The sequence below is a fragment of the Oryza glaberrima genome, chromosome 5 (assembly GCF_000147395.1).
Source record: "Oryza glaberrima chromosome 5, OglaRS2, whole genome shotgun sequence".
In the NCBI taxonomy this organism is placed as follows: Eukaryota; Viridiplantae; Streptophyta; class Magnoliopsida; order Poales; family Poaceae; genus Oryza; species Oryza glaberrima.
Window position 1 is genome coordinate 16979513 of NC_068330.1, and position 139892 is coordinate 17119404.

The following is a 139892-nucleotide window of genomic DNA, read 5'->3' on the forward strand; positions in this document are numbered from 1 at the left end:
CATATGATGATTTAATATATTCCATAAATAAATCATGACATTACAGATGTATACTAGCATTAACGCATCATTAGATCTAAACATGTAAACTAAGAAGTAAAACATGAACAGATCAAACATGCGCAACATGTCGAACACGTAACAAAGTGACGGAAAGACCGGTTGCTCGGTAGGAACTACTCGCGGTTGCGAGCGTCGACGAAGGTGCGCAACACGCGAGCGGAGAGGAAGGCGAGCCGTCGCGGACGAACAGGGAGCAGTCGCACGAAGCGCTTCCCAAAAACCTTATTGCCGTCTTCTCCCGGTGCAGGACGTCGAAGGCAGAGGTTCCGGAGACCTGCTCTCCCGATCGCAGGTGCACGCAGACGAGCGGGATGGAGTAGTCTATGAGCGACGGTGCAACACAGAGGAGGAGGCAAACCCTAGATTAATTTCGTGTGTTTTGCGTGAAGGCGGTGGCTCGGTTTATACAGAGATAGGTCGCTTGATCAGCGCGCCTGCACGATCTCCACTCCGCGTAACCGAACTGGATAAGTCGCGCGTAAATTATCCGGACTCCACGCCGTTTTCACGCACCGGATTTTTTGGAATGTTTCTAAAACAAAACAAATCCGAATTTTCCTGCAGCAAAACAAAACTGCAAAAGGAGGTTGCATCTGCGCAAGGGTGAGGAGCCAATTTTGCGGACCATTCGACGCGTACGTCGTGCACGTGCGCCGCCAGGCCTAGCCTGACAGGGCAGGCCAGGCCAGGCGAGGCGAGCGAGTGTGTTCCCCCTCTTCTCTCCACCACACATGCTTCAAGTGGCTAGGAGGGCATTCTCCCTTTTAAGGAGGTCCCCCCTCTCCTAGAATAAGTAAGATGATACTAAACTCCACATGCATGCCATCCCATGAGGTGGGCTTTTGTGATTTTCCAAAGAATTAATCTTCGAATGGGCCTTAGCCCATCTATTAATTCTAACAATCCCCCACCAAATCTTAAAATCCCACTGAGATTTGCCTTTTCCAATGTACTTTTATATACCAACGGTTCGATGGAGACTGATCAAGGTTGAACATCCACCTAGAACTCCAAGCTACACTTACTCACAACTTGAACAATGGACTATGCCTTGAATTGCAGGTCTTGTGCAAGCAAGTTTCACTCAGAGTCTTATCTGGTACTAGACCGTCTGTAGACTACCCCTCGGGTGGAGCGTATAAGTCATACTCCTAGGTCTTTAGTAAGCTTCCTAGAAGATTCACCCAAAATTTTCATAGACTGCGACCAATAGTCAAGCTTACAAAGGTGAGTTCTTTCATGAATGCTTTGCAGGACAGCATCTTCGCTAATTAAAGCCAACAGAACTTATTAAGGCATAGCCAACCTGCCTTGCAGCTCACGAGAGTACATGCATCTTCACTTAGAGAGGGTATAGATTGGTACTCTCCTCTAGTTTACTAATGGTTTGTTCTTCTCAGGTTCTAATTCACGGGATCTCCAATCACATAGACTGGGTTACCACCATAGTATAACTCACATGGGTCTCAAACCCATCTCCTTCGGTGCATTATCTATCACATTTCGTGATAGTCCCTTCGTGAAAGGATCTGCCAGGTTTCTAGCTGTTTGGATTTAATCCAACGTTATAACTCCGGAGTTTCTCAATTTCCTGACAGACTTCAATCGTCTTTTCACATGTCTAGACGATTTCATATTATTCTTAGAACTATTCACTTTGACAACTACCGTTTGATTGTCACAGTTCATAAGGATAGCCGGCACCGGTTTTTCAACAATAGGCAGATCCATTAATAGATCACGCAGCCATTCTGCCTCAACAGTAGCAGTATCCAGTGCCGTCAGTTCTGCTTCCATGGTTGACCTCGTGAAAATAGTCTGTTTGCAAGACCTCCACGAAACAGCACCACCACCCAGTGTGAAGACATATCCACTAGTGGCTTTGATCTCATCCACATCAGAGATCCAGTTAGAATCACTATATCCCTCCAATACCGCAGGATACCCAGAATAGTGAAGCCCCAATTCCATAGTACCTTTCAGATAGCGCATTACTCGCTCAAGCGCACGCTAGTGATCATCTCCCGGATTAGAGGTAAACCGGCTCAACTTGCTCACAGCAAAGGAGATATCAGGCCTAGTTGCACTAGCCAGGTATATCAGCGAGCCAATGATTTGGGAGTATTCCAGTTGATTCCTAGTAATTCTCTTATTCTTGCGAAGCAACAAGCTAGGATCATAAGGTGTTGGAGAAGGCTTACTATCAATGTAGCCAAAGCGATTCAAGATCTTCTCCACATAATGGGACTGCAAGAGTGTAATCCCATTCTCACCTCTAATTAGCTTAATGTTTAAGATAACATTAGCTACTCCCAAAATCCTTCATATCAAAATTTTGAGACAATAATGATTTAACCTCATTTATCACCTCAAGGTTTGTCCCAAATATCAGTATGTCATCAACATACAAGCACATAATAACTCCCTCACCCCCACCATGGCGATAGTATACACATTTATTTGCCTCATTGACTGCAAAGCCTGCAGATGTCAATGTTTTGTCAAATTTCTCATGCCATTGCTTAGGAGCTTGTTTCAGACCATACAAAGACTTCAACAATTTGCACACTTTGCCTTCTTGACCTTCAACTACAAACCCATCAGGTTGATCCATATAGATTTCCTCATCCAGCTCTCCATTAAGAAAAGCTGTCTTAACGTCCATTTGATGAACAATAAGACCATGTGAGGCTGCTAGGAAAAGTAGCACATGAATTGTGATCAATCTAGCAACAGGTGAGTAAGTGTCAAAGAAATCTTCGCCTTCTTTCTGAGTATAGCCCTTAGCAACAAGCCGAGCCTTATACTTTTCAATAGTACCATCAGGCCTGAGCTTCTTCTTGAACACCCACTTGCACCCCACAGGTTTACACCCATAGGGTCGCTCTGTCACCTCCCAAGTCCCGTTAGCGATAATGGAATCCATTTCACTACGGACAGCCTCCTTCCAGTAGTCTGCGTTAGGAGATGCGTATGCTTCTGAAATTGACTTAGGAGTGTCATCCACGAGGTACACAGTGAAATCATCACCAAAAGACTTAGCCGTCCTTTGTCTTTTGCTCCTTCGAGGAGCTTCACTGTCATCCTCCTCAATAACATGTTCATGTGTATGTTTAGTTTGTTCTGGCGATGTGATTGAACTGGGTATTATTTCAGAGGGTCGACTAGAACTACTATGTGTATCCTTCATTGGGAAAAAGCTCTCAAAGAAGGTAGCATCACGAGACTCCATAATTATACCAACATGTATGTCAGGTACCTCAGATTTAACTATTAAAAATCTATAGGCAATGCTGTGGTGAGCATATCCCAGAAAGACACAGTCCACAGTCTTAGGTCCAAGTTTGCGCTTCTTCGTTATTGGTACATTAACTTTTGCCAAGCACCCCCATGTGCGCAAGTAAGAAAGTGATGGTTTTCTCCCAATCCATATCTCATATGGTGTTTTGTCCTTATTTCTGTTAGGAATTCTGTTTAACACATGATTCGAGGTCAACAATGCCTCCCCCCACCATGCCTTAGGTAATCCCACGGTGTCCAACATGGCATTCACCAAGTCGGTCGGTGTACGGTTCTTCCTTTCAGCAATCCCATTAGACTCGGGAGAATAGGGAGGCGTCCTCTCATGTATAATGCCATGTTCCTTACAGAATAAGTCAAACTTGTTTGAGAAAAACTCTCCACCACGATTAGACCTAAGTCTTTTTATCTTTCTGTCAAGTTGATTTTCAACTTCTGCCTTATAAATTTTAAAATAGTCTAGAGGCTCGTCTTTCGTTTTCAACAAGTACACATAGCAAAATCTAGTAGCATCGTCAATCAACGTCATGAAATATCGTTTTCCACCCTTCGTCAACACCCCATTCATTTCACAGAGATCTGAGTGTAGGAGTTCTAGAGGTACCAAGTTTCTCTCCTCAGCAGCCTTGTGAGGCTTGCGAGGTTGCTTTGATTGCACACAACTATGGCACTTAGAACCTTTGACAATGGAAAACTTAGGAATTAAACACATGCTAGAAAGCCGAGACATCAAGCCAAAATTAATATGACATAAACGTGAGTGCCATACATTAGCCTCATCATCCACACTGCCAAAAATATGGTTCACAGACTTATTGCAGAAATCAGAAATGGAAAAGCGGAACAGGCCTCTGCACTCATAACCTTGACAAATAAAATATCCATGTTTAGACACGACTACTTTATTAGACTCAAAAACCAACTTAAATCCGTCTCTAGTCAGACGGTAGCCACTAACAAGATTCCTGTCGATAGAAGGGACATGTTGCACGTTCTTCAGCTGCACGATCTTTCCCGAAGTAAACTTCAAATCTACGTGTCGACACCATGAGTAGAAGCATGTGACCCATTCCCCATTAGTACGGTGGAACCCCGTGCGACCTGATAAGAAGAAAACAATGAGATGTCAGCACAAACATGTACATTGGCCCCTGTATCAACCCACCAATTAGTAGACTGATTAACTGAAAAAATAGTAGGTAAATTACCATACCCGCTTCCATCTCCAGTGTTGCCAATGGTCACATTAGCAGACTTAGAGGTCTGCCCTGCAGGTGCCTTCATCCCCTTGCGTTGTGGACACTTCCAGGCCAGATGGCCAGGTTGACCACACACAAAACAAGTCCTCTCATCCTGATTAGGATTGTTGTTGTTGTTTTTCTTCTTGAAGTTGGTGGTCTGTTGAGCTTTGTATTTCCTCTTGCTCTTGTTCTGGGCCTTGTGCACAACATTGGCAGTGGACTGCCCACCATCGCCCTTAGACGCAGCATCTTTTTCCCAAGCTTTCTCCTCAACATCAAGAGACGCTATCAACCCCTCAACGGATCGTATTCCTGTCTCTTGTGTTTGAGTGCAGTACCGAAACCTCTCCAAGATGGAGGTAGTTTCGCAATAATGCACCCGGCCACAAATTTCTCGGGTAAGACACACTTAAGGAGTTCGAGTTCCTTAGCCATGGTTTGTATCTCATGAGCATGTTCGACTACAGAACGGTTGTCAGCCATCTTGTAGTCATGAAACTGCTCCATAATATATAGATCATTGCTAGCATTAGTAGCACCGAATTTAGTATTCAGTGCATCCCACAACTCCTTAGTGTCGGTTATATGCATATACACCTCGACCAGATGATCGCCATGCACGCTAAGAATGCATCCCACGAAGAGAGTAGTGGCCTCATCGAATTCTTTCTGCTGATCAGCATTGAGAACGCCCATAGGCTTGCCAGTACTCACCCAGAAGCATTTTATAGCTGTCAGCCACAGAGTGACCCTGATCTGCCATCTCTTAAAGTGCACACCGATAAATTTATCCGGCCTCAGTGCATCGGCAAAACCAGCCATAGTAAAATCACAGCACCTATAATAAGATTTTTGGATTGTTGAGAATATAGGCATATAATGGTTTAATATATTCCATAAATAAATCATGACATTACAGATGTATAATAACATTAACGCATCATTAGATCTACACATGTAAACTAAGCAGTAAAACATGAACAGATCAAATATGCGCAACATGTCGAACACGTACCGAGGTGACGGAAAGACCGGTTGCTCGGCAGGAACTACTCGCGGTTGCGAGCATCGACGAAGGCACGCAGCACGCGAGCGGAGAGGAAGGCGAGCCGTCGCGGACGAACAGGGAGCAGTCGCGCGAAGCGCTTCCAAAAACCTTATTGCCGCCTTCTCCCGGTGCAGGACGTCGAAGGCAGAGGTTCCGGAGACCTGCTCTCCCGATCGCAGGTGCACGCCGACAAGCGGGATGGAGTAGTCTACGAGCGACGGCGCAGGACAGAGGAGGAGGCAAACCCTAGATTGATTTCGTGTGTTTTGCGTGAAGGCGGCGGCTCGGTTTATATAGAGATAGGTCGCTTAATCAGGGCGCCCGCACAATCTCCACTCCGCGTAACCGAACCGGATAAGTCGCGCGTAACTTATCCGGACTCCATGCCGTTTTCATGCACCGGATTTTTCGGAATGTTTCCAAAACAAAACAAATCCGAATTTTCCTGCAGCAAAACAAAACTGCAAAAAGAGGCTGCATCTGCAGCAAGGGTGAGGAGCCAATTTTGCGGACCATTCAACGCGTACGTCGTGCACGCGCGCTGCATCTGCAGCAAGGGTGAGGAGCCAAATTTTGCGGACCATTCAACGCGTACGTCGTGCACGCGCGCCGCCACCTGCCCTGCTAGGCAAGGCGAGCGAGCGAGCGCGTGTGTTCCCCCTCTTCTCTCCACCACACATGCTTCAAGTGGCTAGGAGGGCATCCTCCCTTTTAAGGAGGTCCCCCTCTTCTAGAATAAGTAAGGTGGTACTAAACTCCACATGCATACCATCCCATAAGATGGGCTTTTGTGATTTTCCAAAGAATTAATTTTTAAATAGGCCTTAGCCCATGTATTAATTCCAACATACACCAAACCAAATAACCAATACACCTACACCATGCGGCCCTATATATGAAAGAAACAGTACTATATATATCCTCTGCTTTTTCTCGGGGTATATATTCCGGCTAAATTATTGGCATCGCAATACACGCGCAGTTTCGGATGACACTGCCAGTACGTATACATATCTAGCTAGCCGGTGCAGTAGTGCAGCATCGATCGCCAACACACATGACAACGAGTTCTCGGCACGAGATCGATCGCGATCGATCGGCAGCAAACCAAAGTACACCTATACAAAAGCACGTTAATTATATGCTCTCGTACTGGATGCCGCTAGCAGCTAGCGTTACATTTGACAGGACAAGTGGCTATCTAGCTAGGCCGGTTGGAAACTACCTGTAGAAAGAAATACGTTTTTCCGTTCCGGTACATGGCCTCGTCGATCGTAGCTGCAGGGTAATAATTAGCGAGCATCTGGCTGGCCCGCGGCCACTGATCTGTACTGCCGCTGCACCTCAATGATCAAATCAACCATGGACCGGAAGATGACATGCACTCGATCGAGATCGCGCGAGGCCGGCACCGGCATCTGCAGGTTGATCTACACTACGCACCAGACAGTAGCACAGTAGGGAGTGCAACCGCCCGCTCGGCGAGAGCGAGAAGGCAGTAGCAGATACTAGATTAATTGCTTTTTCAGCATGCGTACGTTTCGGCTTTGCAACGGCATCGGAATCGGTTAGCTTTTCCCCATCGACCGGCCATACGGAGGGGGCCGGGAGAGAGAGAGGTCGACCGAGAGAGATGGGCGAGAGGGTGATGATGAGTGCACGCACACGGAACCAGCCGAGCCGAGCCGAGCCGCGCCGTGCCGTATTGCCGTGTAGTGCGATCTATCCCATGCTAGTCGCTGCGATCGCGATATACGCAGCTCGTACGTAATATTTCTAGCTCGTTCCTGTGTGTTCGTGCTCGATCGCTCGCAGTGACGTGCCGCGGTATACCGATGTACTCCATGGACGAAGAGATGGAATTAATGAGGTGGTCAACGACAGTCGACAGACGACAAAAACCCCCAGCTCTCGCCGGAGCGAGCATATGCTGCCGTTGGTGCCAAATCGTGCCAAAGGACCGTTGTAGTAGATGTCGTGCGGGCTGTAGAAAGTGCTGTGCATGAGAACACGCAGAAATCTATCTATATATTTATATTTACTAGTAAAATACCCATGATTTATTGTGGGCAAAATAAAATACACAATAATATATAACATAAACAAGTTCTTTAAAAAATATGCTAGTGTTATTTATTTGCTTATTAGAGTGTCCTTGATATTATGCATCAGCATCTTTAGTGTCTTTTATAGTAGTATAGATATGTATATACGAACACTTCTTACGAGTTGACACATTAACCAATCAATATTGTAATTAGATAGATCATATTATTGTGATCGAATATTTATATTTAATAGTGTGCTATATCAAAAAGTCATTTGTTCTAGATGGTGTTGCCACGTCAAAATCCACCTAAATTTTGATAATTAGATATACATTAATTATTAATTTAGGAATTAATAAATCTCTACTATTATACAAATTGAAGATGTCACTACTAGAAAAACGATTTTTCATGGCGTTTGGAAAATAGTTTTTATAGCGGCTAAGTGGAAAAACCGCCAGCACAGAAAATCGTGGGGGTCACGGGCTGCCAGCGGAAACACATCTTCGCTAGCGGTCATCTTAAGCCGGCCGCCAGCGAAGACAGGATATCTTCTCTGGCGGCCCTCTTAAGTTGACGACAGCGAAGATACCATATCTTCGCTGGCGGTGTGGTGACGTGGACCGCCAGTGTCGGAGAATGAACTCCTCCACCAGGGAACTGTGAGGCCCCCCTTTGTGAGTTCGGCCAGGGGCAGCGGGTGAGATTCGAGGGCTTGGTGAGCGGAGCTGTGTGATCTAAGGGGGTTAGGCCCCCCCCCCAGACGATGAGACAAAAGAGGTTTATACAGGTTCGGGTCACTGAGAAGCGTAATACCCTACTCCTGTGCATGATTGATTGAATGTAGAACACAAGTGCTTGGGGTTGCGAGACCTAAGCGCCAGATCGCTCCGAAGTCCCCCGTCCACCACTAGGCCTGGATCTCCTTTTATACCTCAAGGGGTTACCACATGGGCCCAACAACCTAACCTAGCTCTGGTGGAGAAGTATTATAATCTTTGCATTAAATGCATGTCTTGTCTCTTGACTTGGGAAGCCAAGCACACGTCGTCTTGATGATGAGGCCTGTCAAATCTTGCCGCTTGACACGGGGGGTGCCCCTGTCAGTCACCATTTAATGGGTGAAGACTTCTGGGCTCCTATTAAACCGGGAAACGGGAGCCTTGCTTTGACCAGAGCGGGAGGACCGACTCCGGCTGGGATAAAAGGATGAGAACCTCTCACCATCACTATTTGATGGGACATGTCAGGCTGCACGCCGCCTGACACACGAGTAGCGCACAGGCGCACTAGCCAGTCCCATCGATCATTCGACCGGTCACAGACCAGTTAAGTGCACTGCACGCCGCATTAAATGCGGCGTGGCACGACCGCTCGGGACGCCATAAATGCGGGTAGATGGGCACCTGGAGGCGGACACCTAACCCGCCGTATGTGGTGACCTAGAGAGGGGGTCGAGGGTGCCCAACCCCTAGTCACGGGAGGGGGCGGCCGCCGCCCGACCTCGGGCCCGATCCCCCCTCGGGGGGGAGCCATGTGGCGCCTGGGGCGGCCTTCTCCCTCTAGTCTCGGCCAGGGAGTGGCCGCCGCCCTACTCGGGCCCGACCCCCTCTGTTACGCTAGAAAAACGATTTTTCATGGTATTGGTCTATTATTTTCGTTGGCGGCCGTACGCGAAAACCACTAGCAAAAACATATCGAGGGGTGGGGGGCCATGGACCGCCAGCGAAAACCGATTTTCACTGGCAGCCACGCTAAGAGGTCCGCCATAAAAAAACTCTATTTTTTGAGGCGGACTTCTTAAGTGTCCGCTAGCGAAAGTCACGTTTTCACTGGTGGTAGGTAAGAAAGACCACTACAAAATTTTTTTTGAGGCGAACAAAATCCACCCACTGCCCACCGCCCACCGCCAAGTCCGTCCTATCCCTTTTCCCTTCTCCCTTCCCATCGCCCAGTCCGCCTCTCTCCCTTCTCCGTCTCTCCTCCCTTCCTTCTCCACCGCCGCCACCTCGTCGCCTCCCCACCGTCGCCGCAGCTCCACCGCCGCATACGACCGCCGCTCCGGCCCCATTCTCTTCCTCTTCCAACTCCCTCTCTCCCTCCACGGAGTGCGCGGCAAAGGCGGCGGCGAGCTCGGGCACGAGTAGCGGCTCTCAGGCGCGGGCGCGGGTGCTGGCGGAGCTCGGGCGCGAGCGCGGCGGCGACTCTCGGGCGTGGGGGCAGCGGCTCTCGGGAGCGGGGGGAGGAGCTCGGGCGCGCGGGGACGGTGGATCCGCCGCCGCCGGGCCTCGGGGAGGCCGAATCCGCCGCCGCTCGGCCGCAGGGAGGCTGGATCAGTCGTCGCCGGACCACGGGGAGGGCGGCACCGACCTCGATGCCGTCGACCGTGCTCCCGCGGCTCCCCCCTCCGACCGTGCTGCTATATTTGATTTTTTTTTCTTCTTTTTTTTTGCATGTTGTTCCATATGATGCACATGTTTTGATCTGTGTAAATGATGTTTGATCTGTGCTGATGATGATTTTGTATTTCCTGTTTGAATTTGGAAATGAGCAGCGAATCTAGATGTGGATTTGAATTTTGAAATTAATGAATCAATTGGCGGCTGCATGGGTATTTTCGCTGGCGGCTGTGTAGCTGCATGGGTATTTCTTTTTGGGCCTAAAATAGATTTTCACTGGCGGCCGATTTAACACAGCCGCCGATTTAACACAGCCGCCAGCGAATCGCTGGCGGCCGTCTTAAGCCAATGCTAGCGAAAATGGTTTTTTGCTGGCGGCTAGCTCAAAGACGACCGCCCGAAATTGGATTTTTGCTGGCGGTCAATAACCGCTAGCGAAGATCTTGATTTTCACTGGCCTTTACTTTGTGGCGGTTGCAAATTCTGCCATCAAAAATCCAAAATGGCCACCACAAAAAATGATTTTCGTAGTAGTGGCTGCCACTAAGAATACAAACCATAATGTATTTCATCCGGTACTAAGTCCCATAATTATGAATTTTAGAATTATTAATTTGCGAAAATCATATATCAATACTAAAAGCCGTCCGACTTATGTTGCTCTTAACTAACTACTTGCTAAATCGTATGCCCTCCATGATTTTCACATGTTCAAATACGAGAGTGGATTTTAAACTCTCAAAGGGACATCCCCTCATTGCTTACATACCACTCAAATAGTTATGAATTTATTTTTTTTAAAAAAGTATTAATATGTGATATATCACTCTACAAACATAGAACTTAAATTCAACTTCTATACATCACAACGGAGAAAAAAATTGACCGTGAATATATGTTAACTAGTTGTAGTTTAATTTGTTTTTTGTTGCGACATGTAGAAGTCGAATTTTTAAGTTATATGTTTGTGAAATAATATATTACATATTAATATATCTTCTCATTTTTTTTCATAACTATTTAAGTGAGATGTAAACAACAAGGAGACATTCCCTCGAGAGTTTATAATAGTTTCCCATACATGTATAGGTATTCTGCTCAGTTTTATTCTATTTGCTTATTACAGGCACTCATAACGATAAAGTTGGAATAAGATGGTAAATTTCACCGAAAAGCTAGACCAACCAGTGGAGTGCATGTATGTACTTACTTTATTATATTCCTGCCAAGGCAAGCAATATTGGAATATTTGATAAATAATGCTATATTCCCCTGCTCTTTAGTTCGTCTCAGTACACCACAGACTTGCAATCTCTACACTTTAATTATACCATAGCAAACGTAGAAGTACTGTACCATCATATGTTGCCTGTCTGATTCTCGTCAGCTCATTCCTGCAAATTTTGCACAAATTTAAAAGGCGCTTTTAAGATCACTTTCCCGTCGTCCAGCCTTAGCTTATATTTGCTTTGCATCATGAACAGTCGTTAGCCTTTAAGCGACAAACCTCTCATAGAAGCTACACAAAGTACGCATGAACCTCACTTTTGCTTTTTCAGAGGTCATTTATAAACCATATCTGCTTGGGCAAGGTCGTTGCCTAATTGGGCAACTGCAGATTTGTAGGCATCAATTATATGGCCTTTTAGATTTTTGTTAAACAAATTTGTTTTTAAAAGGTTTTACACAAAGCTGTTGCTTTGTTTCTAGACCTATTTTATTTTTCAGTCAGGTACAATGAAGGGTTATGCACATTGTATGCGACGATGCAATTTTTTTTCACGAACACGTATGCGATGCAATCTACGGAATAAGTTCTCTTACTAAGGATAATTTATCATGAAAAAGTTGAAATGATAATCCAGAGACTAGTTTTAGGCCAATCTACAAAGGTGTGATGAGAAAAAGGAATCCATTTTTCTTGCATGCCAAAATTTAGAGACTATGATTATATGGATTTTCGTCAACTTTGTATCAAGATTTACTAATAGGGTTCATGTCTAAATAAGTTGTATCTCTTATTTTTGTTGACGGAGTGATTATTTGTCTTTCTTTTCATTCGATGTTAGTTACTTTTTGTTGAGCTTTTAAGTCAACAATTAGGCAACTGGGCCGCATGTTATCCACCATCAAAATTGATATAGAAGATATGATTTTTTTTTTATGGTTGTCATTACCCTCTTCCACGCTTATCAGTTACTTATCAAGGAATTATAGTAGCAACATTGTTATGAGTTTGCTATGAGGGCTGCTATACGTATGATATGTTTTTTACGATAGTTGTACGATGAAACATTCTCCGATGTTCCGTTCCGGCTAGAAGTTTGGTCTCGCATGGATGGATTTATCTTGCATCGCTCAGCCCATATGCATATTTAAATAAAGGACACGGCTAGATCGCGCGCGCTAGCAGCATATCGCTAACCAGCGACGCCCTTCTATTAAAAAAACAGTTACTAGTACACTCAACAGTACATATCTTTTTTTTTCTTCCTAGAGAATTTTCTCCTAAATTACTTATCCGATCTATAATCCGATTACACCATTATGGTTGTTGCAATTAAATCTTTACAACAAGATCTTACACGATTATATTCTGATAAAAAATATCTATATTGTAAATTACTTTTATTATATATGTAAGTTACTTTTGTCCTATACATAAATTACTTTCAGATTTAAGCTCTTTAATAACTTATATCTTTTAAATCACGTATAATTTTCATGATCTATTTACATCATTGTACTCTACATAAAATATGAGACAAAACAAGATCCATGTTGAATATATTCAAACATTTCATTAATTTAAAAGTAATTTATTTAAATTGTAGTAGTAACTTAGCTATGCAATAGATGTAACTTAGCTATGCAATAGAAGTAAGTTAGCACAAAATAGAAGTAAGTTGTTACAACATTAGAAGTAAATTCGAGAGAAAAATATTTTGTATCTAAAAATTAAATTTAAAGTCCATAAATTATAGAATTGACTAAAAACTATAATAAACATAATCGACTTAAAGCATTATGAATATATAAATAGTAATTTAGTCAAATCTAAAATTAATTTATATATATGATAAAAGTAACTTAATTATATAATAAAAGTAATTTTCAAATATAAATTTTTTTTCATTGCAATATAATCATGTAAGATCTAGTTTTGAAGATTTAATTGCAACGAACACGTGTAATCGGATTATAGATCGAATAAGTAATTTGAGAGAAAACTTTGTAAGAAGGGGAAAACAATACATGCATGTGTAATAGAAAAAAAAAGGCATGCATGTGCGCTAGCTTCTTCACGGCTTCTATGGTTGGCGTTGCGCGATAAGACAATATCGAGAGGCCTCGCCGATTAGTTTTTGCGTTAAATAAATTGCAAACCAAAGTTTATGATGACATGTTTTGCAAAGCAAACTTTAGATTGAAACAATATAAAAAAAAGTATACAAGCGTTAATTTACATGGTCCTACTCTTAGACAATGCACAGGAAAAAAAAAAGAGGGACTAGCGTAACAAAGAATATGTTTCTGAGGCCAAATAAAATTAAGCAAATAGGATGGACTTTCCTCTTTAGATGCAATCTAGATTAGTATTGTTGTAGATTAGATCAGACCGTAAGTTCAGATATTAACTTAATTAGGTTTATAGCATAAATAAAGAAAAGGTAAAAGACTGCGATGAGTTTGTAAACTTTGTATATGGACTTCGGGGCCATGAGCAACTCTTGCATGTATTCTCATCACGTATCTGTTTCTGTGCCGTCTGTTTGGTCCGCGTTTGATCGTACTAATTTCTTACTATGGTGTTTTCCGATTGCTATGGTGTTTCAATGCACGGATCTATCATACTTCCTCCGTACTCATAAAGAAAGTTATTGATGACAATGTTTAAGTCAAAACTTAGGAATATAAATCATAAATAACTCTCAATAACTTTGAAAATGTAAAAATTATATGAATAGATTTGTCTTAAAAAATACTTTCATAAAAGTATACATATATCATTTTTTAATAAATATTTTTATAGAAACAAGAAGTTAAAGTTGTGTTTTGGAGACCGTGTCGCTGTTCTAAACGACTTCTTTACGAGTACGGAGGGAGTATTTGTGAATGAAGATAGTAGGTAGTACTATCACTAATAATCAGATGTAGCCATAATTGTTTTTTTTATTACCCTTGACCCCGGGAAAACAAAAATTCTTTAGGTAATGATTGTTCCGAAGAGCTGTGGCTTTATTATACCTCATGAGAGATATAAAGAGATTTTAATGAACACTACCAGATTGTGGGACCATAAGTTGATATGAAGGCCCACATATAATCCTCCTTTTTCAATATTCTCCATTCATAGTATGATGATAGTACAATCTTGCCGATAGTCACTACAGGGGGCCAAGATTTCAATGCTCAATTAACGCATTCTTTCAACAGTCTGATATGTCTGGACCGTACCCCATATGGCCATATACTGCCATACACAGCCAATCGCATAAAAGTCACACCTCTGGGTCTGAGGTTCTCTTGTGAAACTAAAACAGTTACATCTGCCCATCTTATTAGGGCATGGCCAACGCAGGGTATAGTCTCATAAAAAAGGGTGATGTTAAATAGGATGAAATCATACCAGTGATATCCCTCACACAGTGTAAGCCATATCCCCATCTTAATTTTTAATTCAGTACATGTTAGTCGGTCATATTTTTGCTTTTAAACCTTTGGATTATTTTAATTTGCATATACGTCCAATATTTACAGTATACCCTCTAAAAATCACAAACATATATAAACGTCAACCTCTCCTCTTATCACCATATCTCCCACCCAATCTCTCCCCGCGTCTCCTTTCTCTCCGCTTCTCCCCTCGCCGGCACCGCCGAGGAGTCTCTCCCCGGCGCGCCGCCTCTCCCCTCCCCGGCCCTCTCTCCCCGGCGCTCCCCTCTCCGGCGGTGCCACCTGTCTCCCCGGCGCCAGATCGAGGCGGCGGCGGCAGGGCGGGTGGAGGCTGCGGTGGTGCCGGATCGAGGCGCGGCGGCGCCGCATAGATGCGGCGGCAGCGGCGGTGCCCCATCTTCTTCTCCCCCGCCTACTTCCACGCCATTTTCGGCCTTGGCACGGGAAGTAGTTGGCTGCAACGTTCTGGGGTTACGGTACGGAGTGACGCCTCTCCCCTAACACGGCTGCTCGCCCGTTCCTCGCCAAAAGCTAATAAAACTATGCGATGCTCTGCGGGGGGTCAGGGAGCTCTACGAGAGCGCGGTCCTGGCCGAGCTGGCGCGAATATTCGCGTCGGGAGGGGTGGGACCACGCGACGCGAATATTCGCGGGTGAGACCACGCTCTAGCGTGGAGCGTTGGCCATGGCCTTAGTGCTCTCTGACTTTCCAGTAAAGTAACATAAGGTTCTCTCTATCATAAGAACGATGCATATGAATTTATCTCAGTGCTACTTTTTCTTCATTACTCCCTGCGTCTCATAATATAAGGAATTTGTCACATCTCTCTAAAATCTCTTATATTATGGGGCGGAGAGAGTACCGATGAAGAATATGAGCACAACGTCATCATTCCTGATCAAAAATGGCTGGCACTGTTTACCCAACGCTCCCGCCGGTAGATCGAATTCTTATCGTGGCTTCTCAGTTTTGCTCGCGGAACCTGCTTGTCTGCTCGCCCATCGACCATCGGCAACTTGGGTTTCATGTGAGTCGAACAGCGTGCAGCGTGCACGCACAGTACTTGCCCAGCAAACAGCCGCTGTCTCGGGAGGGGAAAAAAAAAGGGCGCCGGCGCGATCGTTCGTGCTCTCGCTTTGCGCGGATGGCTGGGAATCGCCGGCACGAGGCGACGTGACGGCTGATTCGTGTCCGCCCGCGCGAGCGCACGGTGGTGTGATGCCGCTTTTTTTTTTGCGTGTGTGTGCGCCTTTTGCTGCCGCGGGGAGCACGGGGCCCGCGGCCGTGGAAAAGACCGGCGCTGGATCGCTCACGGGGAAAAGAGAGGCTCCGGCGCAATCATTCGCGTGCAATTTCCCAAGGGGATGGACGGGGCCGCGGGGTCGGTGTTGGCTTCTCGAGGTAACGGAATGGAAAAGGACGAAAGTTTAAAGGTGTGGAAAATTGTTCTATAGTCTATAGACGGAGTGCATATTTGAGACTAAGGTCTGGTTTAGTTCTAACTTTTTTTATTAAATTTTTAATTTTGACGTGAACTAAACACACCTTTACAAAATTTATGTGAATTTCTTGCATTCCAAGATAGGGTGGCAAGGCGTGGCAAGATATTCCAGTTCATTAGTACTACCGGAGTAGCATGTTCTTTCGGGATTTTGTGGTTCAACGTACTCAGTAATACCAAAGTTAAGGCGATCCTAAACTAGTTAGAGCAAGTACAATAGCAGACTATTAACCAGCTATAAATATATTTTAATGAGATAAAATATAAGAGAGAAGAGCAGCAGGCTACAGATCTATAGCCGGCTACAGTATAGACTTTAAGACGCAATATATATATGATATGTGAGACCATATATTAATAGTATAGTAAGCAACTATTGTATAAATTAACTATTAGATCGGCTATAGATGAATTGGAGTTAGTAGTGGACTATTCTATTACACTTGCTCTTAGAACTAGGATAGTAGGATGATGCATGATGCATCGGTAGCCAAGAGGATAAAACGTTTGGCTTCCTCTGCAGCTCTGCTCGATCTTGCGGAAACGCGGTTGTCGCTCATACGTGCGGCCCGTAACTTGTGGGCTGCTAGAACGTGTTACGTGAGGCCCATCCATCATGGGCTGGAAAGGTATTACAGCGAACGTGTGGCCCATACTGGATGGACCGGACCGGTCACTCATGTATTTATGGACCAGAACGGGATTGGGACATGTTAAGGCCTTGTTTGTTTAAGGAAAAAGTACGTATGAGGTCCCTCAACCAACCGGATATAAGTCATCCCTCAACTATCAAAACCGGATTAGTCTGGGTCCCTAGGCGGTTTTGGCTCTAGTTTTATCCGATGTGACAACTGAGTCAGGGTAGGACCCACATGAAACCCATATGTCGGTGTAACCACGTCATCACCCTCTATTTCCCCTCTTCTCTCCCTTCCTCCTCTCTATCTCAGTCTTCTCTGTGTAGGCTGGCCGGCAGGTGGGGAGGAGGCTGGCGAGGTGGGCCGAGGCAGGAGAAGAGGAGGGCGTCGGCAGCCGGCAACGCAGCGGCGGCGGCCGGAGTGGCGGCGACGCCGACGCCGGAGAAGGTGGTGACATCGCCGCGTGTGCGAGCTCGGGGTTGGAGCGGCCCGAGAGGCGGGAGAAGGAAGAGGGCATCGTCGGCGGTTGGTGACGGGCGGGGAAAACCGGAGGTTTCGTGGGCAACATCGCCTACCACGCCTCCGACGACGAGCTCCGCCAAGAACGTCGTCCCCCTCTCGCCGTCGTCCCTCCCCTTCATCGGCTGTGATGGGGTGCGCGGCGTCAACGACGGACATCGCTGAACGGCGGAGGCCGGGGCCGTTGCCTGGCCACCGCGAGACGTCCACCACCACTGGCATCCTGGCGGCGCGCCACGACGACCAGCAGTAGGATGGGAGGAGGCGACAGCGGTGGTGCCACCAGCTCAACCGGCCGTCGCCATCTTCTCGACGACGGCGCACGGGGAAAAGGCCCGGCAGGCTGGTGTGCATGGGCGCGCGGGCGCAGGCGTCACCGAGCTAGACCAGCCGTCCCCATCTTCTCTACAACGACGCATGGGGAGAAGGGCCGGCAGATCTAGGTGAGGAACACGAAGAGGGGGAGCAGGAAGGGGAGCGACGTCGGCCGCTTTAGGAAGCGCAACAGCGACGACAACAGCGATGACGACGACACAACAGCGGGGGCCATAGCGCGATGGCTATCCTCGGGTTCGCCATGGATGGGTGGGTGGCGAGCTGGTGGTGGTGGTGGTTCCCGGACTCGAGTTACACCGAAGGTCGCCGCCCACGCCCACCGCACCTGCCTGCCGTGCCCAGCTACTCCCCCGTCCCGCCCATGGAGAGGAGAGAGAGGAGAGGAGAGAGGAAGAGAGGAGGAGAGGGGAGGGGAAGAAGAGGCTGAAGTATGGAGCCTACGTGGGCCCCACGCTGAGTCAACTGCCACGTTGGATAAAACCGGAGTCAAAATAGCCGAGGGACCTAGTTTGCACTGGTTTTGTAAGTTGGGGGATGCGTTATATCCGGTTTTTCGGTTCAAGAACGATTTTGTAACTAGGTGACAAGTTGAGAGACCTTTGGTGTACTTTTTCCTTTGTTTAATCCCCAGGAGAAAGAAATTGGAGGGTATTGATAGGGAATAATTCTATACGTGTGAAATAAATCCCTTTAAATTTTCCTTAATCCCCCGTGAGTGTCTGCGAGGATTGTGGTGTGAAATTATTGTCCTTCAATCCCCTCCAATTCCTCTATTCGGGGTATTAAACGAACAAGGTCGAAGGGCATAGTTTATGGGCCGGAATGAGATTGTGGCCTACTGTTAACGACCAAATTTGGTAATATCAGCATCAGAAAGGAGGATTGGATCGAAGTGGAGTCAAAGGCGGAGATCGATCTGAGAACAGAGCAAGAATCGGTTGGAGTCCAGATCGGCTACGGTTAGGATCGGTTGTGTCCGAGTTAAACTAGGTGAGCCGATATAGCCGATTCCGACAATACGACTTGGTGTACAACATCGGGTTGGGTTGATATGCTTCAAGATGATTGCCACGCATGGATAGAGTCCTGAGAAGGTAATTGTATCTATTAATTAGGATATTTTATGTAAATTCCTTAGAGATATGTTTGGGTAAAAGTCTGCCGCAAAGGCTTGTGGTATCTTAGAGTTTGTTAGAGATAAGAATCGTGTCTGATATGGACATAGTTTGTAATTTTCGGGTATAAATAGACCCCGAACCTCATGTAATCAATTAACACACACGTTCAATACAATTTCGGCGCATCGCCACCCTTTTGCTTTAGTTTTATTTCGACGTGTTCTTGCTTTCGGGTTGAGCTGCATCGGTTTCGATCTTCAACAAGAGGTAAAACTTGTCATGACGGTTTGCGTTCTCGGGATTAGTGCTTCCATCTTTATGATACTCTAATCTTGTTTATGTAATTCGTCGAGTTATCATATATCTTACATAATCTTTGGCAATATCGCTATCTAACCTACAATCGGCTAACATCTATCGGTAGAGGGCAGCCGATCTTATCTGATTTAATTATATTTGCTCTATACGCTTCATTGACCCGTTAAATATGCCCTTTATGTTAAGATATTATTGCATCTAAGTATATTCAGCTTCTGTTTGGTATATTCTGCTTGTTTTAACATCGTAATATAGAGTTGTATCGGAGTATTAGACGATACATGCTAGATCTATCTGATCGGCTATGCTATGAACATATATAATCATGTTATTAATATAAATTTCGATTTAAGTGATTTATACTGTCTCGGCATGGCGACCGATCTATCCCAATCACTTGATTTAAGTATATATCGATATAAGAATTATATATTGCCAATATCTACAGCCGATCGAGTAGATTTAGTTCTTTATTATCTATTTACAACCACCGATCGATTTACATATGACATCGTCTCAAAAATAAATGATATGTCATCGGCATCTAGCCGATTGGCTATCGTTTATAGGTTTAACCGTGGTTTCTTTGTTTTTATTTCTTGTTAATTGCAGGATCAAATCAACTGGCTCGCTAGCATACCCGAAGGCGAGTTTTGGACCTGTATTTGAGTTAAGCAGATCTCCCATGCCTCGTGTTTTACGTCAACACCTACTGGCATCCAACATTTATATGGCCCAGAAATGAATTGTGGTACACGTGCACTCCACCGCTGCGGCCCGTCAACTTAACCGGCCACCGCTGCAGGCTGCAGCCACATCCCACGAGTTCCCTGCTGGCCGCTGCTGTGTTCTACTTCTACGCCGGCTGCAGCTTTACATCCGGTTTGCTTATATATGGCTGAAAATTTGTGCAAAATTTTCGCACATATACCTGAGATTCATTCCTCTGTACAATTCGATTTGCTGTTCGGATGTTCAAATCCCAATATTACTGGCGTTTGTGGTTCTTTTCATTCAAATTTCAGAGAAAAAGAGCATGCTGGTATAGTTTCTGTACACTAGAGCTCGAGCGAAGTAATATGTTGCCAACAAACAAGATCAAGAGTAGTGGTTAATAAAATATCCCTTCTTCTGAAAGATTGTTCTGTAACGAAGATCAGAAACATTAGTGAACTTTCAGTATCCTACCGTCGATGTACATGCTTGCCTGCTGATCTCCTGTCTCCACCACTAACTGAGGAGAAGATGGGCTCATTCAGAGCCTAATTACGAACCAAAACCTGGAACTTGCAGAAGGCGAAAAAAAAAAACCATTCACGAACATCGCAGGGTAAAAATTATTGGCACCACGTCACAATCATGGGATCACATTTCCGACAGTCATACTCAACACAACCAAAACTATACATATATTGTACTTCGGTCTCATCCTTTGAGTCAGACGACAGCAAAATACATCACGAGGTTTTCACGGTTATATAGATTGCTGTTCAAAATAGTACTTAATAGAGCAGGACACACTGACGTCACTGAGCAAGTTGACAATACGTCTGGTTGGTGCTGATGGACTGGCTAGTTATCACTTTGCATGCTCCTGATCATGTTCAGGATATAAAGGAACAAGTTGAGGATGTCAAGGTAGAGCTCAACAGAGGCCCAAATGTAGTCGTCATAAGTGTGGCGCTTTATCAAGTTCTCTGTGTCGTAGATGATGAAACCTGAGAAAACTAAAGCTCCAAGGCCACCAAACAATGCAACTGGTCCAGAGCCCAATGGGAAGAACACCTGCAACACAGCATATCACGGCAAAGTGCTTATTACAATTGGTGGTTTCGTAATGGTAAGATCGCTATTTGAATTAAGTATATTGTATCAAAATGAGTGTACACTTGCCTGAATAAAGCTTATCACAACAAGTAAAACAAGAGCAGAAAACAGAATTGGTCCAAGATAACCAAATTCTTTCCCCTTCTTTGAAGCCCAGAAAGTATACGCAGTCAAAGAGGCAACCACAGCTGAGGTCAATATTAATGCCTCAAGCACAATTTTCCCTGCAGCACACAAATGATTGTTATGTAAAAAGTACAGTTGGCAGTTGAAGAAACTAACTAAAACTTGCAAAGGAAAGAAAACCAACCTTGAGTGTTAGCACATGCCACACCAATACTGAAACTCAAGCACAACGTGAACAGACCCAGGTAAACAAAGTTGTGTGGGTGTTTGTGCTGATAATGATACAATGGGACCATCACTGCAAGAAATAACACAAAATTAGCTGAGAGCACCAAAACCATTCCATCCTACCAAACAATTAACAATGTCATCTACTCAGGCTTTTCTCAAAATTCAGATGAAGAAGTTTAGTTACTCGCAACACTAACATGAACAAAAAGCAGGGAGTAAAAAAAAACAGCCCCACTGATTCAAGATTTGAGACTTTCCTTGATATTTTTCCATATACTATTAAAATATAACTCATACCGGACTAAATACATTGACTATCTCTTACACAGTTATGTGTGCTGCCTACTTGATCCAACTAGGGGATAAAACAATCTTGTCTATGGCAAACACAAAGCAGAAATTTCAGAATTGAAAGGAAAAATAATAATCTGGATACACAAGTGTTCAGAAGAGTTCTACACTTCTAAAGACAGAGCCCCACCATGCCCATATCATCACACTCCGCACTTGACTAACACAAACGCATCATATGATGTCAAGGGAAACAAATAAGGCCAAGCCAAAATGCATATGAATCATATCATTTAAGGTCTCATAACATTTGTAACAAAATTTTCCGACAGCGTTTGCATTAACTAGTTTGTCATAAACTCGTCGCTGAACATGATCTATAGAAATGCTATTCACAATTTATAGGAAAAGCAATTGCAGCATTAGTTTATAATATAACACAAACATTTACTTCACATCCCAATTCAGAATGCGAGTGGGCAAATCCATGATGCAGAACTTACTACGTCTAATTCTGAGTATTAATTCGTGAACTAATTAGATCCTAGATCTAGAGGCCAAAGTTTTGATTCCAACAGCAAGGCATATATGAAGTAACGCACCGATCTATCTAGATTCAACTATGTAACCTACAAATCAAACCAGCTGCTAATCAGCGGGACGCGGATGAATCTACGACCGATCACAGAATAAAACCATTCTCAATTTCTCATCAAGCACAAGAAATCTAAGATAGAGGTCAACCGAAGCATCATCAGATGGGGAGGAGGGCACACGTACGGACGAAGGGGAGGACGGCGAGCACGAGGGCGAGGGTCGGGGAGGAGGAGAGCGTGGCGTTGAGGGTGGGGTGGAGGACGGTGAGCGCGGAGACGGCGGTGGTGAGGAGCAGCTGCGCGGCGAGGATGCCGTACACCTTGCGGACGAACCCCCACCGGAGGGCGCTCTCCCCGCGCGAGATCCCCGGGTACAGCGTCTCCCCGGTGCCGGCCTCCAGGTCCACCGCGGAGGCGTCCACCTTCTCCTTCATCTCCGGCGCCCGGCGGTAGCCCGCCGGGGCCAGCGGCTGCATCTCCGCCGCCGACGCCATCGCTTCCGACGCGCTTGGTGGGCGGGTGGGGGGAATCGGGGAGAGAGGAGGAAGGAGGTCAGGAGGGGATTTCGGTTGCTGGTGGCCTCGTGGGAAGGAGACCCGTATGTATCGGGGAGGTTGGGATTTGTGAATTTGCTAAGCGTACACGTGGGATCTGACCGAACTTTTCTTCCCCTGGTCACTGCGAGGTGGGGCCAAATTGGGCGGATCGGTGGGCGCAGCACTCAGTCAGAAGTCAGAAGAACGCGTGACACACACACTGACAGTTGGACCCACGTGGATAGGCTGTTATGTTAATAAATCTCTATATTTTTTTTTGCGGGGAAATCTCTATAATTACATGTGCTTAACTCATCTTCACTGCACCTGCGTGAAGAATTTGTTCGTAGCAAAAAGAATTACTGTTAACGATTGCGCTCGATTGAATTACTTCATGATCTGGAATACTAGATAATTTACACCATAAACTATTCATATCAGACAAATAAACTCCTTGAGCATTGTTTTGGGTGGTTTTTGTTCGAGCTTACACATGTGACGCCAACGTGACAATCCAATTAACAAATGAAAAAAATTTCTAGACCCGCCCACCCCTAAGCCAATCTATCCTTAGTTTCCCCTCTTCTCTCTCTACACCTATGGCTAGAGAAGGAGGGCAAAGGCGGAGACCGCTTGGGCGAGGCGGATTGAGGAGGCAGCAACCCGAGGCAGAGTGGAGGCGTGTGGATGTAGAGCTCGAAACCAACTTGGGGTCGAGAATCCCATCCTCACTAGGAACTCGTCCCCGGTGGCGACCACCACCATACGTCGCACCGTCGCTTGCTACGTCCACGCCACGTTTGGCCACTGGTCTCCATGGGAGAGGGAGGATACACGGGGGAGGAAGAGGAGGAGGGGAATATGACAGCAATAGCGAGGGAGACAATGAAGATGCCGCACATCCGGATAAAAGCACAAGTCTCATATATGGACCCCGACGGTCGCATCATCTCCACCACCACTCGTACGGACGCAGCTGCACATCTTGCCAAGCTCCGCAACCAAAATACTCTTCGAACATCTTCGCCACCACGTGCACTGATGCTCGCCACCACCTGTGGCCTTTTCCACCAGATCGAGCTCTAGGAGATGATGCCTAGAGAGCTCGAGCTCAACTGCCCTTCGCACAAAGAGCTCGACTCCGCCGCCGCCTGCGGCCTTTTCCACCCAATCGAGCTCCAGGAGATAATGCCTAGAGAGCTTGAGCTCAGCTATCCTTCCCACAAAGAGCTTGACTCCGCCGCCAACACCTCCCCAATGAAGTTTGAGCTCCGTTGCAGGCTCTCCTCTAACCTTGCCGTCAAGCTAGAGCAGTGGAGCACACGACCATAGGTCTAGAGGCCACTCGCTCTACGACGAGGATGGTGTTGCCCGACCAAGCTGAAGCCATGCGGAGGCTCGCAAGTTCGCCATCGCCGTGAGCTTTGCATCAATATCTTCCACCATTGTCCACCTTCTCCAATCTCTAGTATGAGAGAGATAGAGAGATAGAGAGCAGGGGACTAGGGATGTGATTGGACATAGGAAGAGAAAATTCTTTGTTGGTTGGATTGCCACACTGAAGTCACGTGTGCAAGCTCAATTTAAAACCGACTAAAACAATGCTAAGAGGATTATTTGTCTAGTATGAATAGTTCATGTTGTAAAATGTTTGGTATTTTAGTTTAAGGAGATAATTTGGTTGACCTAACCACGATAGTTCGTGGATTAAAGGGACTATTTGGATTAAACTAAATTTTTGGTAGAGTTTTAGCACCAACAAAATTTTAGTATGCTATAGTTGAAAATATTGATTTGGATTGAAGTCAAACTATGCTTATAAGACACAAGTTTACAGGCAAAGGTAAATCTATCTATTATATTATTAAAACAGCTCTGAAAGGAGGCACCATGTTCACTGTTTGGGCTAGAAATTTCCACATTAATCGGAGAAAAAGAAAAACAAAAGAAAAGGAGAGTCGAAGTAGAAGTACAATTTAAAAATAGCTAAAATTCGGAATTAAAATAAGCAATATTGAAAGAAGTTTTCATGTATGAACCCAATACGAGATTAATCAAAACTCGAAATAAAATAAAATCCAAAATTAGAAAAGGAAAGGAGAGTCCAAGTAGAAGTACAATTTAAATAGCTGAAATTCGAAATTAAAAATAAGCAATATTGAAAGAAGTTTCCATATAAGAACCAAATACAAGATTAATCAAATTTCGAAATAAAATAAAATAAAATCCAAAATTAGAAAAGGAAAGGAGAGTCTAAGTAGGAATACAATTTAAAAATAGCTAAATTTCGGAATTAAAAATAAGAAATATTAAAAGAAGAGTCCATATAAGAACCCAATATGAGATTAATTAAAAATCAGAATAAAAATAAAAATAAATCCGAAATTAGCAAAAGAAAATAAAGAAGAGTTCAAGTAGGAATACAATTTAAAAATAGCTAAAATTCAGAATTAAAAATAAGCAATATTGAAAGAAGAATCTATATAAGAACCCAATACGAGATTAATTAAAATTTTGAATAAAAAATATAATAATATCCAAAATTAGAAAAAATTAAAAGAGAGTTCAAGTAGGAATACAATTTTGAAACAACTGAAGTTGAAAATAAAAAATAAAAACATTAAAAGAACACAATACGGTATTAACTAATTTTTTTTAAAAAAATAAATTCTAAAATTAGAAAAAAAGATTTCAATTAGGAATAAAATTTATAAATAACTAATTTTTTGATAAAAATAAAGACTATTGAAAGAAAAGACCATCTAAAACACTTGACGAGATAAATTAAGTAACATGCCTATAAAGGAGTAGAGTTGGTGGCGGTTGATACGTCATATAAAAATTGTAAAACACCAAATAGAATCCTAATGACGATTAAAAGGAGGGACGTCGGGCATGCCGTGAAGCAAACAAGTAAAGCGATTACCGGGACTTCTAGAAAGTAAAAAAACACATTGATAATCATATTCGAATTTTAAAATCTCAACGACAATAAAAAGGAGAAGCAGCGGGCAGGGGGTATAAGAGTATAGTTGCAAAGCCGCCGATGGTTGACGGGACTTCTAGAAAATAAAAAATGAATTGCAACAATAGTTATGTTCGATTTTTAGAATCACAATGACAATAAAGAATAGGCGGCTGACGGTCTGTAGAGGGGCATAGTTGCATCGTTTGCTGGGACTTCTAAAAATTATAAAAAATGAAAATACAAGTCTAATTTTTGAAGGTTCGAAACTTCTAAAAAGTAAAAAAACCAATGATAATCATGTCCGATTTTAAAGTCTCAATGACAATAAAGAAGGGAGGCAGCGAGCGAGCCGTAGAGGAGTACAATGGCAAAACCGCTGACGGTTTGGCGTGACTTCTAGAAAATAAAAATGAACCCAAATGATAATTACGTTCGACTTATTAAAATCTCAATGACAATAAAGAGAAGAGATAGTAGATGGGCATAGAGGAGCATAATGGCAATGTTTGACGGGACATCTAGAAATTATAAAAACGAAACCCAATGTGATAATAAGCTCTAAAAACTAGAAAATCCAATTTTTAAATGTTCCAAGAAGAATGAATAGAAATAGTGATAGATTGAGCAAGCAAATAAACAAGGAGATGACATAAGGGATAACAAATTTTTAAAAACTATATAATTAGAAACATGAGGATGATAAGGTTTGGTCTTTCAAAATCTTAACAATGAGATAGCTATTTAATTAATTCTAAGTAAAATCATACTTAAAAAATATATGATTTTTTTGCTAGCCGCGCAATTGCGCAGGCCACCCAGCTAGTTCATGTTAAAGTTGTGTTCTACTCCCTCCATTTCGAAATGTTTGACGCTGTTGACTTTTTAACACATGTTTGACCGTTCGTCTTATTCAAAAAATTTAAGTAATTATTAATTCTTTTTCTATCATTTGATTCATTGTTAAATATATTTTTATGTAGGCATATAATTTTACATATTTCACAAAAGTTTTTGAATAAAACGAACGGTCAAATATGTACTAAAAAGTTAACGGTGACAAACATTTCAAAACGGAGGGGGTAACAGAGATGTTTGGTTGGTTAGGCAAATTTTGATAGGGGCAATCCCAGGCCCAAAGATTTCGCCGAACATACACGTCGTCAAATCTATCTCGGCCCAAAATTGCGGGCACCTCACCTACCAGGACAGGACCCCGGCCCACGCCACAGGTGGCGGCCGCCGCCGCGCGCCGCAGCCGCCTCCTCGGCTTCCCACGGATCGGACGGGTCGCAGACTCGCGGCGCACACTGGCACCCGATTTGTTGGTTTCTTACCCCTCCTACAAGGCGGCCGGACGCCCACAGATCGGATCGGGTCATCAACTCATCATTGCCCCCCTTCAAAAGGCCACCCCCCCTCCCCCTCCCTTCTCGCCTCATTCCCCACAGCCGCCGCCTCCTTCCTCTCCTCGATCTCCCTATTCGTCGTAGCTTCCTCCCTCGTTCGCTCCGCCCGCAACCATGTCGGCCTACTGCGGCAAGTACAAGGGTATGGATCCATCCATCCATCAGCATTCTTCTCCATGTCGTTCTCCTCTCTCCATCTGTTCGTGCTTTCAGTTGCGTGCTGTTTAGATCTAGTTCTTGTTGGGTTTTCGGGGTGAGTTTGTTAGTAGATCTGTTCGGGAACAGTAAATCGATGGAGTGGCGTTTATTTATGTGATCGTAATCGTGAAATCTTTTGTTGTGTCTATAGGTAAAAGATTGGTTACTAGTTGACTTATTGTATGCCATATTGGCTTAGTTTATACATAAGGATTCTTTAGTGATAAGTGGAGCAGATCTTGTTCTTGTGTGTTAAAAGATTGATTATAAAACATATTTTCTGCCATATTGATTTAGTTTATGCATAGTGTTTCTTTAGTTATAACTTATAAGTCGTGTATTATCTGTGACAGAAATAAGTTGGTTGATCTAGATGACGTGAATGTTCTGTTAGCAGAAATTTTCTATCTATATTGATCTGTTCAAGTGATTTAGTTTATGCATAGTGTTTCTTTAGTTATAAGTCGTGTATTATTTGGGACAGAAATAAGTTGGTTGATCTAGACATGCATGTTCTGTTAGCAGAAATTTTATATCTAATATTGATCTGTTCAAGTGACAGCCTTTCGGTGGTCTAGTTGAGCATTGGACATAGTTTATGCCTGGCAATTTGGATAGATCTATTATTTAGGCCATACAGAGATGCTGCTTTTTTTTTTTGTTCATAATATAGTGTTTGCCATCTTGCAGACGAGCTCATCAAGAACGCTGCCTACATTGGCACTCCTGGCAAGGGTATCCTTGCTGCGGATGAGTCCACTGGCACCATTGGCAAGCGCTTCGCCAGCATCAACGTCGAGAACGTTGAGGAGAACCGCCGCTCCCTCCGCGAGCTCCTCTTCTGCACCCCTGGCGCCCTCCAGTACCTCAGCGGCGTGATCCTCTTCGAGGAGACCCTGTACCAGAAGACCAAGGATGGCAAGCCCTTCGTCGATGTCCTCAAGGAGGGTGGTGTCCTCCCGGGCATCAAGGTGGACAAGGGCACCATCGAGGTTGCCGGCACCGAGAAGGAGACCACCACCCAGGGCCATGATGACCTCGGCAAGAGATGCGCCAAGTACTACGAGGCTGGTGCCCGCTTCGCCAAGTGGCGCGCCGTCCTCAGGATCGGCCCCAACGAGCCGTCGCAGCTCGCCATTGATCTGAATGCGCAAGGCCTCGCTCGCTACGCCATCATCTGCCAGGAGAACGGGCTGGTGCCGATCGTCGAGCCCGAGATCCTTGTTGATGGCCCTCACGACATCGACCGCTGCGCCTACGTCTCGGAGGTGGTCCTCGCTGCGTGCTACAAGGCCCTCAACGAGCACCATGTCCTCCTCGAGGGTACCCTCCTCAAGCCCAACATGGTCACCCCAGGCTCTGACGCCAAGAAGGTGTCTCCCGAGGTCATCGCTGAGTACACCGTCCGCACCCTCCAGAGGACCGTCCCCGCTGCCGTGCCCGCCATCGTCTTCCTGTCCGGTGGGCAGAGCGAGGAGGAGGCGACCCTGAACCTCAACGCCATGAACAAGCTCAGCACCAAGAAGCCGTGGTCGCTGTCCTTCTCCTTCGGCCGTGCCCTCCAGCAGAGCACGCTTAAGGCCTGGTCCGGCAAGGCGGAGAACATTGAGAAGGCCAGGGCGGCCTTCCTTACCAGGTGCAAGGCCAACTCCGAGGCTACCCTCGGTACATACAAGGGTGACGCTGTCCTCGGCGAGGGCGCCTCCGAGAGCCTTCACGTCAAGGACTACAAGTACTGATTTGCCTTGGGAGGTGCTGGCTACCATTGGAACATTCTGCGGCTGTTGCTTAATGTGGTTTTGATATCTAGAGGGCAATCTATGGTTATCTAAAATGTCTTGTAATAATTCTGGAACCTTTTTGTGTAACACATTACCAAATATCAATTGCCTGGATTGAAATATCGTTTTTATCAGTTCTTTGTGTGATGGGTGATTTTGCTGGATGGAATTAGGCTCTGTTTAGTTCCTAAGACAAAAATTTTTACCCTATCACATCAAATATGACACATTACATGTAAATTGTGAGACAAAACATGATGGATTAATTAGGCTTAATAAATTTATCTCGTAATTGTAATCTGATATTAAATGTGTCTGTATATCCGATGTGACACTCTAAAATAATTTTTTTTGCCAACTAAACAAGGCGACACCCAAAACAAAATTTTTTTCCCAACTAATTAAGGCCTTAAACCGCTACTCGGCAGATTTAGTGTAAATAGCAATTTGGTCTAGTAGACGTTACCCCAATTTTGCGATCACCTTGGAAATCGCTGGACCTTATCAGCTCAATCGAAGCTATGCTTCAAGGCAGATTTACCATCCTACCTAAGTCCACCAAAACAAAATGCCACAGGCGTGGAAAATCCATAAATCGATAAAATGTAAAGTAAATTCGGATAACTTCTGCCGTGAGAGAACTGCTGTAGCAATTCAGCTTCATTGTACAACCATCAATGCTATAGCATTAGCATAAGATATGGAAAATTAAAATCTTCATCCAACATGTAAGCAGAATGGATATTGACCATGTATCTCCTAGTAATGGGGCCTACAGTCCGACAAAATTCTCCTAAACTACGGGCTGATTTGGTTTGAGGCCTAAATTAGGCTTACCAATATTTGGCAATTCCAATAGTGTTTAATATCTATTTGGTTTGAAACCAAATTTTGTCATATCTAAGAAAATAGACCATTTCAATAGTGAACTTAGGTTATTTTAGCTTTAATCCAAACACAACTTTGCCTTACCAAAATTAGTCATGCCAAAACTTGCCAAAATTTGGCACTGACAAAATTTGGTAAGACCTATTTAGGCCACAAACCAAACCAACCCTACATATTAGATCGAAACTATGCCAGTGGAGCAAAAAATTGAAGTGAAGGAAAAAAAAAATACAAGATCCTATTCGTGTTTTTTCTCCAGATTTGCAATTGCCTGTTTCTGACGCTTCTCCCATGCTGGCATCTTGCCTGGGAACGCCCATCGCAAAATCCGCTCCCATCCATAGCAGCCACAAAACATAAGTATAGCCCAAAGCATCAGTTTGCCCCTCATTCCTTCAGGCAGGGGTTCAAGCTTCATGTAGTCATTTAGATCCCTGAACATATCTGATGTGATCACTGTGAAGAAAGCAACTGCTGCATATAGAGCATACTTGAAGGGCTTGTTCTCTGTTATACTCTGGTTAAATGGGTGCCCCATGTAGTTTACTGCAAAGGTTGCAACCTGGATCATCATGTTCACCATGTATGAAACTGTGTTCACAAGGTTTGGGTGGAACTCTGAATCAGGCTCAATGCACTCCTCTGGCATATACTTGGTTGCTTCATTGACGGCTGAGATCAGGAAGAACAAGTGCATGGCAAACTGACCAAGAATGGAAAGGAAGACGTATGCACAGAATATGTTTGGATGAGGCCGCTCTGCAGACAGTGTTTGAAGGGGACGAGCATGGGAAATGAAGAGGAAGAAAGCTGCAGTGAAGACCCCGCTGATAGTAGCCTGAACATCACCCAGCTTGACACCATCCAAGTACATGACACTCAGAACGTATGCAGTGGCAAGGCAGTTGAGCCCAAGAATCTTGAACATTTGAAGGGTAGTGACTAGGGTGCTTCTCCCCTGGCGGATGATGTCAAGTGTAGGGGCAACAGAGGCATGCTTTGCTGTGAAAGGTGAAGCCATGGAAGCATCCCCAAGCTTCACAATAGGAGCTGAACGGCCATCACTTTCCTCATTCATTTCATCCATCATCTTCTGCAGTCTTTCTCTCTGCCTCTCAGCTGCAGTTAAAGGGCGGCTACTGGATGCTCTAGCGGAGCTGTTAGCTGGTTGGGTCAATTGTGATGATGATCCTTCCTGAGAAGGTTTCGGTTTTTTCAACTTCCCTTGTTTATTTTCAGATTTTGATGCCTGGGATTTTGAATCTGATTTCTGGACAGGTTCAGCATTCAAAAGAGCTATGCCAACATGAGCCTGAAAATTTGGAGATCACAAAAAAAATGTTCCCATCAAATATTGTTGTAATTATGCATCCCATCTCTTTCATATAGATTTAAAGCATCAATAGAAGCAATATTACCTGACAAGAAAGTACTAGATAGAAATGCCTCAGGCCTATCAATTTAGAAGTAACCTTTCAGTTACAGTTAAGCTTGCAGAACAGACCACTGATAGAATGGAAGAAAATACCAAGCTAATACAGGTCAACATGCCTAACACCTATTACATGGACATGTATTTCCCAAGCCATCAGCTAAAGATGGTGTTAGTAAAAGTAGGTTCTATATACCATCCCATCCCATTTAAACAAACAAAGGTGTTCAGGTTTTATTTAATTGAATGATCCAGGACAGCTAAATCCTAAAGCCAAATGCAAGCTCTGCTTGATTCTTGATTCTTGTGTTGAATAGGTTAAAAATTCACCCAGCTAAGATTTCTCGGCATGCCAATTACCAATTTTGGGAAAAGAACTTCATCCAAAGTCTCTGGATTTGTTTTTTAATACTTCATGAAAAAGAAAGCGAAAAGTAAATTTTCCACCTCAGCTGATGCTAGAACTAGAACAGCTGTGCGGCTGGTTTAGCATGTAAGCATAAACGTTATCCAGTCATCTATATCATTTGTACCACAGATAGCCAAACGCCAAGACCAGGGTGGGGCCTTCAGCAACCATCAACTCATAGCCATAACGCATAGTAAAGATATAGTGGTTACAATTATATCTGAGGGCCAAATGACACGTACAAATAATACACACAGAAAGGAAAAGATGCAGTAAGAAATATCTCTACAAGATCAATAACACCAGAGTAGTTCAGATAAAGTTTCATCTACGTGATTAACAAATGTATTGTGGGCACACATATTTGAGTAAATCTATAGTGAACTTGAGAAAAAAAAAGTGGGAACTGACCTGTTTTAGTGCACCAACATCATTGGTTCCATCCCCACACATCAGTGTAACCCTCCCAACAGTTTTGAATGTAGTCAGAACAAGTTCTTTCTGTTCTGGAGCAACACGTGCAAAAACCTGAAAATACAACACATACAAAATAAACAATGGGAATAAGGATTCAATATACTTTTAACTGTTTTTTATAGTACCCTAGGATAAACCTTGGTCCATCCATTGCATTTGACCTAATGGATAAGATTCTATGGTACTGAACCTGGTAGTATGGACAGCAGATATTTTGGTTCCATCCCAAAAATTGGAATAAAAGTGCATGTTGATAGATAGATAGATTCAGATGTCAAATGGCATGTGATGCGACGACAGGTGAATGGTCAAAATTACCTTGCTAAACCTCTACTGAAATGTTCTAAGTACACATGAAAATCAACTGATAGATTTAGACCCTACTAGCATACTAACGCCGGTAGTAGAAGATACCGTAAAAGCACCAAAAAGATGTAATCTGTTCTCAGATACCTTCACATATGGAATGACTTGGATAACAGCATCAGTTCTTTGTAGCATTTCAAAGCAGTCTCCACTGATGCAGAGATCATGCGATTCAGACACCGCGGCAACCTCCTCAGCGCTACAAAATATTAATGCAGCACATTAGGCATAGTATTAAAGAAGATACACGTTCCACACAGTCATCATGATGGCAGAGATGTAAAATAATGGATGTAGTTACTCTATATCTGTGTAATGAAAGTGAATTTGGAATAACAATTAAATTATATATTAATCACTAATCAGGAAAAGAAACCATATTCACCGCTTATCATTTTCCAAATTCTAGGAATTTCTTTCCTAACAACAGTGTTTGTGCCATAGATAAAAGAAGAAGAAATGTGAATATTCGTCAGCTTGTTTCTTTTCAGCAGTTGTAACAGCATCTTGGACGCCTCGTTTTCTTCTATTAATGCAATGATACGCAGCTCTCATGCGTATTCTAGGAAAAAAATAATATTCACCAGCACAAATAGGAAGACTCATTTTTTCACTGAAAAGAAACAACAGTTGTACAAAAGAATCTTTGGAAAGTACTCCCTCTGTTTTTTAATAGATGACACCATTGACTTTTAGAATAACGTTTGCACTAAATTTTGAATAACTCGTATTTAAAGTTTCTTCAATAACAAAACAAGTCACAACAAAATAAATAACATTTATATAATTTTTTTGAATAAGACGAATGGTCAAACGTCATACAAAAGTCAATGGCGTCATCTACGGAGTTTTAAAAAACAGAGTATGTATTAACTAAAAAGTATGAAATGTTTGCTAAAAATGCTTAGTAGTATAGAGCAGACCCTTGCATATCTTACCTGTATGGAGCTCTGTCGGTTTCATCAGGGGAAACCCACTCAAAACCACCAGTCTTTGTACGTGTCAAAATTAAAACAGGTTTGGAACAAATATGCACTTGGCCAGCAACATGGCAAGCAGTCAAAGCTTGGTCCCCAGTGATCATAACCTAAGAATACATCAGGGAGGTGGTAAGAACTTTAATCACATAAATGGAAATTTTCCAGTGCATTGGCCGATGCATAGTGTATAATAAAGGTCATATAGAAACCGGTCCACAAAAATCCTTCAACAAGGAAATATTGCACAATGCATGGAGATGTCACTATATCGCACCCTTGTAATTTGATGAATGGACACAAGATGAATAAGAGTACATACCAAGTCATGGGAAGATTGCTCCAATTCTTGTAAGACAGCACCGGAGTCACTCCTTATAGGACAGTTGAAAACCTAAGCCCACAAAACCCCATTACCATAAAAGAGCACATCAACAAACTTGAGAAATTATAAAATTTATGGATGGGAGTTGGGGAGGGTGGTTTACCGCAAAACCTGCAAAAGTTAGGTCACTCTCTACTTGATCCCTTTCCAAACTTCTAGCTTCATTTACCTGTCATTCAAATACCAAGAGACCAAACAATTCAAACTAGATATAGGGTTGCTTCTGAAAAATACAAAATAAACAAATAAACTGCAACTACTTTGTAAAGTTCAAGGGTATACATTAAGTGATGAATATCACATACATTTGAAGAGACTTGGGTAATTTATTAAAAATAGTGTGGAACGACTAATGATGAGATTGAGGACAGTTCATATTTTGCAATATCTCCTGAAGTGTAAGCAGTGAATAAATAATGACTATTTTCTGGATGCAGAAGTTGTGGATCATAGACAAATATCATTATAAATGTCTAGATGTTTCTTCTGAACCTAGGATTCTCCAAATCAGAACACTATGTTCTTTGCCTCTAGCATATCCCACATTGCCCTGACAATCCATTATTTGTCTTCCTAAAAAATGTATTTCCTCCAGTACAAAATAGATGATGCTTTTAGCAAGCAGGTTTTGGTTTGCAAACATTTGCCATTTAGCAGTGTTGTGGAAGTCAGTCACCATGACTGTTTAGTCAGCTGTCTAAATGGAAACGTTAGCCAAATGTCTAAATGGAAACGTTAGCCAAACTGTATCGTATCATTGAACCGGTATGCCAGTAATGTTTCAGAGCAATTATGCAGCCAAATGGCATTATTAATTGGTCATTTTCAGTCTAATCAGGAGCTATAGCTTTTCTATTAAACTAATGTAGACTTGCAGTCCAGTTGCACAATTGCACTCGTTTCATGGACAAGCCTGGTGGTATTAATGCATTAACATTGGTATTCTTTCAGCAAATAATGATGTTTTCATGATACATTCAGAAAAATGTACAGATATATTTGATTAAGGTTCTATATGTCCTCTCTACTATTGTCATTAACACCTAATGTATATGCTAGTGTGAACGACAAAAATCTGTACAATTCCGCTTAATCATCTGTATTCCCACTAATAACTTGGCGGCACCTTGTCGGTCCGACACCCATATTCTGTCTTTTGCAACACTGCCATCTAGATGTTTCAAGGCAGTATTTTCCACCAAATTCCCCTGTAAAATGCTACATGGTATTTTGCACCATTGTAAGAGCATTTTCATGGACATATCCAAGCAAATCCACCTAGGATGAATGTTGTAATGAATAGTGGATGCATTCAGGCCTACAAGATCAAGAGTCCTAGATGAATACTAGACAAAAGTAAGAGACCTGACATAAATTGCTACACCTTAACAAAGGTTGAGAAGAGTTAAGGAAGGGTAAGGAATGGTAGTTTTAGATAACTATAAGTTGGTGCAGATACAAAACTTTTGAATAAGAACCACAAAATATGGAGAGAGGGTCTGTCTGGCAAACGGGTCAGGTCTATTGGAGAGGGATTGTTAGATATGTAGTATTAGGTTGGTTTGATAGTTGGGAATTTGGATACTTATCTTAGGACGATCTGTTTCTAGGACAGATTATTTCTTAGGGGGGGTCAAGTAGAGTCATCCATATAGAAAGGGACTGCACTATCTTCTTGAATGAACCAAAGATAATAAAAAAGTCCCTAGTCCCTAAACTTCAGTTGCGATCATGGACCAGCAATTCTAGATTTGTTCCCCAACTCAGTGCCCTCCTTCACCCGTCACCGTTCTAACTCAAGTTTCCATCATCAAACCTCCCTCTGAAAGATGTCATTAGATGACATGTAGTAGTTATATGCATGTGTAGTGATATTACTTTGCTTTTAGACCCAACTCATTGGTAATGCATGCAGCCCGAATGCCCTTAGGCCTTAGGGAATTCTTCGTTTCAGCAAACATTCCATGTAAAGGTGCTAAAACATGTCAGGTAAAGAACCTATCAGTACCAATTCGAGCAAACATAAGATTCATAGGACTCCAGTGACCTTTGCTAATACAAGGATACAAAGACAAGCTGTAGAATATAGTTAGACTATCTTTTACTAAACTAGAATTCTATGTATAGCTGGAATTTATCAGCTCTTATACATCAGGTTAAAAGAAAAGGTTTACTCTTTAGTTAAAATGTCCTTGCTATGTTGCAGATCAGGAACTTTCTGGAAGACTGCTAACAGAGAGTATAAAAGAACCTAGTGGTAGTGGTGAATCTGCCATTACTTAGTGGCTGGGATCTTCCAAGGATGGATAGTTTCTAAGTTATATGTCTTTTTTTTATGTTTGCTTGCAAGTTATATGTCTTTTCGAATTTCGAACAAAGATATAATTTCTAAGTTAAGAAACTTAAGATATATTTTTTGAAATCTGTTGCAAGGCACAAATATTTTGCTAGTACTAAGAAAAAAAATGATATGCCAAAATGCGCTGTTAATGAACCGAGAAATGTTAAATGCTAACTTACAGGCATATCCGGAAGCAATTTGTATGCAAGGGCCAGGACTCGGGACCCCTGTCGAGTGTATTTTTTGTATGTCTCCACATATCCAGCGGGTAAATCAACTAACCTCTCCTGAATGGTCTCTGGTGCACCCTGAACACAAAATAAGAGGATACTTCATTAAAGGTTTCTTGCAGAAGGCCTAGACAGAAACGTTGAGCAAAAAATGTTTAAAATATCACAAGATCTAAAATAAAGAAAGTACAGAGTAATGCACCGAGCTAGCTCTGAAATAACTAGTATCAAGATTTTTTTTCACTAATAGATTTCCCTATTAAATGGTCACTAATGCATCCAGAAGACTGTTGTTCAAGAAAACATATCTATTGCAGGGTGCTTGCCTGAAACACAATATTTTTTATGAACTGTTAATTAGTTTAATGTGTATCATAGTTAGGCCTCCTTTGGAACATGGGGATTTCCCTGGTTCCTGAAGGAATTGAACGAATTCAAAGGAGACCTTATATATTTAAGAGTAAAATATACGGCCGGTCCTTAAAGTTGAGCGCGGATATCACTTAGGTCCATGATCTTGTAAATTGCACATCTAGGTCCACCATCTTGTTTAAGTGACTCATTGAGGTCCAAACCCCGTTTGACCGAAGCTGACCGTCTACGTTGCATTCCACGTAGACAGCTAATTTGCAAATAGCCCCTTCGCGCTACAGTAGAGCCCTAGGCACAAAAAAAATCCCCAAATCCCTCGGCCGCCTCCGTCATTACCTCGCCCACCGCTGCCGCAAGTCGTCCTCATCGCCAGCACCTTCGCCGGCCACATCATACCGATGGCCGAGCTGATGCGGCGCCTCGTCGCACACCACGGCTGCGCCGCCTCGCTCGTCACGTTCTCCGGCCTCGCCTCGCCAACATCAGCGTCCTCCGTCGACGCTGTCGTGGACCTCGACAAAGCGGCGCATGATTGCCAACGACGCAGTATTAGAGGGGATAAAGCGAGTGGCGGACGAGCTCGAAGATCAGGACGCCGCGCCATCGTGGACCTCGATGAAGCTGACGCGCCTCGCCGTCGTTGTTGTTGCCGCCGCCATGGTGTCGACGTCGACGTGCTGCCCTGGGAAGAACTCGTGGTCGTTGAGGATGTCGAACGGCACCAACTCCAAGGACGGCACACCGCCCTGCCACAGCACGTCGGCCGTGGTGCCGGTGCTGGAGACGAGCATCACCTTCTCGACGGCGGACGCTGTGCCGCCCCACCGCGTCACCCTCAAATCCTTTTTGAAGAACGAGCGACGGGCGAAACGGCGGTGGGCAAGCGCAGCGGTGGGCTGCGGGCGGAGCGGCAGCGGGCGAATGCGGCAGCAGTTGGAGGGCGGCGGAGGGAGCCAGAGGAGAGCTTGCGGAGCGCCGTCGCCATGACCATGGTGGGCGAGCTCGGAGCTCCGTCACCGTCTTCATAGCTAGCGCGCCGGCGGCGCTCGCGCCTAACTGACAGCCAGATCCACCGGTCCCCTTCCCGCTGGTTGTTGGCGCCAGAGGCGTCGGCGAGCTCGGCGCGTGACGGGGGGGAGGTGTCGCCGGCCGCTCCCGGGGGGGGGGGGGGGGTTCGCCGACCGTGGCCGCGCGTGTGGGGGAGGCGTCGGCAAGCGGGGTGGGTGCGAGCTCAACGGCGGCAACGGGGCGGCAGGGTGAGCTCGACTTGAGCAGCTGCCACAGCCGCTTGCCGCGCGCGCCAGCGGCCAGCCAGAGCGGGGGCCTTTCCCTTCCACTCCTCCTTCCCGTCAACGACGGTGTGCGGTTCCTCTGGGCGCTGCGCAACGCCGGCGAGCGGCTGCCGGAGGGGTACGAGGCGCGGCGTGGTGGAGACGGGTGGGTGCCGCAGCTACGCGTGCTGACACACGTCGCCGTTGGCGCGTTCCTGCGTGCGCCACGCGAAGAAGAGATTGGATCGAACACGGGAAAGCAAAAGGGGGGGGGGCAAAATGCAAATATGTTGCCACACTAGACCGCCACGTAAGCCAGTCAACCCGGTCAAAGATCCTTTGGACCTCAATGAGTCACTTAAACAAGATGGTAGATCTACATGTGCAATTTACAAGATTATGGACCTAAGTGACACCCGCGCTCAACTTTAAGGACTGGCCGTGTATTTTACTCTATATTTAATTTTGTTTGAATGAAGATAAGTTCTAACATGACAAATGGTAAATTATTCCTTTGCTGACTTCTAATTTTCTTATGATTTCAAACAAAGAGAAAAGAGCCAAGCCTCGAATAGGTCTCTTTGGATAGCCGCTCAAAATTTAGTGTACCCTAGTTAATATCCGTCTAAAACATATGTAGGATAACAAGGTGAATTCTTCTCACTATTCATTTGGTTCAAACCAATAATAAATATTCATAAACATGTGAAATTCAAACCTTATGAAAATCACATTTGTTTTGGTTGACTTAAAATATCTAAGAACAAGAAATCATGCCAAATGCATGGGCACACTGGGCCAAAACCAAAAGAAATTGTTTCTGAACCATCCTAAGCAGCAATCTTACTAACAAAAGAAAAAAGTGTAAAACATTTATGTAGTCTCTCGGAATTCCTACCTTTATGAAAGCATAATATTTCTCATGTATACTGACAACAACAGACATTCTCTTCAAGTGTGAAGCAAAATGGTATCTGTGTACAATCTTTACAGGTTGACCACCAGACCTGCAATGAAGATGACATCAAGTAAAATAAATAATAGAATATCTTTTTACTTTGGAATCAATAACTAATAACTGTACTGGTATTGACATTTCAGATATATTTAGATGTAATACATGCAAGTCAATCAAACATCGAAATCCTGCTTTTGATAGAAAAAACATCTAGTCTATCATCTGTGTACAGGACTTTCCAATGCTATAAACAGAGCCGCAGTTGTGCATATAACAAACAGAAGAGAGAAGAGAAATTGTCCAGATAGAAGTAGTCCACTATAATCTTGGATATATGAATAAAGATAAAAAATTACTCCTAATACAACTAGCTTGACTTCAGAGAAGGGACAAAGTTGGCAGCATGCCACATAACTGACAAGGTGAAATAACACTAGTGTTAAAACCAATATGAAAGTTTATTTCGCTTGACTAGACACACAGCTAATGTTCAGTTTTACAAATCTACTTGATAAAACAAAAGTGCATCACACTTAATTAACTATGACATAGACATTATTCTCTGATCAGGTTTAGGTCATCACATGAACAGTTCTACAATGAACACATATTTACATCTGTTATTTCAGGCAACAACTTACTTTTTAGATATGGCCTTCTCATCAGATGTGTAGATCCAGTCTATGCCCTTTATAGCAGCTTTTTCAAGGGGGTCACCAACCTTTGATAAGATGAAACATACCATCAACAAAAGAAGGTATCTAAACTTCCCTTGGCTATGTGAAGCATAGCTAGTTATTTCTGACATATAGTCCATTACATACCAGTTTGTTATCTACGAATACTAATGCATGGCAACTGGACAATACTTCTTGTGTGCGGAGTGGCAATTTATTTGCATCTGTTATTAATTCTTCATCATCTTCCAAACTAACAACACCTTGGAATTCCTGAAATGCATGTCACCTCGGTTGACAAAATTCCACTTGAATTGAAAATACAACACATGGGTAAATCATTTACCATGTCATCCGATGTCAATGTCCCAGTTTTATCAAAACAGCATATGTCAACCTGATAAAAAAAATAAAGAGCTTTTAAAAGCTTTTGCAAGAAGGATTAAACATAAGCACAACAAAGTTTTTTTTATTAACCTTCCCAGCAAATGGTATCCTGAATGGCTCTGTGCAGAAAATACCACGGCGGGCTAATGCAATTAAAGATGTATTGACTGCTATGGAGAGCTCCATTGGCAATTCAGGGGGTATCACAGAAGTAAGAATCAATGAACAACTTAAGAAAAGCTTATATCTACTCCTTGTTGGGTCCTCCAGTCCCTACATACGGACAGACCAAAGTTCAAATAATATTGAAGTGTGCTATATAGCATACAATTAAACATATGGATTTTCTTGATAATTCCATCTGGCATTACCTTGACAAGCACATAACCGGATGCAATTACTGCGAAGAATAGCAAAAATAGGATAAACAGGCCACTCTCCTTGCTGTTTGCAGTAACCTGTTATGTTGTTAGAATCAGAGTGTTATGTTTGCACATCTTAACAGCATTATTAACTCTAATGCATGAAAAAGTTACCCTCTCAGTTGAAAATAAGATAGTTCTCATCAACTTTCCCTGGCTAGTCTCAAATCCAGTCCTCAATACAAAAGCTATGCAACCACCATCAGGTGCTCGGAGATTTATAGACTGCACAGAAGTAACACATGTCAGCAAGATTCCCAGTACATCTCCTCCCTCCAATCAGCAAAACTTGACATTCTAACATACTCCACAGAACGATGCACCTCTTTAATGCTAGATAGCCAGTTTAACCTTCATTAGTTTAATATCGTTCATTAGTTCCAAGCCCATCTACCCATTAGGCAAAGCATAGTGGCATCAGTTGATACAACCAGCAGCACTGCCACATGGAGCTGTGACATAGCCGAAGTTATCTCAACCAGAAAACCTTTGAGATTCCTAAGCTTTGATAGGGGTTATAAGGGAAAACTTTACGTAGAAAATCTAAGATGACTAAATCAACATGCCAAAACACTACCTAAAAGTGAACAGAGGGAGCAGTGGGTATAATAGATGTGTGTACCTTATCTGGAGTATGTTGCAATATCTTAGTGCCACCAAATAGGATATGATTCTTATCTCGCTTTACAGATAGTGTTTCCTCAGGACCACGACCAGCAACTGAGACCTATAAGAATAGAAGATTAGTCAGAACCAGAAGTCCAGAACTGAAAATTTTGAACAAAAATACTAGGGATAGCACATTTGAAAGCAGGACAAAACAAAAGTTGGATGCCACAGTTGGTTAACACAATTCAATGCGTCTTTGAAGCATTTTTCTTTAATTCTATTTGTTTCTGATAAGAAGAACTGGGGTGTTCCATTGGACCATTTAATTAGAGAAATACAACAGCAGAAATACCAGCTCAATGCAATCATTGTAGAGAAACCCCCAAATCCCCAACCTTTCAAGTAAATATGCTACAAGCCGTAGTGTCTCCTCCAATGGTGGGCTGGGAAACTAACCAGATATTGTTTTATTACCTAACCTCCATGCCAAAAAAGTAACTACCTAGCTCACACGCTTAAAGTGTATGCAAATATCTGATTGCCAAATTCATCATTCCTAGTTCCTACACCTGTGATGTAAGTAAATTCTCTGGAGACATCTGTACCAGATTTTAAGAGACAATGGGTTTTTCCAATTGTATATGTGCATGTTTGACATGGGAGTTTATTATGGATTTAACATTTCTTAGATCTTTTTAATTCTGGTAGTCAAATTTGGTGGTAAATTCAAATGAAGAAAAAATAACAGAATCAATAAGTTTGCTTGTAACCCTTGGTTGTTTCACCACACAAAAAAGAATATATTAGAATTAATGAGTAAAGGAGAGGAGGGACCTTCCACTGTGGAGTAGATTCTCCTGTGAGAATAGCTTCATTTACTATTGCAGATCCAGCCAGCAATAACATATCTGCTGGCACAGACCTGTCTTCTCCACTTACTGAGCGGCCTATTGACACAATGTCTCCAGGTAGTAGTTCTGTCCCAGGTATTCTAACCCATCTGAATATTTGTATAATAAAAAAAACATAAGTAGGATGAATAACATGCTAAAAACAGTATAAGCAATCAATCAAATGAAGCAGGCATACTTTCCACAGCGATAAGTTGCAACAATCTGATTATCAACTTTCACACGCCTTAGCTCAGTCAATGTCTTCAGTCTATTCTTTGCCATAGTAGACTCAAACAGGAAGAGCATGAAAAGTGTAAACAGACTGTAGTACCAATATTCATCTAGACACCAAAGACCAACACAGAAAACCTGAAGAGTAAAAAAAGGATCACAATTAGCAAAGGCAGATGAACCATTAAAATACCAAGTCAATGATGAGATAGGCTAACCTGGAAAACAAAAAATGGTTCCATGCATTGCTCCTTCATTAATTTCTGGAATGTAGGCTGTGGATACTCAAATCTAGAGAAGGAAACAATTTGATCATCAGACACTAATCCACAATAGCTAAACATATGTATATATGATGGAAGTTTCAGTTTTGATACAAATCTCTTTTTTTTTCACATTATTGATTTGAGTAATGCAGATATACAGATTTTATACACCTAGCCTGTGTTTTTTGCAGCATTTTACTGCACCAAAAAAAAAGTACCACAGACAGTTGTTGCTTTACATCCCAATTAGTATTTATAATCAGATAAAAAAAGATACAAATTGCCTATCAAAGTGGTCTTAAGATAGCGCAATTTATAAAGAGATAGTAATTGAATTTCTAGTGCAAAGTGTAACGGATTTGCTACAGAACATGCAACAGTTTTTTTCCAATCAAAACTCTCAAATTTCTAACCATTGTTTCGCCTCAAGATTCGTGCAACATTGGGAAAAAATCACAGCCATACGTAGGAAGGTGGAGTGTGATGTGTTGAACGAGCACATGCTGTAGCTAGCCAACTCATCTCACATGGATTTTTTTCTAGTAACATACCAGTTAAATATGAGTTATATTGTAACTATAGTGTAGTTACAATGTAATTACACTCTAATTATACTACAGTTACATTTGAAAGTTTTTGACCCAAAAAACTTGTGAAAGTTTTTTAGATAGTCCCAAGTGTAAACATATTTAAGTATGCCCTAAATGCTTTCATCTGCTCTTTGGACTCTACTTCATCATCACCCTATATGCTGCAAAACGCAAGAGTCTACTTTTATTGTGTTCCTCTTCTCCTCAGGCATGTCATTTACATGAAGTTAGGAGTTCCATTCAAGACGTGACTACAAGTTAATCTTCAATTGCACAAAAATCTATACTCTTTTAAAAAGAAGGCACGGTGGTTGTGGTAGTGAATCTCCCCCACACCATATCGACACTGCATTTTATGAATTACACCCTAAATTTAATCAATATTACAGAACAGATATTTTACATCTTCTTTTCTTCTTATTAGGGAAACTTAAATGTAATTCAAATATGTAGTGTATGAGTTAACTTTAGAATAAGATTGTTTCAACACAGTCAGATACTCCTTGTAACAAAAATATGTGAAAGACATATTTGATGAAACATCACATATACTGTTTTGAAACGTATAAGGGCCTATGCGATTCATTTTTTCACATATACTGTTTTGAAACGTATAAGGGCCTATGCGATTCATTTTTATCCACGGAAAAAACATGGGTGATTAGCTAGTTTCCAGGACAATCATCCATTGAAAAAAAAAATGACAATAGTGCTTGAGTTTTTTTTTTTTGCGGAGATTGTACTTGTTAAGTTGAATTATATTGTTATAGATAATATCATTCACAGCCATACAAGCGATCAATTTACTCATTACTGAATGCCATAAACAAATAGTAGGGAGCTAAGTTGCAGCTTACATGTTTCTCCCCCACTTATCCACAGCTGTGTTAATCTTAGCCTCTGTTCCATACCCAGTGCCCTTGATATAATGCTCAAATGGTTCCTTTGTTGGGTACCGGAGCTTGAAAAAGTTGTCCTCCTGCGAGGAGTAGATGAACCTCTGCTTACGGAAATCAAAGTAGATCTCCTCCGTCTCACCTGCTGCCGATGACGAGGCCACCTGAGCAGCCACCCAAACCAACACTCAGTGAACAAAAAAAATGGAAAACACCAACACTCCACAGTAAAACGACGCCATACTCACAGTTTTCTGTATATGCAGGGGCACGATCTCCTTCGATCCCGAGAACTTCGCTGGCGTTACCTTGCACGAGTTGGCCGCACGGATATCCTTCACCTGCACCGCCACCAAGCGGGAGCTGTTTAGCCCTAGACACTAAAGCGCGCCAAACGTAGCGGTGGCTAGATTGGGGAAATTGGGGAGTTGAGAGGTGTCTCGCCTTGGAGTACCCGACGAACGCCCGGAAGTCGACGGACCACGCGGTGAAGAGGAAGGCGAGGACGTGGGAGGCGGAGAGCGCGCCGAGGACGACGAGTGCGTCGGTGAAGTCGAGCGCCGGGACCACGACCACCAGCCAGAGCGCGTAGAGCGCGAGGAAGGGCCAGAAGTCGAGGCGCGACGCCCAGTGCCGCCGCCGGAGCAGGTCCACGCCCTCCACCGACTTGCCGCCCACCTCGAACCGCGCCATGCCGGCGCCCGCAGATCGGGGCGGGAGAGCTGCGAGGTGGTCGTCGGCGGGGGAGGGGAGAGCTCAGATCGGGATTCGATGCGAATCTGCGAGGAAGAGGGGTTGCACTTGCAGTTGCAGGTGTTGGGATTTGGGTGGGGTTTTACCGGCTCGGCTCGGGTCGGCGGAGTCGGATCGGCCGCGTTTGCCGGACGGCGGCCGCGGCGCGACGGGTCGTCTCCTTTTTTCTTCTTCCGCCGCGGCTGCTTCGCTGCTCGTCCGTCCTCTTCTTCCTCGGCGGCCGTTATTTACGTTTCGTTACGGTGCGGAACGTGACGGCGATCTGAATCCCAGTAACTTTTTCTTTTATCTTCAATTCACGTTCTTTTCGATTTTATAAAGGCGTGTAAAGCTAAAGTATTTGTCGAGATTAACAACCATAATACGGAGTACTGGACAAGATCGTGAAGAAGATGGAGTCTGGGAGACGCTTGTTTTCCCATGAAAAAAATACTTGGAGTACTGTATAGCGCTTACAATGATTATGGCCAATTGATATTTTGTGCACATGTGCTCTTTTAATCTTATTAATACAAAGCTTGTTCATTCACATCGAACATCAAAATTCTATGGTTCACTTTAACAGCTCAGAAAATTCTATAGCATCAAAGTCTCTCGTGGGGCTCTGAGTCTATCTAATTTTCATGGTTAGCATGTGAGCCTGTAGCCAATACAAATCAAATTGTACCATGTGTTCTAGTAATCGTTATTGTTACAAGTACGAGCCAAACAACATGTATTGTGTTGAACAATGGTGGTGTTGTGCAAAATGCTAGCTATTCATATCGTTACCCTTCGTGCACTTCTGCAGTTGTCCTACCTCCAATCCTCTCTCACCAAGATTGAATATCATCCTCCTCGCTATCATCGAATGTGCTTTGCCGTTGATGTCGTCCTCCCTACCATATCATTGATCACGCTTTGCAGCCATGCTTGAGCTCGTCGGCCACCGCTACTATTGAGTTTGCCAATAGCAATTGACGTCAAGCTTACTAGCTGCAGCTACCCTTGAGCTCACCTAGACCCTAAATGCCCCTATGTTGGCGCTCTCGAGCTTGCCCCGATATTGTTGTCCTCGAGCTAGTATGTTGCACCACCCTCGAGCCCGCCAAATGCGCCACCCTCCACTTCACTCACCATCGTCCATCAACCTTGTTTGGATGTACTGCCACCCTCCAGCTCGCTTATCATTGTTCCATCTAGCATACTTTGTTGCAGTAGTTGGTGAGTGTTGTTGTAAAGGAGGGGTGATGTAGGATGAGATGTCGACTAGAGGGGGGTGAATAGGCGATTTAAAACTAAATGACACGTAATCAAAACTAACCTAAGTTGCTAGACTTGGTGAGGGTCAACTCTAACTAAGCAACTAAGTTATGTTTTGCAAGCCTAGGGTGATAGTGGCTCAATTATATCTCTAGAAAAATAAATCACACTCCTATGTCAATGTTTAGCAATCCGAGGGTGATATGATCTCAAGTATGTCTCTAGAAATGTAAATTGCACAAATGTAAATGCGACAATCAAATGAGACAAGGAGACAAGAGATTTTTCACCGAGGTTCGGAAACTCGCCGGTTTCCTACTCCCTGTTGAGGCGAGCCCAACTCCACCGCTCAACCACGAAGCCACCGCACGCCCCCTTCGTCAAGGGGTGGGCAAGGCGGGAGCCGGCCCACGGAGAGGACTACCCAAGCCTCAATCACTAGGGTAGTTCTTCCTTCACTCCAAAGGTGGTGAACTCCAAACCACTCACAAACCGGCACCAGGCCTCCTCCACAATCTTCTCGGAGAGGTCACCGGGCAACTCCTCCACAAGTCGTCTAGGAGGCAGCAACCTCCAAGAGTAAAAAGCAATGACCCGGCATGGAGATGATCAATCAAGTGCCACACTAGCTCTACAATGGAAGCAAATGCACTTGACTCTTGGCTAGAACAACCTCAACCACTACAATGGATGAACACTAAGCTCAAAGGTGTGTGAGAGAGGTGCAAGGGGTGTATGCAATTGAATTGAGTGTTAAGAGAGTCCCCCTGTTGCTGGAGGGGGAGTATAAATTTTATACTCCCACCAACCAAAACTAGCCGTTGGGGGCGAAATCCCCCAACTCAGTGCTCTACCGGTCTGACCGGAGGTATGTGGCCGGTCAGACCGTGCTACTCTACAACGGCTAGTTTTCTAGCCGTTGTAGGGCTGTCATTGGGCCCCACTGCCCCGGCCGGTCAGACCGACATGGGGTGGCCGATCAGACCGGCCTCGGCTCGGTCAGACCGAATACGGCTCCGGCGGCTCGGGATCGGCCATCCCAGAGCATGCCATCCCGGCCATATAGCCGGCCGGTCAGACCGGCCAACACATACCGGTCAGACTGTCTTTGGTGCGGCGGTCAGACCGGTGACACAGGCCGGTCAGACCGGCCCTGGCAGTCCAGAGCAGTGACAAAAATATAACAAGTGTGTGTTGTGAAAATGTGAGCACAAGTGAAAATGCAATGACCTAATATGGCAATTAAAATCATCTCTTTGCTAGGTCATTCCCCCTCTTAGTAGTACGGCAAAACTATAAATAAACTAGCACAATTTTGATCGCCCAACGCCTCGATCAATTTAAAAAGAAAACACTAGTTTACCGTCTTCTCTTCCTTTTGCTTTGCACCGTCAATTTTAATCCATCAATGATCATCCATGTGCACACAAATAAGTGAACCTAACTCAAATAAATAAGCTCAAACACAACGGTTAGTCCATAATTAGTGCTTGTCATTAATTACCAAAATTAACACCGGGGACCTAGATGCTTCAGGTGAAGAAGACGGCGTAACGATATGGTAAGTAAATTTCATGGTAGTTTTGACCAAATGTTAGAAATGAGTAGCTGAGGTATTTTTTGATGTTCTTAAAGTGAACCGTACAATTTCGATATTGTACAACTAAAACCATGCACCTAGGATTCTGAAAAACAAGTTTTGTCCAATATTAAGCATGACACGCTTGGAAGCGCCATCGAGATCTTGTCTCTCTATATCCATCAAATACGTTTATACTTGTCTTTTCGTTGAATGGGGAAAACTCATTGAATGAGAATTTGGAGTCTAATTTGAAAAAAGATAGGCGTGGGTTCATTGCAATGATTTTTTTAATACAAATTAAGACCATGTTATTGTGCGTTTGTTCCACATAAGACGTAATTTTACCACTCAGACGAAGACGGCGCTCTAATATGGCATGATGAATAAATTTAATATATGAATCTAGAGATTGCCTATAAGTACATATATAATGGCATATATGTACTTACTATTAAGAGAGTATAATGGCATATGATTTTTGACCAAACTATAGCAAGGGAAAAAAAACAACCAGAAGGTGCAGCACATTAAACACACCCACTCTACAGTCTACATGCTTAGCAGCTCACACTATACATGTGTGTATATTTACTTTGCGCACGTGCATTATGTTGGGTAGTCTAGTTATCCGATATATGGAAAACACATAGCCCATTGAACACACACAATGCTGTAAACTTATTAATTGTTCCTAGGGCTTACCCTATTGCCAGCAGACTATTTAGCGACCGGTGGTAGCACAGTAATCATGGTAACCACTATAAATTCATATTCCAAACTTCGAATTCAAAATTTGAAACTCCATGCGGTAATACACAATTACCACGCAGTGCGTGTTGAAGCTGAAAAGAAACAATTGCGGAAAAAATGTAAAATGTAGTAAATTTTCTAAAGAAAAACTTATGGACAATTCATGAAAAAACATGGTTGTCTCTAGAAAAATAATGTAATATTGCATAAGTTTTTTGGCATAACATTTGCTATATATATATATATATTATATTTAAACAAATTAGGTATTATATCCCAACCCATCTATTGCTTTTTTTCATTTTTTTGTTCCAATGGAGCTCCGAAATGAAGTAAACTTCATCATTTTCACAAATATTGTTCACCATATTGCAATAGAAAATAGGTACTACTTGTAGGAATTTATTTTGAATTATTGTATGATTTTTTATTCAAATTTAAATTCAAACATAATTCCCCAAATCCTACCAGCGGTTACCCCTATTGTACCCTGTAGTAAAGCTCGGCTAATGTGGCTACCTTGCGGTAACTGCCAGCAGGCCAGCAGGGGAAACCCCTGGTTGTTCTTGGCTAGTTGAAGCGCATTCATGAATTCAACCCTATTGTACCCTGTAGTAAAGCTCGGCTAATGTGGCTACCTTGCGGTAACTGCCAGCAGGCCAGCAGGGGAAACCCTGGTTGTTCTTGGCTAGTTGAAGTGCATTCATAAATTCAACTCTAGAAAAACAAGGAAGCCCCAATGAGGTACGCAAGGTTCGACTCCCCAACTTGAGTCTGTATTTCTATATTCTCACCATTGAGAGCTAGAGTAGTCTCAACTGGCTACAATTTAATCTTACCTAAGGGCACCCGATAAAAGTGGTTAGTGCACATGCTTAGGCATCACAATGCAGATTGAAGACAACATTGCCCTACCCTAAGGCTGTATTCGGCACTTGGGAGGGGAACTAATCCCTCACGCATGCAAAACGGAGCAACTCACTAGCACATGATTAATTAAGTATTAATTATTTTTAAAAATAAATTAATATGATTTTTTAAAATCAACTTTCGTACATATTTTTTTTAAAAAAAATACACCGTTTAGTAGTTTGAAAAGTGTGCGCATGAAAAAAGAGAGAGGTGAGTTGGGAAAACTTAGAAACGAACTCAACCTAAGGCTATGTTCGGCAACCATCTTTCCTAACTCATCTCCATCGTTTCCACACATACGCTTTTCAAACTGCTAAACGTTGTGTTTTTTTCAAAATAATTTCTATAGTTAAGTTGTTTTAAAAATCATATTAACCCATTTTTGAAAAAAAGAATTAACTAATACTTAATTAATCATCCACTCATAAGTCACTTCATTTTAAGTGCGTATGGGATGAGCTCCCTACTCTTTTTGTCGAACTCAGCCCTAGTGTTTTTCATTTTTTTTACGTGCTATGGCAAATGTCTCTTTATTTTTTCCCTATTTACTTATTGTAATGAAGTGTTTCATTTTTAATTCCCGTGGTTTTCAAATACAGACATACAGTAGCCAAACAACCTCTTTTACTAGAATTCCAGAGTTTCTATTTCCTGTGGGATTAGGCTAGCCATGAGGCCATGATGCTCTATTCCAGTTTTTTTCTTTGGGGAATCACGCATTTGACCCTCTTTCGAAAGCTAACTACCAATTTGACCCCTTTTATCAACTTTGTTTATTTGACCATTCTTTTCAAAATTGAAGGTATGGTATGCCCATATTCTGTTAAAGGCATCTAACGGTGTTAACTAAAGCATAAAATATCTCTTCTGCCCTTACTCATTTGACCCTATTGCATGTGGGACCCGTTTGTCATTCTTCTCTTCTCATCTCCTCCTCTCTTTTCTCTTCTCCTCTCCTCCATAGCTCCACTAGCAGGGAGAAGGCGGCGAGCAGTGAGAGGGCGAGCCGACACCGGCCGACAGCTGTGGAGCACCACCTCCAATCCTCATCGCCGCCGAGCCGTCGTCACCCCTCCCTCGCCAGATCCAGCCTTCACAGCTCTATCCCAGGCTCACCGCCTTCCTTCCCCTCGGACACCGGCGGCGCCTCTTCTTCCCTCCGCGCGTTGGCCGCCGCCACCTCCTACCTCCTTCCGCGCGGCTGTGCCAGCGCCGGCGCCAGTGCCGCCTCCCTCATTCTGCGCGCCTGTCGCCGATGCGGCCGTTTTCCCTCCTTCCGCGTGCCTATGCCGGTGCCGACGCTGCCACCTTCCTTCCTCCGCGCACCGGCGGCGTGGCTTTTCTCTACGGCGCCAGCCGGGCCCACTTTCCTCCCTCGCGCCGGTGCCACCGCTACCACTGCTCGCGCTGAGAGAGTTAGAGTGAGTCAGGCCAGGAAAGAGAGAGAAATGAGAGAGAAGTGAGGGTATTTTGGTCTATTTGAATAACAAATTATTTTTTTCTTTTTTCTAAAGAAACTTTAACAATGTAGAGCAATTAGGGTCAAACGTTATGTTTGATTTGAAAAAGTAGTGTCAAATCGGTACTTAGTTTATGAAACTGGGTCAAATAAGCAATTGCCCCTTTTTTCCTCTATTCATATGTTTCTTTAAGCCCGCGGTTCAAAAGAACCCTAAACCTTATATTGCTATGCACCAAAATTTATTAACGCAAGTTCCTAGTAAAGAGCAAATCTCCATAACAAAAACATATATTAGAAAAATCTGATTACCTATCTTTTTATTTCTCGTATTTATACAATTTCGGCATCAAACCAATATCATATTTTAACTCTTTTGCCTATTAATGTACTGCCTCTTTTTCAAATAATTTACACTAAGCATATTCATTTTTAAATTTTGTCTCTTTAAATATTTTACATGCTGAAAAGGTACCACATTATCAAACTGTATGGCGTCTTAAATGTAAATGTAAAACATGGAGCTCTCATTCATTGTAATATGGCCCTGGCCAATTGAGCCCAATCAAGATAGTTCGGCCCATCCTAGCTTTTAGTCCATCACAACACGGGGCTGGACCATGGCCCATATCCCATGGCATGGTTGGACTGCAGGCTGCAGAGCCCACCTCCTCCTGCATTGCAACCTCGCCCAAGTTGGACCAACTTTGCCAGCAGATGAACCGTCGTTATCGCCTCGCACGGTGGACAGTGGACACTGTACAGCGTGGTCCAGTTCGTTCCCTGCAGATCCATGGCCGCGCCGGCGAGTCGGCGTGCACCCGCGACCAGAAGAAAAGCTGCCGGCGCACGCCCCGCGTGCCGGATCAGCGGCCAACTTTTTACTCCTCTGAACAAAAGCCCCATGCAAAATAGACTTCCTTCCATCCCATGGCCTCAAGCTTGTGCCCGCCCACAAAATCCCGCGTCGATTATATTCTCCATGGAGACGACTTGTTAGTTGTCGGCCACGCAAAAGTTTTTCGCTAACATGAGTTTTTTAGTTGAGATTAACGACAAATGGTTCCGCGTCACCGGGTCAGAGGCTTATGGCAGGATAAGCCTGGGATTGGGACAAGATCACGTGCGCACAGAAACCATTTGCCTTTGGATCTCGTCCCATCCATACAAAAATGGCAACACCCAGCATCCATGCTTAGCACGCCAACGACTAGTTGAAAGATCGCAATTCGCACATGACCAAATCATAAATTAATGGAAGCGCCAAAATAGAGGAGTATATACTGGATAGTCATAATAGTAGAAGAGTCATAGTCCGGTCAACTTCGGCGTCTCCCGGCTCCCGCCCGCGGCTGCGCGTCACCACTTCGCATCACTCGCTGCCTCGCACGAGTCGCACCGTCGCAAGCCGCGGTATCGTGGCAGCGACCAACCCGTCGCGCCGCGCGCTATAAAAATCCTTCCATGCCACAGAGCTTCTTGACATCACCATCGATCAGTCACATCCTTCGCCTTCCCAGCATGGCACGCATGCCTCCTCCTCTCGCTGTCGCTTGCACGGCTCTCCTGCTCCTCCTCTTCGTCTCGGTCTCGCCGTGCCGCGCGGCGTCAGGTGGCGGCCCGTCCGCCGTGCTGCTGCCGGTGAGCAAGGACGACGCGACGCAGCAGTACGTGACGATGTTCCGGCAGCGGACGCCGCAGGCGCCCTTGAAGGCCGTGCTGGACCTCGCCGGCGCCACGCTGTGGGTGGACTGCGAGGCCGGGTACGTGTCGTCGTCGTACGCGCGCGTGCCGTGCGGGTCCAAGCAGTGCCGCCTCGCCAAGACCAACGCGTGCACCACCAGCTGCGACGGCGCGCCGTCGCCGGCCTGCCTCAACGACACCTGCGGCGGGTTCCCGGAGAACACGGTCACGCACGTCAGCACCAGCGGCAACGTCATCACCGACGTGCTGTCCCTGCCCACCACCTTCCGCTCGGCCCCGGGGCCGCTCGCCACCGCGCCGGCGTTCCTGTTCACATGCGGCGCCACGTTCCTGACCGAAGGCCTCGCCGCCGGCGCCACCGGCATGGTGTCTCTCAGCCGCGCCCGCTTCGCTTTCCCCACGCAGCTCGCCGCCACCTTCCGCTTCTCCCGCAAGTTCGCGCTCTGCCTCCCGCCGGCCGCCGCGGCCGGCGTCGTCATCTTCGGCGACGCGCCCTACGTGTTCCAGCCTGGCGTTGACCTCTCCAAGTCGCTCATCTACACACCACTCCTCGTCAACCCGGTGAGCACGGGGGGCGTGTCCACCAAGGGAGACAAATCAACCGAATACTTCGTCGGCTTGACGCGCATCAAGGTGAACGGCCGCGCCGTGCCGCTGAACACGACGCTGCTTGCCATCAACAAGAAGGGAGTGGGTGGCACCAAGCTGAGCACGGTGACCCCCTACACCGTGCTGGAGACCTCCATCCACAAGGCGGTCACCGACGCGTTCGCGGCCGAGACGTCCATGATCCCGCGAGTGCCGGCCGTGGCTCCGTTCAAGCTGTGCTACGACGGGAGCAAGGTGGCGGGCACACGCGTGGGGCCGGCCGTGCCGACGGTCGAGCTGGTGTTCCAGAGCGAGGCCACGTCGTGGGTGGTGTTCGGGGCGAACTCGATGGTGGCCACCAAGGGCGGCGCGCTCTGCCTCGGTGTGGTGGACGGCGGCGTGGCGCCGGAAACGTCGGTGGTGATCGGCGGTCACATGATGGAGGACAACCTGCTGGAGTTTGACCTGGTGGGATCGCGGCTGGGGTTCAGCTCCTCCCTCCTGTTCCGGCAAACGACCTGCAACAACTTTCGCCTCGGCTAGATGTGCAACGCAGGCAGTCGCCACTGCAGCTTAGCTTACTATCTCAAAAAAAAAAAAAAAAGATGCTTTGCATTTCTTTGTGCAATCGTGTGAAGTTGTTGGAATAAATTGTTCATCCATTACAACTAGTCAACCAGCGTAGGCATTTGACTTGGATCTACTTGTTCTTTACCATATCCTTGATAGTGAGAGGTGGCGTTTGACTGAAACAACAATTTGGAATCAATTTTGCTATATATTTATCGATAAATTTTCTTCTAAAATATTGACTGATGTAATTATAGTACAATCGTAATTTAATTTAATTTTGCTATATATTTATCGATAAATTTTCTTCTAAAAATTTGACATATATAATTACAGTATAATTGTAATGTAATTACACTGTAACTTGCATACAACTATAATATAAGCATGTAACTTTCACATAATTTTAAACCGTTAGATCTATGCAAATGAAGAAAAAAAAGTCGCTGTGTGCACATATGTGTGAGGGTTCGTTCCACGACCTCCGTTTGACGGAAATAGCATGTTACGGAGAGACTTTTGAAAGTTACATACAAGCTATATGTAAGTTACAGTGTAATTACATTATAATTGTATTATAATTATATCTATCAAACTTTTAAGAGAAAATTTATCGTCAAATGTATAGGTAATCTCAAGCACTTGACCTTACTTTGTCAGCAAATGTAATCAACCGTCGCTGCTTGTGCTGTCTTCTCCCATTTCAGCTCCCCTCGCTCCAGCTGATCAGCACTGGTCCAGTTTAGATTAGTTGGATGAGTTGGATACCATCATCTCATCACCCATACAACAATGGCCACCCCTGCAAAAGGCTGTGCAGATGGTTTGCCTGCCTGCATGGTGGCCCGCCATTGGTCGAGAACAAAGGTCGCAATTCGCACATGCCCAGACCGTCAAATACTACCAGCATTTTCCTTGCTATAACAGCAGAGTTCCGTTTCCACTTCGGCGTCTCGTACAGTCGTACTCTCGCTCGGCCCGCGACTATACAGTCTGCCCTACCAGGCTACCACCGCCATCCATCGCCGTTGTATTCTGGGATGGTGATTAGTGCGAGAGCCGAAATACCAAACCGCGCGCGAGTGTGCGCCCTATAAATATCCTTCCTCGCCGCTGCAATGGTTCACACCCCATCGGAATATCGCATCCTTCCTCTCAGAAGAATGGCACGCTTTCCTCCTCTCGCTTCCGGCGCTCTCCTCCTCCTGCTCTTCGTCTTGGTCTCGCCGTGCCGCTCGGCGGCAGGAGGCCGGCCGAGAGCCGTGGTGCTGCCGGTGAGCAAGGACGACGCGACGCAGCAGTACGTGACGGTGTTCCGGCAGCGGACGCCGCAGGTGCCCGTGAAGGCCGTGCTGGACCTCGCGGGCGCCACGCTCTGGGTGGACTGCGATACCGGGTACGTGTCGTCGTCCTACGCGCGTGTCCCGTGCGGGTCCAAGCCGTGCCGCCTCACCAAGACCGGCGGCTGCTTCAACAGCTGCTTCGGCGCGCCATCCCCGGCCTGCCTCAACGGCACCTGCAGCGGGTTCCCGGATAACACGGTCACGCGCGTCACGGCTGGCGGCAACATCATCACCGACGTGCTCTCGCTGCCCACCACCTTCCGCACCGCGCCGGGGCCGTTCGCCACCGTGCCGGAGTTCTTGTTCACCTGTGGCCACACGTTCTTGACCGAGGGCCTCGCTAACGGCGCCACCGGCATGGTGTCCCTCAGCCGCGCCCGCTTCGCGTTCCCCACGCAGCTCGCCCGAACCTTCGGCTTCTCCCGCAGGTTCGCGCTCTGTCTCCCGCCGGCCTCCGCAGCTGGCGTCGTCGTATTTGGCGACGCGCCTTACGTGTTCCAGCCCGGCGTGGACCTCTCCAAGTCGTCGCTCATCTACACGCCTCTGCTCGTCAACGCGGTGAGAACGGCGGGGAAGTACACAACGGGGGAGACGTCGATCGAGTACCTCATCGGCTTGAAGGGCATCAAGGTGAACGGCCGCGACGTGCCACTGAACGCGACGCTCTTGGCAATCGACAAGAATGGCGTAGGCGGCACCACGCTGAGCACGGCGTCTCCTTACACCGTGCTGGAGAACTCCATCTACAAGGCGGTCATCGACGCGTTCGCGGCCGAGACGGCCACGATCCCCCGTGTGCCGGCCGTGGCACCGTTCGAGCTGTGCTACGACGGGCGCAAAGTAGGGAGCACCCGCGCGGGGCCAGCGGTGCCGACGATTGAGCTGGTGCTGCAGAGGGAGGCCGTGTCGTGGATCATGTACGGGGCAAACTCGATGGTGCCCGCCAAGGGCGGCGCGCTCTGCCTTGGCGTGGTGGACGGCGGCCCCGCGCTGTATCCGTCGTCGGTGGTGATCGGCGGGCACATGATGGAGGACAACCTGCTGGAGTTTGACCTGGAGGGGTCGCGGCTGGGTTTCAGCTCCTACCTCCCGTTGCGGCAGACGACCTGCAACAACTTTCGCCTCGGCTAGCAGATAGCAATACTGTGGGCAACCTGTAGTAGCCATGGACCCATGGTAGCTAATACTATCAACTAGTACCTACATTTCTAATTTTCCCTTTCTACTTTGTTGTTAGAATTGCTCATGAACCGCCAGATGCCGTATCCACACATCCACGGTTTCTGATCGCCTATTCGGACAATGGTTTAAAAGTTGATTATTTTTTCCAAAATATACTAATTCGAAGCTCGGGATATTACAACCGGCGCTACTACAAAACTCATTTTCACGTACGGCTAAAATCCCTTTTCTCAGGCGGTGGAGTGTCCGCCTGAAATTGCACGTATGTGAAAAAATAAAATTGACATAAGAGGGCACCACAACTGCATGTGAAAAGTGATTTCGCAGGCATGTGCATTAAGACGTTTGGCTGAAAAAGATTTTTGGCAAAAAGTTAAATACAAATTTTGAAAAAAAAGTTTTCCGGAAACATAATATCAATGTTATGGATATGGCGTACCTTGTATACCTATATTGGTCACCATCGAAAATATTGTATACCTAATGTTATACTGAAGGATATATCTAAGACAAAATTACATGTAAGGAAGGAGTTCTGTTTGTTTAGGGAAGGATTATGGAGTCTAACCCGGGAATGATAGGTATTTGTCTGCCCATACCTTACTTAGGGTTCCCAAGTTTTACTTGCACAAGGGGTAGCCTTTTAATATAAACTAGCCACTTAGTCGCGCTTGTGCGACTTTGACACGTTAGCGTATCTACCTATATAATTAGACTTGAGACATTGATCCTGACATTAATTGAAGTTACCGGTTTCGTAAGTACTTTAATTTCTTTGTTCTCAAATATACTCCATTAATTCCTATATATAAGTATTTCTAGTTTGTTTAGTAAAGAGTAAGATTAAGGAGGAATGATTTCTTTCAATCACTTACTATCAAATTTTGAACTACTCCGATTGGCTCTTTCGAACACCTGATTGGCTAAAAATACTTAGATATGCATTGAAATTAGTGTCCTAGAAATGCTTTATATTTCTATATAAAATTTTCCATAATACTTATTTCGGGAATGATGCAGTAGCAAGAGATGTAAATGGAGGAATGCTGTAATTGATTGACATTATAAAGTAGATAAAGAAATTAAATAGGATATGACTATGTTGGTTAAGATGAGAGAGTAGGTGTAGAAATAGCTATATTTTATGAGAAATTTTGAATGTTAAAAGCACCTATATTTTAGAACGGAGACAACAATAACACTAAGTGATCCTAAGTGTAGTGTGTGCGTTCGTAGGGACTGTTTTAAAATAAAATTGGTACACAGTAGATACTACTTAGTTGCTGTGTGTTGCTCCAATACCAAGCAATCAAAAGTAGTATACATTATAGATATAAACTTGCATATAAATTCAATATAAATTTACGGGTAAGGCATCATATTTTTTTTCCTTTATTTAGCCAGGAGATTAATTAAGCAAACATATATATAGTGTTAAAAAGACTTTTTTTAACGGTAGTGTTAAATAGACTAAGCACATGAGTTCTCTGCTTTTTGAGATCTTTAGTCTAGAAGCATCCGGATTGGTCCAACGTGTTTCCACTGTCATAGATGAGCATGATGATCCAACGGTGTATTTTCATTTACCAGTTCATCCAACGGTCAATACATTGTAGATGATGTGGCTCATCCTCCTTTCAGAAAGCTTGTTGCTTTCATATATTTAGATACCAAGCCCCCAGAGAGGGGAGGACATCTAATTACAACTTGTAAGTCATAGACACAAACCACACTGAGATTACACCACGAGGAAGCCCTACAGATAGCTAGCCACATAATACAACCCACTGCCTTGTTTCTCATGATTAATTTGTTTGCTTCTCCTTTATACTGAAACTAAAGTAGTGTTATTACCCTTCTTGAGGGCTCGAACCTAGTATCAAAATCAATGTTACTTGTCTCTTTATTCTATACTGGTACATATGTTGGTATCAGTTGTACGCTACGTTCATAAAGTACCATTGTTGGGTATATAACATGTCGATACCTAACTCCCCGACAAAATCGGCAAATTAATAAAAATTCGTCGACGAAGCCGCTGCCGTTGGTGCAGTCCGCCATCATCCCCGACCCTTCCCGTCGGTAGATCTAGAGAGATAGATGTGCACGTGGCGGCCGTCTCCATTGCTTTCTGTGCCCTCCTGTGGCCGCTTCTATCAACCAATCGAATCCCGACGCCTTCGCCTCAACCGCTTGAAGCAGCCGTCGCTAAGAAGGGAGAGGGGCATAGGAAAGACGGAGAGGTCGCCTGAAGAAAGGGAGGCAACAGGAAAGAGGCCGGGAGAAGTGAGAGAAAGACTTAGCCGTCTTTTCTGTGGACAATGCCTTTTATATTTGATCGTTATTTTCTCTTCACCGGAAAAAAGGAGGCAACAGGAATGAGGGAGAAGTGAGAAGGAGACTTAGCTGCTCCTTCTGTGGCCAATGCCTTTTGCATTTCATCGTTATTTTCTCATGCGGTATAATTTTTAAAGCGAACATCTTAAAAGCCCACCTATGAAAATCAACCCATCTATAAATATAGGGGCTTGAACGGAGATCGATATATATTTTCGCATGAGGGTGATTCTCTATAAAATGACTTGTGAGTTGTCAGCAACACAAGCGTCATAGGTTTTCTCCGAGATTCTAACCAGAGTTTTACTCCATTATATCAGATTAGCGGCAAACGGTAAGTCGTCACCGCGTCAGGGGCTCAGGACAGGGACATGATCACAGGATCACAAGAGCACAGTAATATAGGATCCATTCCCTTTGGATCTCATCTCACCCATAAAAAAACATGTTAATTTGTTCAAAGATCGCACTTGCCCAAACCTTAAAATACAGGAGCAGGACTAGCAAGTGGTAGAAGAGTTATATTCCGGAGGTCCACTTCGCGACCTGGCGCGGTCTCGCCCCTGCGCCTGCGTCTGCGCGGCGACCTACCCTCCCGGCCGCGCGTGGGCGCGCGCTCCATAAAAACCATTCGATCCTTCACTACCGTCACTGCACATCCTTGGTTTTCCCAGCATGGCATGCCTACCTCCTCGTCTCGTTCTCGCTTCCACCGCGCCAGTGCTAGTGCTACTGCTCTTCGTCCCGCTCTCGCCGTGCCGGCGCGGCTTCAGGCAGTAGCCCGAGCGCCGTGCTGCTGCCGGTGGACAAGGACGGCGCAACGCAGCAGTACGTGACTATGTTCTGGCAGCGGACGCCGAGTGTGCCCGTGAAGGCCGTGGTTGACCTCGCGGGCGCCATGCTCTGGGTGGACTGCGAGTCCGGGTACGAGTCGTCGTCGTATGCGCGCGTGCCGTGCGGGTCCAAGCCTTGCCGCCTCGCGAAGAGCGCCGCCTGTGCCACCGGCTGCTCCGGTGCGGCGTCCCCGGGCTGCCTCAACGACACCTGCACCAGGTTCCCGGAGTACACTATCACGCGCGTCAGCACCGGCGGCAACATCATCACAGACAAGCTGTCGCTGTACACCACCTGCCGCCCCATGCCGGGTCCGCGCGCCACCGAGCCGGGGTTTCTGTTCACCTGCGGTGCAACGTCCCTGACCAAAGGCCTCGGCGCCGCGGCCACGGGCATGATGTCCCTTAGCCGCGCCCGCTTCGCGCTCCCCACGCAACTCGCCTCCATCTTCCGCTTCTCCCGCAAGTTCGCGCTCTGCCTCGCGCCGGCTGAGTCATCTGGCGTCGTCGTTTTCGGCGACGCGCCCTACGAGTTCCAGCCCGTCATGGACCTCTCCAAGTCACTAATCTACACCCGCTACTCGCCAATCCGGTGACCACAACGGGGGTGTCCACGGCAGGGGACAAGTCGACCGAGTACTTCATCGGTGTGACGGGCATCAAGGTGAACGGCCGCGCCGTGCCCCTGAACGCGACGCTGCTGGCCATCGCCAAGAGCGGAGTGGGCGGCACCAAGCTGAGCATGTTGTCCCCTTACACCGTGCTGGAGACCTCCATCCACAAGGCGGTCACCGACGCGTTCGCCGCCGAGACGGCGATGATTCCCCGTGTGCCGGCCGTGGCGCCGTTCAAGCTTTGCTACGACGGGACCATGGTGGGGAGCACCCGCGCGGGGCCGGCCGTGCCGACCGTCGAGCTGGTGCTGCAGAGCAAAGCCGTGTCGTGGGTGGTGTTCGGGGCGAACTCTATGGTGGCCACCAAGGACGGCGCGCTCTGCTTCGGCGTTGTGGATGGAGGCGTAGCCCCGGAGACGTCGGTGGTGATCGGCGGACACATGATGGAGGAAAAAACCTGCTGGAGTTCGACCTGGAGGGGTCACGGCTGGGTTTCACCTCCTACCTCCCGTTGCTGCAGACGACCTGCAACAGCTTTCACCTTGGCTAGCTAGCTTGTACTAGTAGTATATAGCAATGCCGGCAGTTGCCAGGGTAGCTCATTTGTTTTCTTTTTAAATAAATGATACAAACACAGTCCCATGTTAAATTTGAGATTTGAACCCGGTGGACAGGTTCCATCACAAGAAACCTGATCAGTTAAGTTATGCTCACTTTGTATAAATTATGTATTTCTGTGTGTGATAGTGCGAAGTATCTCGGTGCTAGCCTTTTGCAATCTCTGTTGTAATGAAAAAACATCAGTAAATTTGGCGAAATCATACATACTTCTAGGGGAATTCTTTTAATCTCTCGGCGGATGTTATCAGTTTCTTGTTTCTTGTCTGTCTAAAAATTATATATATCCTAAAAAACGATAAGATAAATTAATACCCAAATTAATATGTGATATACTATTTCACAAACATGCACGTTTAAATTTGACTTCTACAAGTTAAAAAAAATAACTATAAGTACACACGTACTATTTAGAGTTAAATTTGTTATAACCTATGGAGATCAAAATTGAACTTAAATTTACATGTTTCTAAAGTAATATATTGCATATTATTCTATCTTGCTATTTTTTAATTCTTTATAATTATTTAAATGATATGCAAAAATGATGAGGCATCCCCTAGAGAGATTAGAATCCATTTCACACTTGACATCTTTAATTTTTTACCAAGTACACCCTCTGTCTTTGAAAAAACTAATTTTCAAGAATGAATGGATGGATGCTTATTCAGATTCGGTCATAGAATTTTTTTTCGGAGGGAGCACATATGTTTTATCTAAATTATCACACTACTACAAATTCATGATTTTATATCTCATAGAACTATGAAATTTAAGCTAAGTCGTCGTTCATAAAACTAGAAGTTTAGACTCCACCAGTACGTGCAACACCATGTCGCCGACGAATAGAGTCTCGCACTCTCGCTAGCCTGAAGAAAATGATAGGTTTTGACGAGAAAAACTACATGTTTGACATGTATAACTCACTTGTCTTGTAGCGGTTCATGTGAAGGTGGAGCTCTAAAATTATAGTTATGCAATAACTTGAGTGTAAAATTTGTGTTTCTCCTGTAGAAAACATCGAATGCTAGTTTAGCAAAGTTTATACGGTGTTACGAAATTTACTCATTTTTTCATGTTGACTTGGATATTGTACCTCACACTATAGCGGTAGCATGTCCTCGTAACACTGCACACTCCACCGGGATCAATGCTACTCCTATCAGGGCCCCTCCACTACTACAGAAATTAAAGCACTTTGGTGCTGGTTGGAAACCCCCTTAGATGCTGGTTCTAGAACCGGCATCTACATTGGTAAGATGTCGGTTTTTACGTTTTAGAACCGACACCTTTAAGGTTTTACGAATAAAAAAAACCGACTCGGCTGATGCATCGAGCCGAGTAGCTCCCTTTCACCCCGACCAATCAAGAACACACCCGATTCACATGAACAAGAACAATAACATAATCTCAATTCTTTCAACTCGATTCTTTTGCATGAACAAGAACAAGAACACATGAGATGAGAAACAAGAACATAAATCCGATTCTTCTGCCGCCGCCGTCTCCTCCACTCTCGCAATCGCCTGCCTCTGCCGCCGCCGCCTTCCCTCCCACCACCGCCTGTCTCTGCCATCCCCGTCCCCGTCCCCCCTCCTGTCGGGCCGCCGCTCCCGGTAGGATCTGGCGGAGGGCGTTGTTGCCTCCCGCTGCGGCACCTCGTGTTGGGCCGACGCCTCCCCTCCCCGGCGGATTTGGTAGAGAGGAGGCGCCGTGGCCATCTCCACCGCCAGGACGCCGCCGCCGCCGCCGCCGCTCGATGGGGTGGGCGCATGAGAGAGTCGAGGGGAAGGCGTGAGAGAAAAGATGGAGGAGAGAAGAGGAGAAGAAAGAGAAGGAAGAAGAGAGAGAGGTGGGTAAAAGAAGGATGGATGGATAAGAACGGACGCCTCCCTTCCCCGTGCGGCTCGGTTTTACGGGGTGTCGGTTGTTTAAAAATTGGCACCTATAATATATTATAAGTGTTGATTTTTTTAAAAAAGCTGACACTTATTCCTTTTGCCACAAAGATGATAGTTCTTGGGTGGGCCTAGCACCAACTAAAAGATGTTAGATTTAAATTAAAACCAGCATCTATTTCTGACAGGGGTAAAAGGTGCCGGTTTTTTTTAAAAAAACTAGCACCTATTAGGAGATAAAGATGCCGGTTCTTGGTATTTTGGCGGGCTGATGGGCGTGTGGGTAGGAAAGGCACTATATGTGTCGGTTTTATCAGTTCCGTCACTATATGTTTTGTAGTAGTGCTCTAGTGTTGGTTTGACTAGTGCAGTCCATGCAAGCGAATTGAACAAAATATCTTTTCGATCGCTGTGAAAATTGATTCGTGGGATGAAAATCTCAATCTCACCTGCGTCCGCCCTACACACTCGTGTGACCCTATGATAGGAAATGTTTTTGCTCATTGGAAGTCGCTTTTTTCACTAAGAGAGCCAGCTAAATAGGTGAAAGAGAGAAGAGAGGAGAGAGGAGAAGCGTGCTGTAAACTTACAGCCGGCTTAGACATAAGAACCAAGAAACTCTGTGAGAGAGACAAGTGGATCATTTATTAATTGTAAAGAGCAAGCTATTTATACGGGTAGGCTGAGAGAAGGCTACAAAAAAACCTTATAGCCAATAGATCGATTGTATTATTAGCCTTGCTCTAAGAGCAGATACAATAGCAGGCTATAAACCGGCTATAAACATATTTTAAAGAGATAAAAGGAAGAAAGAGAAGAGCAGCAGGCTATAGATCTGTAGCCAGCTGCAGCATGGACTCCAAGATGTAATATGTGTATGACAGGTGAGATCAGATATTAATAGTATAGTAAACAACTATTGTATTAATTGACTATTACAATATTGACTATAGATGATTTAAAGTTAGTTATTAACTATTCTATTAAACTTGCTCTAACACACAAGTCGACTCTCAGTTTGCTCGGTCCGATCCTTCTGTGCGCACGGTTCAATTTTAGCCTAACATTGGAGCTACTCTCACGCTGTCACGCACAAAAGCCTCTCCAATAGTAAGCTTGACTTTCTTGTTCCTCCCGTAGTCTGTCTCTTCACGCCCACTGGTAAAATTCCTATGGGTGAGGTAATTCCCAATTCAAAAAATAGCTATTCCTACTCAGCAGCGAGGGTTTTAGGTTGGAGACGGCGACAAATGGTGCCCTAGCTATCATGGCAGGAAGCAAGCCCTGGAGGACAGATCACAATAATGCATGCTTTGCTTTGGATGAGTCAGATCTCACACACCCAAAAATGGCAAATCCTGCTACGGTTACTTTGTAGCCTTGTACACGGTTCGTGACAAAATCAACGATGACGAAGCCGTGGAGATGGTAAGTAACAGGCAAAGCTCTCGTTTCATTCTTTACATATCGTCCCAAAGTTATGATTTTCTTAAAAAGAACAATAAAATAATAAGATAGATTAGTATACAATATATCACTTCACAAAATTCAAGTTTAATATTAACTTCTACAAGTTGAAAAGAAAATAAATATGACTTTGAGCATATGTGTACAAGTTACAGTTAAATCTATTACTTTTGTTACAACTTGCGGCTATCAAATATAAATTTGCATGTTTCTGGAGTTATATATCACATATTAATCTATCTCGTCTTTTTTCTTTTCAAATTTTTTATTACTCCCTCCGTCCTAAAAAATAAGCATTTTTAGCATAGTAACAAGTCAAAAAATTTTAACTTTAACTATTAATAGCAAAGAAATAAAAAATACAATCATGTAAAATTGATGTTACTAGATTTATCATTAAACAAACTAACATAATATGCAACTATTTTTATTTAAAACATCTTACTTTTATAGATATTGTTTATCAAAGTAGCATCTCGAAGACCGTATCAGGGTCAAACTTATATTTTAGGATGGAGGGGGTACTATTTAAGTAATATATCTCGAGGGGATATTAAAATCCATTTTTCCTAACTAACATTGGTTAAACTGGCCCAACAAAGAGGTAGTAGGTCTGGACTTTGATCCTAACCACGTTAAGGCCCTGTTTAGAGACCCTTTGATTTGGAGAAAAAACATAGAAATTTAGAGTATTTTAATCCTATAGGAAAATTTTGTATGAAGCCCTTTGAAACAGATGATTGAATCCTATCCAATGCTTTGAAATTCCTATGAAATTGACAATCCTATGGAAATTATGGAGGAAATTTAGCAAGAGGTTCAACCTCTTGGTAACTTTTCTTTGAGTCTCTCTCATCTAATTCCTGTGTTTTTATTATGGTTCAATCAAATGGTTATTCCTGTGTTTTTTCCTGCATTTTGCAATCATTTGTTTTACACTTAGGACCCATTTGAATCACAGGAATGAAAAAAATGGAAGAATAGAAAAAACATAGGATTCTGACAGGAATGCTAGTGTAAAATAGAGGATTGTAAAATACAGGAAAAATATAGGAATGAATGTTTGATTGGACCACAGGAAAATCACAGAAATTTAAGGAGAGATAAAGACTCAAAGGATTCTTTTCATGAGGTTCTACCTTTGAATCGTAGGAACGAAAAAATAAAGGAATAGGAAAAACACAGGATTCTGAAGATGAGAGAGATAGACTCAGAGGAAATTTTCCAAGAGGTTAGACATCTTGCTAACTTTCCTCCAAAATGTACATAGGATTACCCATTTCATAGGAATTTTAAAGGATTGGATAGGATTCAATCCTTTGTTTCAATGACCTTCATTTCATAGGAATTTTAAAGGATTGGATAGGATTCAATCCTTTGTTTCAATGACCTTCATAGGATTTTTTTTCCATCGGATTGAAATCCTCCAAACTTTCTATATTTTTCCTACAAATAAAAGAGGCCCTAATTTCCTTAAAAAACCTGCATGGGAAGAGGCATTCCATAGGAATTTCATAGGATTCCATAGAATCCATTCCTTTGATTCAAAGGGCCATATAGGAAAAATTCCTATAAGAATAAAATCCTCTAAAATTCCTGTGAATTTCTTTGAATCAAAGGGGCCCATATATTCCTATCAAAATCCTATATTTTTCCTATTCCTACGTTTTCTCGATCCTGCGATTAAAAGGGACCCTTATTTCCTCCAATGGCAAAAGTTTTGCTGTTTTAGAGCACTTTTTGCCAAAATAGATCTCAACACTAGTAGCAAAATTGCAATTTGTCATTTGTCATTTGGAAGTCTAGAATAACAAATTTTGGTAAAAAGTGTGTTGGAAGCCGTGCTCTCTCTGCCTTTACTAGTAAAATGGCAAAACTTTAACATGCATATAAACACCAACTAGCAAAACTTCAATGCCAAATCTTTTGCCACCAAATTTTTTTTTAAAAAAATTATCAGACCAAATTAATCTAAACAGGCCATAAGAAAATGTACTCCGTACATGTAGTACAGATGATCTAGGCGTGCGTGCATGCATGCGTGGCCCGCCATGGACGCGTCCAAAGATTGCACATCTCCAGACCGTCAAATACAGCTAGCTAGTACCAGAACAGCAGAGTTCCCTGTCCACTTCGTTGTCTCGCCCGCGGTGGGCAGGTTGCGCGCCACTACGTACTGCCCAACCCTCGCCGCGGTATCGTAACTCGTAATAAGAGGTTGAGACTTGAGACGGGGAGACCCAAATCGCTCGTGTTGCGCCTATAAATGTCGTTGATTGCCGCATCATTACTTCACAAGTTCACATCTCCATCCCCATCGAGTTCTTCGTTTTCTGACTCTTGTCAGCATGGCACGCTTGCCTCCTCTTGCTGTGGCTTCCGGCGCTCTCCTCCTGCTGTTCGTCTCGGTCTCGCCGTGCCGCGCGGTGGCAGGCGGCGGGCCGAGCTCCGTGGTGCTGCCGGTGAGCAAGGACGACGCGACGCAGCAGTACGTGACGATGTTCCGGCAGCGGACGCCGCAGGTGCCCGTGAAGGCCGTGCTGGACCTCGCGGGCACCATGCTCTGGGTGGACTGCGACGCCGGGTACGTGTCCTCGTCGTACGCCGGCGTGCGGTGCGGTGCCAAGCCCTGCCGCCTCCTGAAGAACGCCGGCTGCGCCATCACCTGCCTCGACGCGGTATCCGCAGGCTGCCTCAACGACACCTGCAGCGAGTTCCCGAAGAACACCGCCACGAGCGTCAGCACCGCCGGCAACATCATCACCGACGTGCTGTCGCTGCCCACCACCTTCCGCCCCGCGCCGGGGCCGCTCGCCACCGCGCCGGCGTTCTTGTTCACCTGCGGCCACACGTTCTTGACCCAAGGACTCGCCGACGGCGCCACCGGCATGGTGTCCCTCAGCCGCGCCCGCTTCGCGCTCCCAACGCAGCTCGCCGACACCTTCGGCTTCTCCCGCAAGTTCGCGCTCTGCCTCCCCCCGGCCTCCGCGGCCGGCGTCGTCGTCTTCGGCGACGCGCCCTACACGTTCCAGCCAGGGGTGGACCTCTCCAAGTCTCTCATCTACACCCCGCTGCTCGTCAACCCGGTGAGCACGGCGCCGTACGGCAGGAAGGACAAGACGACCAAGTACTTCATCGGCGAGACGACCATCCAACTGAAAGGCCGCGTCTGGAGAGAAAAGTCAACCGATTACTTCGTCAGCTTGACGGGCATCAAGGTTAACGGCCACACCGTGCCGGTAAACGCGACGCTGCTGGCCATCGACAAGAAGGGAGTGGGCGGCACCAAGCTAAGCACGGTGTCCCCCTACACCGTGCTGGAGAGATCCATCCACCAGGCGGTGACCGACGCGTTCGCGAAGGAGATGGCCGCGATCCCGCGAGCACCGGCAGTGGAGCCGTTCAAGCTGTGCTACGACGGGAGGAAGGTGGGGAGCACGCGCGTGGGGCCGGCCGTGCCGACCATCGAGCTGGTGCTGCAAAGCACGGCCGCCTCGTGGGTTGTGTTCGGGGCGAACTCGATGGTGGCCACCAAGGGAGGCGCGCTCTGCCTCGGCGTGGTGGACGCCGGCACGGAGCCGCAGACGTCGGTTGTGATCGGTGGGCACATGATGGAGGACAACCTGCTGGAGTTTGACCTGGAGGCATCGCGGCTGGGGTTCAGTTCATACCTCCCGTCTCGGCAGACGACCTGTAATAATTTTCGCCTCGGCTAGCATGTAGCAATGCTGGCATTTGCCCCGTTCCCAAGTATGCATGGCCATACCTACAAATTTTGGGTCCCCCGGTGTTTAACACAAAATAAGGCCTTATGTCTGAAAATACCAATCTCTGAAAGAAATAGTAAGTTTTTGCCAAAGTTTCACCCCCTCCATTTCATATTATAAGTCGTTTGACTTTTTTCTTAATCAAAGTTATTATGTTTGACCAAGTGTATAGAAAAAGCTAGCAATATTTGCAACACGAAATTAGTTTTATTAAATTTAACATTGAATATATTTTGATACATGTTTGTTTTGTACTGAAAATGTTATTATATTTTTTATAAACTTGATCAAACTTAAAAGAATTTTAATTAGGAAAAAAGTCAAACGACTTGTAATATAAAACGGAGGGCTAGTATTTTACAATACGTACTAGTATTCCAGACAACCAAAACCGACTTTTGCGTGCGGGCCTCCGGGCCATTGAATCTAGACAAATAGTTGTCCAGATTTATAGCCAGAGTTTAATTCTATAACTGTCTTTAGCAGTCACTACGGCAAGGAGCATCAGTAGACGCTTGCCTTTTGGAACCACTGACCTTGCAGCATTAATCCTTAAAATTGACAAGGCACCAATAATGAAATTGGTGAAGACCCATTTCAAATCATCAGCAACCAAAAAAAAAAAAGCACATTTCAAAACATGAATTACTACTGTGTGAATAAGTGAATAATGCATTTGCCACTCAAATATCCAGTGAAAACGCACGCATAACATGTATCACTGCTTATAAGAAAAAGTTAAGAACCACCGTTGAAAATGAGGCTAGAAACTTTAACAGTTATCTTACTTTTAGGAATATAAGTTTCAACAATCATTACAGCAATACTACAAGCGTGAAGAAACAAGACTAACTTTCCTCCCAAGTTAACGGAAAAGCAATATGTATAAGATCCATATTGAAGCTAAACTTACATGTGGTTTGGAGATCAACAAAACTTCGAATACTCAGATGGCATGTAACAGTTCAGACTACTGATATACCAAGTACCAATGGTATGCCATCAACTCTAACCAAATGGATACTCATTTCAGGACCTAAAACTTCCACTGAGCATCATTATGGACACTTACAAACTTCAAATAAGTTCGCCACAGAACTTTATAAGTTCTAATGCCTCATGAGAACATTACAAAGGGCTCCTTTGATTAAAAAAAAAACTTGTTTTTCTATAAAATAAATTAATGGAGTCCTAGCCTACCAACAAGGATAAAAGGGGATAAGATAGCAGGACAATGGACCTGCAGTTATTTCATGTTTTCTGAAGACTTACAAAAGTCAAGAGGGCGAAGAAATTTTACAGGAGGATGATATTTTATAAATAAGAATTTCAGACATGACAGGTCTAACTCTTAAGAAAAGTTTGTCAATTCCATTGGGTGAAACAAATTCTGTATGGGGAGAACATGCTTCACAAATGAAAAAAAAAAGGAATTTCAAACAAGACAGGGTCTTAACTCTAAAAAGGAGTTGTCAGTGTCATAATATTTCACAGAACAATATATACTGTTTGAGCAGCATAACTTAGAAGTGGAATTTGTCAAGTGCCAGTGAAAATACTCTGCTCACACCATTATTAGGAGGGGGGAAATTAGCTTATTCAGCACAGACAGTTGAATGAGTTGGCTATCCATAAAAGATAAATGTACTGTCCCTTTAGTGAAGATTAGGGTAAGAGCAATTGTGTCTCTAAGTACAAAATACAAAGGCTAAATAACATGTCACAACTTCGTTATTCTCATGATGCTATTAGTTACTTGTACTACGGTAGCAAAAGTAATCCAACATATAGGATATGATAAGATTGCATGGCAAGACAATGTAAAAATGTACTACCTCCATTTTCATTTATATGATGTTAGTTAGTTCAAAAAAAAGGAGGAAGCAATATGCATTAATTTGACGACAATTTTAGCCTTACCTACAGGCTACAGAGAATACACACTAGAAAGCTGGCGCCTTGGCCTCAGCATAATCAAACATTGACATCCTAATCCATGAATCCCGTGAACTTAATCTTCCCCTCGTACGCTTTTACAACATCTGGCACATCTTCCTCATACTTCCTCACAAATCTCTCAAAGAAACTTGCATTGCTACGCTGCAAGGGTCTCAACAAGTCCATCTCTCTCCCATATCTCTTAATCTTCCCCTCCCTCAATAGCACATTCAGCACGGCACATTTAGGTATGATGTTCTTCTCCAAGCTGAACGTCAAGAGAAGAGGATGTGCAATCACATCTGCCGGTGCAACCTTCAGCTTTTCCTGGTAGAAACTGAGCTTCCGCTGGATAGTTTTAGCTGTGAACACTAGTATACCGGGCTGCTCCCTGAATGCCTTGAGCAACTCGCTCCTGGAAACCCCAAATCTCATGAACACGGACATCCGTTCCTCCCATGCCCCCCTCTTGAGTCTGGACAGTGCCCAGAAGCCGTACACGAAGCGCGAATGCGAGATGGGCACCTCGAGCGCCTCCAGGTCCCCAAAGATCCCGTCAATGCGGTCGGGTGACATCGTGAGAGCGCTGAGATTGATGACGACGAGCCTGGAGATGTTCGCCTCAGCGAGGCCGTGGCGGCGAAGGGATTCCACGGCGGGGCGCATGCTGCTGTTAATGTCGCACCAGAGTGCCCAGGGGTTCCGGGAGATGGCCGCGCAGAGGTTGGCGTCGGTGCCGACGACGCCGCGGATGAACTCGACGCACGGGACGAGGTGCTTCTCCAGGCTGCGCGCGAGGAGGGGTGCGCGGGACAGTGCCGAGGGGACCACCCCGAGGGAGGCGAAGTACTCGAGCTTTGGCCGGAGGATCTTGTCCGGGTTGAGGATGAGGAGGCCCGGGATTTTGGGGAGCACCTGCGCGATGTTGGCGTCGGAGAAGCCGTGGCCGCGGAGGAGGGAGACGACGGCTTCGGCGTCGGCGTTGGAACGGAAGCGTGCCTTGCGGGAGATCCTGGCGGCGGCGGCCGGGGAGAGGCCGACGGAGGCGACGAGGTAGGAGGCCGCGGCGGAGGATTCCGCCTCAGGGGTTCTTGCTAGGGGGGACGAAGAGTAGCGATGGGTGAAAAGCGTTGCGTGGTGGTGGTGGTGGTTAGGGTTTGCGCCGGCCGCGGCGGCGGCGGAGGCGCGGCGGATGAGGACGAGGAGCCGGCGGCCGCCGGCTGTGGGGAACATGCCTGGGATTTCGAAGCGCTAATGCGAGTTTGCGACTGTTAGAAAGCGGCTTTAGGTTTTAGTCTGCTGTTTGGATGTGGGGATTTGGAAAGGGAGAAGGGTTTGAAATTTGAGTTTGATTTTCTTTATATAATGGATTTCCATTAATCCCTCTATATCCACGAGGGATATACACAGCTAAAAGGATACAAGAGCACTTAGATTTACACCTCAACAAAGAGGAGAACACACAACCAAAAAAACGAAAAACCTACAACCTTGACACATCCCTGCATCCCAACATTCTCTCTTGAAACAGTCGAAAACGACGAGTGGAAGTCGTCTAGTCGCCACCGCCCCTAGTGCATTTGTCGCTGCGAATCTCCATTGGTGCCATCTTCATCTGCTTCAAGTGAACCGATGCCACGCGCCGCTGGGTAGTCCACCTTCATCCATCGTCGTCTAGTCAGAACTAGCCATCCATCATCGTCCACTCAGAACTAGCCAACCAGACGCGAGCTGAAAGGATCTGCTTCGCCGGATTCCTAAGCCTCCGTCACCCATAGGGCCGCTGCCAACGTCAGAATCCTCCTCCTCTTGGACTCTGAGCCCGCCGCCACTTCTATCGGCGTCCTTTGCCGTGGTCAGAGAGGATATCATCTTCCGCCCAGACTCCTAGGCATCCGCCGCCCCTAGGGCTGCCGTCACTAACTGGATCCACCTTCACCTGAATCACCTTGCATCGGCGCTTACGCCGCCGCAACCGAGGAGGTCACTGCTCGGACTCGAAAGCCGTCGCCGCCCCTAGTGTCGCCGCTGGCTATGAAACCACCTTCGCTGGAACCGCCTTTCCTTGCCGAGGACTAGGCATCGACACTAAGGCTGTCATCGTTCTCCATTGCACCCACGGTCACTCGAAGAGTCGTCACCGCCGACATCTCGCTGACCAGCCACCGCACTGCCTCCCAACCCCTCCGCTGCTGCGCGCCAGGTGCAGTTCAACCACCGCCGCTCGCCAACTCCCGCGCCTCTGTCCCTCCCGACCACCTCCGCCGCCGCGTGCGGCCCGGCCAGCCACCGCCGCCCATGGCCCCGCTACCTCCCGCATCGCCAGATTTGTGGGCCGGAATCCCAGACCCGGTAAACCCCTAAACCGTGCCGTGGTCTCTGCAGGAAAACCCCGCCGCCACCTTCCTCGCTGCCGCCCGGCACGCCGGCAGCTTGCTCGGGCGGCGGCAAGGCGAGGGGACGAGGAGGCGAGAAGGAGACGAGGAGACGCTACGTGGTGAGGCGAGAAGGAGACGATGCGACTTCTCCATGTGTGAAATTTGAGTTTAATATTGGGCCACTTATTTTATAAAGATTAAATTTCATTAAACCTACTCCGTATCACCTACTCACTCCGTCCCATAAAAAACAAATTTAGGACCACATCCGGTACTAGGTTGATTTTTATGGGACGGAGAGAGTATTATATTGTCCAAAGTTATATAAAACCATAGGTATTTTAATATGTGACATATAATTGTCCAAAGTTATATAAAACCATAGGTATTTTAATATGTGACATATAATGTTAGGTATTATGATCTAAAGTTTCATAAATCACATTATTAACTATTTTGACATACTCCTAAATCAAAAGAGAAAAACGGATGCACCATTTATATGATGGATAAAATTCTCATAAATTTAAGATGTGACTGTACAACTTAAAAATGTGATAGGCCAAAGTCAAAGTGATAAGTAATGTGATTCTGTAAAAACGTTAGGATCGTAATAGTCTAAGGGTAGGTACCATGTATGTCAGGGTTATTGATACCACATATCTAATAGTAGTTGACTAAATCTCGGGAGGACCCACCACATACCATGTCTTATACGGGAACAACCTTCGGATATAGGAGGAGTTTCACGTAAGGAAGGATGAATAGAGTTCTACATGGAAATGACAAGGACTAGTCGGATTGTATCCATATTGGTTTCCCTAGTTCTACTTGGAAAGGGGACACCTATGGGTATAAATACAAGGCCCCCTAGGAGGAGAGGGGACACAGACATGGACGCCACAAAGCCACAAGCCAATACAAGCCTACATACGCCAAGACAAGCTGCCAGATATCGACATCAGAGATAAGCCTAGGAAAACCCAATATGGTACCTACGGGAACCGAAGAGAGGAATCTAGTGCTATCTCTGACCTCGCCGGGCACGGATTCGAGGAGGAAGGCTACCATGTTATCGACTACGAGTCAGCACTTTAGACCGCCAAGTCGACAACAGATAGATAGGCTACCTCAAATATTATACTGGTGTGATTATGGTGAATAAGAGCAACGACCGGCTTCGGCCAACAGGAGTAGGGTTATTACCTGACAATTCAGGGGCCCGAACCTATATAAAAATCCCTGTCTCCATCTTTTTTACCTCAATCTCGCATATACCCTAGTACCAACGATCCCCATACTATGCAAATACCGGAATCGCGACATCAAACGTCGACAATGTGTACAAGTTCTTGTGGTTTCATGAAACTTGGACCATAATAGGTGGGGTTTTACTCTTTATAAAATTTAGGAAAAAGTATGAATTACCTCTTGAACTATCGCGGTCGACCGAATTATCCCCTGAACCCGAAAACCAGACATTGCTCACCCTAAACTTTCAGTACCTAATGAATTACCCCCTTGATCCAATCCAGAGCGGTTTTGTCCTACGTGGCATACCATTCAGCATTTGAAAAAATTGGTGGGACCCACCTGTCATACCTCCTCTTCACCTCTTCCTAATCTCTCTCTCTTTCTCGCGTGCAATCTCGCGTGCAAGGGCGTGGGTGCGCATGGCGGCACAGAGGGGTAGGCAGCAGACGGCGGCACGTGGGGGTGAGCAGTGGACTGAGGCGGCGGCCGCAAGGCGAGGGTTGAGGTAGGCGTTGGTCGCGCCGACGCGCGGGAGTGGGGATGGCAACAGGGAGAGCGGGCCGGGCGCGGTTGTTGGGGTGGAGGACACGGCGGCGACGGTGGAGGGGGACGACAAGGGAGCGGAGAGTGTTTGCTCCATGGCTCTAGCAGGCTCCCGTACCGCATCGCGCTCGCCACCGTCTTCCTCGAGGGCCACATCTTCCTCTTTATCTCCGTCATTGGGTTGCGCTCCAAGTTCGCCAAGTTCATTCCCAAGCTCGTCCGGATATCGTCGTCTACCGGGATTGGGCTCTTCTTGGAGTTCATCGGGCTGCGGAGCAGCGAGGGCGTGGGCCTCGTCGGATTCAGCTCGTTGACGCTCATCACGCTCGGCGCATGCCCGACGTCGCAACGCGCGTCCGTGGCGCCGGTTGTGACGTTCCCCATCGTCAACTAGTTGATGTTGGGGACGTCGCTGGTGACAGCATTCATCGTGTCGTCAACGGGGATCATGGTGGGGCGGGAGGACGGGGCTCACCGCGGCTGCGTACTTCACTGAGATCCGCCATTGAGAGGGTGGGAGGGGAGGGAGATCGAAGGGGAAGATGAGGTGGCCGCCGCTTGCCTCTCCACCACACCCCTCCTCACCGTCGCGCCGTGCGTGCTGCTATGAGCACTGCTGTCTGCGCCGACCGCCCGCCCGCCCGCCCGCCCACTGCACGTCCCCGCGCCGCCACCCACCTCCCCGCCCTTCGTGCTGCCCCATGAGAGAGAGAGAGAGAGGGAAGAAAGAGGAGAGAGAGGAAGAGGGGAAGATGAGTATGACGGGTGGGTCCAATATTTTTTTATAAATAAAATGCTGACCGGATTGCCACGCATACGCCACGTAAGAAAAAACCACTCTGGATTGGGTCGAGAGGGGTAATTCGTCCAGTATTGAAAGTTCAGGGTGAGCAATGTCTGGTTTTCGGATTCAGGGGGTAATTCGATCAACTGCGATAGTTCAGTGGGGGTAATTCATACCTTTTCCTAAAATTTACTCTATTTCAAACTACAACTGACTTTGACAGTAGTAACATTTTCTGAAATGCAATAATATCCTCATCCATATGCAGCTTAGATTAATAGCTAATCCCTCCATCCTAGAATATAATAATTTAGTACCGGACGAGAAATTTCATAGTAAAATGAATCTAGACGTGTATCTGTTTATATTCATTGTACTATGCAATGTGGGGATGGCAGTCGGACACGACGGGCATGGGTAGTGACTACCCATACCCATGCCCGCGAGGTAATTCATGCCCGCGGGCATATCCGTTACTACATGACGGGCAAGGAACACTACCCATGCCCGTTGTCCGCGGGCGCCATGTGCTCGCGGGCATGCGCGTTTACCCGTCACAAACTCACATTTCAACATTTCAACCACAAATCTCCACAAGCAGAGAGACATTATCGCAATTTAAAGAAAGGGTACAATTGTACCAAGTTCAACAATACAAGCATTACAAGTTCATCAGTACTAGATGGTGGCATTTATACTAATTTAACTAAGTTACCACATGTCAATTGGTTTTTGCCCGTGTCCGTATACCCGTTGGGTATAGGTTTTGACCCAATAAAAAAACCTATGGGTACTAAATGGAGAACAAACCCAACTCTATTAGGGTTTTTACCTACGGGTAAACGGGCAAACGAGTTAAATTACCATCCCTAATGCAATGTCTTATCTGATACTGTGTTGCTATATTATAGAACTGAGAAAATAATTAGTTAACAAGATACCTCAAACGTCTTATCTGATACTACGTTACTATATCATGCGACAGATGAAATAATTAGTTAACGAGATACCTCAAACTCTGAAAAAAAAAGTTGCATCAAACATGTTTGTAATCGAATTCAATTCTTAATGCATTATAAAGTCAACACGATATGTAGGGAAATAATTATACAAGTACTCTAAGTGCTAACAAAATCTCAAATAGGTGTAGTGGTAGGTAGAGTCGTGTGTAAAGCTGTGTTCGGCACATGAGGTTAGCAAATAATCCTCGGGCTTGTAAAACTAGGTGATTTATTAACACATAATTAATTAAGTATTTATATTTTTTAAAAAAATAAATTAGTATGATTTTTTAAAACAACTTTTCTATAATTAATTAAGTATTAGTATTTTTTAAAATAAATTAGTATTATTTTTTAAAACAACTTTCCTATAAAAAAAACTTTTGTAAAAACACACCGTTTAATATTTGAAAAACATACTTGTGCGTGTGAGATACTTGTGCGTGTGAGAAATGAGAGGTGTGTTGGGAAAAAAGAGGAAAGAAAACAGCCAAATAGTACTTCACTAGTTCAAAATCTCGCAAGCCTATAATCACATTCACACTAATCCATGTGACAGCAAAATCTCAAGTAGAGGAAGCGCCAGAGATTTGGTGGTATGGTAGAGTCGTGCTTATACTTTAAGCATCAGAGTTTAAATTCTTGCGCTCATAATAGCATTCACATGCATACATTTTCAATATAAATTTATTGAGACATATGGATTCATTGTTATGCCCCTATCCTTAGACTTGTGTTAAAAGGATTGTGTGCACCACAGAAACGATTGAACAGCGATTCACCTAAACCAACAGAGGTATGTACATCAAGCCAGTCGACCGTTTCTCTACCAGCATGTTTCATAACTTCATCTATCTATACATAAAATAAAATTTTGTCTGCATTAATAGACGGCAAGGAGCATCAGTTGACGCCCTGCCGTTTGGTCCGTTTGTTCGGAACCACTGTTGCAGGCTTGCAGCATCTGATCCTTAAAAATGAAAAGATGTCAAGATACCTATAATTAAACTGATAAATACACAGTTGTCATGCTTGTTAATTACCTCTCAAATTATTAGAGGGAAAATGTCACATTCCAAAACATGAGTTACTACTGTATGGATAACTGAAATACTGAATCATGTAGTTACCTCAGTATCCAGTGAAAACGTGTGCATAACATGTATCACTGCTGTATCAAACGTAAAAAATCACTATTCAATATGAGGCTAGAAACTTTAACAGTATTCTTATTTCTATCTAGGAATAAGTTTCAACAATCATTAAGGAATAAGGGTAGGCTAGAAACTTTAGCAGTGTGCTTATTTCTAGGAATAAATTTCAACAATCATTAAGGAAGACAACAAGCGTGAAGAAACAAGACTAACTTTCCTCCAAGTTCATGGAAGCAATATGGATAAGTTCAGGAATCATACTGGAGCAAAGAAAATAACATGTGGTTTGGAGAACAACAAGGAGTCAAGTACTCAGATGGTGTGTAACAGTTCAGCCTATTGATATAGTACCAAGTATGATTTGTATGTCATCAACTCTCAACCAAATGGATATCCCATTCTAGGACCTAAAACTCCCACTAAGCAGAATTAAGGACACTTTGAAACTTTGAGCAAGTTCCTCACAAAACTTCACAATACCTCGCAAGAACAGTACATCAAACCAGTTCAAAGAAGTCACCGTAACTCCGCATTCACAATTCCAAGACTATCAGATACTCTTGAACATTCTTAGCAATCATACAACAAAGATTTGCAGATGATAAGTCCTAAGCACATGTTAGATGCAGGTTATTGTGGGTGGTTAACCTGGCAAGCTTCAAGAGCAGTACAGCACGATTACTGCAGTGTAATCTTCAATTAAAATATAGGGATAAATATATGTTTCTTCTCTTATGGTGGCAGTGGAAATAGTTCAAGTTTAGCATTGATCTGCATATCAATATACCAGTAATTAGTTTTCTTCTGATGTTCTTCATTCTACTATGTATTAGGGAGTAAATCCACTTATTTAGTGATCTGGAGAGCAAGGCTTAGAAGCTTAGTTCTTTGCCTTATAGGCATTGCAAGCCATGCCTCATGTCACTAGCTATAATTTTCCACTATACTTGTTTTATGATGTCCTCATTGTGCTAGCTTGCATTTTCTCTCAATGACAATGCAAGATTTATACGTAAAGCTGCAGGATAACCACATATAAGGAAACTCTGAAATCTGAACACTTGATAATCTACACAGACAAACCACAGATATTTCAGGTGTGTTGAAGAAAGAACTGTTTGAAAATCACAAATTAAGTTAATTTACGAGATTGTTTGAAATCAGAAAATGATAGAGGAATTGCCCTTAAAGGTATCACTACGACGTCATGTATCTAGGTTTCCCAAGACCAGAATACTTCAAAATGGAAACTGCTAAACTACAAATATATGATACTAAGTAACCATGGTCCAACAACAGAGTAATGCTGCTCCATGAAACAGTGTTAGAATTTAGAATCATATGCCTTGATCTCAATGGCTCTAAAAGAAAAACAGACAACCCAACCTGAAGTGATTTTGCTCCAGAAGAATAGCCTTTTGGCTTCCGTGGACTTAAACACCCTGACCCTGACCCTTGAATCCTTTGAATTTGATCTTACCCTCATATGCTTCAACAACGTCTGGCACATCAGCAGCAAACCTATCTACATACCTCCCTGAGAATGTCTTGGCACTGCCAAGCAATGCATGAAGCAACTGGATATCTGGATTAATCTTCCCCTCTCTCATCAACACGCTCAACACGGCACACCTTGGCAGGATGGTCTTCTCAAAGCTATATGCCATAACAACAGGATGCACCATTACCTCGCGCATTTCAAGCTTTAGCGCGTCGCGGAAGAACGACGCCTTCTTTTTTATGGTCTCGTCAGCGCCAAGCAGTGCCGTGGGCTGCTTCTTGAAGGCCTCGAACACCTCACTCTCGGACAAGCCAAAGCTCCGGTACAGCGCCACCTTCCGCAGCCAGGTCGCCCTCCTCATGCTGCACATCGCGCGGAACGAGTTGGCAAAGCGGCCGTCCGTGATGGACATACCCATAGCCTTGAGATCCTCGAAGATTTCGCCGATGCGGACCGGCGACAGCATGAGCACGCCCATCTGGAGGACGAGGACTTTGGACACGTCCTCGCGGCCGGTGAGGCCGTGCCTGTGGAGGGCTTCCACCGCGGGGCGCATGCAGTTGTCCAGGCTGACCATGAGTGCGCGAGGGATGCGGGAGAACCCGCGGCGGATCCCGTCGTCGCTGCCGATGATGCTGCGGAGGAACTGGATGGTGGGGACGAGGTGCTTCTCGAGGCTGCGCGCGAGGAGGAGCGGCGCGGTGGACAGCTTGCTGGGCTGGAACCCCATCGTGGCGAAGAACTCGAGCTTGGGGCGGATGATGCGGTCGGGATCGACGGTGAGGAGCAGCGGGGCGCTGCGGGCAATCCGGGCGACGTCCGCGTCGGAGAAGCCGTAGCTGCGGAGGAGGGTGCGGACGGCGTCCGCCTTCTCGGTGGATCGGATCCGGAGGCCGCGGGTGTTGGCGGCCGTGTGACGGGCGACGGCCGGGGGGAGGCCGCAGGAGACCAGGTAAGAGACGGTGTCGGGGCATGGCTCGGGGTCGGAGCCGCCGGTGACGGCGGTCGAGGAGTAGCTGTGGAAGAGGAGGGCGGCCTGGGGGTTGGACTGGACATGATATGCGCCGCCGCCGCCGCGGATTTGGGGGAATAGGGCGGCGAGCCGGCGGCGGCAGATGGCGGCGAACATGGTGATGAAGAACGGGGAGAGGAAGAGTGGGGACTCGCGAGGGTTTAGCCGTACTCCTTTTTTTCACGGTACCCCTTGGGATTAAGGGGATTTATTCTGAGTACTTCTTTTAATGGATAAATGGTTGTTATCCTAGACTTGGGCCTAAAACCTTATAAATTTCTTACTTCACAATTTGCTTCGGTGATTCGCGCTCCCACAATCTCAGCTCCTTCTCCTTAAACTCCAACGAAGCTTTAATAACATGCAATACCCTGACAAAGTTAGGGTTTAGGGATAGAGGGTATCGACGGGTTTAAATGGATTGTTGTGGAAATAGTGATACGACTATAAATGAAAAATAATGGACATGGGTAGGCAACAATGCTAGAGAGCCACGTGGATGAAGGAAGATAGCTGGCCAACGTTAACGGCGGGTGGTATTGGTGAATTTGGCTTAGGGCCTCTTTGATTTAAAGGAATGCCAAAGGATTTTTGGAGGAATGGGATTCCAAAGGATTTTTTTTCCTTCAAGCCTCTTTGATTCATAGGAAAGGCAAGTATAAATTCCATAGGATTGCACTCCTATGAGTGGATTTCAAAAGAAACTAAAAAAGAGGTCAGACCTCTTGGAAATGAAGTGATGTGCAGATTCATTTGTTTTCCCTATGCCTCTATCAAAGGGATCTTCTTACGTTTTCCTCTGTTTTCTCTTCCCATAGGATTTGAAAATCCTACCACTTCAAATCATGTGTTTTTCCTATTCCTGCGTTTTTCCTATGCTGCGAATCAAAGGGGCCCTTAAGTAGAAGGAGGGCTAGGGAAGGGAGAAGAGGCTTGCTAGGGGTGCCTTGTCGGCACCTTTCGACCACCAGTTTAGCCGGGTGGCAATGTGGTGGACGACAACGACACAGGAGGTGGGGCATCGAGCGCTCACTTGACCAAGTCATGGCAGCGGTAGGAGTGAGGATGGAGGAGAGGAGGTGTTATGTTTATGGGGTATTGCATGAATTTCAAAGTGATCCAATCCGAAATTTGCAAGATTTCATATGGTGTTTCCCATCAAATAGTTAAGTTTTGATTTTGTTTTCTCAAATACAGAACCCAACAACTTGGAATTGATATGTTTTTGAAAAAAAAAATGAATGCTAAGAATTATTATATTTTAGGATGGATGTATAACAACTTTTATTAGACCAAGTAGATTGTAAAGTTTTTTTAAGCAGAAACGTTAATACAAAAATTTTCTTCATAGCTTTGATAGATCTTCTTATTTCAATAGAACAACTGCAATATATTAGTCTTGTATATATTTTTGCCATCTCTTCTTATTTTTCGTGAAATACGTCATTATGATTTTTTAAGACCATGCATATATATTGGAAGAGCTTTCACCATCACGAAGTATTAGAGAGTCAACCATGATAAACTACAAACATGGGCTAAATTCATAACTTGCAGGTATCAAGGCTAAAACATTGTCTTAAGGTGTGCAAGAAAATTTCAATTTTTCTGCAGCTTTAGAACTAAGAATTCTTTTTTTTAAGACTCAAGAACATTTTTATTAGAGATAGTCAGGGATCAGGGGAATAATCCCAAGTACATCGCCATGCAAAATAAGTGAAAGCATTGAACCATCCTTGTTAAAAGGAAGGGTAACTAGACTAAAGAAATATGCTTCATAATGAAAGCAAACAGTAATAAAGATTGTCAATTGACAGGAAGCTGCGGCTTTGCCGCGACAACTACATCCAACGGCCTCTATAAATATCCACACTGCTTGACAAACCGGTAATTCCCTTCGGTTGCCTCCACGGAATGGCACAAATGAGAGGTTTGTTATTGCGTCGTAGATTTTGGTATGAGCTTCACCGAACACAGCAAATGATTTTCACGGAGTTCACCACTAAATCTAAATATGAGGAACACTGACTATAGTCCTGTGAACCAAGGTTGCACACGTGAACCGTGCTCAACGCGAATGGCGAACCCTGCATGGTACCCACTATCTGGAAGCAAAAATGAAGCCATCTCTAAAGTCTAGTTGATCTTCAAGTGAAAGATTAGGATGGTGACGAATGAACCATTGCCTTTTGACCTGAACGAAAGTGGTTGAGGAAGAGGTAGCCTGCAATTTGTGGATGTTGAATAAATTGCTTGATGGCCAAATCAACCAAGAGAAACTCCCATTCAGCACTAGGCCATCATCACTGTCGGGGCCATTGATTGAGTGGACAAGCACACAACCAATGCATTGACGACAGCAAGTACTAGCAAAGGAATGACTAGAAGCGAGCAACAGGACGACAACCTTCATCTGGAGGCAGTCAACTTTCTAGTGATTACCTTTTTATCTCCATATGACCATATATTAGTGTCCCGGCCGATGTCATAGCGCAGAGCTTGTCCCCCCCCCTCCCCAATACTCCCGTCAACATCTTCCCCTGCAGATCTGGAGCCAAGCACAAAACCACTGCACCAAACAACCACCATCGTCGAGGTCTTCAACTAGGAGCAACAACTCCCCTAAGTTGATTCTTCCTGACCGCCGCAAAAGCAGCTTTGGCAGTCGGCTTCCAAGCCGGAAGGAAGGGCCTACATCTCCACCTCCAGCCAAGATGTCGGTTGTGGGTTCTTCTCTCGAAACCTTCCATTTTGCCACCTCTGACAAACGAAGCCACCACCTCCTACAACCTTCATCACTTCCATGAGCTAGCACATGGGAAGAAGAAAACCCCAAAACAAGACTAGTTTGATCTATGAGATAACCCGACTATAGAAAACTCTAACCTAATCTATACTAAAGAACTAGTAGAGTAGATGCTCGACTCCTCTTCCGGCCATCACCCATGGTGAGCCGCTGGAGTTGGGGGAAGAGGGATCGGGAAGATTTTTTTTTCTAACTCTCTCTAAGCCTCCCCTACTCTCAAACCTGCATTTCGATCACCTCTTCACAGAACAAGCAAAAATCTGAAAATGAGAATTCAGATACTCCCTTTTCGGATTTTAGAAAGTTGTCAGAATAACAAAGTGACTACTGAGTACCCTTCAATTGGAACGTGGGGCATTTTTTTCGAGATTTAAATCTTTTTCTACAAAATGGTTGTTTTCTAGAAAAAATATTTCAGGTAATGGCTAGAGTCTTTTTTTTCCTCAATTTTTTTTTAAAAATATTAGTAATAACTATACTAAACGGATTAATAACTGTTTATAAAGAAAACCAGGGGAATCGATATTCAGAGGAAGATACCCCCCTCCATCGACTACTCGGCCGGCCACCTGCGCCGTCTCTACCCCGAGGCCCCGAGCGGGCCGAGCTCCCATCGTCTCATCGCCCCAAACCCCCCTCTCCTCGCCTCTCTTCCTCCTCTCGCCAAATGATGAAGTCCCTCTTCCTCTTTTCCGCCCACCCCAAGCCGCCTCCTCTCCCCCCATCCCCCCACCTCCGCAAGCTCCTCCGGCTCACCGCCTCCGCCTCCACATCCGCCTCCTCCCCGCCCCGCGCCGGCCGCTCCCGGGGCCCCGCCCATGCCAGGCCCCGGCCCAGCCCCCGCCCCTCCCCCTCCTCCTCCCTCTACGCGCGCCCCAGCCTCCTCGACATGGAGCGCGGCCGCGCCGCCCGCCGCGCCGACGTCGACGCGTTCCTCGCCTCGCTCGGCGTCGACCCGGGCGAGCTCGCCGGCCTCGAGCTCCCCGCCACCGTCGACGTCATGCGCGAGCGCGTCGAGTTCCTGCACTCCCTCGGCCTCTCCAACGAGGACCTCGCCGCGTACCCGCTCGCGCTGGGCTGCAGCGTCCGCAAGAACATGGTCCCCGTCCTCGACTACCTCGGCAAGCTCGGCGTCCGCCAGGACGCGCTCCCGGACCTGCTCCGCCGCTACCCGCAGGTGCTCCACGCCAGCGTCGTCGTCGACCTCGCCCCCGTTGTCAAGTACCTCCAGGGCATGGACGTCAGGCCGCACGACGTGCCGCGGGTGCTCGAGCGCTACCCCGAGCTCCTCGGCTTCAAGCTCGAGGGAACCATGAGCACCTCTATCGCCTACCTCGTCGGCATTGGCGTGGCAAGGCGGCAGGTTGGCAGCGTCATCACCCGTTTCCCAGAGGTGCTGGGCATGCGGGTGGGTAAGATCATTAAGCCTTTCGTCGAACACCTTGAGGGCATTGGGTTGCAGAGGCTAGCTATTGCAAGAATCATCGAGAAGAAGCCATATGTTCTTGGTTTTGGGTTGGAGGACAAGGTGAAGCCTAATATTGAGGCGCTTCTGGAATTTGGGGTGAGGAAGGAAGCATTAGCATTCATTGTGGCACAATACCCAGACATTCTTGGAATTGAGCTGAGAGACAAGCTTGCTGCACAACAGAGCTTGTTTGAGTCTAGCATTTTGGTCAGCAGTGAAGATTTTGGTAGAGTGATAGAGAGGATGCCACAAGCCATTAGCCTTGGCCGAACTGCAGTTCTAAAGCATGTTAATTTCCTTACATCTTGTGGCTTCTTGCTCTCTCAGGTCAGCAAGATGGTCGTAGCATGCCCACAGCTGCTCGCATTGAACATGGATATAATGAAGATGAGCTTTGAGTACTTCCAGAATGAGATGGAGAGGGATTTGGAGGAGCTGGTTGAATTCCCTGCATTCTTTACATATGGCCTTGAGTCGACTGTAAGGCCACGGCATGAGATGGTGGCGAAGAAGGGATTCACATGCTCTCTTGCATGGCTTCTAAACTGTTCTGATGCCAAATTCGATGAGCGCATGAAATATGATACGATTGGCATTGAGGAAATGGAAGTTGATAACTCTTTTGACACGAACACTTTGTCGGAGCGAGTAGAGGATGAGGTGGAAGATGAAGATCTGGATGAGGATAGTGATTATGACAGCACCGATGATGAGTTTGTTGAGTAACATGCTTCAAGTATCAACTGTTTGCTGACGAACTTGCATGTAGGTCTTCAGCTTGATGCTCTGTTGTACATGATATGATGCAGTCATGCGGTCACTAGGTGGTTGTTTTTGAAGGATTGGCTTGATCAACAAATGCTGGATATATAAAATTGTAGCTTAGAGGTCCAATGCATTCAGATATCCTTGATCTGTGTAGTGCTGTATTGCTCATATTTGTTACTGACAAGTTGGTATTTCCATTTAGAAACATATTTTTGAGAAAAAATACCTCGTGTGGACAGTTCATATTTCCTGAATACGAAACTTCATTTTAACCTGGTTCTGGCCAGTGCATTAGGGGCTCACATTTTCTTCAGAATTTGGACAGTTGTGCTGCATAGAACATTTGTTGGCCTTGCATACTTTTTTTTTCCATCTCTTGTTATTTTTCATGAAACGTACCATTCGTTTATGATTTTCTTTGAGAGGATTATACGGCTTATGCCTACAAGCTGGAAAAGAGATTTCGTCACCAGCAAGTGCCATACACTCAAAACTGATATAGATTGCCAATAGATGAGCTAAATCCATAACTTGCAGGTGCTAAGACTAAAATCCTGTCTTTAAGGAGAGCAACGAAGTTGCAGCATTTTCTGCATTTCTGGAAAAGGGCATTTCAGATGCTCAGTAAGAGAAAAAGGCACAGATATCTACAGGTTTTAGTTTTAGAAGTTGTCACAAGAACAAAGTAGCTGCCTTTCAATTGGAACGCAGCAGGTATCAGCACCATGGTTTGGCATATTGGAGGAAAAAGTGAAACGGCATATTTGCAAATGAAAAATAATTTGTGAATAAAACTTTGGTATACGTGTTCTTGACATCTACAAGCAAAAGCTAAAAGATAAATTATGATGAAAGGCCCTAAAATTAACTCTAAATTTTAGGTTTAAAATTTAAATTTTGACTGATAGGTATAAGTATAAAAAAAAAAGATGAGGCTGACTTATCCGAGATCTGCATTTTCTTCATAAATACCATTTATTCCAAGAGGACATGTACAATGGAGGCTACTACTATTAGTGGTCTCAAGTTACCACGTAGGCTAAGGCCACTAATATACACACAATCCTTTAATGGAGACTACTGCTAAGTGCTAAATGTTTTTTCATTTCAGTCCTTATTAATTTTTTTATTATCACATCGATAATACTTTTATATTTTAGACCTTATAACAACAAAAAAGAACACATATATATACTCTAACCTCCTAACGGTCTCACAATTAGCCTCTCACATTCATTTTCCACCCCCACCCCCTTACCACCACTGTCGTTATTCTCGCCTCTCCCCCTTCTCCGACGGAGGCGCTCCCCTTCTCCTTTGCTGTCGGTGCTCCTCTTCTCCTTCTCTGTGCCTTGTCGACGAGGCATGGCCCGCCCAGCTCATGGTGGTGATGAGATCTCTGATGTCGAGCTTCGTGTGGCAAAGGGCGACAGGATCAGCAGCGCTCGAGCTTGAGCTTTCCAGTGCGGATCTGGCATCATGCTCGCTGGATCTGGCCGAGCTCGAGAGCCAGAGAGATCCACAGATCTGGCGTCATGCTCGCCGGATCTGGCCGAGCCACCGCCTCGTCAGCGTCTTCCCGGAGGTGGTGTCGATTTGTTCGGAGCCGCCGTTGGGCTCCCTCTCCTCCCTCCCTGGCGGCATGGGCCACAACGAGGCATGGGCTGGCGGCGATGACCTCCAGCCCGTCAACTCGTCAATGGCCTCCAGTTTCTCTTTTCTCCTCTGTAACTTTCCGGATCACACAAATCGTCTTCTCTCTCCTAGAACCACAGTTCAACCACCGTTTCATCTGCCACCCTGCGAGATCACTTCAAACCTTCAGTGAGTTACGAGGCACCATATTGTACATTTGTACATGGCCTTATGAAGTTATCCAGTCACTACACTTGCACAAGAACCTTATCAGCTATCAGCGCCACCAGAAAACGAAAAGGACACGTGTACTACGGACTGCCAGACGAAACACGCCAAGGAGGAAAAAAAAATGGGCGTCCAGCATCTGCTCAAGCTGAGGATGGCGTCGCCCCACCCGCACCCGCACCCCGGCGCGCCGCTCGCCGCGCGCCCGCTCTCCGCGCTCGCCTCCTTCTTCCTCGCCCGGCCCTCCTCCACCACCGCCGCGCCTCCTCCTCGGCACGTCACCCTCTCGTGCTCGCGGCCGCACTGCAACCACAACCAGTGGGCCGCCAGCCGGTGCCGCGGGACGGCGGGCCGGCGGCGGCTGCAGGGCGTCGTGGCGATGTCCTCGTCGGCGGCGCCGCCGCCTCCGGGATCCGTGCAGAAGTCGGAGGAGGAGTGGGAGGCCATCCTCTCGCCGGAGCAGTTCCGCATCCTCCGCCTCAAGGGCACGGAGTAAGACGTGTTTCTTCCCACTGTTTATCCTTCTTTTCCCCTTAGAATAAAAAATACTAGCGTAAAGTCATTGCTAATTTGCTATCTGTTTCTGTTTCCGTTTCTGATAATGCCAATTTCTTAAAACTTTGAATCAGTATATACTCGGATCATGTATGAGCATGTGTGGAACGGTGCATTTCCTTGCTACTTTGCAAGAGCTCTTTCAGATATGACTTGCCTATGCATGGTTACTGGCTCTGGACAGCCAACCATCCTGTCTCTTTATTAATCTGCTCCCGAGTTTCCATCTTTTTTTTTTTTTGCCATGGGTCAACAGTTGTAATGTTATCTAGTTGCATTTCTGGGACATTTTTGCATGCTGCAAACGTTTCTAGATCTGCTAATGCAATTTAAATGGTTATGATTTGGCCCTGCTCAGCTGTGAAGTGTACAGCTGCACAGCCAAAGCTATTGGGTGGGAGCAGCCACAAAAATAATAGCCGACCAGGCCAATTGATTTTACCAAGCAAAAGAAGAAAAAACAAACTAAAATGCTTGTGATCAGTTGCGAAGCTAGGATTTAACTATGAGGGGGGCAGCTTAACAAATGATTATGATAAAAAAAATTGTATAAAAAGTATTACATAAATTCAAAGATTTTTTATAGATGATAAAAAAAACATCAGAGCTAAAAGTCTATATAAATTGACAGTAATTAGAAAAAAAAACTTGGCAAAATTAGCAACAAATTGAAGAACTAATATTCCAGAGGTTTAAAATTAAAATGATGTGACAATAGATATAGTTAGTTTCCTAATCATCGGCTCAAGCACAAGAAAAACACGCACCTATGGCTACAGATTTAGTAGGAAAGTGGAAACTGATATGTAAACTCACGATGGCTCCCAGTCGTCATGTCGTGTAAACTACAATTGCTTCTTCTAATACAATGGCGTGCAATCCTTTTGCCAGTTTGTGAAAAAACATAACTCTCATCTGAATGACTGAATGTACGTTCTTGGAATGGATGCCTTCCTATTTTTGCATTTTGATGACATAATGATTTTTTGTGCACACAATTGTTCATAAATTAAGTACCAGCTGTACTTTGGATATCAAATGGTAGAATTACATGTGGAATTTCATGTGTAACAGTATCTGATATTTTACTCTGAAGACGAAATTTATCAGTTTACCAGCCCGTTACTACTGGCTGTGTATATACATATGATTGTCTAAAAAAATCAGCTTGTTACTATGATCCTGTATGAAATGTTAATTTTAGGTTTGTCTCTAGACATATCCTCTTTGTCTTGAGTCTTGACCAGGATTGTATCTTGCTATACAGACATAGTACTAGTGCATGAACCCTTTTGTCGGTAATATTTCTTTTGTCTAGTATTCGACCAACATGTTATTGTCTCATTGGACACAGCTGCATATCATGAAGTGCAGAATGTAAGCGAAAAATAGCTCAGCCAAAGTTAATAAAGCGAAGTCACTACAAATGCTTGTTGGTTGTAACCAACTTACCATCCTTTGAGGCTTGTTTTGTTCCTGATCTGCAACTGTAGTCCTGAGTCCTGACAATTGAGTAATGTAACAAAACTGCAAAAAGATAATTCTGTACGAAGTTGCAGTGCTGATCCTATTCTCATTATCAACATTGTGTTGTCGTACAGTTAACGAATTACTGGTGTATGACATGGTTAATCTGGTAGTGTCTTGAACTAATTTTGATTTGATCTTTTTTTTTTCCAGGTATCCTGGAACAGGTGAATATGACAAGCTCTTCGCTGAGGGTGTTTATGAATGTGCTGGATGCGGGACTCCATTGTACAAGTCATCTACTAAATTCAACTCAGGTTGTGGTTGGCCAGCATTCTATGAAGGATTTCCCGGAGCCATCGCACGAACGGTATGGTTTTGTCTTCTACATCGAATGGCGATGAATATATATGGTGTTTTGTTTTCCTCTTTCGGTCGTTCCATACTCTCCTACTGATGCTGGCACTATTTTGCAACTTCAGCCTGATCCTGATGGCAGGCGAATAGAGATCACCTGTGCGGCTTGCGGAGGACATTTAGGACATGTCTTCAAAGGGGAGGGGTTCAACACGCCTACAGATGAGCGGCATTGTGTTAACAGTATCTCACTCAAGTTCATTCCAGCCTCAGAAGATAGTAAGCTTTGAGCATGGAAGTATAAGCCAGCAATAGAACAGTCTGCGCAGTCATAGTAAACCTTATTAAAAAAGTATCGGATTTTTCAGAAAGCAATTTATACTCTGCGGTTTGTCAATAATGCGAAATACCAAGTCTGATGATTGTCGAAAACTTTTGGCTGTAACCTATTTACACTTCCAGTTCTACATTTTTTCCGATAACCAGAGAAGTTCATATCCGTACATAATTGAACACGGAAGAAACTATCCGATGGAGAAAGCCACCGGGAGAATGGCAGGAGTTGGTGTTCTCGGTCTGCAATGGCAGTTGCGTCACTGAAGACGCTGATTCTGTCGCTACGATGTCACTTGTATAGACGATGTGGCGAACCATGTGCGCCCCAAAACAAAGCCAAAACAGGTATTGGAAAAGCCTAAAGGCATCTCAGCAACAATGATAATCTTAAGCTATGAACTCATATCAGCAGTTATCCAAAGGCGCATGTAATGCTAATATTGTCTCATTTCATGAAAATGTGAAGAAACAGCGACTGCCACCAGAAAAAATCAAGCAAGTTCAGTTAACGTGGCGAGCTCATCCTGTGTCCTTTCGGTCGAAATCTAACTACAGGTTCTTTTAACAAGTTAACTCCAGGTTATGATGCTGTAGACCTTCTCCATCATCAGCTAACAGCTCTAAACACGCTGCCTATGGTGTCGCCATCCTCAATGAAGAATATGATAAACCTTCCAAAAGCAGACTGGTGAAAAAACATAGTGTTCAGTTCGATGCTGATTGCAACAGCCATAACGCAATATTTGAAGAAACAAGTCAGTTGATTTCAAAACTCTTCAAACCCTATTAACTTTCTACTTGCCTGGTATTAGTGCCAAATATTGCAAAATAATTTTATCTTGTTTCACTTTTGTTTCTCTTTGCCTCACATGCTTTCAAGGCTTGAACATCTGCCATAAAAAGGAAGCAACACAGATATTGTTAGAACAAAGTGAGATAATGTTACGATAATAAAACCAGAATCCAGCTTGTGGAAAACTAAGACAGCACTAACTTTAAACAAATATGGATGTAACTATCATAGCTACCATACTTTTATCCTCAAAGAAATGCTACATTTAGCTCGGATCACAATGCAAAGCATCTTAAAATTGCAACATCTCAACTCAGGTCTAGCCCCTTGACTTGAGCAAACATTAACCTCATCACAGCAATTGTACAGCCAAAAGACAAAATAAAATGTGGCTGTAAGTTATTCGATTTTGGAAAGCAACTAGGATGCAAATGTGTGACCAAACTTTGTGCAGTGCTAGGAGCCTAGGACATTAGTGCTATATGATAAAGTTGGATCTGCATGCCTGCTGTTGTTACTTGTTAAGGGCCTGCGAGCTGTTAGGTAAGCCAAATGTGTACAAATTGCCTCATGGATCAGCAACTTCTTTTACTAGAAAATTACCCAGTAATATCGCACAAGTGCGCATGGTTGTAAAGAAGCGCCGAAAGACATAACTTCGCGAAGCCTTAGAATAGTTTCGGGAAAGACATGAAGCTAAACCACATTCACATGTAGATTTATCTTGGATGATTCTAACTCCCATTCTAGCACGTTTTAAGCTATTGAAGGCCATATCATGCCATTAAGAACCTATCTATATGCAAGAATTTCATACAAAACAATTCAATTCCCAAAGAAGCAAGAAAAATTCCCCACATTTCCTTTTCTCTCTGAGAGTGTAATGTGATAAGCAAGTGAGCCTCACTTCAGCTATACCATAAGCACTCTCTTTTGAAGAAGAAAATTTCGTAGCATTCCTGAGTTTACATTAACACTTGATAAACCAGAAACCATTCACATGTAACATGAGGCAGTTATCCTGGGTATTCAACACAACACTACAAATCCAAGGTTTTGCCTAATTCCAAACCATTTGACAACAAATTCAGTTGATCAGTTCCAATCTGAGCAAGCAATCAGCAACTTTCAGCAACTCATTCAGTTCACCAATATGAAGCCAAGGCCTACTATAGAGAGAGAGAAAGGAATGACGAATTTGTCGCGATGCTTACGTGCTTGGCAGGCCTTCCAGTTGCGGTTGGACTCCACGAGGCAATCCTGCAAAGGATCCAAGCGAACAGCAAGATCAGAGACTGTTAAGTCAGGAAGAGATTTGCGCGCGGCAGCAGGACAGGAATCGCCTTCGCCTCCTCAAGTCCTCAACTACTAAGAACGAGGCGGGGAAGAGAACACGCAGGGGAGGGAGAGGGGAAAGGGAGCGGGAGAGAATCGGTGCCTGGAGGGAGAGGTAGAGGGCGGCGCACTCGCTGAGCTGCTTCACGTTCTCGTCCTCCTCGTCGGCGTCCATCACGTGGAGTGGGTGCGGCGGCGCAGGCGCAGCCGGAGGCGGCGGCGCGGGCGCGGCCCGGCCGTTGCTCGAGGAGGAGCCCATGGTTTTCGCCCTCTTTCGTCGGTGTCGAATCGGTCGAGTCGAGCGGCTCGAGCCCGGACTCCTATTTGGTCCATTTCTTGAAAGCGTAAATCGAAAGTACGTTTCCGAGATACGGACATGGAACCCTTTCGGTCATGGAGAAACACGCTTTCCAGCTGTCAAAGCGGGGAAGTATCAAAGCACAAGCGTGTTTTCAGACATGGTTAATTTGATCATGTGAATGAGATGTGGTGCAGTTTGATCTTTCTGCCATGAAAAATATTTGCCTCAAATAAGGCACTGAACCATATACATATTTTGATGTCGCTGCACACCTTGAAAGCGTAAATCAGAAATACGTTTTGGAGATACGGGCATGGAACTATGGATAAACACGTTTTCGAGTTGTCAACGCGAGAAAGCATCAAAGCACAAGCGTGCTCTCAGACGTGCTATGAAAGTGAAACTGGGTAAGAGAACCAGATATGGTGGTCAATTGATCATATGAATGAGATATAATTTTGCTATATATTTGTCGATAAATTTTTCCTCAAAAATTTGACGGATGTAATTACAGTATAATCGTAGTGTAATTACACTATAACTAGCATGTAATTACACTGTAACTATAATGTAAGTTGTATGTAATTTTCAAAAATCTTTCCGTAACTTGTTATTTCGATAAAATGGAGATCTTGGGAACAAATTTTTTCACATATGTGTGTGCTATGATTTGTTTTCTTCCTCACCAGAACAAATTTTGTAATAGATCTAACGATTCAAAATTACGTGAAACTTACATATAAGTTACACTGTAGTTACATGCAAGTTACAGTATAATTACATATGAGTTACAGTGTAACTACACTACGATTGTACTATAATTACATCTGTCAAATTTTTAAGAGAAAATTTGTCGATAAATGTATAGGGGTCATTGAATTAACTAAAAAAACAGATATAAAGGGAGTAAAAGTAAAAATTGCAGGCCGTCTCACGGGAAAAGAAATTGCGCGTGCCGAATGCATCAAAAAAGGTAGACTTCCCCTCCAAACAATTCACGCTAAAATTGATTATTGCTGCTATCCAATTCGAACTATCTATGGAGTATTAGGAGTTAAAATTTGGATATTCGTAGACGAAGAATAACCAACCCTGTCTTCCCATTCTGTTCAGTAATAGAATAAAAAATGACAAGAGCCTTATTTTCCCTAAAATCCCTGAAAAAAAGAAGAAATTCTACCTCTTTCTATAAGATTTAATGAAAATTGAGAAATCTTTTAATAAAATTGCTATGCTTAGTGTGTGACTCGTTAGTTTTTTTTTAGGGTTCAAAAAGGGGATTAAAAAAATAGAATGAACACTACTATGTAATTATAGAAAATGAACTAATAACCAACCTATTGCTTCGTATTGTCGAGATCCTAACTAAGAAACAGTCACTATATGAATAAATACATCTATCATAAATGAGTAAATCTATCATATACGTGTAGCAACTGCAATTTTTTCTTTAAAAAAATAGGATTCTAAGTTGTGAAGCAAAACTAAAGGGGATGTAGATAAAAGGAAGGATGATAGAAAGAAGGAAGAGAAAAAAGAAAGATATAGGATTCCAATATGTATGGTCTATGAATTACATCATAAAAAGCAATGTGATAAAGCATAAATATAATAAAAATAACAGAGATTCGAAATCATAATTTGATTGAAACAAGAAATACAAATTTCAAGGAATAACAAAGAGCGTCCTGAGTTAATAAAACTGAGAAATTGACTCGGAAAGAAATTTTTTGGAAGCTCCATTGCGAGATTCAAACCTAACCATTAAAGGAGAAGCAGTGGGAACGACAGAACCTATGACTGGATAGGATTTTCTTGAAAAGAATCCCAATACTTCATTGGGTGGGATGGCAGAACAAACCAAAAAAAATTATCTTATTTGATAAGGTTATGAATTAACAAATAAGACAGGAAAGAGTAAATATTCGCCCGCGAAATTTTTATTGAATTAGAATACTTTACCGCGATTCAATAAGAGTAAAATAAAAAAAGGAGATTAAAAAAAAGAATTACATTAAATATAGAATATAGATAAATAAACATACACATCTAGATATATTCTAGATCCTCTTTCTTGACTATATATTTTAGTATTTTAATAAATTCAATATTAAAACCCCTAACCTTTCCTATTAATGTGTATCTATCCGTAATATTTTAGAATATTGTGGAATTAGAGAAATTTGCACACTTTCTCATTTGATTCGCGAGGAGCTGGATGAGAAGAAACTCTCATGTCCAGTTTTGCAGTAGAGATGCAACTAAGAGAGAACCATCGACTATAACCCCAAAAGAACCAGATTTCATAAACAACATAGAGGAAGAATGAAGGAAAATCCTACCGAGGCAATTGTATTTGTTTTGGTAGATATGCTCTTCAAGCACTTGAACCCACTTGGATTACGGCGAGGCAGATAGAAGCAGGACGAAGAGCAATGACATGATATGCACGTCGTGGTGGAAAAATCTGGGTACGTATATTTCCCGACAAACCGGTTACAATAAGACCGACGGGAACACGTATGGGTTTAGGAAAGGGATCCCCCGAATATTGGGTAGCCGTTGTTAAACCAGGTCGAATACTTTATGAAATGGGCAGAGTATCCGAAACTGTAGCTAAAGCAGCTATTTCCATAGCTGCCAGTAAAATGCCCATACGAAGTCAATTTCTTCGGTTAGAAATATAACCCCCCAAAAAAAGTAGTATTGAAAATAAAAAAACCAGGTTCTTCTTTCTGGAAAGACAATATTTCTTTCATCCTTTTGCATTGAAATAACAAATTGAAATCAAAATAATATGATTCAACCTCAGACCCTTTTAAATGTAGCAGATAACAGTGGAGCTCAAAAATTGATGTGCATTCGAGTCATAGGAGCTGCTAGTAATCAGCAATATGCTCGTATTGGTGATGTTATTTTTACTGTAATCAAAGACGCAGTGCCCCAAATGCCTCTAGAAAGATCCGAAGTAATTCGAGCTGTAATTGTACGTACATGTAAAGAGTTCAAATGCGAAGACGGTATAATAATACGCTATGATGACAATGCAGCAGTTATCATTGATCAAAAAGGAAATCCAAAAGGAACTCGCGTTTTTGGCGCGATCGCCGAGGAATTGAGAAAATTGAATTTTACTAAAATAGTTTCATTAGCTCCTGAAGTATTATAAATACTAGTAGACAAGATATAGATCAAATAAAAAATTAGTAGATTGTGTTTCACGTATATGCTTTAGAATCCAAAACGAAAAGAAAAAAGAGAATATGTTGATTATAGAAAAATTAGGAGGAACCTAGAATTAGAGTCTTATGGGCAAGGACACTATTGCTGATTTACTAACCTCTATAAGAAACGCGGACATGAATAAAAAAGGAACTGTTCGGGTAGTATATACAAATATTACCGAAAACATTGTTAAAATACTTCTACGAGAGGGTTTTATTGAAAGTGTTCGGAAACATCAGGAAAGTAATAGATATTTCTTGGTTTCAACTTTGCGACATCAAAAGAGAAAGACTAGAAAGGGAATATATAGAACTAGAACCTTTTTAAAGCGTATCAGCCGACCTGGCTTACGAATTTATGCCAACTTTCAAGGAATTCCTAAGGTTTTGGGCGGAATGGGAATTGCTATTCTTTCTACTTCTCGAGGTATAATGACAGATCGAGAAGCTCGACTAAACAGAATTGGGGGAGAAGTCTTATGTTATATATGGTAATCGCCCCACCAATAGTTATAGTACCCAAATTCTATCTTGAACTTCCTATTTTTCAAACAAAAATACAACATTTTTTTATTTGAAAATAAAAAAAGAAAAATAGGAGAAAAAAATATGACAGAAAAGAAAAATAGGAGAGAGAAAAAAAAGTCCGAGAGAAGCAAAAATTACTTTCGGGGGTTTAGTTATGGAAGCCCTACCCAACAGAATGTTCCGCGTTTGTCTAGAGAATGACACCATCATCCTGGGCTATATTTCAGGAAAGATCCGGTCTAGTTCTATACGAATACTGATGGGGGATAGGGTCAAAATTGAAGTAAGTCGTTATGATTCAAGCAAGGGGCGTATAATTTATAGACTTCCCCATAAGGATTCGAAGCGTACCGAAGACTCGAAGGATACCGAAGATTTGAAGGATACCAAAGATTCAAAGGGTTAGGTTTTTCTTTTTTTTTTCTAGGGTAAAAAATTCAAAGTTCTAAAATTCAAACAAAGAGACTTATTTTTTCCAAAAGAGTAAATTCATAGTTTAAGAAAGGAATACTTCCTATACATTTGTCGATAAATTTTCTCTTAAAAATTTGACAGATATAATTATAGTACAATTATAGTGTAGTTACACTGTAACTCATATGTAATTACACTGTAACTTGCATGTAACTACAGTGTAACTTATATGTAAGTTTCACGTAATTTTGAATCGTTAGATCTATTACAAGATTTGTTCTGGTGAAGAAGAAAAAAAATCACATCATACACATATGTGAAAGAATTTGTTCTCACAACCTCTATTTTACCGAAATAAATGTTATGGAGAGATTTTTGAAAGTTACATACATGTTACATTATAGTTACAGTGTAATTACATGCAAGTTATAGTGTAATTACACTACGATTGTACTATAATTACATCTGTCAAATTTTTGGTGGAAAATTTGTCGACAAATATATAGCAAATTCAGTTGCGAATTGTAGCCCCAAGAACGAAGCAGATGCAATTGGCAACCGTTTCATGCCAGCGCGCAGGCATATATGATCTACTGGGAAACCATAACAGGTTGAGAGATGCCCAGTTCCTAGTCAACACTAATGTTGACAATTTAAGGTACATCTACATAGCAAGCTACTTTACACTCCATGGATGTACACGAAACTAAATCTAGGAAAAATTCATCGCATGTAGCGTGCCCTCCAAAATTCACTTAGGCAAAATTTGCAGTTCAAATGCTCCTTCGTTCAGGAAATTGTTCACTCTGACCGTTGCAGCCATCCAAGCTGTGTAGAAATGAATCTTGTTAAACATTTGACAACAAAACTGGCTGAATATTGAAGGAGCAGACAACATTTGACATGAGGAAATACCTTCCAAGCATACATCACAAAGAATGCAACCGTATCTGCTGACCAGACAACAGCGAAGGATTTCACGAAGAATGGGATAATGACGTTGATTAGAGGGACCAGTAGAAACAAGTAGTTGAGAGCCTCTTTCTCCTTACTTGAGCAGTCACGGGCCCGAAGAGAAGGTATAGCTGCAGAAGTAGGTAGTTGATCAGTTACAGCATCACAGAAAATGTTTCTAATTCATTGCATCCATTGAATCTTATTAACCTCAACAGCGACACAGCATCTAGAGATCAAATTATGTTCATTTTATCGACAGCCTCAGATTAATAATTAATATTGAGAGACAGATTCACTGTTAATTACTACTTGATATGACAACCTCAAGGATTTTTGTTAAAGGTTGGCAAAGAGAAGGATATTTCATTATGTTTTTCCAGTCAGCATATATGCATATATAGAACAGCTAAACAGACACCGTGCTAGAAAGAAAATAAATTCTCAGTTGCTCTTAGAACTATTCTTTATCTAGAACTGGATGAACTGCACTATAAAGTTTATGGCTAGTGAAGCACGAATTAACCCCTTGTGCCAGTTGATTCAAAATGTTGTAGCACAAGAGCACTTTCAATACATTTTTAGCCATTGCTGCTTATGAAAAAAGAGCAAGGGCTTGGTTGATGCATGGATAGATCATAATCCTTGCTGCTGATGGGAACAATTTACAAACGTATAAACTTACTGCACAACGACAAGTACCACAAATCAAATTCTTACTTACTGAACATCCAGATGGACCACATTCCCATCAGCCTCCAAATGTCCGGCTCATTCGACGGGAACACGAGATTGAAGGAAAGGGCTCCACCCAACAGCATGGAGGCATATCCCTGGACCTCAAAGATAGTGTACAGAGCTGTTCCAGGCACTGCAGGGTTCTTTGTGGCAGTGGACGCCCTTGGTGCAAACGTTGCTGCGGTCTTCTGAACTGCCTGCTCAAGAACACAGCATAGTTATTTGGTGGTGACCTCATGAAGTCATGTTGTTTGCTGTATCAGCAAAAATCTTTAGCATTTCTACCCTTTAAAATAACATTTTGAGTTCCTTTGTGCATATGGGCCTACGACCAAAAACTAGATGTATGCTAAGAGCAGGTACAATACCAAGCTATAAGCTAGCTATACACATATTTTAAAGAGATAAAAGAGGAGAGATAAGAGTAGCAGGCTACAGATTTGTAGCCAGTTACAATACGGACTCCAAGATACATATGTATATGATAGGTGGGACTAAACATTAATGATGTAGTATATATAGGTAACTATTGTATGAATTGGCTATTAAATTGACTATATATAATTTGGAGCCGATAGTTGGCTATACTATTAAACTTGCTCTAAAGTTAAATCACCTATTAGAAGATTACAACATTTCTGATGGCAAATTAGTTTCTTCCTGCAATTCATTGTATTAGGTTTCTATCGAATTGTGAAGTTTTCAAGTGTTTCGAATTCTTACAGTTGCCTAGTATTATTTGCAACAACTTATGAATTATATCGAACAAGCTGAATGGGAAACTGTTTTAAACACTCGGGTGGACGTCCACCCGTTTCTTGCATGTCATCTAAATGGTTATAAAAAAATTTCAAAAAAAATTGACATGATAGGTTAATATGTAATATATCATCTCACAAACATGCAAGTTCAAGTTCAACTTCTATAAGTTGTAATAAAAATAACAAATTTGACTGTGAATATATGTATACTAGTTAAAGTTTAATTTGTTGTTTTTGTTACAACTTGTAGAAGTCGAATTTGAACTTGCATGTTTGTGAGATGATATATTACATATTAACCTATCTTATAATTTTTTTTAGAATTTTTTCATAATCATTTAGGTGGCATGCAAGAAACGGGTGGACGTCTACCCGAGAGATTAGAGTCCATCTCCTGAGCTGAATGCTTAGTTCTTAGACCAAGGGACAAAGAAAAGAGCCGACCTTCTTGAGCTCCTTCTCAATCTTGGGATCAACAGGAGCCGGCTTCTTCTCCGCCGACGACTCAGCGGAAGAACCTCCGCCACTGGCCACCTCCCCTTCTTTGCTCTCTCCCACAGCGGAAGCCTCGGCCGCCACTGCACCAGCGGCGGCACCACCACCGTCCGAGCCATCCGAGCTCGCCCACGCAAGAACCAGCCTCGCCGGCCTCCTCCTCCTCCTCCCCGCGAATATCCCGCCGGGGACGGTGGCCGGCGGGAACGCGGAGCTGGCCGCGGCCGCGAACGCGCAGCCGCTGCCGAGAGGGCTGTACATTGTTCGCGCGAGGTTTTTCTTGTGGGGAGGGAGAGGAGAGATGGTGGAAGAGATGGGGAATGGAGGGTCGTCGTCCGTCCTCCCGCCTTCGGTTTGTGCCGACGTGGCCGCGGCTGCAGCTTCCGTGTTTCGCAGAGAAGCGTGGACGTTGGTTGGTCGCTTCCTATAGCAGATAGTATCTCAGCCGTCCAATTTATTTAGCGGCTCCCTTCTTGTCTCATTACCATTAGCACATTTTACGAACTATTAAGCGATATGTTTTGTGTGAAAAAATTCTATATAAAAGTTACTTTAAAATATCAAATATATACATTTGTTAAGTTTATAATAATTAAAACTTAATTAATCATGTGCATGTAATGAGAAAGTTTTTGCACAAATTAATTTAGCTATTAGCACATGATTATTTAAGTTTTAATTATTACAACATTAACAAATGGATACATTTGATAGTTTAAATCAACTTACATAGAAAGTTTTCATATGAAACGTACCGTCTAGTAGTTTAAAAAACATGCTATCGAAATCGAGATAAAATATGAATCTTAATGAGAAAATAACATGTGAAAATATATCCTCTCTTATGTCCGCCTCTCTCATATTGTCATACATGAGAACACTCTCATTCAAGTTGTCACCCTTGTAAGCTTGTTCCACAAGGACCACACTCTGGTTCAATTTCCTCTTATTCACTCTTCCCCCGCGCCTCTCCTTCCCTATTCTGGACAAGGCAACGCTCCATCTATATATATTGTCCCTATCGACCGCCTCTACATTGGCGGTGCTTCGGATTAATCCCATTCTATCACGCCCAGAAATTTAGCCCAAATTTCCAGACTATTTTGTGTATTAAATCCCTATTAAGGACTAGCCAGGGTACATAAAACGACAAGTAATAAACAGTTCCAAACGTAAATAAAGCGTAAAATACTTACAGGAGAGGCACTTAGTCCTCACACCGAAACAAAAGCAGCGGCAGCGGAAAAGACGATCCTAGCGGGGTTTCAGCTCCACTCCACAGGCAAAACTCAACTGGGGTCTGAGCCTTGGTCCTCTAACTTCGTCTTCAGCTCAGAAGCACACTTCTGAAAAGGGGGAATAATAGCAAGGCTGAGTACAACCACCGTACTCAGCAAGCCACACCAATGATGCAGACGTGCAAGGGGAACACAAGGACGGTTTGTGGCTATTTGCATAAAGGCGGTTGTAAAACATTTTATTGAGCAAAACCGTAAAACTATTGAGTAATTAAAGTAACATTAAATCTTTACTGATCAACGCTACACCACGTTGAACAGGCCCAACCAACCCACCTGAACTACAGTGCATTGAGTCGATTTATTAAGGTGGGACTAATCCCGGTGAATCTGGTCGACCACCCATAACCGCGGGCACGGCTATTCGAATAGTTTTACTCTGATCAAAGGCGTACAACTGTACCCACAAGATACAGCCCCACGACACGTTTCCGTGCGCCGACATGCCACCATATGACATACCGGAAAGAGGCCGTGACAGGACCCTTCGCATAACCCCCTCTAACCAAGCACACCACACCTCAGGTTTCACCCCCACTCCTCGCAAGGCAGCGGGCAGTCCCCTCTCGTGCCTAGGTGAATCCGGAAGCCGCATAGGCCGTCGCAGGACCCATCCAAACTCCATCACGCCCACCCTTGCCTGGATGCGTCAGCTAGAGGAAAGCTACGCTACAAGCCCAGCTGTTGCCCACGCTGGCTTGTGGTAAGCACGATAAATTCTTCCAGGGTTTCCCGCGAACCGGTCCTTAATCGCCATGGGCACGACTAGCAAAACCATGCACCCACAGCCCACCATGTAGTCGCATTTTAATTGGATAATTATGACCATGAAGTATGGCCAGATGTCTTGAGCGCGCAGCTCATTCTGATACTAAAAAGGTCTAATACTGCAATTATCCCATCAACTGAGCTAGTGGTAATTAAGCATGGCTACGCATATAGTTCTAGCTAGGTCACATAAGTAACGTGAGCTAGTCTATTTATTACCTAAGGTTGACAAAGGACAGATATCAAGTAAATATGGCACAAGCAAACAGATAGGTAATACCCGGATCCCATGTAATTAGCAAGACATGCAATTTTATTTGCAAACAATAAAACATTTGTAAATTAGGATCAAAATGCTCAAGGGGAATGTGTGACTTGCCTTGCTTCTTCACTTGGATCTTCTGAACTCTTTTCCTCGCGACCGCGATCTTCCGAAATGACGGATTCTACACGCTGGCACGCAAAACGAGGAAAAACTCTAATAAAAACCAAGGAAACAATACATAAAAAGTAAACAAACATGTAGATCTCAATTTTAGATGAATTTTGTAAGTTGAATGGCCCAATTTGGAGTTCCAATGAATTAGATATGAATTTTAGAAGTTTTGAGCCATTTAAATGAATTTCTATAATTAATACCAATTTATTGCGCAATTATTAAATATTTTTCCAAAGGAAATGATAAGCGCTGACGTCAGCAAGGGGAAGGGCGCCGACAGGTGGCCCCATACGTCAGCGGGTCAAAGGGGGTGGCTCATGGTGTACTCGGTCCACCGCAGCACAGGCACGCGGGCACACCACGTGGAAGACCACTTGGCGGCCACGACGGCACGGCGGGACGAGGTGGCAAAGGCATGGCGCCGAGGTGGCGCCACGTGGGACACCAGCGCGGGGCGGCGCCAGAGCCACGTGGACGGCCCGAATCGCCCCAAAGGGGATCGGGCGGCCACAGCTAGCGGGAGCGGCAAAACTCGCCAGCCGACCGGCCGGGGAGCGACGGCGAGCAGCCCAGAGGTCGCCGGCGACGACCACCGGCGCAACGGCACGCGCAGGAGGCAGCGGAGGGAGGCAGAGGAGGGAGATGGGGAGCTCACCGAGCGCACAAGGCACGGAGACGGCGTGGGAGAGCGGCCGACGACGAGGAGAGGCGACGACGCTTCCTCGGGGAGGCACGGCTACGGCGGTTCAATGGCAGTCCGCGAGCGAGGAGTGGCGGATGACGACCGGAAGAGCCTGAGGAGGACGAAGGGGAGATTAGAAGAGGGAGAGGACGGGCTTGGCGAAGGGCAACAGTGGCCGAAGGCCGACCGTGAGTAGAGGAGCTCACCTTGCGCGGGGAAGATGGGGTTCGAGCAACGATTGACGGAGGCCGAGGGGTGGCCAGGCTGCGGGCGACGGCCGCGGTGCCGGGGAGGACAACAGCGCAGCACGGGGTGGACCGGAGAGGCGGCGCGACGCGGCCGGAGGCAGCAAAAGCGGCGCCAGCCTCGGGCTTGCGGTGGAGGTGGTGATTCGGCGGTGGATCGAAGGAGCGGTGTGGTGGCCGGGCTTGCCCGCGCGACAGCGAAGCTAGCGGTGGCGGCGACGTGGCGCGGCGACGGCTAGAGCGGCGAGAGGCGGCGACTGGAGGCGGTACAGGCGGCGGTGGCTCGGCCTCGCGGTGGGACGGCGTTTCGGGGGTGGAAGAGGGAAGGGAAATGGATGCCGGGGTGAAGCGTGGGGCGGCGATGCCGATGGTGGCGACGGCGCAGTGCGGCGATGGCGAGAACGGCGGCTAGAGGAGGCCGGAGCTCGCCGGAGAGTGGCGACGGCTCGGTTTTGCGTGGGGAGAGTGCGGGGAGTACGGAAAAATTGGGGAAATGGACGAGGGTCGCATGGGGAGTGTTTATATAGGCTTAGGAGAGGGAAATCGTGGCCGAGAGGGGCGGAATCGGGCGGCAACCGGCCAGCGATGTGGGGTGGCGACGTGGAGCTCGAGGGAGGTCAAACTTGCATGATTTTTGGGGAAAAGTGGGGGAAAATGAGGAGGAGTGGGTGGCGACCACGTCCGCACGGTCGGACGTGCGCGCTGGAGGCGGGAGGCGGCGGTTTTAGCAGCGGGGTGGGGTGGCAATGGCGGCAGTTGCCGGTCCATGGCGATGGGGTGGCAGGAGGTAGGGGAAGGGGATGACAGGTGGGGTCGCGGGTCCCACCTGTCAGCTAATGGAAGAGAAAGGGGAAGCCGGGTGGGGGTTTTCTGGACTTTGGGGAGGGGGGAGAGAGGAGCTGAGCTGGGCCGAGCGGCCCAAAGAGAAGAGGGGAGGGAGGCGGGCCGGAGGGGAAGGGGGATGGAATTTGGGCCGAGCCCGAAAGGGAGGAAGGGGAAGATTATTTTCTTTTCTTTTTATTTAAATTTATTAAATGAACTTTGTATTATTATAATTATTTCTTGAGCTCCGAAAATTCGCGGAAAAAACAGGAGAGTATTTTAGGGCACAAAGAATACTACAAAATATTCTCGGCCAATGATTTTTAAAGGAAAATTTCAAATTCTCCCATTATTTCACTTTATTGAATTGACTTAACTTTTATTTAATTTCTAGAAAATGCATTATTTAATGATTTTTAATCTCGGACGAAAATCGGGGCGTTACACATTCCCTTCATCCCTTCCTTAATAACCCATCCGTTGTTCTCCATGTTGATAGCGCAACGACCCAATTCCCTTTTCTCTTTCTCTCTCTCTCCCTACGTTCTTCCATGATATGTTGTATGGTGGTGATTAGATCAACGAAACTAACCATATATGAACCAGCAATGATATATGTGGGTATCAACTCCGATACTTATGGAACAATACTCTAATAGTACCACACATTATACTTGTAAGGGCAGTAACAGTGCAAGGCACGCATAGCGCGTTTCTAGCCCATTTGTGCGATAAAATTGGCCCGAAGGCCACACACCCCACAGTGCTCGTGACCCACAATACGCTATCAAGTCGGAACTCCCAGTCGAACGAAAACAGAGTTAATTTTCCCCACCTGCCCCTTCATGCTTATCCTCTACGCAGAAAAAAATCCCGTCACTTCTCGCCATCTCCGCGCCGCTCCCCCGCCCCACCCCCCCCCCCCCCCCCCCTCCACTAAAAAAAATCCACAGCTTCTCCTCCTCATTCACCACACCACGCATTTCTCTCCCAGATCTGCCGCTTCTTTCCCCAAATCTGACACTTCTCCTCCCAAATCCACCGCACCGCTTCTCCCAATCTGCGCCACTTCTCCTCACCCATCCACTGCACCGCTTCTCCCCCAAAACCAAGCGCGGGAGGCAAGAATCGGTGGGGTGGGAGGGTGATTTTGGGGATTCACTTTTCGGGGCGGCGCGAGGAAGCGGCGAATCGGAGCGACGACCTCCACGTTGCAGGGGCAGAGGGGGTTTCTTGCGCCGCGCGCCCTCGTTGCAACGAAGAAACTCGTCTCCTAGATAAGGGGCGAGCGGCTAAGCAAAGGCGCGAGCCTCGTCGACACGTAAGCGAGTCCAATATGGCAGGTGAAGGTAACATGCCATGTACACGCACTGGGAAGGGCCTAAAGAGGCTAGCAATAATACGTGAGTACTAGGGATTGATGAACCGTGGTGAAGACTCCAATAAGGTACAAAGGTGGAATTTTGGAAATGATGGCGCCGACAAGGTACCACCTACCCAAACTCCCAAAACGACTGAGGCTGTGTTAAGATCTAGGGGTAAAAGTTTTTGTCATGTCACATCGGATATACGGACACACATTTGAAGTATTAAACATAGTATAATAATAAAACAAATTACAGAATCCGTCTGTAAACTATGAGACGAATTTATTAAGTCTAATTAATCCGTCATTAGTAAATATTTACTATAGCACCACATTATCAAATCATGGAGCAATTAGGCTTAAAAGATTCGTCTCGCAAATTAATCGTAATATGTGTAATTAGTTATTTTTTAGCCTATATTTAATATTTTATGCAGGTGTTCAAACGTTCGATGTGATATGGTGAAAATTTTTGGAGTGGAACAAGGCCTGAGCTGATAAAGTATCGAGGTAACATCGTGGATGAGGCTATGCCAACAAGATACCAAGGATGAATTGAGAGGGCAACAACGTCGACAAGGTATCACATACTTGAACCATGGATACTTGATTGGGACGAGACACGAGGATCTGGTATGCATGCTCGTGGCAGATGAGGCAAAGTAAAGGTGTCTCAAGGAAGCCGCGAATACGGATCGATCTCCTATAATTTATACCATCCCAAAATTGATATGCCTTACATTAGCAGTTCTTAAAATAAACCGAACACAAAAGACAGAAACATATATATTCATCCAAATATTTGGACACGATATGAAACAAACATGAACATTTACATGATACTAATTTGAGAACATCTCTGTTTTATACTGTGCAGTGATTTTTTTCCCCGATGGTTGGTGCGAAGCAATTTTTCTCAAAAGGAAATGAAACGATTGAAAGCTTTCCTTCCTGACGCGTGTGGCACGATTTTATCCGCCGGTTTATTTTCCCAGGAAAGAATTCAACATTTCAACTTCTGGAGGACTCCGACCGCCGTGCCTCTTCATCGTCGGTGCCCTAGATTCTCCACGCCCATTGCCCATTACTAATCCGGCACTGCTAGCTCAGGTATACGCCACGAAACCCACTCCTACGCCAAGGTAACCACCACTCGCGCGCGGCGCGCGCACGCTCGCCGGCGACGGCAGCGCGGGGTGCTCCTGGTGTTGGGCGCGCTCGGCGAAGGTGTGGCGGTGTGGCGCATGGAGGTTCAGCGGGAGACCGGGCGTTCCTGGCACACGCGGCCGTGTTTGTCGGAGCTCGCGCGCGCTCATGGCGTTGTCATGGGGGTGGTTTTCTCGTGTTCAGGTTCAGGCACGAAGGTGGCGCCGCGTAACTCGCCGTGAAGGTGTTCGATCAGATGCCCCTCTCAGGGCGAAGGTGGCTACTCTGGCAACTTATCAATTCAACTGTCGCAACAAACAACTGGTATTTTTTTACAGAAGATCGCATAAATTCTTCTGGAGACCAACCTGTCTACTACTTAGATTTGCATTGTCGATGTTTCTACGACTACGACTCACTGATAACTTTTGCTTTTTGAAGTTTTGTGAAGTTGACACTTCGGCAGATTTGATTAATAACAAGACAAATGCAGCTGTTAGAAGGCCACGGTTCATCAGAGTTCTGCTCCCTGGATCCTTCGCAAAGATGGTCCACAGATGCTTGTATACTACTACATGTTCTGCCGTCCTGAATTTCGTAGCGAATTCTTAACAAGTTTGCAAGGACAGTGCCGGTCAAATTGGCCATGGTTTTCAGCCTCGTTGGCAATTTTTGGCACGTTAAGCTGTATTGAGGATTTGAGATCTACTCTTCTTTTTAAGAGCTATTGAGATCTACTTTAGGGAGTGGCAGAACAGGGTTTGTGAGGGCTCGTGATTTTTCTGAGGGCAAATTTCTGCTGCTGTTCAGATACGAAGATATCGTCAAATGCTCGAGCAAAAACAGAAGATAATTCAGATGACGAACTACCTCAACTCTGAATAAAATTTGGCCGCCTTCCTTCTCTAGCCCGGCGAGAAAAAGGATGGAAAGGGCCTGAATGACAAGCTATGGAAGGTAAGCAGTTTTCAGAGACCTGGTATTTGAGTCATTGTCCGTGAAAATTGGTCTTGATCATTGACAGGATTGTGCGTTTTATGATCTGACTGTGCAGAGAAAAAAGTTGGGAAGTAGGATAAGTCGGAGGAACAGTGCAGATTGCACTGCAAGTCTTTGAGATGAGAATGACCCAAGTGACAGGCCACTGAAAAGTATGATGTTCATCTGACCTGAATACCTGATGGTTTTGAATCGATTGACCTGGAATGATTTCTGCTAACTTTTGGAACCGTGCATATGATTATGTTTGATTGTGCAGAGACGAAGAAGCGGCTTTGAAGTTTTGTGGATCAGTCAAAATGGGAATTGCGAGAACGGAACTGCAAGTCATGCAGGAGACAAGAATCCAAAAAAAGCCACATTCAAAGTCTGATCACGATGAGTGAAGTGCTTATGGGCTTAGCCACAGATTTGAGCACTCCGTTTCATGTACGACAGCACTCTCTGATTCCACTGCTTCTTACACATTGTATTTTTTGATTTGCTGCTAAAGCCTCATGCAATACCATCTCACAATGCAAACCAGGACTTGATGCATGCGCTTCCACGGGCTTCCCACAAGCTGCACAATCACACTAAAAACGAAGAGCCATTTCACAACATGGAAGAAGGCGATTTTGGTCACAGGTATGTCAGCACACCTGCTATCCTTTATATGTTGTTACTGAACATTCCTGATCTGGAATTAGTTTATGCTAATGCTTGGTTTCTAATCTTCAATGGAAACCTAACATATTACATCAAATCAAATCTCAAATGATTATTCTGGTAGCAATACCCATGTATAGAAACAGCTCTCACATGATAGCAGCTGACCCAACTTGTATTAGTACTTTGTTGTTGAATTTTCCTATCTGGAAAATGAGGATCAAGGAATTACCATTTTGTGCCACTGACATGTGTGGGTCAGGTGGGCAAATCCTAGTTTCAATCTAAAGGGAGGTTATATGATCAAATTTCACAACGTAGAAGTATGAAAAGTAAACATGTGAGATGTAACAAAAGAGCATGCCTATAACTAAGGTTAGTTATGGCCAACATACCCACAACCCTTCTCAACCATCTCAAAGTTTGCCAAGAGTTAATACATAATGAAGAAGAAAGAAAAGGTTCAGCGCATCATAACACACAGATCACAGAGACCGAACAGACTAAGTGCAAATATAAACAGATTTGACCAGCCCACAAAGTAGATGAGGGTAGCACCACAACCTGAGATGAGCATCACCTAAGCATAATATAAAGTCTTTTGAAAGAAATTAATTGTTATTGCTCAAAGCATTTATCTTGTCCTGCTTCTTAGCCTTTCCAGACTTCCACACGGAGTTGTGAGAAACAGTTTCCTCGACAATCTTTGGTGTTGTAAAGCTGAAGCTTTCAACTGAAAAGCGATCTTTGTACTGCGGGTTGGCCTCAAGGAACTTATCCACCTCTGCAGTGCACCTTACACGCTTCCCATTTGGCATGACATAGTAGGTATCCATTTTAGACAAATCACCTCTCATGATCACTAGTCTCTCAGTTCCTGCTGGAGGCTTTGGTATGTTAGGCTTGTCAAGGACCCATATACGGCTGCTATCATATTCGATGTCAGCAGGGTCTTCACACGAGCAGTCAGGTCTTCTACTGCAGTGCCATGGCTCCTCAGTGAAATTCTCACGAATTGTCTCAAATTCATCCTTCGTCGGAACCTTGCGCCATTTGTGACACTCACAACATTGAACTGCATACATGCCAATGGAGTCTGTGGAGGAGCCTCGTTTTCTCTATTGAAATAAGAACGTTACCATTCATTACTATTGTATATCAAGCAAAATAATTTTTCTGATCCTAAAATATGCATTTGGAATGTAAATTTTAATTCTATCAGGCACAAACAAATGGAAAATGGATGTTAATGACATGATGTATACTTCTAGTGGATAGGATAACAGAACAACTTCCCAACGCGCAAATAGAAATAATAAAGACCGCTACATTGTTTTTTTCTTTACAGTCCATAAAAGCTGCTTCTTAGAAGTTGGAAGTTATATTTTGCATAGAGTCCATATGGTAAGGCCACTTTTGGTATAATGCAGATGCCATGTAGTATAAGGCACACTTATGTTTGGCTGCACAAAAGCAACCATAGAAAAAGATTCTGCATTCAGTTTTTAGAAGGGGCAGAAATCTAAAAAAATTGCGCAGCATTTTGTGAAGAAATCTAAAATTGATTCATAGACCCAGTGATGTGAAGAAATGGTTCAGACAGCTCTAAGTAGAAAAGTCCTCATTTTCCTCTTTCTCTTATAACCCTCTACAGTCTCCATTCCCTGCAGGCCCCCTTCGCTAATGTATAAAATGTCATCAGAACTTAAGAACTGCAAAAGTATTAAATAGTGTAATACATTAACTCTTATGTTCTCAATCTAAAGTATATGCATTTTTGTTATTGGACGGATTCCATTATCCTTCATGCTTCTAAATTCCTCTTGGATCTCAAACAAAATTTTGAGAAACCAATGCAAGCTGATCTTTTTTATTTCTTTACAGCCCATAAACTCCCGTTGCTGACAAACAAACTTCAGGCTTCATGTATTCACAGCAGTACAAAGCAACACGCCTACAATTTCTATCCAAAATGGCACAATTTCAGCTCATCAGATTAAATTAAGGCTCTAAATCGATCCTTCCCTCACCTGTTCTTGGCATTGACGATACTATTTGATTAAAGATTTCATCCTACGGAATAACCTAGTGGAATAACCAAACCCCTATTCTGAACTCTGAAACCGCATCCACGCATATAGTCGCAACATGCAGGCGCCACCATTTGGCACAATTTCTCAAGCCAAACAACCAGATGAAACCAACAACCGAGCATGCTATGGCCACCACCAGATACACCAAACCGGATCGGGGATTCGGGGGAACAGACCAAAGAAGCTGCGGGGGGAAATACCAGTACGAGGAAACGTAGATGGCGACGTACGATCGAGGAGGCGAAAGGGCGAGAGGCGGACCTGTGTGGAGGGCGCCGAGGGGGGCGAGACCGGTGACGGGGATGAGGCCATACTGGACGGTGGGGCGGTTGGCCGCCCGTCGTCGTCGGCGGCGGCGGAGGTTGGGCGGAGCGGTCGCGAGGCGAGGAGAGGAAGCCTCGGGCCGCGTTGCTGGGCCGGTGTGTGGGGGGCGGAAACGAGGACGGACAGCGGGAGTGAATCCCGAGAGTAGAGGGACGGCACGGCAAAGCGGGCCTTTTCACGGGGATAGACCGACAGGGTTTTGACCCTTGCGGGATACGGGCCTTGCCCAGCCATCCAAACGGCATCACACGGCAATCATATCACCGGCACACATACGGTGATGTGCAGTGTGCACCTACCTTGGCAGTAGGTTGTGTTCGGGACACTTTCCCAACTTTACTCTCATTTTACACACACGCTTCCTAAACTATGAAAAATATGTTTTTTCAAAAAAAAATATACAAAAGTTACTTTAAAAGTTATATTAATTCACTTTTAAATTTTTTTAAGCTAATATTTAATTAATTATCATTAATATGTATAGTTATTAAAATAGGGACCTACAACGAGAAGTTCCGGATACATGCGAAACAAAGCATATGTAGAAAATATCCAAAATCACCACATGAAAATAGCTCCAGAACTTTGCAGGATTCGACATGAGGTAGAATGAAAAGGTTCAACACACAAAAGCACATGTAGTGCAAAACATAACATAACTTCTGGAGGTAAACAAGGAAGGGGAAGTATAGGTTTTTAAGGTGGCTGCTCCATATTGTCTTAAGTTTTTAGCATCACCTAAAGTAACGCGTATGTAGATTCAGAGGTCACAATGGTAACTACTTGCTGCTGGAACTTGGAACTTCTTTTGCGTCTAGTTGCATACACCGCTCTTCCCTCTCAGACTTCGCCATCACCCACTTTGCACTATCGGAAACAGTCTCCTTAACAATCTTAGGTGTTGAGAAGTTGAAGCTCGAAAGTGGTAAAGTAGCAGCATACTCTGGGTTTTCCTTCAGAAACCTATCTATATCAGGTTTGCCCTTTGCACGCTTCCCATTTGGCAAGACATAATAGGCATCCATTTTAGATAGATCATTCCTCATGATCAGTAGCCTCTCTGTCTTCGGCGGAGGCTTAGGGATGTTGGGCCTATCAATGGCCCAAATACGGCTGGTGTCATACTGGATATCTTCAGGGTGCTCACATGAGCAGTCGCGCTTTTTGCTGCAGAACCATGGCTTCGCGGGGTAGTTCTCACGGATTACCTCGAACTCTTCTTTTGTTGGAATCGTACGCCATTTCTCGCATTTGCAGCATGTGATGGCGTACATGGTAATGAAACCTGGTTTCCCCTGTCAAATATAAATTTATTGTTGTTGTCAATAATATCATGCAAGACATAATTGGAACATCTTCAGTAAACATTGAAAACATGATATTTAAGTACTTTAAATAAACAAAGGGATGCTAGTTACAAATATGTGTGCTTCTATGAAATAAAGTAACCAAATATCTTCGCAATTCTACAAGCAAATATAAAAATCCAACATTTTGTTCAAAACTACTCCAGGAAAAAATATTTGACATTGGGAAAACTAAACTATTAAGTTTGACTGGAAGGAGAACTTAGAAGAAAAATATTAGTTATATTTCAGAAAAGAAAATTGAAGTAGAACATAAAGTTTATGATGTATATGGAAGCTATCCAGGGAAACCTAGTAGAGAATAATTTGTTGAAATAGTGCATTTTCTTCCTTGCAATAACTCTCAATCAAAGATATAAGTATAAATAGGGTGTTCAATTCTATATTGTTGTTATACAGTATATCACGGCTCCTAGAGAACCCCCTCCCCCCCCCCCCCCCCCCCTCTTATGTAGCTAATACATCATAGCTAATATATGTACGCACGCGCGTGCGTGTGTGTTTGTGTGTGTGTATATCGGTCTTATAATATAAGGTATTTCGCCCATGTAACCATGGTAGGGTTCTAGGATATGACACTCAAAACATTGTACGACACGATTTGCCGCTCGCTAATGTCTCACTGACACAAGTAAGTTGTGCTACCAATGAAGAACGTGCATATCATAGGACTAATGCCAAGAGGGACCTCATAAAAAATCCCTATCATGGCCACTCTGCCTCCTATGATTTGGAAAAGTTACATGTTAAGGAAGTGATGATTATTAGTTGACATGAATGATCAGAACAGACGGCATCAACACTCTTGATCTGTGTCACCTGGACATGGAAACTTGTTCTGAATTCGAGTCGGATTTGTAATGTCATACCCCCTATCACATAGAAGAAATTATACATGGAAATACTACTTGGAATTCGAAAGGGAGTGAGAATCCAAATCCGTCTAAGGACATGGACACATGTTAAGAATTGGACTCAAATTTCTCATGTCCTATCCCATAAAAGAAATTTTATAAGGGGAAATACTACTTAGAGTTTGAAAGAGGGTCGGAATCCAAATCGGACTTAGGGTGCCTGATTCAAGAAAGGAAAAAGGCGTGGATGTATGAATAACACTACACACATCACTAATCCATGAGAGCGAAAGCGAAACAAAGTAGAAATTAAAAATCAGATCACATAATTACCTCAAGAGCCATGATGGTCACCTCTAGGGTCAGGAGGGCAGATTGATAAGGTGGGGGAAAGTGATGGCTGATGATAGTTTGGAGTACTTTCTAGAGGTTCTCTGTATTTATAGAGATCGCTGGGGCAAGATTTTCATACTATAGACAAAATAATATGCTTCGTTTGCAACAACGTAACCATTTCACGTCACGAAAAATAAAAAGTATGGTGGTATTTGAGGTGCTTCTAAGGATTCGCTGGTATTTCTTAAACGGTTTTGCTGGTATTACATTTGAGAGGTTTAGCTGGTATTACCTGTGAATTCATTTGTTTTTTTAAAGCATAATCGTATTCGAAAACTATGTGCGAAGGCTCTAGACAGTTTTCCAAGTTTTCTTTTTTTTTTCCTTCTCCATCGAATATGACAAATTCACCTACTCCCTTCGTCCTAGATTTTTTTTTATCTTGGATGGAGTATGTGACATAAAACCCTAAATTTGGCACCTAAAGCGAAAATAGGAAAATATAGCCAAATTTGAAAAGGACCTAGCTTGCTACGCGCGACCAGTCTGATTGTCGTCATAGAGCCGGTCAAACAGACAGTGTGGGGCCGGTCTGACCGACGGCATGTGGCCGGATAGACTGGCAAAGTCTGACTCCGTGCCTGATTTTGTCGTTTCTCAAGTTCCCTTGCTTGGGCTGAGGTTTTCTTTAGTACTATTTGGTTTGTACACCTAGTGGGACGTGGAGAGATACATGTGGAATGCAAGACCAACCCCAAAGTAAGAGCCAACTACAAGAAAAATGCTTTGTGGAGACACTTTTCAAATGTTTTTACAATACTGTAGAGGCATTTTAAAAAAAAGACCTAAGAAGTGTTTTATGGTGAATTGTGTCTACAAACAAGACATTTTATAAAATGTCTATAAGTTGGTAGAGGCACTTATAGTGAATTGTCTCTACAAGCAACAAGACATTTTATAAAATGTCTATAAGATGGTAGAGGCATTTTCTGTAAGTTGGTAGAGGCATGTACTAGAGATACTTATGGTGAATTGTCTGTATAAACAAAGAGGCATTTTATAAAATGTCTATAAGATGGTGGAGACATTTTTCACAACAAACAATGGGAATTTTATAAAATGTCTATAAGTCGGTAGAGGTATTTTCCAGAGGCACTTATGGTGAATTGTCTTTACAAACAAAGAGGCATTTTACAAAATATCTATAAGATAGTAGAGGCATTTTTCACCACAAATAAGAGGTATTTTATAAAATGTCCATAAGTTGGTAGAGGCATTCTATAGAGACACTTATGGTGAATTGTATCTACAAACAAAGAGACATTTTATAAAATATATAAGATGGTAGAGGCATTTTTCACCACAGACAAGAGGTATTTTATAAATTGTCTATAAGTTGGTAGATGCGTTTTCTATAGACACTTATGGTGAATTGTCTCTACAAACAAAGAGGTATTTTATAAAATGTCTATAAGATGGTAGAAGCATTTTCTAGTGACACTTACGGTGAATTGTCTATACAAACAAAGAGGTATTTTATAAAATATCTATAAAATGGTATGGGCATTTTCTATAGACATTAAATTATTAAATTATACCACAACCATATGAAACGCAAAGAGACATTTTATAAAATGTCTATAAAATGGTAGAGGCATTAAATTATTAAATTGTACCACAACCCTATGAAACCAATGTAAAAAAGGAGTAAAATATTTTTCCCTTGCTATTGCAAATCCTTGAGCTCAAGATCTCTTGGACAAATCATTTTTATCTTCAATGCACTAGCGAACTCAACCTTATGTCGTTACTTGTATGTTTGTGCTTTGAGTTATTTATATTTAGTTCTTCAGTTTACATTATCATTCTAAAAAGTGTTTGTACAAAGTTTAAAATATCTCAAGAAATGCATTTACATATCAGGTACATTTTAAAGTGTCGAAAGAATACTTCTACAAGATATAATTTAATAAAATGTGCTGAAAATATCTCTAAAGTGTCTCTAAAGTAAAAGTTTTCTACGCAATTTTCAAAGTGCCTGTGTAAAGTGTCTCTACACTACAAAACACCAGATCTTAGAGGCAATTTGCAGAACACCTCTACAAAAGTGTCTTTATATGAGGTTTTTGTTGTAGTCGCCATGGCCAGTTCAATTGAGGCACACAATCTATAACAGCGCAATTAGTCAATTGAATCGTTCTTTCTATATCACATATACTTTTTGCCTAGTTTTCAGCCTAGTTCATCCATCTTCGTTGGTTTGCTTTGAAAGTTGTCCGTCTTCGCCGCGAGAGTGCGAGTCATCTGTGTAGGTTTGTCCCTAAAACATTCCGTTCCGCCCACAAGACGGGTGTTTATCCCTATTTGTCTGAATCGGCTCCGTTAGCTGCTTTTGATCTATAAACCCATCTTGATCAGGAGCTTCTCAAGATCAAGGTGGTTGGAGACTACATACGCTGCAGAACTTTAGGTGGATTCCGATCGTGTTGTGGCGTGACTAAAAAGGTGTCACCAACTAGTTGTACGCTTGTCTGGTTTTTATCTGGCAACGTCATGCCTTAAGCGATGTGCAAAGGTCCAGTATCCAGTCGGTCTTCCTTTTTTACACTAGGTAAGTAAGAATTGGCCTATTTATGTGGCATTGGTTGGCATTCGTTGTCCATTTGTATGGCTTTATTGGAAAGTGCTTAGATGTTGTAGTCTTGTAGGGGAAAGGTGGAGTTAGTTTTCCTCTTTTGTATTGCTAGTAATCGTGCACAAGCGATGCATGTTTCGCGATATATATCCGAGAAATCAAAGTTTGGTGACCATATTTACAAACAACAAGTAAAAATCCAGTTGAGATCTTTTAGGCCCCATCGATCGACGAATAGCCCTCGCGTCGCCCTCCCCCGGGCGGCTCGGGAGGCGACGCACGCGCCGCCGCTTTCCTCCTCCCCCCGCCCCCTCCTCCACCTCGCCGCCGCCCGAGCGGGTGCCAGCAAAGCCGCGGAGCCGCAAGGACGGCGGCGGCGGGGTCTCGCCTCGCCCTCCCCACGCTCGGCGGCTGGGGGAGCCGTCCGGGGCGGCGGTGGTGGCGGCCAGATCCGCGCCGTTTTCGGCCGGATCTGAAGGGGGGTGGCCGGCGGCGGGGACTGACGGTGACGGTGGCGACGACGGCGGCGGACCACGGCGACTGGCGACGTCGGCAGCGGACCACGGCGCGTCCAGGCCGCCACGGCAGGGACCTCTGCCGTGCCGTCATAGTCGTCTCGCTCCAGCCTGGCGCCGAGTGGCGCGCTCCGTCCCCCGGACCCGCACCACCCCGGCCGGATCTGGATGGGCGGCGGCTGCTGGCGGCGACTGGTGATGGTGGCGGCTGGCGGCGGCGGCTGGTGACGGTGGCATGGAGACGACCGGCGGACCACGGTGGCTGACGGCCGTGGTGGTGATGGCTGGCGACGGTGGCGCCGTGCAGCAGACGGCGCGTCGACGCCTGCGGCAGCATATGAAGGCGGGGAAGGAGTTGGGCGGCAGGGAAGGAGGAGACCGGGAGCGGGCGTGGCGTGGGCGGCGGTTGCGTGTGGCGGCGTTGCACGGCTCGGGAGGGCTCCGGCGAGCTCGGCGGCTGCGCGGAGTCGAGGCGGGCTCCGGCAGGGTTGCTCGTTGGTGGTGAGCCTCCTGCTCGCGATGTGTGGATGTGGATGCGCTGACGTGTTTGATCACGTCGAGGTATGACTGCTTGTGAGACGTCATAGTCTATTCCATGGTCGTCGACGTGGGGTGCTTGTGAGTGATGTGAAGACGCTGGCAAAAGCCTTGCTGTGCCTTTGGCCGGTTCGACGACGACGACGCTCTTGGGCGCCGTTAACCTTCTTGGAGGCATCGTCATGGCGTTCTTTCATATTCCCCACAAATCTCCGGGTGAAAACCTTGTTCCGATTTCGGACAAGCGGCGGCGACGTTACGCGTCGTGTCCTCCTTGGGGGCGTCGCTTCGGAGAAGTTCCTATACATCAACGACCGTGGATGGTCTTTTTCGGTTCTAAAGCTTTCATACCTTGACGTTCGGCGAGGCCTTCGCCTCCTTGGGTCCGCTTCGTTTTTGTGGTGGGCGACACGCTCTTCGGTTGCTTCTGCTAATGAAGTCGGAGCTGCTCGCTGATGGGGTGCGGCGATGCTTGGCAACGATGACAAGTTGCAGTCTCTTCCAAGGAGTTGGTGCTGACCGTGTGAAGGAAGTGTCTCTTTGGTGGTTTGGCTGATGTCCATTGTTGGATGTCGGAGTTGCTTTACGCTTTGGCGACTTTCGCAGATTCAGTGTCACTGCGGTTGTGAAGTCGGCGCTACTGGGTCGCTTGGGCAGCTAGCTCGGCAACGATAACACCTCTTCTGTGATGTTGGAGCTGTTTGGGCCACTTTTGTGTTTTAGCTTGGCAATGGTGTTCTACATTTGGACTCCGCCGTTGTTTGCTAGTTGTGTAGCTAGATCTCTTGCTTTCTTCTGTGTGGTGGGTTTTAGCCGGTTTTCCGTAATTAACCGTGCAGTTGTATGGTTTTCGGGCCCGGTTTTCCTTATAAACTGTTCATTTCTCTTCTTCTAAATATAAAAGTGGAACAAAGTTCCGCCTTAGGTTTCAAAAAAAAAATCCAGTTGAGACAATACTTCAATAAAAAAAACTCCAAAATGCATATAACAATGGCCTTCTTTCCAGAAAGAAACAAAGAGCCAACAATGTGGAATCAACAGAGGCGATAGAAAGAGGAATTGGCAGCTTTGCTCGTCTAGTTTGGTCTTATATCTTATCCGTGCCTACACCTGCAACGTTTGAGTTCTGCATGCCATGCACATCGGTGCCACTACGGAGTTTTGCATGCTATTGCTCTGCAGCATTTGTTACTGATCAGTCCATCACTCGATCACTCGCCCACCACACCCCACTGCCAATGCAGGGAAGAGAAAAAGTGCATGATAAGTGCCTACTCTATCTGTCCCGAAATAAACGGATTTCTAAAATGCCATATAAATTTAGGGCCCCTTTGAATCGTAGGGTAGAAAAAACGGAGGAATAGGAAAAACATAGGATTCTGACAGGAATTGAAGTATAAAATAGAGGATTGCAAAACACGGAAAAATACAGGAATGGTCGTTTGATTGGAGCGCATGAAAAACGCAGGGATCGGATGAGAAAGATAGACTCAAAGGAAATTTTCCAAGAGGTTGGAGCTCTTGCTAAATTTCCTCCAAAATCCACATGCAATGTGCCATTCCATAGAAATTTCATAGGATTTGGAAAGCTTCAATCCTTTGAATCAAAGGGCCAAATAGGAAAATTTTCTATAGGATTTGAATTCTATGAAATTCCTATATAAATCCTTTGATTCAAAGGGGCCCTAAGTAGCGAGAGAAAATTACTAAAAGTGTTCTAGGTAGTATTAGTGACTGGTGAGTGGGCAGGTAAGAGGTGGTGAGTGTGCCAGTAAGAGGTATTACTGGGATAAAACCCTTTTAGATGATGGTAGGTTATAAGAGGAAAAAAATTGATTTATTTTGAAACAAAGTTTGAACTCTAGGTGAGTAGGAAGTTGCAAGTTTAATGGGGATGGGTCAAAGCACTCTACAGAGAAGTCTGTAGTATATGTGGTACGTACGATCCCTGAAGGGAGAAAGTTCCATGGGTGGGTCCACCTTTTTTTTAAAAAAATAAACAAGAATACAGTCATGAACTGATCTCTCTATACAAGGGGACACACTAGCAGCAAACACGTACAATCCTTTGAAATTCCTATGGAATGGACAATCCTATGGAGATTTTGGAAAAAACTTAGCAAGAGCTCAAAGCTCTTGGAAAATTTCCTTTTAAGTCTATGTCTCTCATATGATTCCTACGTTTTTCCTACGGTCCAATCAAACGGTCATTTCTGTATTTTTCCTGTGTTATTTCAATCCGCTGTTTTACACTTCCATTCCTGTTACAATCTTGTGTTTTCCCTATTTCTTTGTTTTTCATTCCTGTGATTCAAAGGGACCCTAAATTTCCTCCAAAACTTGTATGGAAAATGCATTCTATAGGAATTTTGTAAGATTTATTCCTTTGATTCAAATGGTTATATAGGAAAAAATCCAATAGGAAGGAAATCCTTTTGAAATTCTTATGAATTTCCTTTGAATCAAAGGGGCCTTAAGTGACTCATAGGAATTATTCCATTGGATTGGATTCCTCTGCTTTTCCTCCAAAAATTCCTTCAATCCTAAGGACCAGCCAGTCAGCTAGCTTTGATTGAAGTGTCCTTCCTCCTTCAATGAAGATGGATGTGATCTATCTTTGACTCATGTCATTCCTCTCCAGTATGAAGATGATGATGATCTAGCTTTCAACTCGTGATTAATTCACCAAGGACACACACCTGAGCATCTCCATTGGATATGATCAATCAACTGCTGGTTTTCAACAACTTGGCTTACTATGTTGTAGGATGAAATGCTACCATTTCACATTTCAACTCAGGAGAAGAGCGATCGAAAGAAGAAGATGCAGGGACTTGGATTATAGGTAATCACCACCTTTATTCGATTCTTCGTCGTCATCGCTGTTTGGTACATTACCATGGCAGTTCAAGCGAAATTTTCAGAAAACTACCACCACATAGGCTTACATGCGAACATGCATACTACATACAACGGCGCCTTTGACAGGCAGCAGAGTTTCCACCATTCCATGGCTATGTATTTATTATTCTTCACCAGGTGCACCAACAGCAGGCGATCTGGTTGCCGGTAAAGAGAAGGGCGTCATCATCAGAGGAGCACCTGAGCTGCAGCTAGCCTAGCAATTGGGACCCTGCCAAAGAGAGTTAATAACAGTTAGTGATTGTTCTGTGAATTTATGAGTAGAGTTCTCGATTTTCATCACTCAACCGACCTGAAAGGCGAACAAGAAACATAGTCCAGCCCAGCCTTCGCAAAGAAAGCGACTGACAGAGGCTCTCCACCATGTTCACCACAGATGCCCACCTGTTTACAAAAAAAGAAAAACATTTCAATATAAGAAACCATGGATTCTATACAAGGTGATGCCCTCTAAGCTCCAGTGAAAGGCTAACCTTCAAGTTAGGCCTAGCTTTGCGGCCTCTCTCTGTAGCCAGCTTAACCAGCTCCCCAACTCCCCTCTGATCAAGCACCTAATATATTCATCAACAGGTATGTTACATGATAGAAATTGGTCAGATTGCACCAAATCAGAAGTCAGGACTCGAGAGTTGGGAAAAGAATATGCAGATGAGTTGCTCACATCTGTAAATGTTGGGAAATAGGGGTGTTTATCAAGGGAAGCCATTTTGGCTGTACAAATTTACCTCAAAGGGGTCATGCTGGAGGATACCCTGAGACAGATAGATGGGAAGGAACTTCCCCACATCATCCCTACTGTAACCAAATGTCATCTGTGTGAGGTCGTTTGTTCCAAAGGAGAAGAACTCAGCCTGCTCTGCTATCTGTCAATAAATGTGCAGCCAACACAGCACAGTCAGCTTATAGGTTTAAAGAAAACATAAACTCATCATTTGAACTTTGAATATTTTTATAATCATTCACTATTTCAAGATCAAAATATCCTTTAGGGTAATATCCAAGATTCTATTACTAGCAATGTTGCATGTACAGTTCTGTCTACGTGTTGAATGACAATAACCATACTGAAGATTTTCAAAAAAGAAGGGAGTTATCAGTTGTTTCTTACCTCATCAGCCACTAAAGCTGCCCTGGGAATTTCAATCATAGTTCCAACTTTGTAGCCAATAGTTTTTCCCATGTCTGTGAACACCTTGTTGGCAATTTGACGGATAACATCCACTTGATGCCCCAATTCCTGTCACAGCAAAATACTCAAATTTCAATTGTTTGAAAACCAACCGAAAAGAACAATGTAATCAAATATATTAGAACATCAAAGAAGGTAAATATGAAGAAATGGAATGAACCATTTCCCGGATGAAGTCAATGTTCCATACACACGTGATTTAATACTTGCATGATTCTAGAAATTGGAATTCATGTAAATATAAGTTATCATCTAAATTGCAGCACCTTCACAGACAGCCAATTACACAAGTCAGGTACTATGAATGAAAAGAAGAAAGCAAACACATACCTGAGGAGTTCCAACAAGGGGAACCATTATCTCCGGAAAGACTTGAATACCCTGGTTGGTCATGGTTATAGCAGCTTCAAAGATGGCACGGGCTTGCATTTCAGTTAATTCAGGGTATGATATACCAAGCCTGAAATTGAGTGGTCCCAGCATTAGTAAAGGAAAATGATGCAAATGTAGATTGTTGCTGCAACCTCAAATAAAGTAGGACAATAACCAAGTAAATGCTCTGGAAAAGGAAAGACCTAATTCAACACTGAATAGCAAAGTGCAAAAACCAACCTGCACCCACGGAAACCAAGCATTGGATTTACTTCGGAAAGTTTTTCTACTCTTGCAAGGACATCATCCTGAGCTGCTCCAGTTTCAGAGCATAGCTCACGCACCATATCCTCAACATGGCCTTCTGGAAGGAACTCATGAAGTGGAGGATCCAAGAGTCTAATAGTTACCGGAAGCCCTGGAATGCAACAAAAAACCATTTTTAAACGCCTGTATGACCAAGCATGTTGTGTGCAAGATGCAATGAATTAAGACTATGTTGAATGAATCATACATCCATCAATGTACCCCTTTCCATAAAAGAAGAATCATAGCAGAATCGTGCCCATTAACTTACATGATGCATAATATGTTAAGATAATATAGGCAATCTTCTAAAAGTATATTGCATCCCTTTTGCAAATTTATAACGTTGCATCTACACTAGAACAATCAATTAACTTATATTTAAGAAAGCAAAACTGTTTTTGTTTCCTTCAATTAAACACTAGTGCATCTAAATTCATCAAGACATATATATTATTATGGTAAAAATTTCGCATACCATCCATTGCACGGAAGATGCCCTCAAAGTCAGACCTCTGATAAGGCAAAAGGCGATCTAGTGCTTTCTGCCTCAGTTCAAGACTTGAAGCCATAATCATCTGCCTGACAGCCTTAATCCTCTCGTCTGAAGCGAAGAACTATGAAGAGAAGAAAAAGAGAAGAGGGCATGAAATTATCTGCATTGACTAGAAGAGAAGAGTTGCATCCATGAATCTAGCTTCTAAGTGTTAAACTCAACTAAAAAGTTCAGGCACATATCATCCTAGCAAAAAAAAGAAAAAAAAAGAGCATTAACAAACAAAGTTAATACACACCATATGTTCAGTCCGGCATAGCCCAATTCCTTCTGCCCCATTCTGTCTGGCTGTTGTTGCATCCTCGGGGGTATCAGCATTTGCCATAACCTAGAACATGGAACATACTCACAATAAGCATTTTTTATTGATGCTGGTGTAACAGAACTAGGTAGCCTTGACCTTAGTGAGTAAATAAAACTAATGTCCCTTTTTCAGCTGACTTCAACTTGAAACATATTTTGCTTACCTTGAGTTTCCTAACTTCATCCACCCAAGACATGAAAGTTTCCAAATCACCACTAAGGGCTGGTGGGCAGAGTGGCTGCTTGCCAATGATCACTTCACCAGTTGATCCATTCAACGATAGCCACTCACCTTCATGCAGCGCCTTGTCTTCAATCACTACAATCTGTAGAGACACAGCAAATTAAGCAACTATCTGCAGTATAAAATGGTAATTGCAAACTCGATGTGGGAAAGGCAGCCTTTGTACATAAGAGAACTCTTAAATGTTTGTGTGGTGCAAGAATCTAGTATAATCACCTTGGACGCATCATTTACACGGACGCTTGAGCATCCTGACACACAACATTTGCCCCATCCGCGCGCAACAACAGCAGCGTGAGAGGTCATACCACCTCTTGCTGTAAGAATTCCAACAGCTGCATGCATGCCACCAACATCCTCTGGGCTGGTCTCTGTCCTCACCTTTACATTCATAATGGACAGGTAAATGTCAAGATACACCAAATGCAACGATGCAATGTGGAGTTTTCAAGTGCAGCTTGAATAAAGCTGTGATAAATCTATTTTTTTCCTATAAACAGCTGTTTAATATTCTAATATGGACGAAACAAACAAATTTGTCCTAGAAAGACAGATGATCAGGACGTACCAGAATAACATCTTTCCCTTGGGCATGCCATGCTTCAGCATCCTCGGCAGTGAATACAATTTGGCCCACAGCAGCCCCAGGTGATGCAGGTAAGCCCGTGGCAATAACTTTGTCTTTATACCCTGATGGGTTCTCAAACTGGTTTTCATAACAAAAGATTAAAAGTGAGATATCAATAACTGCCATTAATTTAGTTGTGAACTGAAACTCAAGTACGCAATGTCCAAGACCTGTGCAGAAACTAGCAGGCAACAAAATTTTAAAACAACAGTTACCAACATCAATACTTGTGTGATTATGTTTGATATTTGTTAGTTATGATAATAGTATTATACTTTACTACACAAGACATAATGAGATAATCTCTGTTGTTTGCTAAAAATCATTCCAAATAATTCAAAATGCTCAGAGTTCAAGTAACAAACACTCTACCTATTTTGTGGAAAAATATAACATAAAGATTTTGATGTTCAGAATTAAAGCAGACATGCGTATCAAATTTCACTAATAGATCGCAAACACACATTTATTCTTTGATTATTCTAGCTTACTATTAAGTATTAACTGATTTATTCTAAGCACGCAATCGATGTGGTAACTTCTATGACATCAATACACCAACCCAACAAAATTGTTCTAAAAGAGCAACACGGCATTTTGGGATAACAGAGGTATTATGAAATTGTATGTGTCCATTTATGTGGTGCATGAGTTTATAGACCATTAGAGCCTCTAAGTTATACAATACCTGAGGATGAAGAAGCTGATCCAGGTGACCTGGTTCTACCATCTTAAGTGCTGTGCGGCGCTCAACAAGGCCCTCGTTAACCATGTCTACAGCAATCTTTACAGCACCTTTTCCTGTGCGCTTTCCTGTTCTGCACTGAAGCATCCAAAGCCTATTTTCCTGAACAGTAAATTCAATATCCTGCATTATACATGAAAATTAAGTTAGTCTCCCAAAAAAAAAATAATGGAGGCACATTACCTAGTTGCTAAACCAAGAGCATGATCAAGATCATTTCAAATCACTTATTTCTGTGTGCAAGCTATTGGAGGTAATGAGATATCACCAAAACAATGCTCGAGTATATGATCAGACGATCGTGCTTCCTTCTAAGTTTCAGTTTGAGGGAAAAGTAGGACACTTATGCCTCTAGAACTGCCTTAATCCCATTATCTAATAAGGTATTGATGCATAAAGCAAATTAGAATATTGTACCATCATTTCTTTATAGTGACTCTCCAAAATTTTGCAGTTCTCAACGAGCTCTTCATAAGGCTCCGGCATGTGGTCCCTCATAGCATCAAGATCCTCTGGAGTTCTGATTCCAGCAACCACATCCTCACCCTGCAGAAGAAATAATATTGCATTATAAGAAATCGTTCGGGTATATATGAATTATCGCCGCTTGCATAACCCAATACGATCAGCAGGAAACATATTGCTCATACATTGATTCAAACACACAAACCACAGGTGTGCAACAGTTAGCAGCTAGATGCAAATAGGAGGAACAGGGTGTGAGCCATACCTGAGCATTCACAAGGAATTCGCCGTAAAGCTTCTTCTCTCCAGTGCTTGGGTTCCTAGTGAAGAGCACACCCGTGCCAGAGGTGTTCCCCATGTTTCCAAACACCATGGTCTGCACGTTTACAGCAGTGCCCTTCAGCCCAGTGATCTTGTTTATGCTTCTGTACTTGATTGCTCTTGGGCTATCCCATGAGTTGAACACGGCCAACACGGCCAGCTGCAGTTGCTTCTTGGGATCTATGGCAAGCAAACAACACAGTACATTAGCATTCAGACGCCAAAAGAAAAGGCTCAGTTTCATCAAAACACTAATTAATTTCAGATATCACGAAGAGTGAAACTTTATGGGCATACCAGAGGGAAATGGCTCTCCCTTAGCTTCAACATAGACATCCTTGTACTGTGCCACTAGTTCTTTGAGGTCAGTGGCAGTCAGGTCAGTGTCGTTGTGCAGCCCCTTGACTGCTTTCATGGCTTCGAGCTTCTCCTCGAACAGTGCATGAGGAATGTCCATGACCTGGAAAAGAGAGAGAAAAAAATTCTAAGAAGAACTGATCTCTGTAGCATTCAAGAACCAGGAAGCATTCATGACCTGTAACCAATTTTTGGACTGAATAAAGGCAAAATTCCCCTCTATTGAGTAACAACTAACACCCATCACAAATTCACGATTCTGCGGCTCATCCTTGCGACATCCTACCGAAACCCTCTGGCCTTATCTTACCAGCGAATCGCGGCCAAGGCAATCGAAGCTGGTATAGGTCTAGCATCCATGATGGGCTCAGGCGCGGTCCGCAGGGCGCTCTCCTCCGCGCCGCCGCCGCCGCCGCCGCGGCGGCGGCGCTTGTGATGAGTCGAACCATGGCTGGGATTGGTAGGAGGGAGGTGGTCGAGGGCTCGGGGCGCAGTGGAGTTCGAACCACTTCGACTCCAGCGACCGGACCGGTCCGGTCCGGTGCAAGGTGACCGACCGACCGGTTGCGCACCCCAAGCGAAGGGCAAAAGTTGTGCAGACCGCCGAGACCGGTGTGGTGAACGGTGCGCTTGAAAAATATAATAAAACTTACTGTTTTTTACTCTAAATTAAATTTGCTAAAAAAGAATAAAATTAAGAACATTTTTTCCAAAAAAAATAAGCTTTGATGAATATAGGTGAAAAAAAAGTAATTGGTTGTATGACTGGAGTAGCAACCAACTTGTCTTTGAACTTCTAGGAAGACAGATATTTCCATATTGCAGATGTTATCAGGTACTATGTTGGAGGACCCTGTACTGATTAATTTAATTATTACATGAAATAGGAGTATATGTGAGCTGAGCTAGTAAGGAGTGTCAAATTGTACTGCTAACCACCCATCGCCTTCACCAGTCATCCTTTCCAATAAAATTAAAGAACTATGGTCAAAATACGGCAATAGTGCCGTACAGGTCTCCTAAGAAAACATCTTGTATTCTTCGTACGAGGAGATCAAATATTGACAGCAAGTTCCATGTTAATCCCTTGCTAGCACATAATCGCATATACGATCGAGAGGGACATACTATCTCTTGTTTTTTTCCTTTTTTTTCTTGACACAATACTAAAATATTCTCCTTGTAACTTTTCTAAAGTCAAATACTACTAAAATTATTCCCCATTTTCTAATAGTAAAATAGAGCCACAAAAGAACAATAAGCTTTGGGAAGTAGGAGTGACTCTAGTGCGGACAAATTCCCCCCACATAGGATGAGACGGAAGAACCGGGCCCCACCCAACGCACAAAAGTATGCGCATCCGCAGCCACCACCGTCGCGTCGCTGACGCAGCATAAATAACTTACCCACCACGTCGATGCAGCCGTGGCAGTGTTGACGCACACGAAAGTAGCAGAGAACAAGTAAAATTAAGCTCGTGAGCTCCGACGAGCTAGGCAGCTAGCTGCCGAGTCAGCGAGCCGGGAGAGTGTGATCTGATGAGGAGTACGTACCACGTTGCCGAACATGTCGAGGAAACGGCGGTAGGAGTCGTACGCGAAGCGGTCGCCGCTCTTGGCCGCCAGTCCCGCCGCCACCTCGTCGTTCAGCCCCAGGTTCAGCACCGTGTCCATCATCCCCGGCATCGACACCTGCACACACACGCACGCACGGATCGATCAGCAACGGAGATCAATCGATCTGTCACATCGCCGGCGTGGCAGAGAGGAAGAGAGAGAGTAAATATAAGTAAGTGATACGCACGGCGGCGCCGGAGCGGACGGAGAGGAGGAGAGGGCGGGCGGGGTCGCCGAGGCGCGCCGCCATGTACTCCTCCACCCACTGGAGCCCCTCGACGATCTCCTCCCACAGCCCCGCCGGCAGCGTCTTCCCCGCCGCCTGGTACTGCTGGCACGCCTCCGTCGACACCGTGAACCCCGGCGGCACCGACAGCCCGATGCTCGCCATCTCCGCCAAGTTCGCCCCCTTCCCTCCCAGCTGTACACACACCCCCAACCAACCAAAACCAGTGTAAAAAACAATCAAAATTCCAAGTTCATAACATCATCATCTCGTATCAACAGCGATTATTTTTACCAGGTCCTTCATGGCCTTGTTGCCCTCGCTCTTGCCCTTGCCGAAGTGGAACACCCTCTGCACACGAGCACATTGAGCCGGAGCCATTAGTGACCGGTGCAAGTGCAGTGAGGCACTGAGGCTTTGTGCAAAGCGAAGCTGGTGAAGTGTGGTGCTCATGGCGGAGAGGCCAAGCCCCCCTATTTATAGCACGGTGTGTGACGGTGTGACCCACCGGGAGACGTCATCGCACGGGCGGCTCATGCGGGGGGAGGAGGACCAGCCCGGCAAAAAATTGGTTGGGTAGGTGGATTTTTGTGTTAAAAAAAGGTCTAATAATGTAATGTAAAAGTAGTATAAAAAGTCTAATACTGCAATGTAAAGTACAGCATGGATAGCTTCTTCTGTGGATGTGAACAAGAAATTTGTTAGACGTGTGGTGATTAAAATGAGAGCTTTTTTGAGCTTTTAAGTGTGAGTGAATTTTGGATACGCCTGTATCGAAACCAGGGGAATATGTGCAGTGCCCACAAGAAATTAGACGTGTTATAGATAAAATGCAAGCTTTGTTAGTTTTAAGCGTGAATAAAATTGGACTTGTCTGTATCAAAACCAGGGGAGTTTGTGCAGAGCCCATCGTTAATTAGCACTAGAGAGAAATTAACATGTACAGGAGGTGTGCACGAAATTGAGCAGATCATGAAAGTATAAAATGGTTAGTGTGACTTATAATAGGTCGAAAATGCAACGTAATGTGCTCCAACAAACTAGAGAAGAGCCAAATATCTTTACACCAAAGTTACTTTTTGCTCGTGTGAGCAACGTACGCTTCATCGGTTGTATGTTTCTGGTGCTCACCGCTTAAGCAGTGTACATATGACATGGGCACATAGTAACACTAGTGTTGACACAAACATTTTTGTCCTTAAAAAAAGTTGGGGTCAACAACAAATTATGTCACCAAAGGCATCCAAGAATACCACTACCACGCATGATATCCCAGATAAAACTCCAAAATTGGTTTGATGGTGTTGTTTTGTTTAGCTTCGACCACTGCTTTTACGGCTCAAACTTATCACCACAAAACACACGCATCAAGGATCAGTAGCAATGTACTAGACAGTAACGTATCCATTATTCTGATTCACTCACGAAGCTAACTGGTTCATTATTGCTCGAGTGATCTCTCTTAGCTCGATTTGAGCCAGTCACGCCACTTCATCACTGATGTATTCTTTATACTCAAATTTGTTATATAAATCTTTGCAAATGCAAATGGAAAATCAACTCGAAAAGGAAAGCACTATACAATAAGTACCAGGTTGTCTTGCCACCACGGAAACTCTCTAGAAATTGGTCTCGCCAAATTGGCATTCAAATATTCAGAAACAAATAAAGAGAGCTTTTGCAGCAGAAATGGCCAAATAAAATGGCGCTGGGCAGTAGCCTTTCTGTTTCCTTTGCTCAGCGATTGCGTTATGTACACTGTCTGATAGCGGTGCAGGTTCAGTTGAGAACCAACACGTCCAGCCCAAAATAAAGTAGTTGTGCATTTACATCATTTCATCATTTGCCACTTGTTGAGGTGTTTGGTGCCATGAACTTCATGAGACTAGGGAAGGGGACTAAAAGGCTTATTAAAGCAAAAAAGCACAGGCCATATAAGCCTTGCTTGCTTTGCATTAGGATGGCCCCAAAAAAGTGCTAATCTGTTTTTCCTTGGAGTTTTATCGCTCTTTATATGAGAAAGGTGTGTACAAACTATAGCATCGATCCAGCTCATGTTTGTCACAACATATCTCACCTAGCCTATCCTAGTAAAAGATGCTTTGCGAAAGATTTGAAGATTGCTTTAGTTCATTCAAATGTAAGCTTAACCATGTAATATGTTTCTAATTTGAAATAAATTTGGTGAGTTAAAAAAACAGAAAAATAATCAGGGATCACATGGCCGGTTTGATTAAGCTAAAAATAATAATTCTGCCGGTGTGAACGCGCAAAATTCTCCAAGCAAGCGGACACTTTGGGCTACCTGCAAGAGAGATAAGACGAGTCCGAGGCGAGCACACGCCATGGCCACGCACGACACGGATAGCCACGTCCGCCGTGGCAGGATGGGTTTCCCGACCCGTCTTTGCTTGTGCCGTTGTGCGTGTGACTGCGCGTATCGCGGGATGGATTTGCAGCTCAGCTACACGTCTGGTCCGTCCCTGCTGGTCGCCGTGAGGATATGATTCTCTACTACTCCTGTAACCCTCTTGCGACAGTGAACGATCGTTTCTTGACCGTGACACCACATTCGAGCGTGCCTTTTGGGGGAAAAGGAGTTGGCAATTCGCTGTGCTGCAGGTGCCTCGTTTTTCAGAGTGACAGGTAGACTATACTACGCCGCACATACTTAGGATCGTGTTACACGTAGTACTCAACAGGCAAATATCGTAGATAATTGTGTCACCGAAAATATATCCATGGCTAGCATCGGTTGTCCAATTAGTGATAATTCGTCAAATAGCGTATTAGCGTATAAATAAATTATGGTTAAAACTTTGAGTGATGTTTCGGTGCTCTTTATTGGTATTGTACTACCGGTAGAAATGTTTGGATCGTTCTTTATTAAGAGTAAATTAGTATGTTACTAATATAGTGATTAGGTAACTTTGTCATTTATGTTTTTTTCGTCTAGATGGATATGTGGTCATCCATTGCATTGACATCGCTTATATTCCATCAAAAAGCAAAGAAAAAAAAAGAGAAAAAAGGTTTAGTCATTACTAAATAATGATTATACCCCATCACACCTATTGTTTTACAATAATGCCCCTCCGTATTAAATCTGAAGCACTTCAATTAAAAGAAATCAACGATTCTGATTGTTTTTTACTGATTATCAGTAGAGAGTGCCGTAGTAGGCTTTAAAAATTTTATAAATGTGCTTTTAGTGATTTAAATATTAATGTAAAAATACAATAAAATACCTCAAAATCAACTATAAAAGTAAATTTTAAGATTTAAATTTTGGCATCGGTATATATATGTTGTAGGGTAAAAGATGCAGTCCATGTATGTATAATTTTCTCGACGAGGAGTTGTGCTTCTCCCAAAGGCCTTGATGCAAACGTAAGGTGAAATTGCGCGCGTCGTCAGAGTATGTGCGTAGGTTGCCGCTCGTCAAACGGCGACGATGAGGCTGCTGCTGGGTGAGGTCGTGGAACACCGCGAGACGACAAGCCGGAGCCGAGCTAGTGCCGTGTGCCGAGAGGCGCCGGCCACCTGCATCTGGTGGCCTTTTTGATAGTACGTTGTTCAGTTCTGCCGCGCGGCCGGGCTGGCTCGACGCGTGGCCGCGCGCGACGGCATCACCACCGTTCACCCACCGCACCATCGATCAACGCGCGCCCGGCCCGGCGCGGCTGCGCGCAACGCATCGCGTCGCGTCGCGGCCCCGCGCGCGCGTCATGGGCTTTGGACGGACGCAGCGCGGAAGGGGAAAAAAGGTGGAAAACCCGCGGGCGCGGAGGCTGGTATTCCGCTTCCACTCCACGGCGGCGGCGCAGCTAACGCACGCACGCGCGCGCACGGCGTTAGCGCGACAGGGCACCGCGCGGCGCGGCACGTGCAACCGCACGAGTGCGCGAGCCGGCCTCACGCAGCCACGCTAGCTATAGCCGCTATATCGTGGCGCAGCATGTGCGGGTAGTGAAAACTAAAGACGATCGGCGCGACAAAGAAAGAAGAAAAAATAGCACAAGCAGTAAATTCTTTTTTTTAAGACTCAAACACAAACAGTAAATTTTTTTAACGACTAATACAAGCAGTAAATTCGTTCTACGTAGTGGAGCTGGAAGATATGTCAACGACATAGGCTGCGTTCGAGCGCAGGAGAAAGAGAGAAAGATAGTTTTGTTTTTCGCGCGCACGCTTCCTAAACTATTAAACGGTGTGTTTTTTATAAAAAATTTTATAGAAAAGTTGCTTTAAATAATCATATTAATCCATTTTTGAAGTTTAAAATAATTAATACTCAATTAATCATATGCTAATGGCTCATCTCGTTTTACGTATCTTCCCAATCTCCTTAATCCCCTCCTTCTCAAACACACCCATAATCTCTTCTTACAAATGAACAATGAAAAAGATGCTTGTTTGTTGAAAATTAAGCTATCGGATCATGTCAAAATTTTGCCAAGGGGAAAATTTCCATAAGAAACGTGTTGCATGTTTTTCATTACCTGGGCAACTCCAAGTGCACTTCTAGGTTAGAAGATGGTAAGGGATAGGATCATAGGATTATCCATTGCCTCAGCCACAGCCAGTTTGCATTGCCACGTTTGAACCACCCATTTCCCCCATTATTGGAATTTAGTAGTATAACTAAAGCAAAATCAAACTAGACTACTTTTTATATAAAAAAAATCAATTGCCTAGCCTTTTGTACTCCTAACTCGTATTGTTTGCTAATACCTTTTTCCTAAGTCAGCAGGAAACCTAGAGTAATCAAACTTTAACATTTACTTTTACGAATTTGCTATATATTTATTGACAAATTTTCCTCCAAAAATTTGACAGATGTAATTACAGTACAATCGTAGTGTAATTACACTGTAACTTGCATGTAATTACACTGTAACTTACATGTAACTTGTATATAACTTTCAAAAATCTCTCAGTAACATGTTATTTCGATAAAATGGAGGTCGTGGGAACAAATCCTTTCACACATGTGTGTGCTGTGATTTTTTTCTTCCTCACCAGAACAAATCTTGTAATAGATCTAACCATTCAAAATTACATGAAACTTACATACAAGTTACACTGTAGTTACATGCAAGTTACAGTGTAATTACATATAAGTTACAATGTAATCACACTACGGTTGTACTATAATTATATCTGTCAAATTTTTAGGAGAAAATTTGTCAACAAATGTATAGGTAGTCCCTTACTTTTAAAGCAACATAAAAACGACTACCTTAATTAAACTAGGTGGGAGGCCCACGTAATTATACGGCTAACACCCATATAAAATTATCTAAATTGGTTTACACATTATTTTTTTAGAAAAATTGTTAGAATTTTAAAAAATTGAACCTTACTATCATCGGGTTCCTAATTTTATATTTTTTAAAAGTCACACCAACCATCACCTCCTTACTCCTTTGTCTGCTCGATCTGTCATGACTTCTTTAAAAATCTTGATTACCTTGTATTTTTAAGTTTATTATCTTATTGAGTTTTGTTTTATAGTTTATAGAAGTCATATCAAACACTATCTATGTACTCTTTACAGCCCGTTTATTGTTCCTTCTCTTTATTCTCACTAGTATTTGAAAAGCTAAACCAATTCATTGTTGGATTATTCTTTTACATCCTAGAAGTCATGTCAGCCGCTGTGATCCTAACTATCTGCCACAACTCTTAATCATTATTAGGATTCTAAAAATCAAATATAATCATTATTGGGGCTTTGTTTTATAATTTTTATATTATATGTCCCATTAGACGATATCATCCTACTCCTTTACGGTTCACCTGCTATCTCTTATTTATTGTCATTTGCCACCGTTGTATTTTAGATGGAATGTTTTTCAATATTTCTTTTTAATTTCAATTTTATAAATTATATTCCTACTTAAACTTAAATTTTATTTTCTAATTTTGGAATTATTTTATTAATTTTAAATTTTAATTAATCTCATATTATATTTTACGCTGACTATTTTTTATTATTACTTATTATTATTTTCAAATTTCACCTATTTTTAAGTTGTATTCTTACTTGAATTCTCATATTATTTTCTTAATTTCAGTATTTATTTTACTTTTTGTTTTTAAATTTAATTAACCTATTTTTTAAAATTTAATTAATCTGGTGTTTTTGTTCTAGATGTCTTTTTTAATATTTCTTATTTTTATTCCTAATTTTAGTTATTCTAAATTTTATTTCTATTTGAACTCTTATTTTTAATTTTCTAGTTTTGTTAACTTATTTATTTTTATTTGTAAATTTTAATTAATCTCTTATTCTATATGGAATGTTATTTTAGTATTGCTTTTTTTATTTTGAATTTCTGTTACTTTTGAATTGCAATCTTACTTGTACTCTTATTTTTCTAATGTTGATTTTTAATGAAGTGTTTTTTCAATATTCTTTATTTTTTATTTCGAATTTATTTTATTTATAAATTGTATTTTTATTTGAACTCTTTTTTTATCAGACTAATATGAAAATTTCTAGTTTCACAACAAACGTAATGTCTTCTTTTAAGGTTATCGTAATAATATAATAGATGTTCAACAATATTAGAGTAATTTATATGCTACTTAATGAGGATTAAAAGCAGTATTGGTCATAAAAACTAACAAAACATATTTATATAAGAGAACAAACTAAACAACCGGAACAACATTTGTAATTAGATAGGAAAGAAAGATAGAGAGATTGACCTGCTTATTTTGTGCATGTCATCTCTGTTGTAGCCAAACCACATCACATAGGCATGATGTGGTAAGTGTGCAACGAATCAGTTTATTCACGGGATTATTAAAACAGATTATTTGCTCACGCTATAAAAAAATTAAGTTTTCTAGAAAACTTATTATTATTATTATTATTATTATTATTATTTTAGATCACTTGTTTAAATCTATTATAATTTAAAACATTCGACTGTTAGAATATACGGTATTTTAGCTTGTTTCAAGCTTAGGATATTGAGTAAACTGGTGCATTTGGACATAACTTTTCCCCCCATAAAACCACGAAGACTATGGGTCTCGTAATCTCATCGCAACCATGCCTACATTTCATAACAATTAACAAACATCTTTGGACTTACTTGAGACAAGGTATACATACCTATAACCGTGTTTGTCTTCCTGTCGCTAAGACGCCAACGTTGATAATAGGGCCTCCGTCCTAGTTAGAATTAATTTACCACTAATTAACTATACTCGGTAGAATCTGTGGGCAGTTGAAACTCTGGTTTCCTATGCAGGATGGCTGTTTTTGCAGCAAACAAAAACGCACGACACCCCCAGAACTGAAATGCAGAATAAAAAACAGTATAAACCGGTTCTGTTCTTGTCCTTTTAAAAAATCATTCTTGCGGCTCTAATAGGAAGGGCATGGAACTGACAAATTCCAGCATATTTTGAACAGAACCATCCTGAGCACGAATGACGATATATTTTTATGTTATTTGTATCACATATACCTAGAGCGTCTTGATTTGTGTAGCAACATTCATTTCTACAACAACTATCTTAGATCACGAAAAATATAGTTCCGATTAACTAAGGTTCTGTTTGGCTTTTAGCCAATATTATAAACTTCTCAAACTATTGGCAACCCAAAAATTCGATAAAATGATTTTGTGTAGTTTGATGTTAAATATTGGCAAAGCTAATTTAGGGCTAGTTCAATTTGCTATCCTACTATATTAATATGCCATACCAAATAAGTTTATAAATGCTTTGCTATTATTTTCTATGTCCCAAAATATAGAGTAACAACTACAGATAACTATATTTTAGGATCGAGATATGTTGTTTAGGTAATAATAATCCTATCTTACTATAAAGTTGATGCTCACTAACTCCTAAAACTCAACATGTAACCATGTCACATCATTACCCACTAGCAATAATTATATAGTTAACCTCATGCAAGCATACAACATCATCTATAATCTATAATTTATTTAATTATACAAATCAACATGCAAGTATATCTAATCATCACCCCTTACATCATTTTCACAATATTTTAACAATTATATCTATCATTTTTGTAATATTTAACATATAATTATCAATATGTTCTACATTAAATTAAATCACATTTATCATTTGTTTGTTTTATGATAAGTACTAATAAACCATCATATTTCATTTTTTTTTTTTACACCTAGCATGATTGTCGGAATATTGCTTAGTATTCCCGCAGCAAAGCGCGGAGAATCACCTGGTTCTTTTAAAAGAAAACACCTTATGCCCTAACTAGAAATGGGCTGAACTAGGGGCAAAACCAGAGAACAGAACCATGTATATTGCACTGTCGGCCGATTTGGTAGTTCGATCATATATGATTCACCATGATTTGGTAGTTCCTCAAAATACCATCAAGTAACTTATAGAAACCATGATTTGAGTTAAACGTCAACAAAACAACAAAATTAGCAATATGCACGAGTGAACATGGGAATATTATTGCTACCAAACATTTGATGGACAGACAAGAATTTCGTAGCATATGCCCCTAATGTTTGCTTAGGTCCGTGATGATGTCAAGTGAAATGAACCTCTCTGCACCAGGGAGAAATATATTCCATTCATGCATGTGTTGATACACCTCCGTGCTAATTGGCTAGATTGCTGTCAAAGGGCCCGTGATCACTTGGATTTAGCCGCGGCGAAAAGTACTTAAATCCTATAGTTTTTATTTACTTGCGTGATCACAACCTTGTCCACTTGCCTAATGGTCGAGCTTACCGGCTTAAATGCTTAATCAAGTTGCTAGATTGCTAAGATGAATTCGGTCCCTGTCTCACCATGGATTCCAGGCTCGATTCCGTTCACATTCTTGATGTACTGGAAGTCTGGGACTGATGAAAAAAAAAAATCTTTGCATATAACTGTATCTGTTTTTCTGGTTTTGGTGAAACCATGGGCTTGGCAATCCAGAATCTGAGATGCCTCTGTGAAGTGCATGATAAAAAGTAGAAATATCTAAGGTAACTAGAAAGCCTACCAAATTGATTGGGAGTCACTAGCTCTATATAGATAGAGTCATTACAGTTTGTCTTACCCCCAAGATTCCAAATGATGGAATGATTAAGCTTTCAGCAGTTTGCACCTATGAGCCTAGCTACTCAACTAGAGAGTTGATTTATTATCATTTATTTGCATACTTTTGTTTCCTTTTTCCCTAATCGATGAAAATCTTTATAAAGAGTCATTGGTAGCCAAAACAAATGGTTATGCTATGGTAGAACCAGAATTCTTCTAAGCTTAGGGGTCAGCTAATATAATTTACATAACTTTGTCCCATTTTTTTTTAATTTTATAGTGCAATTCTAATGGATATTTAGACTTAGAGTAGGGTTGCAGCCCTAGCAGTCTTCTCCCATCTCTACCCCTGGTTATACAGATTCTTGTTAATCATAAATGAATTTTAGCAATAGGTGTTTTATGTGTATGTCCTTAGGTTGATATTCTAAGTTGCTTTATTGTTTTTGTCAAGCTGTGATCTTGTAATTTGCGGTGATTTGACTAGCAACTTCTGTATGTATAATTGGCTGTAGCTTTCATTATCTTTAAAAAAATGTTGTCGATATCTATCAGTATGCTAACCAAACTGAACAAAGAACAACTATCATCACATCATGTGGACCTAAATGCATCATTTCCAATATCTGCAGGTTTATCTCATTTAGAACATGTAGTTGTACTCTTTTTACATATAATTTAGGATATAAATTGATAATGATAGTACCACTGTTGGTATTTTCCCTCCCTCTCTCTTCATGCACAGTGTGCCGTCTCTCTACCCTCCAACTGATGTGCCGTCACTTCCTTACTCTCCGAACAAGGGGCCACCGCCTTGCTCCCCTTTGATCGGATGGCATGCCACGAGCTTGCTGCTTGGAAGGGGGAGGGGGATCTAGCCCATAGGCCACCACCTCAATCTCGTTAGGCAGGTGGTGGTGGAGGCCCCCTTCCATGCCTTCATACTCTCAGGATTAAGAGTGGATCTCGATGACATCGGTCCCTGTCCAACGCGGCAAATACCTACAAAGCAATGGAGGCGGACGTCGCATGGTATGTTTAACAACAACATGCGATAGAGATGAGGCTATGTGGAATTATATCTGGTCATCCCAAGCTTGGACCAAATCCTATGGAGGGTGGGGGGAGGGGGGTTGTGCTTACTTGATTTGCCAACAGGGACACAAGCTCAACAACATCAACTAACAGTGCCATCTACATTATTATCAACCGATGTGCTCCTCTGCTACCTTCTACATCTTTGAAGGTGATGAGGAGAAGAGATGCATGAGCAATCTTTTATCTATTTTTAGAAGCTGCATGATGCAATAAAAATTTTCTGGAAAGAAATTGTTCTGCTAGCTGTTGTTCATCACACCAAAGTTACACTTTATTCTATTGTTGATCAATCAATGAAACCACATTGTTGGATTGGTGAAATGAAGTGAATTTGTTACAAACTTTTGATTGTTAGATTGATGAATGAAATGAAGTTGTTTGTTGGATCGGTGAATGCAAATCAACAAATCTATTGGCATTGCATATATATTTTTGGAGCGTTCAAAATCACTGTATGTTTGTTTGTAAGTAGAATTAACAGTTATGCTCCATATATCACTATTGGTTCACACCCTAAACCAATCGTATCATTGTCGGTAGCACACTGCCAGTTTAAAAACCAACAATGATGCCGGTTATGACCTACTAGTAGCAGAGATGTTTTTTTATAGTGCAAGGATACAGCGTCACACAAGCCCGCACTTCCAATATCACACGTGTGAATCTAAATATGTACTCCGTCCCTAAAAGATGTTGAACGCATGCATCTGCGCATCCTCTAAATAAAGGAGTAAATAAATAAATGAGAGACAGTGCCAACCATAGGGCCGGATTGAATTCGAGTGTGTAGAAAAAAATGGGCCTTATGTGGCTCAATGGGCTGGCCAACCACGCATATCCCCGCTACAGTGCTACCTCGTGAGCTATACGATGGTGTGTTCCGAGCTCCTATACGTCAATACGCATGCGAGTCGAACCAGTGAGTGATAGATGCTCGCACGATCGAGAGTCAACGGTGTGTCAAACACAGCAATCGCGCGCGCGAGCCAACGAACGAACGAGGAGCTGCGGCATGCACGGTTTACCTTTTTGGTAGTCGGGATCGGCGCCGCCACTGCCCTGAGAGGCGAGCAATGCCCGCCCCGCGCCGAGCCGCCGGACCCCGAGCGGATGGCGACCTCCGGCTTGCCGTGCCGCGCTCTCTGCGCCACGACGGATCGGCGGCCGGCGGCGGCCGCCCCATCTCTGCACCTCCTGCCGTTATTCCCGCTCGCCCTCTGCACGCACACGGCCCTCGAAACCGACGGCATCCTGGCCCTGATCGATCTCCCCTCCAACTCCAAGCTCGCGCTTCACCTGGTAAACGCAAGTACACAAAAGCAGATCATTCACCTTCGTCTCTGCATGGTTTTCCCCAGCAAGGAACGAAATCCACCGAGCAGCGTCGTGCGTGACGTCGTTCGCTGCTTTACCTGGTATCGGAGAGAGATTCGCGAGTTCCAACGAAGCTGGAGAGATGCAGAGATTGTGTGTGGCGGGGGGCGCGTGGGCGAGGTGCGATCACGGAAAAGAGAGGGGAGGGGAGCGCGGGTGTGGGAGTGGAAATTTGGCGGCTGGAGTGTAACGTCCTCTCCACGTGGCGCCCCGGTGTTCACAAGCGCCCCAATCGCAGCGGCCGCGCGTGCCTTATCCTAGCTGGCCCCTCCCTCCCTCCCGCCCGCGCCTTTACGTGTGGCTCCAGGGGATTCCCGAACCCCCGGCGCGCCCGCCTCCGGCCCAGGCGCGCAAGTGGGCGCGCTCCGCTCCACCGCGACAAAGACGACGGCACGCACGACGCGCGCGTCGGCGCGTGCTCCCAAATACTCCCCCGATTCCACCGAGCGTTTCCACTGATATCTCACAGAGAAGGAATAAAGTTCGGGGGTAGCTATATTTATGGCACCATATTTTTCACAAAAAATTAGTCGGTATTATTTACATTGTAAGTCACTAAATTACATATGTAATTTTAGTGTATTTACAATATAAGTCCCAAAATTACATATGTAAGTACTAAAATTACATATATAAGTTACAAAATTATATACTAATTACATATGTAAGTGGTGTGTAAGTAGGGTGTAACTACTGTCTAAATATACTACTAATATATACTAATTACATATTTATACTTTAATTACATATGTGTTTCGCTGGTCGGTACAAATACTCATACTTGATCGAGTGCATGCAGTGAAAAAAAAATAGTAGCAAAGTTCTCCAGTAGACCGCTAATTAGCGACCTGTAACCTATGAAGCACAACTAGTTACCCGTAATTAAGTATGCTAGCACGAATCCGATGACCGATCCAATGGCTCAACAAGCGACTGTAATCAACTAGAAAATGTGTCGCCAAAAATTTAGCAAGTTCACTTTGCATCTCTCGTTTTTGTACTCCATCTCACGTATTAAATAAAAATACTTAAAACACTATGGATTGTTGTTTTGATTTACATGGCATGCTAATCAGTAAAAGAAAAATAAAAAACATAAAACATGTGGGACCTACATGTAAATGAACTTTCACCTCTATGAGAGCGGCGGCCGGGGCTAGGGTAGAAACGGTTGCACTGAGTTTAGCGGTGATTGAAGGAGAAGACATCACCATGCGAAGCATGGCTGTGGTGGCGAACGAGGACGCAAAAGTGGGGAGGACAGCTCCACGCTCGCTAACCACCGAGCAATGGTTGCGGTAGCTTCGGTCTCCGAGGAGGAATAGGATCCGACCTAGAGACAGGAGCTAGGGAAGCGACGTCGATGCAACCAACAGAGGTGGATGCGCTTAGTGGTGAGGTGGAGACGAAAATGGTGGTGACATAGGTGTGCGAAGAAGGCGTCACCATCTGCTTTAGCACCCGTGGCCTCAACGAGGGAGGGCGAGTCATCGCTTGGCGAGTGCACGCAGGCGAGCAAAGCGCGGATACATGTATGCTGCAAGCCGGACAGGGAGAGAGACATACTCCTAAGTGACCTAACCCCACGAGGAGAGGGGCAACAGTCATGGTGGACTAGTAGGGTCGCAACAACTGTCTGACGAGCTTGTGAGGAGCGGCCTCGTTGCCACCAGCGGCATGGTTGGCAGGGGTGGCGAGGCGGTGAAGATGATACGGGAGGCTAAGATTGCGTAGGAGGAGCTTGACAAGGAGAGGAAGATGATGCAGCTTGCCAATGAGCTCCGCGAGGGTAGGGGCTCCAGTTCAAGCTTGAGCCTTTCTAGTCCGCCGCAGCCACCGCTCCTCTCCTTGTCGTCCACCATCCTTCCAGGGCATCGCAACCGCTGCCATTCTCCTCTCGGCCACTGCCAGCCTCCCAGCCTAGAAGGAAGGGGGGAAAGAGGAGGAAGAAGAGTTGGCTACTAACATGCCCCCATGTGGATCCCACGCTAGCTTAGCATGGTTGACCGTAGTTAACTCGCCACGTTGACTAGAACCGAGCACTATACTGCTTAGGGCGTCGAGTACACCGGTTTTGCAAGTTTACGGATGAGGTATATCTAGTAGTATTTCGATTCTCAACGACACAATTTAAACTAGATATGAAATTTAGAGACTTAAATTGAACTTCACAGACATTGGGAAACAGTGAAACACGGCCCGGTTCGCGCCGATCAGTCTGGACCTCGCGCTCGCGGCCCGCACGCGCACGGGAGTCGCGACCTGCGACGAGACGCGGGCAGCCGGGCATGATCTCCCCGCGTCCGACGCAACCGCGTTTATTTTCTTCCCATGGCTGCCTCCACGACGCCCGCGCCTTCGTCCGTTCGGGGGTAGGGCGGCCGCCTTGTGCGGGAAGAAAGCGGGGGGTGACTTAAAAGCGGGGGCCACCGTTGCACGCCGTGG

The 139892-nt window shown here is 44.1% G+C and overlaps 16 protein-coding genes, 2 long non-coding RNA genes and 1 pseudogene across 21 annotated transcripts in view; 9 read left to right on the forward strand and 10 right to left on the reverse strand.

Annotated features, from left to right (window-relative positions):
* Window positions 1-20520: 20520 nt before the first annotated feature.
* On the reverse strand, window positions 20521-22859 carry LOC127775070 (BI1-like protein). Its single transcript, XM_052301384.1, has 4 exons — window positions 22463-22859; window positions 21345-21458; window positions 21101-21258; window positions 20521-20992 (listed from the first exon to the last, which is right to left on the reverse strand). The coding sequence occupies exons 1-4, from the start codon at window positions 22770-22772 to the stop codon at window positions 20780-20782; spliced, it is 795 nt and encodes a 264-aa protein (XP_052157344.1). The 5' UTR covers window positions 22773-22859; the 3' UTR covers window positions 20521-20779.
* A 4302-nt stretch (window positions 22860-27161) lies between these two features.
* Window positions 27162-29301, forward strand: LOC127773966 (fructose-bisphosphate aldolase 1, cytoplasmic). The gene is made up of 2 exons (XM_052300216.1): window positions 27162-27330; window positions 28077-29301. Exons 1-2 carry the CDS (start codon window positions 27303-27305, stop codon window positions 29123-29125), a joined length of 1077 nt encoding a protein of 358 aa, XP_052156176.1. The 5' UTR covers window positions 27162-27302; the 3' UTR covers window positions 29126-29301.
* Window positions 29302-29800: 499 nt separating this feature from the next.
* On the reverse strand, window positions 29801-45225 carry LOC127773204 (probable manganese-transporting ATPase PDR2). The gene is made up of 21 exons (XM_052299231.1): window positions 44689-45225; window positions 44493-44585; window positions 44206-44408; window positions 42711-42783; window positions 42458-42630; window positions 42203-42368; window positions 41382-41486; window positions 40874-40984; window positions 40709-40795; window positions 40428-40610; window positions 40297-40347; window positions 40098-40223; window positions 39915-39994; window positions 39214-39322; window positions 36622-36750; window positions 34205-34270; window positions 34039-34110; window positions 33678-33826; window positions 32827-32938; window positions 32308-32424; window positions 29801-31367 (listed from the first exon to the last, which is right to left on the reverse strand). The coding sequence occupies exons 1-21, from the start codon at window positions 44935-44937 to the stop codon at window positions 30294-30296; spliced, it is 3528 nt and encodes a 1175-aa protein (XP_052155191.1). The 5' UTR covers window positions 44938-45225; the 3' UTR covers window positions 29801-30293.
* Window positions 45226-52316: 7091 nt separating this feature from the next.
* On the forward strand, window positions 52317-53992 carry LOC127773028 (probable aspartic proteinase GIP2). The gene has a single exon (XM_052299037.1). The coding sequence runs from the start codon at window positions 52407-52409 to the stop codon at window positions 53775-53777; it is 1371 nt and encodes a 456-aa protein (XP_052154997.1). The 5' UTR covers window positions 52317-52406; the 3' UTR covers window positions 53778-53992.
* Window positions 53993-54922: 930 nt separating this feature from the next.
* On the forward strand, window positions 54923-56636 carry LOC127774574 (probable aspartic proteinase GIP2). The gene has a single exon (XM_052300842.1). It carries the CDS (start codon window positions 54923-54925, stop codon window positions 56276-56278), a length of 1356 nt encoding a protein of 451 aa, XP_052156802.1. The 3' UTR covers window positions 56279-56636.
* Window positions 56637-59326: 2690 nt separating this feature from the next.
* Window positions 59327-60773, forward strand: LOC127774960 (probable aspartic proteinase GIP2; annotated as a pseudogene).
* Window positions 60774-66380: 5607 nt separating this feature from the next.
* LOC127774328 (probable aspartic proteinase GIP2) lies at window positions 66381-68028 on the forward strand. Its single transcript, XM_052300553.1, has one exon. The coding sequence runs from the start codon at window positions 66445-66447 to the stop codon at window positions 67810-67812; it is 1368 nt and encodes a 455-aa protein (XP_052156513.1). The 5' UTR covers window positions 66381-66444; the 3' UTR covers window positions 67813-68028.
* Window positions 68029-69690: 1662 nt separating this feature from the next.
* Window positions 69691-71098, reverse strand: LOC127772960 (uncharacterized). The gene has a single exon (XM_052298962.1). The coding sequence runs from the start codon at window positions 71032-71034 to the stop codon at window positions 69853-69855; it is 1182 nt and encodes a 393-aa protein (XP_052154922.1). The 5' UTR covers window positions 71035-71098; the 3' UTR covers window positions 69691-69852.
* A 5118-nt stretch (window positions 71099-76216) lies between these two features.
* Window positions 76217-79603, reverse strand: LOC127773278 (uncharacterized). Its single transcript, XM_052299318.1, has one exon. It carries the CDS (start codon window positions 79543-79545, stop codon window positions 78349-78351), a length of 1197 nt encoding a protein of 398 aa, XP_052155278.1. The 5' UTR covers window positions 79546-79603; the 3' UTR covers window positions 76217-78348.
* Window positions 79604-82807: 3204 nt separating this feature from the next.
* On the forward strand, window positions 82808-84919 carry LOC127773277 (transcription termination factor MTERF4, chloroplastic). The gene has a single exon (XM_052299316.1). It carries the CDS (start codon window positions 82902-82904, stop codon window positions 84426-84428), a length of 1527 nt encoding a protein of 508 aa, XP_052155276.1. The 5' UTR covers window positions 82808-82901; the 3' UTR covers window positions 84429-84919.
* Window positions 84920-86419: 1500 nt separating this feature from the next.
* LOC127773279 (peptide methionine sulfoxide reductase B3, chloroplastic) lies at window positions 86420-89144 on the forward strand. Its single transcript, XM_052299319.1, has 3 exons — window positions 86420-86825; window positions 88569-88725; window positions 88838-89144. Exons 1-3 carry the CDS (start codon window positions 86458-86460, stop codon window positions 89000-89002), a joined length of 690 nt encoding a protein of 229 aa, XP_052155279.1. The 5' UTR covers window positions 86420-86457; the 3' UTR covers window positions 89003-89144.
* Window positions 89145-89380: 236 nt separating this feature from the next.
* Window positions 89381-91472, reverse strand: LOC127773280 (uncharacterized). The gene is made up of 4 exons (XM_052299320.1): window positions 91280-91472; window positions 91056-91101; window positions 89851-89938; window positions 89381-89733 (listed from the first exon to the last, which is right to left on the reverse strand). The coding sequence occupies exons 1-3, from the start codon at window positions 91433-91435 to the stop codon at window positions 89883-89885; spliced, it is 258 nt and encodes an 85-aa protein (XP_052155280.1). The 5' UTR covers window positions 91436-91472; the 3' UTR covers window positions 89381-89733; window positions 89851-89882.
* Window positions 91473-95975: 4503 nt separating this feature from the next.
* LOC127773566 (protein RESISTANCE TO PHYTOPHTHORA 1, chloroplastic) lies at window positions 95976-98999 on the reverse strand. The gene is made up of 4 exons (XM_052299672.1): window positions 98541-98999; window positions 97322-97532; window positions 96559-96728; window positions 95976-96471 (listed from the first exon to the last, which is right to left on the reverse strand). Exons 1-4 carry the CDS (start codon window positions 98850-98852, stop codon window positions 96445-96447), a joined length of 720 nt encoding a protein of 239 aa, XP_052155632.1. The 5' UTR covers window positions 98853-98999; the 3' UTR covers window positions 95976-96444.
* A 987-nt stretch (window positions 99000-99986) lies between these two features.
* On the reverse strand, window positions 99987-102844 carry LOC127773569 (uncharacterized). Its single transcript, XR_008017590.1, has 3 exons — window positions 101985-102844; window positions 101752-101890; window positions 99987-101110 (listed from the first exon to the last, which is right to left on the reverse strand). It is a non-coding gene; the product is annotated as an uncharacterized LOC127773569 (long non-coding RNA).
* Window positions 102845-105106: 2262 nt separating this feature from the next.
* Window positions 105107-109024, forward strand: LOC127773568 (uncharacterized). Of its 3 annotated transcripts, none has more exons than XR_008017588.1 (5): window positions 105107-106314; window positions 106412-106508; window positions 106616-106785; window positions 106883-106983; window positions 108889-109024. It is a non-coding gene; the product is annotated as an uncharacterized LOC127773568 (long non-coding RNA). The 3 variants fall into 3 exon arrangements; XR_008017589.1 differs by lacking the exon at window positions 108889-109024 and having other exon boundaries at window positions 105107-105681; window positions 105799-106314; window positions 106883-107291; XR_008017587.1 differs by lacking the exon at window positions 108889-109024 and having other exon boundaries at window positions 105110-106314; window positions 106883-107291.
* On the reverse strand, window positions 107351-109681 carry LOC127773565 (methyl-CpG-binding domain-containing protein 4-like). 2 transcript variants are annotated; one of them, XM_052299670.1, is made up of 2 exons: window positions 109298-109681; window positions 107351-108122 (listed from the first exon to the last, which is right to left on the reverse strand). In XM_052299670.1, the coding sequence occupies exons 1-2, from the start codon at window positions 109664-109666 to the stop codon at window positions 107616-107618; spliced, it is 876 nt and encodes a 291-aa protein (XP_052155630.1). In that variant the 5' UTR covers window positions 109667-109681; the 3' UTR covers window positions 107351-107615. The 2 variants fall into 2 exon arrangements, with proteins under 2 accessions (XP_052155630.1, XP_052155631.1); XM_052299671.1 differs by having other exon boundaries at window positions 109359-109499.
* Window positions 109682-109926: 245 nt separating this feature from the next.
* On the reverse strand, window positions 109927-112076 carry LOC127773567 (methyl-CpG-binding domain-containing protein 4-like). The gene is made up of 2 exons (XM_052299673.1): window positions 111976-112076; window positions 109927-110716 (listed from the first exon to the last, which is right to left on the reverse strand). The coding sequence occupies exons 1-2, from the start codon at window positions 111985-111987 to the stop codon at window positions 110201-110203; spliced, it is 528 nt and encodes a 175-aa protein (XP_052155633.1). The 5' UTR covers window positions 111988-112076; the 3' UTR covers window positions 109927-110200.
* Window positions 112077-118504: 6428 nt separating this feature from the next.
* Window positions 118505-137632, reverse strand: LOC127773564 (pyruvate, phosphate dikinase 1, chloroplastic). The gene is made up of 21 exons (XM_052299668.1): window positions 137486-137632; window positions 137099-137369; window positions 126210-126266; window positions 125877-126110; window positions 125627-125764; window positions 124014-124176; window positions 123661-123896; window positions 123348-123476; window positions 122874-123053; window positions 122126-122263; window positions 121774-121938; window positions 121478-121639; window positions 121249-121338; window positions 120933-121071; window positions 120389-120566; window positions 120107-120236; window positions 119696-119824; window positions 119313-119450; window positions 119061-119138; window positions 118880-118971; window positions 118505-118798 (listed from the first exon to the last, which is right to left on the reverse strand). Exons 2-21 carry the CDS (start codon window positions 137321-137323, stop codon window positions 118756-118758), a joined length of 2844 nt encoding a protein of 947 aa, XP_052155628.1. The 5' UTR covers window positions 137324-137369; window positions 137486-137632; the 3' UTR covers window positions 118505-118755.
* Window positions 137633-139871: 2239 nt separating this feature from the next.
* The window catches only part of LOC127773196 (uncharacterized), a 995-nt gene continuing 974 nt past the window's right edge, over window positions 139872-139892 (forward strand). Inside the window, exon 1 of the mRNA XM_052299224.1 lies at window positions 139872-139892. This exon is cut by the window's right edge and continues 974 nt beyond it. The gene's annotated coding sequence lies outside the window, so the exon portion shown is untranslated.

What these genes read in the sequence shown, in the direction of transcription:
- LOC127774574 (XM_052300842.1), top strand. Translation starts at nt 54,923, where the DNA reads ATGGTTCACACCCCATCGGAATATCGCATCCTTCCTCTCAGAAGAATG.
- LOC127774328 (XM_052300553.1), top strand. Translation starts at nt 66,445, where the DNA reads ATGGCACGCTTGCCTCCTCTTGCTGTGGCTTCCGGCGCTCTCCTCCTG.
- LOC127775070 (XM_052301384.1), bottom strand. Translation starts at nt 22,772, where the DNA reads ATGGCGTCGGCGGCGGAGATGCAGCCGCTGGCCCCGGCGGGCTACCGC. An exon ending in CGCCGTCCTCCCCTTCGTCC is followed by an intron (nt 21,459 to 22,462) that starts GTACGTGTGCCC and finishes TATTTCTTGCAG; the next exon opens with TGATGGTCCCATTGTATCAT. An exon ending in GGCATGTGCTAACACTCAAG is followed by an intron (nt 21,259 to 21,344) that starts GTTGGTTTTCTT and finishes TGTGTGCTGCAG; the next exon opens with GGAAAATTGTGCTTGAGGCA.
- LOC127773204 (XM_052299231.1), bottom strand. Translation starts at nt 44,937, where the DNA reads ATGGCGCGGTTCGAGGTGGGCGGCAAGTCGGTGGAGGGCGTGGACCTG. An exon ending in TAACTTTTGCAGGTTTTGCG is followed by an intron (nt 34,111 to 34,204) that starts GTAAACCACCCT and finishes TTGTGGGCTTAG; the next exon opens with GTTTTCAACTGTCCTATAAG. An exon ending in ATGTTGGTGCACTAAAACAG is followed by an intron (nt 31,368 to 32,307) that starts GTCAGTTCCCAC and finishes CCAAATTTTCAG; the next exon opens with GCTCATGTTGGCATAGCTCT.
- LOC127773966 (XM_052300216.1), top strand. Translation starts at nt 27,303, where the DNA reads ATGTCGGCCTACTGCGGCAAGTACAAGG. An exon ending in CTACTGCGGCAAGTACAAGG is followed by an intron (nt 27,331 to 28,076) that starts GTATGGATCCAT and finishes GCCATCTTGCAG; the next exon opens with ACGAGCTCATCAAGAACGCT.
- LOC127773279 (XM_052299319.1), top strand. Translation starts at nt 86,458, where the DNA reads ATGGGCGTCCAGCATCTGCTCAAGCTGAGGATGGCGTCGCCCCACCCG. An exon ending in CTCCGCCTCAAGGGCACGGA is followed by an intron (nt 86,826 to 88,568) that starts GTAAGACGTGTT and finishes TTTTTTTTCCAG; the next exon opens with GTATCCTGGAACAGGTGAAT. An exon ending in CCGGAGCCATCGCACGAACG is followed by an intron (nt 88,726 to 88,837) that starts GTATGGTTTTGT and finishes TTGCAACTTCAG; the next exon opens with CCTGATCCTGATGGCAGGCG.
- LOC127773564 (XM_052299668.1), bottom strand. Translation starts at nt 137,323, where the DNA reads ATGCCGTCGGTTTCGAGGGCCGTGTGCGTGCAGAGGGCGAGCGGGAAT. An exon ending in ATCAGCTTCTTCATCCTCAG is followed by an intron (nt 122,264 to 122,873) that starts GTATTGTATAAC and finishes TATGAAAACCAG; the next exon opens with TTTGAGAACCCATCAGGGTA. An exon ending in GTGTAAATGATGCGTCCAAG is followed by an intron (nt 121,640 to 121,773) that starts GTGATTATACTA and finishes GTGTCTCTACAG; the next exon opens with ATTGTAGTGATTGAAGACAA.
- LOC127773277 (XM_052299316.1), top strand. Translation starts at nt 82,902, where the DNA reads ATGATGAAGTCCCTCTTCCTCTTTTCCGCCCACCCCAAGCCGCCTCCT.
- LOC127773565 (XM_052299670.1), bottom strand. Translation starts at nt 109,666, where the DNA reads ATGCCGTTTGGATGGCTGGGCAAGGCCCGTATCCCGCAAGGGTCAAAA. An exon ending in ATCTACGTTTCCTCGTACTG is followed by an intron (nt 108,123 to 109,297) that starts GTATTTCCCCCC and finishes TTATTTCAATAG; the next exon opens with AGAAAACGAGGCTCCTCCAC.
- LOC127773566 (XM_052299672.1), bottom strand. Translation starts at nt 98,852, where the DNA reads ATGTACAGCCCTCTCGGCAGCGGCTGCGCGTTCGCGGCCGCGGCCAGC. An exon ending in GTGGTCCATCTGGATGTTCA is followed by an intron (nt 96,729 to 97,321) that starts GTAAGTAAGAAT and finishes CTACTTCTGCAG; the next exon opens with CTATACCTTCTCTTCGGGCC. An exon ending in TTGTGATGTATGCTTGGAAG is followed by an intron (nt 96,472 to 96,558) that starts GTATTTCCTCAT and finishes ATTTCTACACAG; the next exon opens with CTTGGATGGCTGCAACGGTC.
- LOC127773280 (XM_052299320.1), bottom strand. Translation starts at nt 91,435, where the DNA reads ATGGGCTCCTCCTCGAGCAACGGCCGGGCCGCGCCCGCGCCGCCGCCT. An exon ending in CCCTCTACCTCTCCCTCCAG is followed by an intron (nt 91,102 to 91,279) that starts GCACCGATTCTC and finishes GATCCTTTGCAG; the next exon opens with GATTGCCTCGTGGAGTCCAA. An exon ending in CTGGAAGGCCTGCCAAGCAC is followed by an intron (nt 89,939 to 91,055) that starts GTAAGCATCGCG and finishes TTTTTATGGCAG; the next exon opens with ATGTTCAAGCCTTGAAAGCA.
- LOC127772960 (XM_052298962.1), bottom strand. Translation starts at nt 71,034, where the DNA reads ATGTTCCCCACAGCCGGCGGCCGCCGGCTCCTCGTCCTCATCCGCCGC.
- LOC127773278 (XM_052299318.1), bottom strand. Translation starts at nt 79,545, where the DNA reads ATGTTCGCCGCCATCTGCCGCCGCCGGCTCGCCGCCCTATTCCCCCAA.
- LOC127773028 (XM_052299037.1), top strand. Translation starts at nt 52,407, where the DNA reads ATGCCACAGAGCTTCTTGACATCACCATCGATCAGTCACATCCTTCGC.